At 32.4% G+C, this 121,896-nt stretch overlaps 1 protein-coding gene across 1 annotated transcript; it reads left to right on the top strand.

Moving 5' to 3' along the window:
- Positions 1-6,046: 6,046 nt before the first annotated feature.
- On the top strand, positions 6,047-77,454 carry SI (sucrase-isomaltase; the record flags this gene model as incomplete). The annotated part of the gene is made up of 47 exons (XM_081138505.1): positions 6,047-6,164; positions 7,338-7,495; positions 11,448-11,565; positions 11,857-11,966; positions 12,887-13,038; positions 14,144-14,315; positions 15,721-15,820; positions 16,717-16,829; positions 19,425-19,550; positions 20,124-20,255; positions 20,840-20,959; positions 22,277-22,390; positions 24,174-24,258; positions 25,167-25,284; positions 26,713-26,884; positions 29,901-30,017; positions 32,204-32,358; positions 33,176-33,260; positions 34,029-34,085; positions 34,982-35,106; positions 36,649-36,737; positions 38,554-38,603; positions 39,316-39,486; positions 41,448-41,603; positions 43,392-43,592; positions 45,911-46,065; positions 47,990-48,158; positions 49,582-49,678; positions 49,780-49,892; positions 49,985-50,110; positions 51,627-51,755; positions 52,496-52,606; positions 54,313-54,375; positions 55,407-55,523; positions 56,952-57,039; positions 57,974-58,112; positions 61,180-61,313; positions 62,295-62,329; positions 62,415-62,531; positions 65,860-66,008; positions 67,806-67,890; positions 67,973-68,029; positions 68,640-68,764; positions 71,151-71,239; positions 74,491-74,540; positions 74,788-74,955; positions 77,052-77,454. The coding sequence occupies 47 exons, from the start codon at positions 6,047-6,049 to the stop codon at positions 77,118-77,120; spliced, it is 5,499 nt and encodes a 1,832-aa protein (XP_080994631.1). The 3' UTR covers positions 77,121-77,454.
- Between the last annotated feature and the right edge of the window lie 44,442 nt (positions 77,455-121,896).

Here is a 121,896-nt window from a genome sequence, read left to right as displayed (position 1 = left end):
ATTATTCTTTATTTCAGTTTATGTAGCCTTCATTCCTGATTGATACTTTATTAGGTCATCAATGGTATCAGTTGTTTTCATAATACTCTTACTTATATCCTTGAGCATCCTTATAATCATAATTCTGAACTCTGTATCTAGTAGCTTGCTTGGTTGTATTTAATTTAGTTCCTTTTCTGGAGATTTCTTCTTTCCTTTGTGACATGTTTCTTTGCCTCCGCATTTTGGCTGCTTCCTGGTGTTTGTTTCTATGTATTAGGTAGAGCTGCTTTGTCTCCTGGAATTTGTAGAGTGGCTTTGTGTAGTAGGTGTCCTGTAGGGTCCAGTGGCTCAGCCTCCCCAATCACCTGAGCTGGGCCTTCTAGGTGCTCCCCTGTGTGGGCTGTGTGCACTGTCCTATTGTTGAGCCTTGGTTGCTATTGGTGTCCCTGGGAGGAATTGACCCCCAGGCCAGTCGGTTGTGAGGACCCGCTGCATTACAGTCAAAGAGCTGCTATGCTGGAAACACCCCTATGGAGCAGGATTTACTTCAGTGGAGCTTTGGTGTTCACCAAGTGTGCCCCTTGAGTGTGTCACTTGTGGATGTGGTACGGTTGTAATCCAACGTGGTCGAGTCTTACCACCAGGTGCACTGTCTTTGGGGCCTCCCAGTAGGTGCCAAGTCAGCCTGTGCCAGTGCCTTGCCCAGGGCCACTCAGCATGAGCTACACAGCAAACCGTAGTTGGCTACTACTTGTGCTGGGCTTGGAGGTGTACAGGAGAGGCCAAGCTATGAGCCAGTGCAGGCTGTTGCTAGTGTCATGCCTGGGGCCACTTATCAAGCCATATGAGGCACACTAGTGCTTGTTTGAGAGATTTTAGGAAAGTCCTAAGCATGAGGCTCAAGAGGCCACTTGCACAGAAAAGCTGCTGGAAATGGCTTGGATGAACCTGCAGGTAGGGAGGGGCCGGGCCTCTATGAGTCACTGGGGCAGGGCCAAAGGTGTGAGTCAGGTGCTGGCAATTCAAATATGGCTCCTGCCTGCCAGCTGTGTGAGGGGGTGGGTTGGGGTGGTGGCTCTCAAAAGGAGCAATGGCCTCCACCAGCTCTTCTGTCTGGGAGAAAGCTGCCCCTCCACCTCTCGCCCGGATTTCAGGCAGGTTAGTTCCTCCCCAAGTGTCCCAGGTTCCTTTCAAGCTGCTGCCGGGCTCTGGGGCTCAGAGGGAGCATGTCTGAGTGAGTCCCTGTGCCGGCCCTTTAAGAGGCGCTGCCAGGGCTCCTGCCACCTCTGCGACCCTAAGAGACAGTCCCCACTGGCTTCACAACCCGAAGTTGTGTGGATGTCTCTTCCCAGCCCTGGAGCCCTGGGCTGGGGGCCTGCTGTGCGGCTGGGACCCCTCATTCCTCCAGGAACCCCCCACCGCCGAGATTCCCTCCTGGGTATAAACCCGGCACCAGGTGTGGGCCCACGGCTGTGTCTCCAGGATTCAGCCTCCATCTGCCTGTGTCTCTGTCCCTCCTACCAGTCTCGGTGCTTCCTCAGTTCCCTGGTTGTAGGGCTTCTGTTCAGCCAGATCTCAGGAGGCTCTGAGTGATGGCGATTCTATATTTTCATTGTAATTTTGATGTGGTTGCAGGAGGCAGCAGGTGCAGCTGTTACCTGCACCACCATCTAGTTTCTCCTCCCTCCTGGGATTTTTATTAGGATTATATTGAATATATAGGCCTAATTGTAAAGAATCAACAGCAGCATAATATTAAATTGTATAATCCATGAATATAGTTTATCTCTCCACTTATTTAGAGCTTTGATTTCTTTTATGAGTATTTTGTTGTTTTCAGATTAGAGGTTTTGCATATATTTTGTTGGATTTATACCCAAATACTCATATTTATGCTATCATAAGTTTTCTATTCATTTATACTTATATATATATGTGCTATATAGGTATGTGTGTATGTTGTGGTTTTAGTTTCCAATTGCTACATAGGAACATGATTGACTTTGTAAATTGACCTTCCATCCTGTAACTTTGCTATATTCACATCTTGGTTCTAGGGGATTTGGATAGATTTAATGACATTTTCCACATATATAATTTTGTGCTCTTTGGATAGAGAGTAAATCACTGATAATTTTTATTACATGGGACTTAGTTCTGCCCACTGAGACCATTCTAGAATGATTCTAATCACATTTTCACATCACTGCTCTTTACACACTGGAAGTTCTCCTTTATATCTCCCCTGAGTCTTACAGTAATCCAAGCATACACTTCTTTTATTGTTTCTCTTTAAACTCAGAATCTAGTTGCTCTACTGTGTGTGACCATGTTTAAAAATATATACATTCCTTTAAAAAGATAGTGGCAAGATTCTCTGCAGAACTCAGAAACTAACCTTTTTAGAGTCAAATTGTACTCATGACTCTACTTCATGATAGTAGAGTTGCAGTAATGATAATATACTATGTTATCTCATATAAGTCTCACAGTGACCTTTTGGGTAAGTATTTTTATTTCCACCTTATAGATAAAGAGACCTAAGCTTAAAGAAATTAACAATTCATCCATGGTTTCTCAGGTATATGTAATACAGCTAGCGTTTTCTCCCAGGTCCCTCATATTAAATACTTTGTTCTTAAATACTATACTAGTTTAAACCAGTAGTGTAATTGATACTGTAATTTTTACAGTATGAAATGGTAAATGTTTACAATATAATTTTGACAAGTTAGTGCCTGAAAACGGATAAATAAATTTTGATTTTAATTTTGTATTATTTATATATATCTCTGCTTTTACATTTTATTTTTATTGATTTGGTCAGTTCTTCTACCTTAAGATTAACAATGAGACAGGGAATAACTTTTAGTTTATCATTGCTTTTTATAATTTATTACCTTTAAATTGTTAGTTCCTACAAAATGTTTTCCAAATCCTAGCTTACAAATATGTTGGTACTTTCCAGTGAGAGTTTAAATGTTATACAATGAGATAAAAGTTAATGAAGAAACATCCAAATAGTAAGCTACATACAATTTTGATAAAAGAAAAAAACACCGATGTAAATAAATACTTTTATGTTTTTAGGCTAATTCATAGCTTACAGAAATCAAAGACTATTTTTGAGTACAATTATTAATTAACTTACATTCCCAGAGAGAAATATTGACCCAACCTATTTTTAGGGTTAAGGCTTTTTATAATTGCATGCTGAACATGTTTGTTAGGTACTGATAGTCTGGTTGAGGTGCAATAAAACTTTACGAGTAGCTCGATATATATACCTGAGCAGCTTTCCCTGATCATTGCTTTGGTAGCCTTACCCAGCTCTGGTACAAAATAACAAACAGAACAGCCTATGAAATAAGGTAAGTTATGGATAATCATTCTTTGTTACTTTCATGTTTCCAAGTAATTATGTGTTCCCTTAGTTCATGTTAACAATCTTTCCATCTGCACTTGTTTAAAATAGCAAAGGTAGCATATTTTCATTTGCCATTTTAAATATATATTCCCTTGTACTAAAACAGGAGAAAATATTTCTAATCTTTTAAAGATATAAGAATATACTTCTTACACCTTTTGTCAGACTTAAGTGGAACCGCAGCAGGTTTAGGTGGTTTTATACAGAAGGAAATAAGGATACAAATATGTTGTAACCTAGAAAATGCTCTGAGTCTGATTAAATACATTTTACCTAAGAAAATATAGATAGGCAGAGTAGAATGGTACATTTATAAAGCATTTAATCTTTTCTAGTAAATCTTTTAAAGATCAGTCACTAAACTGTCATATAATATATTACTGATTTTGAAAATAGTGTACAGACAGTGTGGTGATGGCCTGTGACGGGGCAGAAGTGGGGTGGGGGGGCTAACGGGTGAAAGAAGGGGACATCTATAATACTTTAAACAATAAAGATAATTTAAAAAATATAGAGAAAGGACATCATTTCCCCAAAGTATATAATTTCCCCAAATATATGTTGCTTAAAGTTAGTGATTCAAATATTATCACTGTAATTACCATGTAGAGCATGTGAACAATTTTAGAACTGATTGTGAGTACTCACAAAAGTAATTTAATTTTAGTACATTAATTTTGTTCTCATTTTCTAGATACAAGAGGGTTTGCTTTATGAGAATAGACTTTTTTTGACTTGGCTTAGCAAAAGGAAAGCACAGTCATTTTTATTGGCTTCTTGATACCAAAGTAGGATATGACTTTGAGTGAGATTTAAAGTTAAACATTAAATGCAACTGTGTCATTTCTCATATAACATGAACAACTGAGTTTCATTTTCTAAACAGCTCAGAAACTCCTGTTAGGTTTAGTCTACATTTAGGTTGCCTGAGGGTTACCGATGTATTAAACAGCTTATATATTTGTTAATTACAAAATGTTAAAACATTCATTTATAAGTTGTATCTTAAAAATTGAGTTTGTGCCCGGCCGGGCGTGGTTCAGTGGTTGAGCATTGACTAGGATCTAGGAGATTGCAGTTCGATTCCCAGTCAGGGGACATGCTAGGGGTGCGGGCTTGATCCCCAGTCGGGGGCGTGCAGGAGGCAGCTGATCAATGACTTTCTCATCAGTGATGTTTCTATCTCTGTCTTCCTCTCTGAAATCAATAAAGATATATTTTTTAAAAAAATAAAAAATTGAGTTTGTACTTACTGGATTCAGGCTCAGAACAACTTTCATGATTCTTGCTATAAAAATACAACAATAAAGGAAATTAATATATCCATAAATAATTACAGTCAATTTGTTATGTGTCGTGGTAAAATGGAAAAAGTATACGTTTACTCTGTCTCTAAGAGTAGGAAGAGACCCACAGAGGAAATGGCATTTGAACTAGGCATAAATGGAACTAACCTAGAAAAGCAGAGATGGAAGGATTGAAGACAGTTTAAATAGCATGTACTAAGAAAGCACATTATCCAAAAAAGATGTTGCAGTTGTGGGGATAAGACAACGGCATAATTCTGAAAATATTTTGATGGTAGAATCAATAGTATTTGTAGAATGATGGAATGTGGTAGAAAGATCTGGAAGAGGGAAAAGAAATTTTCAGGTTGGGACAACTTGGTATATGAACTGACATAGGTACAGAAGGAGGGACTAATGTGAGAGGCCCCCTTCAAAAATTTTGATTTTAAGACCATTGAATTAAGATTTATATAAAAATCATAGAACACAGAAAACCCATAAAAACTTGAAGACTAGAAAAGATGAGAGATTTATGGTCAAAACTAAACAAATAAGCTTTAAGATAATTGCTAGAGAAGATCTCTTCCCAGTCTGTATTTAGGTACCCTCTGTATGGTATCTGAAATGAATAATGTTATCTTAAATATGTATTTTTGGTGTGGTATATTTTATTTGCTATATAAGGAAGGAACTTGAAGATGATATAGTTTGAATCTTTTTTTAAAGCAACAACTCCCAAACATACTGTGTGTGTGTGTATATATATATCTGTATTTTTTATTTTCAAATTTTATATTTATATTTATACTTTTGAAATATTTTATATTTATACTTATATTTTCTCACATATTTATAATCATTTCACAATATGGTTATAGGAACACTGTTGGAATTTGAAAGAAAGTAGTTATAGTAGGAAGAACTAGATATTTTTTAGTTTGAAGTTCTTAAGTAGAATGTGAATAACAGTGCTTCCTTCAGAGAATTTATCCTTGTGCGAACTAAGAAACAGTACAAATTTGAGGTTTGTTCGACTTGAAAAATGTTCTAAAATGAGAGAGCAAGGCACACCTGCTTGGAGATTTTTTTTTTTTTTTTTTTAATGTTTTCACCTTAGTGTGCTACTATAATGTGCATCGTGAATTCACTCCTTTTACTTAAAACTGAATGTGTCGTTTACATTTTTTCCAGTGTATATTATTTTAGATTATAAATTTATGGAACTGTTTCCAGCTCTGCTTGTGTTGTGGTTAGTTTAAAAAAATGTATATAATTTTATGATAATGGTGGTGGCTTTTTGTAGCTATATATTTTGCATTTTAAACAAGCATTTCCTTTCTTTTTTTAGATGTCAAGGAAGAAATTTAGTGCGTTAGAAATCACTCTGATTGTCCTCTTTATTATAGTTACTATAATAGCTATTGCCCTAGTTGCTGTTTTAGCAACGAAGACACCTGCTGTTGAAGGTAAGTAGTGTTAAAAATAATTGCACAGTATAGTGAAGTTAAGGCGACGTTTACTCCTTAATATTTGTGGATTTGGAAAAGTAATTTATATGCGATGAAAATTGTAAAGAAAGAGCTTGGCTAAGTTACATAATTACTCCAACTTATTCTATCCATTATATTCCACTTATTTCATTGAAGAGCCATTGTAATTAAGGAATCTGTGTGCTTTCACATGAATCACCTTCCCTACAGTGGATAGCTTGAGAAATAGCAGAGGCAAAGGGATCAAGGTGTTAATGAAAGGTGGAATAATCGTCTACAGTTACCAGTGAGGCTCTTCCAGTTAGTGGGAAGGCCTGGGTTTATACTCTGGCTTCCAGACACTTGCAAAGCTGGGTGGACAATTGGGGGAGTACTCTGTTTTAGGCTTTTTTTTTTTTTTTTTTAAGGAGAGAGAGGTTGTGTGAGGAAAAAAAGAAAGAGGCAAGGGGAAACAAGGCTTGAAATGTTGATCTTTGTGAATTTTTCTGTTGTAATTTAGGGTGGGTGCCTGCTGCTCCGCTCCACCTAATCTGCTCTCTCTTTTCATCATTCCAATCGTCAAAGGAACTGTTGTTAGCATTTTCTACTGCTCTTAGTCTTTGTTTTACCTTCTTCCAGTAAACCAAAAGCTCTACATTGTGAAAGAATCAATTTTATCTTTCCCATATCTGATGGCTAGAAAGTTCCTCTTTATTATATAGAGTTGGGATTTCTTTTTCCTTTCCTATACCTTGATTTCTCTTTTAAGTACTTCAAAGAGCCTTGTTTCTTCTGCTTTTCTTTTTCTTCCTGTAATTCTTTCCCCATTCATGTTTCTCCATTTTCCTTCTTCATCTGTGCAACACAAATTGTAAATGTGGTGAGCATGTGCATTTTATTTCCTTTTAAATCTACTTCAAGGCCTTCTGTGAATCTATTTTGTTTTTCTGAACAAAGCCAACAGGACTCCACATAATCAAATTTTAAATATCATTTGGATCTTTTCCTCTTGAAGACTAAGATCTGAATTTGTGGGTTCTATTTTAATGCCAAGTTTATTTTTATTTATAAATTCATGTATTCTTTCAATGTAAAGCATTAATTACTTTAAAAAATATGAAAAAATAATTTAATACCGCATTTAATTTTATTGACCTTTTTCTTTCCCAGGAAGTACTGATTCTACTTCAAATCCAGTGACCACGCATTCAACCACAGTGACCACTCAGTCAACCACTGTGAATCCTGGTTCAGGAAAATGTCCAAGTGAACTAAATGAGCCTATCAATGAGAGAATAAACTGCATTCCAGATCAATTCCCAACAAAGGTCTGCGAACAAGTCTTTAATATTTTTTATTAATAGATGTATAAAATAATTATATTAAGATAATTACTCAGTATTGGATCCATTCCATGTTTTTAAAGATGTAGCCATCAATTAGGCTGCATTCATCTGTTTATTCTATTTCTGTATAAACAGATGAGAGATAATAGAAGTAATTGAGCTTTTCTGTATTTCTATTCAATTCAAATAAAAAAGTAAACATTTTTCATGCTTAACAGAAGCTGCTATTAGTTTTATGAACCTTCCTAAAATTTTACCCTCTCAAAGCAACTTCTTATCTTAAAAATATCCTTTGACTATGTAACACTTGAGAGAGAAATCTACTCTCAGCTGTAGCATTTGTAATGACAGCATTAAGAAGTGTCAGTGGAAAATAAAGTAACTGATTTTTTTAGTATTAATTTTTTTATTATTTGATAATTTGGAAGAAGCTGAAATGGAGATAATTAAGGGTAACTGAATGGATTCATATAACCTTAAACTGGCTCTTCTTTGGGCTTCATGATCTGCATGGAAATGAAGGGCAATGAGTGTGTGTCTGTGGTCTTTGTGCATTCACTTTTTGCAGCATCCATGTATCATAATGTATCATAACTATATGATGTAAATATATATTAAGCACTGTAACATATTATATACCATTATACAATATTAAAATTATATATTTGCCCATTATATACCTATTATGTAATATGCCTAATATATCACATATCTCTCTAATATGCATACAATATGCATATATATAATCTGTTATACCCACAACATGTATCTATAATATGCATGTCTGAATCTCACTAAATTTATGATTAATTTGCCATGACAACATGAAAATAGATATTTTTTTCTTAGGACAACATTAAGAATAGTGGGTTCTATTGCTTACCTGATAATAGAGCTAAATAACAGTGTTTACTGCAACACACTGAACAAATTGGACAGATATTCTCTTACAGTAATATTCTCCTTAGGAAATGATTGAAGCTTAACATACAACTTTGTTAGGAAAAACATGGGCTGTTAGGATCTTAAAGAGAAACAGCATTTAAAAGCCAGTGGTTTAAGGTTTTGATGCCTTCTATTAGTCTTTAATGTCAGCCTGTTAGGCTGCAAAAGAATGTTTACAATGTGAAAAAAATTAAACTTAAGAATTAAAAAAAATTTCAGATAGTATATTTTATATTTTTCACTTAAGAATAAAAGGTGAACTTAAAATGGTATTTTAAGAAAAAGCCGTAACTCTATCCAGAGTGTATTTATTAGCCAGCTCAGGCACCTGTAATAAAATACCACTGACTATAGGTGGCTTAAACAATAGACATTTATTTTTCCACAGTTCTGGAAGCTGTAAGTTAAGGTGTGATCATGGTTGGTTTCTGCTGAGACTTTCCCTGGTTTTTAGATAGCTGAACTCTTTTATTTTCACATGGATCTTTTTTCTGTGAATGGAGAGAGAGAGAGAGAGGGAGAGAGAGAGAGACTCTTCTTTTTCTCATGAGGTTACCAGTCCTATCAGATGAGCCTCACTTAATGACCTCATTGAACCTTAATTACTTCCTTAAAGTGGTCATCTCCAAATACAGTCATAGTAAATAAAGCTCAGGGTTTCCTACAAATGAAGTATGGGGAGCACACAATTCAGTTCATAATACGGTCAACCCACTATATATGATTACATATAATTCTATATATGTACTTACACATAAAATAAAAAATAAGAACATAAATTTATTTTTTACCTACTAAAGTTTATGCTTATTGGTGAATGTTTAACGTTTTTAATTTTTGCTTTTTCAAATGAAGCAGAAAGAAAAATGAAGTTAGATTAGGAATTAAAATAAGAGAAAAATGCCTGAAAGCCTAAAAAATAGGCAGAATGATAACCATAAATAACAAGTATCAAAATCTATACAAAACATCCCAAATTATTAATAGATTAAGAGCATGAGGGATGAATATACATTTTTAAAGTAATATTTTATTGTATATATGTAGCGTGTTGAATGATGTTCTACAAAACTTTAGGTCTAGTTGGAGCCTCAAATGTTACCTTATTTGGAAATAGGTCTTTGAATATGTACTTAATTAAATGACATCATACTGGATTAGAGTCGCCCTAAATCCAATGACTGGTGTCCTTATAAGAGGAAGGGTGACACACAGAGAACCACAGGGAAGGCCATGTGAAGATGGAAGTAGAGATTGCAACAATGTATCTTCAAACCAAAGAATACCTAGAATTGTCAAGAGCCACTAGAAGCTAGGAACAGACATGGAAGAATTATTCCCTGGAGGCTTAGAAGGAGCCTGATTCTGCTAACACCTTGCATTAAGAATTCTAGACTCCAGAACTGTGAGAGAATAAATATTTTATGTTGACTCAAACCACCCTTTTCATGGGTGTAACAACTGCTATAGGAAACTCATGTAGTGTGTTTCCAGGAACTCCGTGTAACTCCATTTTCCTAAATATTTTTATTTTATTTTAGCAAGGTCTGCTTATTATTTGCTTATCTATTGTCTCTTGTTTTTAAAACTTCACACTTTTCCAAATTAGTATATATGTCTAATTCTACCTCTCATTTTCAATGAACATTTAACAAATATTTTATAAAGACTAATGTAAATGAAAAATTTTATATAATCATCTCTTGGTATTGCTGGGAGCATTTCTATGTTAGATAATTAGAGATAAAATTGCCTGATCAAAAGTCACACATACTTTAGAGTCTGATAGGTTATTGCCCTAAAAAAAGGGTCAGGTTTAATTGTATTCTCATTTGCAATGTACCTTTATGTATGTGTGTTCTCATGGGTATATGCACACATATGTGTATCTGATGCCACTTTAATTTGACGTTAACAGAAATAGGAGAGAAGGTTACATTACGTCATATACTAAAAATGGTGGTTTAACTTTTCTTTAAGACAAATAGCCAAGAAAATAAAAACCATAGGTGTTCAAATTATAAAACTGTATCACACTATTAAATTTAAATATTAAGTAGATTCTAATTATACCAATGTTAACACATAACATCACTATGTGGCCCAACTTTTATATAACCATATATAATTTTTCTTCTATTCAACACAATTTTTTTCACATAGATCATAAAATTACAAAAAGACAGTATTTTGCTTTGTTCATTGACTATAATGGCAGCAACTAGTTGCAACACATGGCACATAAACTAAGTAAATATTGAACTAACGACCTGGCTGGTGTGGCTCAGCAATTAGAGCATCGACCCTTGCACTGAAATGTCGCAGATTCGATTCCTGACCACGGGCACATACCTGGGCTGAAGGTTTAATCCCTGGCCCCAGTCAGGGTGCCTTCGGGAGGCAACCAATTGATGTGTCTCTCTCACATTGATGTTCTTCTCTCTCCTCCCTCTCCCCCTCTCTGAAAAGCAATGGAAAAAATATCCTTGGGTGAGAATTAACAAAACAAACAAACAAACAAATATTGAACTAACAATTAGCTGAAAATAACTACCTTACATAGACTATGCAGGCTTGAATTCAGGGCCATATCTTCACTTTATAGCCTTACTTGCACCTTGACACGTTAGTACACAGATATTTTAGTTCTGCTTTGATGGTATGACAACAGAATAGATTCTAATTACCCAGAGGGCAGAAACTTTTAAAATACATGAGCTTACAATAATGTGCACTGGTATGTAAATTAAACACAGCACAGGGCATCAATCTCTTATATGGTGTAATTAATTCAATTGATAAAATATTTATAGTTCTTTCAAGCAAAAAAAAAAAGAGTAAGTGATATTTTAACATATTTAAATAAATAAGCTTTTTAAAAAATATTCATTTAAAGATTTTTTACATGAATAAATGTTAGAAAAAATAGAAACTGATGCAAATGATAAAAGCACTAATCATATAATTCCTTTTTAAAATGTTTTATCAGGCCACTTGTCAACTGCGAGGTTGCTGCTGGAGGCCGTGGAATAATTCTGTTATACCTTGGTGTTTCTTTGCAAATAACCATGGCTATAATGCTGAGGAAATTAAAACAACAAATACTGGTGAGAATTGTTCTGCCATGTGATCCAACATAGTATATTTGAAGTGGAAATAAAAAATATGTTTTAAATTTTTCTTTGAAAAATATCTTAAATAGAATCAAATGGAAAGTATGTATTCAAGAATGTTTAAATTGATTATATAAAGGGTTAATTTTTTTCATGATTGTGTCTTCCATATTGAAAGAGAGATCAATATTTGTGATAAAGTCAATAATGTAAAAATAAAAACATTTAATAATTATTAGTCTTTATAAATAAAGGCATGACTCATGCTTTTTTTGTTTCTTTAAGGACGTGAAGCCAAATTAAACAGGATTCCTTCACCTACAGTATTTGGAAGTGACATTAACAGTGTTACCCTGACAACTCAAAATCAGACACCCAATCGCTTCCGGTTCAAGGTTTGGTTTTTGAGATTTCTAAAAACAAGTTAATAATAAAAGGCATGTTGTGGGCATACCCTTCATTCTACCAAGACATTTGCTCTCTCAAGAAATATTTATTCCATAGCAGAGGACTCACTGAGCCAGTTACTGGACTTCTCTGAGCTTGTTTACTCAAATGTAACATAAATAGTTCCTCAGGTAGTTATTTTTGGATAATTTAATAATGTAGTCAGTGTAAAATATTTGAAACAGTATCTTAAGAATAAAACTCAATAAACTGTAGTAATTTTTGTTATTTCAACTACAGACTGTGACTAAGGATTAGTTTAACATTTAATTTGAGAAAGGGGTTAATTGTGCTGTATAAATGCAACTTACACTCACTAGTTTTTTATTAGTATCACTTGTATTTGTTATTTTAAAGAAACTAACTTTTGCAGATTTTTTTTAGCAAGTAATTTAGTAGTATGGTCTTTTGGATTTGGAAGTGAAAACAGCACCATATCCTTTGTATATTACCTTTCTAGCAAAAATTTCACAGGAATTAAGAAATTTTTTAAACCAAATTTAAAATCCTTATGGGATTTCTAAGGAGTGAACAATGGAAGGCAATGAGGAAAATTAAATTCACTAAAATCTGGTATTTAAAAATCAATATTTTATAATACTATAATTTTTTATATGTCAGTAAAAATCTTTATTTTATATATAGTACTTTTATAACTATATAATTTTATTTGTTCCTTAACAAATTATACAGTTGATTTTGTGCACAGCTATTCAACAATATTAAAATTAAGTTTATGACTAGATTAATAGCTCATCTATAAAATTATTAAATTTATTTTTATTTGGAACTTGCATTTAATAAATTCAGAATTGGAAAATTAAATAGTTTTGAATCAAGTAATGCTAATTTGTTTAAATCTTTGTAGATTACTGATCCAAATAATAGAAGATATGAAGTTCCTCATCAGTTTGTAAAAGAATTTACTGGAACTGCAGCTTCTAATACATTGTATGATGTACAAGTTACAGAAAATCCATTTAGCATAAAAGTTATTAGAAAAAGCAATAAAAAAACTTTGTAAGTAATTATTTTATATTTATACAAGCTTAAATAACTGTTCAATTTTATTCTATTTTAGAACTTAGAAAAATCTTAATTTTAAGTCACTTTCAGAAAGAATAGCTTTCCTTCCAAAAGCGGGTGGTGTATATCTTTGTAAAGATATAGTGATACAGGGGTTTTATTTTCTATGGATGAAAAGTACAAGGACTGGCCAAACAAAGTTGAAGGCGGAGAGCATCAATGATACAATGTTAGCCTTGCCTATATTTTCACATACCTAGAACCCCTATTGTGTCTTTTCCCTATTATTTATCATATTCTGTTGCCAATTTATAGAATCAAATAGCTACTACTCAGAGAAAGGCTAATTTTCATAGTAATGTTAAAGGTCTTTTCTCATATATATATATATATAATACCTTCATTATGAATTTTGTGTGAGGAATATGTGACAAGGAATTTAGTAATTTTTAAGATAAATTTTCTTGCATCTCCAAGAAAGGTTCATTAAACAGTCAAGATCAAACCTCCACAGTTGCCTTTCTTAAATATATTTTAATAACTTGCAATTCCCTTTATGTTAAATCACAAAATATTAAATGTTATTTCACGTGTCTCATTGTATATATTTAATATGCATAAAACATACACTGTTTTCTCTTTTTCTAAAGATAATTTTGAACTTAATTTTAATATATATGTTAGAGGTGGGAAGTCAGTATAGTACTGTATTTAAAAACCCTGTCTCTGGAGCAAGGTAGAACTAGGTTTCAAATCTGGCTCTGCTGCCTACCAGCTTGCCACCTTAGAAAACAGGAATTCATTTTCCCAATTTCTGTCATTTGTGAAATGGGATTGATAAAGATAGTCGTGCTTTAGGATTGTGATGAAAATTAAAGGAGAGAATGCATGTGAAGGAGTATATTGGTGATGAAGCAAATTGTGTTGATGGAATTAACAAGTTCCGGTGATGGTATAATTCACGTGTTCTTAAGAATTGATCACAGCTAATGAGCGATATATTTAAAATGAAATATTCTGAAAAATAACATAGACCCGTATCTAGTAGAATACTTTTTTTATATTCCTAGATTAATTATTTCCTTCTTTCATGGTACAGGTTTGACACCAGTATTGGTCCCTTGGTATACTCTGACCAGTATTTACAGATCTCAACCAGACTTCCCAGTGAATATATGTATGGTTTGGGGGAACATATTCATAAGAGATTTCGTCATGATTTGTATTGGAAAACGTGGCCAATTTTTACCAGGGATCAACTTCCTGGTGATGTAAGGAACTATCTTTCTTGTTATAAATAAAATAATTATATTGGAGCAGATGGTATATTTAACCTATTTGAAATCCTCCAATGTTACCTAATCCAGAAGTTTATTTACTGTAAGGGTAAGGATTGATAGCAAAGTCCTAAATTATATCAATAAGGGACCAGCTGATTTTAAGCATGCTTAAATAGGTATTTCCAGTTTATGAATGTTTTCTTTTGATTTTTATATTTTACCATTTCCTTTTCAGTCACTCTTGTACTTAAACCTATTTATGACTAGTGATTGCAGTAGAATAATTCCAAACTCTTAGCATGTTATATGTGGGTTTGAGTGATATAGTGTCTGCCTATCTATTGGACATCACATTGGGCACTTATGCCTACTTCTTTCTTTTCCATAACGTGATAATCTTCTATAAGTTCACATATTTGCACAGGGGGTTGGTTCTCTTTGTAAGAAGTGAAACTTGACATTCCCTATCATGTATATAATGTCATTGAGGCTCATTTAAAGTTTTCTAGGAATTTCTCCCAAACTCGTTTATGCAAAATTAATATTTACTTGCTAACCCTTTATTCATATTTTAGTATGAGTCATCACAGTGTATTTTTTAGTATATATGTGTCTATACTTCCAGAACATAAGATTTGTCAGGTCCAAAGACAACATCATTAAAATTTTATTTTATTAATTCATGATTTCTTTGAGTCAAATTTTAGCAACATTTTAAATGCCAATGCTAACTGTTTTATCCCCCAAACTGGATAAGTAAATTTGTTTTAAAAAACCTCATTTGGTACAGAGCGACTAATGAATTCTACCACTCTTTGTTTATGGCACCACTATCTGTAATAAACACCAGGCTGAGGACCTCATAGCTACTTGAAATATATTCTTTCCTTTCAACCTCCATATCCATTCAGTCAAGAAGTTTATATCTTTCAGCTCATAAGGGTATTTCTGATTCTTCTCCTCCATTTCATCTACTCATCAGCTCTCAACAAATGTACTGCAAAAGTTTTGTGAGGGTGGAGATAATTTGGAAATTCTCTGCATTGCCTTGGTTATACATGAACATAATGGATAAACATGTCAATACCCTATCATGGGTAGCTAATTAAAATTCATTTAGTCATAATAAAACATAAAGGAAAGGTAAATAACCCATTACTAGTATAATGTGTATGTCACACCTTTTATAACTTAATATAGTAATAATTAAAATTATTTTGATGTTTTTGTGCTGGAAAGTTTCATATGGCACATACACTGTTCTAGGAAAAATTAGCATAGAGTTATGAGGGGTAAAATATAGAAACAAATTGGGATTTGTAAGGGCAATTTTACATATATAATCTTTTTGTGTTAAATATACTTAAATTTTAATTTTCAAATTTTTGTCTTCTAGAATAATAATAATTTATATGGCCATCAAACATTCTTCATGTGCATTGAAGATACTTCTGGAAAGTCATTTGGTGTTTTCTTAATGAACAGCAATGCAATGGGTAAGAGTAATTTATCTGATAATATATTTAAATGAGATTTAACTTGAAATATATTAACTACTCTATTCCAATAGTAGGTATTATATATCAGAGTAAGCTCTATTGTTTGTGATATAGTATGTGGAATTACAAGTAGGTTTTGTAGTTAGTGAGACAATGAATTTTGCATGTCAGTAGTCTATTTTGGAGAAAGTATGCTACATTGTGATAATTCAGGAACTTTCCTTTCCCTTCAGAACAACATTGAAACACATCCATGAAAATGAATATCCCCCATTCCACAGCCTCATTTGTTAAGATAAATTAGCATTCCACTACAAATAAATAAGAGAAAGGTCTGTATGCAGAGAGGAAGGAAAACATGTTTTATTAGTGTATCACAATTCAAGTTATGTAAACTCTTTGGTTTTTAATGTTATGAGTGTAATACCTATATTTAAGAGGTAAACTGGTGATAATAAAAAGCCATAAAATTAATATTTCAGCAAAAACAGTGATATTGTATGGTTATCCAGGCAATTATTTTGTTTTACATATAGAAAAATCAAATTTTATATGTTTTTCTTAGAAATGACTAAATAAAATGCAATTTAAGAAAGAAATCTTTTTGTTGTGAAAGGACTGCTCCTCTATCCCTTGCTATGCAATTTCCAGGGGAGCTTTTGCCAGCGTCTTTACAAGGAAACATCTGGGATATCCTATTATAAACCTCATACATGGGGGCATTCCATTTTTTCCCTGTATTCTTTCTATCTTTAACATCTTTCCTCATAATTATATAAAAACAGCTTAAAATTAAGTGGTTAATGCAAAGTACTTTAAACAGATACTATAATTATTTTATCACTAATTATATTTTAATCTTTACATATGCCTTCTCAATTTTTATTTTGTAGAGGTTTTCATCCAGCCTACTCCTATCGTAACTTACAGAGTTACTGGTGGCATTCTGGACTTTTACATCTTTCTAGGGGATACACCAGAACAAGTAGTTCAACAGTATCAAGAGGTGTGTTTCAGGGCTATATTATAAAATTATTTTTACCATATATATTTTTTTTCTCTAACATGGCTACATATTTAAATGACTTTATTTAAGATATCTGGGGCCTGATAGCTAAATATATTTTTAAATCTTACCATTTTTCATATATGAGTAGGTGATTTTTATTTTTGGTATTGTTTTCTGTAGAGTGAAGCCTATGTATATTTAAATGTCTATATTTCTGATATAAAATTATTTATTATTTCTAGGCATTTGAGTTCAGGAGTTGAATTTCCTTATAAGGAAGTTATCTTGTCTTCAAGCCTCAGAATAGGCAATGGATGTTTAGGTTGTACTACCCTATGATAAAATCCCAGGGGCAACTGTGTTATGAGGAAGGCTAGTGAAACTTGCTTTTAATGCACAGTAGTTAAACTCTAGGAAAATTGTCTCTGACATTCAGGTTTATTTAGAAAGGAAGATTTTGAAACACCTTCTGAAGTCTTACATCTCAAAGGTTACTGTCTGAGCAACCCTCATTACCTATTAAATAGCATCCTGAGTTCAAGAGGGACCTTTGGGAGGTGAGAAATCAGGGCATACCTTGAGCCTGATTTTGAGTTTCTTCCATATAATTGTTCTCCTGTGGCATATATACTTCCTGGTGTTATCATGGAAAAACAAATCATTTTTATTGGTATAAGATTTAAGGATCATGCTAATTTTTAAGATCTTGTTTTATTGAGCCCTGGTGGAGTAGTTCTGTTGGTTAGAGTCTCATACTAATATGCCAATGTTGCACATTTGATCTCTGCTCAGGGTACATATAAGAACCAGCCAATGAATGCATCAACAAGTGAAACAAATTGATGTATCTATATCTATCATCTATCTATATCTATCTATCTATCATCTATCTATCTATCTATCTATCTATCTATCTATCTATCTATCTATCTATCTATCTATCTAATCTATCATCTATCTATCTAATCTATCATCATCTATCCATATCTATCATCTATCATCATCTATCTACCTATCTCTCTGTCTCTCTATCTCCGTATCTTTATCTCCCTCTGTCCCTTCCAGTCTCTCTCTGAAATCAAGCAATACATAAAATAAAATAAAATCTTGCTTTACTGATTATATTTTCATATATAATTCCCATTTTCTAAGATAATCTCAAAGAGGAAGTAATTGCTATTCAAAACTGTCTTTAATTAGGATTCAAAAGCCTAAAATGAGAGTACCTAGGATTATACACAATTGAATAATTTACAATGTCTAACAATTACAAAATTTCTGTTTCTAAAAGTGAATTTCAGGAAAGAACACAACATTAAAGTTTCTGTATATGAAATCATAATTACAGTGCTAAGCTGGCCTGTATACAGACTTTGTGTATGGCTAGCACCCCATCAAAACAGGGGACAGCACATTTTTTAAAGGAATTTGATGTTTTATTTTTGGAAGTTGATTGCAATAGTTGTTTATTCGTGTTGAGTAAAGCAGTAGTTGAGACTGAGTCATGCTTGACATGTGAATGAATGTAGCATACACATAGCAGTGTACTTGCTTATATCATTTTATCGGTAGAATTGCAAAGTCTTGAACATAAGCACTACCATAAAGACTGGTGTAAAATACAGCACTTTTAATCACTTCTGCATTTAAAAGAGGCTGAAATTATGTGTAGAGTAGACAAAATAAATTTTGTTTCTTGTTTGAAGGAAAACTAAATGTCCTCTCGACAGGCTAACCAATTAGTGGGCTCAATATGTTAAAATTTAAAACATAATTTACTTGACTATCCAAATAGCTTTATGTTGAAAGAAAATGTGTATACATATAAAATCAATAATATATAATAATGTAATATATAATAAATATTTTATATACTTTTATGAAATGTAAAGTATGTCATGTATATAATGTACACACACACACACACACACACACAAACACAAACACACACACAGAAATTTCAATCACATGGCCAAATCTTTAAAGAAATTTTGTAGAACATTAAAATATTTATGAATAGAGTTTAAATTACTATGTTTTTGAGACTTTTACTTGATAAGCTATTTTAAAAATAATTTTAATTCTTGAATAGGATACGATAACATAGTATTAGTATCTTTTTAAAAAAATACGTAATATTTAGACATATATAATGGAGAAATGGAATGGGTATATGTATTTTTAAACATCTTTTTTTCTTACATGATGACCATTCATTCATTCTTTTTTGTTGCTAAAGGAAATGAGAGTGTGTTGGATAGTTTATTTTTTCTATCTCTGATGGTATTCATTTATTCTCTTCTTTTATTTTACATGCTGAGCAAAATATACCTTTGCAAATGCTACTTTAAGTGTTAATGTTCTACTTTAACAACAAAATAAGCAAAAAAGTTAAAAACCAATTTTTAAGTGTTTCAGAACAGAATTCTTATAGAATATCTAAGACACATTTAAAAATGTAACACTAAATATTTGTTTGAAATATATAGTTAAATTTAAATGATTGCTAGCGATAGAATAGAGGAAGAAGCACATTAATATTAGGTTCTCGTACACTTTACTGAAACTAATTAAATGTTTATTTACTTTAAGCTCATTGGACGACCAGCAATGCCAGCATATTGGAATTTTGGGTTTCAACTGAGTAAATGGAATTATAAATCACTTGATGTAGTGAAAGAAGTGGTAAGAAGAAATCGGGAAGCTGGCATACCATTTGTAAGTGGGATAAAGGGTTTGTGGGAATGTATACCAAGTTAAATATTGTCACATAATAATAAATGCAGGAAATTGTAAGGATTATTATATATGCATAAGAATTATTAAGCTGCATTTTAATTATAAAGTACATTTTATTAACATACATAATGCCCAGACCTATGTGAAATTTTGAGAACTGATAATGAGTTACACTATAACAGAATACATGTTTAACTGTGAACAAAATCATATTTAGTTTTCTAGTAGACTTTATTTTTTAAAGTCTGTATACTTTTTATTTAATATTTAATGTAATGTGTAGGTTTTTTAAATACAATTAATCACATTATATTATAATACATATTCAGTTATCACTGAAACAAATGTGAATAATCATAATGCTTTCATACTTTAGAAAAACTAGTTTTATAAAAAAAAATCATTACATCTTTAGTGAAATAAAAGGGATCTAAGTTCATTTACTTTTTAATAATTATATTTATAATACAAATTTATTGTACTTAAAGGTTGAAGTGATTGGAAAGTTATTTCAGTATAATTTATCGATATATATACTCTGCTAATTTTTAGGATACACAGGTCACTGATATTGATTATATGGAAGACAAGAAAGACTTTACTTATGATAAAGTTACATTTAATGGGCTCCCTGAATTTGTTCAAGATTTGCATGATCATGGCCAGAAATATGTCATCATCTTGGTAATGACTTGTTATATGTTAATATAATTTTACTATTTATCCTTTTGTCAGTTAATAGATTTTCTATCATTTCTTTTTTCTATTATTATGTCTGTTGTGTCACTGAGTCAGCTCTGACTACTGACAACCCTGTGAATGAATGATGTCCATAAAGTCCTTTCCTCAAGAGTCCTGCTCAGTTCCTGTAGACTCATGCCTGTGGCTTCTTTTATGGAGTCAATAGATCTCATATAATTTGTCTTCCTCTTTTCCTGCTGACTTCTACTTTCCCCAGCTTTATTGTCCTTACCAAAGAACCCTGCCTTCTCATGATGTACAGGCTATAGGACAGTTTCAGCTTTTTCATTTTTGCTATTAGAAACCACTCAGGCTTAATTTGCTCTAGGTCCACTTGATTGTATTTCTGGTCATCCAAGGTATCCATAGAGCTCTCCTTCAGTACCATATTTCCAGTGAATCATTTTTTCCCCTGTTGGTCTTCTTCAGTGTACATAGTAATTGGGAAAATGAGTGGGTAGATGATTTTAGCCTTGATGTCTAATGACATTTTTGCCCTTGGTGATCTTTATGAATTCTATTATTAGGATCCTGGAATTGCCATAAGTAGTCGTGCCAATGGAGCACCATATGAAACCTATCAGAGGGGAAATGAACAAAACGTGTGGGTAAAGGAGTCCGATGGGACTACAACGATTATCGGAGAGGTAAATTATAATAATTATGAAAAGTGTTGCTCAGATTTTCTATTGTGCAGTGACAGAGTTTTTGTAAGTGTGTGTGTGCACCTATGCATATATTCACTATCAAATCTAGATTTGATATCTTAATTGTGTAGAGAAATTTTACACAGAATAAATATTCCAATTATCTCTAAAACAGAAGAGATAATTATAAGAAAACAGATCATTTTTAATGCTATACACAATTAAAACTAAAGATAACAAAATATAAATAATTTAGATTACAAAGTTCTGATAACTTTGTATAAAATAATACATATATAAATTGAGTATTTATATGCTGTGTATTGTTTATAGTTTGTACTTAATCCTCACAGTAAAATAATAGTATAGTTATGCTTAACATTTTTAATTTACAGGTAAAAACATGAATTTGAGAGAGGTGAATTTCCTACTTATGAAGCCTATTAATAAATCACAGAATACATTTTGTTAAAACCTCTGTTGGTTATGGACAGATCAGATAGCCGATAATCATAATTTGGATGTAAAACAATATTATCTATCCCAGTTTATTTACAATTGAATTCATCTTGCCCAGTGTCATTATTTTAAGCAATAAGTAAAGTAATTCAAAGAAGCATCAATCTTAAAGAAACAGCATAAAATGTGTAGTGTTTAAAAGCATGGACTCTGATATGAGAGTGCCTGGGTTTGAAGTTCTTCTCTGCCACTTATTAGTGGTGTGACTATGAACAACTTATTTAACTTCTCTATTCACCACTTCTCTTGTCTGTAAAATGGGTTTAATTGTAGTACCTCCTTCATCTGTAAAATGATGATAAAAGTAGTGAAAAATAAATGGTGTAAAAGTAATAAAAATGCTTTAAATATCGTCCAGCCCATATGTGTCATATGTGCATTTACTAAATTAAAAAGTACATATACAAGGAGTTTTTCCCTTGAATTTTTTGGGAAACAGTTGCCTTTGGAAATGAATTAATAAAATACTTTCTTTTATCGAACAAGGACTATATTATATGATGTTTTTTTAACCTAACCTACTAGGGTGCTAAGAATTAAATTAAGTTACAGTCAAAATAATAACCTCATCCATCCCATGTTCTATTTTTCCCTTTATAAATGTTTCATGTTCTTACTCTCTCTTTCTTTACTCTCTTTTAAATGCATTTTAAAGTAGGCCTGAGATTATTGTAAATATAGATTGTGCAGGGAATACAACATTATAACTGTAATAATCCTTCTCCACTCAAGTAGTTTGAATTCTCATCTATTTATTTTTTAAATTTATGTATAAATCTGAATGGTTTCTTCTTCTAGGTATGGCCTGGATTATCAGTATACCCTGATTTCACTAATCCAAGCTGCATAGAGTGGTGGGCAAATGAATGTAATATTTTCCATCAAGAAGTGAAATATGATGGACTTTGGATTGTAAGTAGCTATTTTAAACCAGTGAGTTTGGACAATAAAAATAGAATAGAATTTTTCTTCCTATTAAATTATTACATTGACAAGATATATTTTATATTGTATGAACATAAAATTAAAAGGTCTTATAATATTTTTCTAGAATATATAAATATTATACCTGTTGTGTTCATTGGTTAGAGAAGAATAAAAAATAAAAGCTGAAAATAGAGATTTTGTTTTCTTCAGTGATAATTTTATAGAATAAATTTCATTACTGTTACTGAGGTGTATCTTTATGACTAATAATTGTTGAAAAATAGTCAACAAAATTTGAGGATAATCCTATTGTAGTACAATTCCAAAAACATTTGTTAAGTCTACAGTAGTCAAACAAATGCAGTAATGTGAAACTGGGTAAACCCTTACCCTTTAGAAACATTTTAAAATAAGTCATAGAACAAGTCAAAATTGGCAATAGGTTAAGTGTTTTCTCTCAACATAAGCAACAGCAGCAAACAAAATCCTAGATATTTGGTGCATTTATTAAATGAAAACACTAATGTTTAAAAGTTTCCTTGGATGAAGTTTTATATCTGTAGGGATTGATGGCCTGCTGCTAGGTTTATTGTCTAGAATAATACTGGATTATAGTCAGTGATTTAGTGTTTTTTGTTATGGAAATTATAACTGCATTTGGGAATAAAATTATTTGGTGAACCTGAAATTCTGTATTTCAGAAAAAAAAAAAGGCTAATAAAGCTGAAAACAAAGAAAACTTCAGGGATTTTGTTCAAAGATATTAGAACAGTCCAGAATTTTGGAAGGAGAGATAATAAGCTTCATAGGGATAGCTGTATTTTCTTTGGCTATTTAGGTCCATTATATGTCTATTTTCTTAAAGTGCTCAATACTCATTGTGTCATTAATGAATGAATGAATTAATTTTATTTATTTATTTATTCATTCATTCATCCATGCATTCATTCATTCATTCAAACAATTGGTTAGATAACAAGTCTTTATTTTGTGCCATCAATACATCGGGCATGCTGTGGGTAACATAAAGATAGGAAAATTATGTTTTCCATTGACAACAAGAAATTGAATACCAGGTTAAGCATAATTGGCAGGATTTCTGTGATAGTAATAGAATGAGATGGAGAGGCCTTAGTTGTTTGACAAAAATTCAGTGAGATCATGATGATAATACCTAGCTTCTGGTAGAAATAACAAAAAAATACACTGCTCTTGAGTTTTGTTTTCAATTATAGCTCTAATTTCAATTGTATTATTTAATTTAAATTAAAAGTTTCTTTTTTTCCTTTTTTTGCTTACCTAGGAAACAATTTGAGTCCATTAGAACAGAGTTAGAAGTATAAATGACACTTTAGGAATAGTGAAAGAGAAGCTGGATGTACTGTAGAGAGAAAACTCCATTTCCTGCATCCTCTCACGATTGAAATACCTGATTCAGCCTCAAAATAGAGAGGGAATCGGAAGAGGAAGATCATCAGAGAAAGGCAGAGTTGTTCTGAGGCTAAAACAGAAGCATTTTGACTAATGCTTAAAAGAACAGAACAACAGAATATTATTTTTCTCTTTATAATGACTTGTTCATACCCAAGGTAGAATCAAGTAGTGAGTATAGATAAGCAAGTTTGTCTTTAGCTTGGTAGCTTATATTTGTCTACTGAAAGCATAACAGTATGTTTGCCTTAGATTAAAAATAAATTTGCAAATAACTTAGATTTATATGATTTATCATTACTTCAAATCTGCTCTTCTTCATTTTACATCCATTTAGGACATGAATGAAGTTTCCAGCTTTGTTCAAGGTTCAACAAAAGGATGCAATGACAACAAATGGAATTATCCACCTTTTACTCCTGGTAAATTTCATTTGGTTATCCGCTTACCATTAACTGTTGAAGGGTAAATTCTAGCATATATATTTCTAAATTACAAAGTTTGGTAAAATTTTGAGACCCTGAAATCAATATGTTTGGTTGTTTTACTTTCAGTCAAAATATGCCTAAGGAAAGGAGAATGATTTTAAATTTTGATATAGAATATTGATTTATTTTTATTTGCCGGTGATTAAATAATGAAACGAAACAAAATTTGTTTGAAATCATAGCTTAAGTGATCAAATTTTTTTCATAAGCACTTCACTGTAACTCTGAGCAATTATTAGAAGGTATCTGATGAGAATAATTACATCTCACATATTCTGAAAACCTTATTTTTAATCGTTAAATGTGGGTAAAATAAATAACAAAAGAAAAAGATGTGCTCTTAGGAAAATAAATTGCTACAAGGACATCTAAAGAAAGATGACAATAATTATTGCCACATGATATATGCTTGCAAATTAAAGCACAATGAAAAACTGGAAAAAAAGATTTAAATGGTTTGTAATTGTGTGGCAGTTCTACATGTACAGAATTAGATAATATTTAAGTAAATTATTCTATAAAGCTTTAAAATGGAACTATAGATAATTGATATACTATATATATATAATGGTTATTTTTTCCTTTGGATTTATTTATTATTGAAGTTAGGAAGCAGAGTATTAGTGAAAGTGCAAATTTAATTGTTAATCAACAGGAGTGGAACACAGAGACCTAGTTAGAACTTAACTTAAATTGTCATTTTTATTGTGTTTTTTAACTGAGTATGGTATTACATAACATATCATTTAAGGGTTATAAAGATTAAAATAGCAAAAATCTCTCATTATAGAGTTTAAAATAGCAAATAATTTTTAGAACATATGTCATATATTTTCTCCAAGATATTCTTGACAAACTCATGTATTCCAAAACAATTTGCATGGATGCTGTGCAGACCTGGGGAAAACAGTATGATGTTCACAGCCTCTATGGATACAGCATGGCTATAGCCACAGAGAAGTAAGTAGAATTTCATTCCGAAAATTCTTTCACATTTATTGCTAGCATATGTTTGATAACTTACTAATAGCAAGAGTAAGAAAGCTAATATTTTCATGGTAGAAAAATTAGTATATTAAAAGCATCTGTTATTTTAGTATTATTCATGAATTTGGAACTTAGTTACCAAGAAAACATGGTGTATGTATTTAACTGTGATTCTTTTTTATTTATAGATTTAAATTACCCTTCAAAATTTTGATTGAGTTTGCTATCTCTGAATATAATTGTCTTCAAGCATAAATTTCACTATTGGCCTGGAAGAATGGTGCTTCTAGAACAAATCTTTAACTGTTTTTAAAAAACTGGGGTTTCAATTAAAATGTAGTTTTCAATGTAGTATCTCCTAAAGTAATTTTCTAATGCAGTGTGTTGCTTGTGTATAAAAAGAGCATGATACAAAACAAAGGAAGGGTACAATCTTCTTATTGCCTACTGTTTTTCAAGCATTGTATAAAGAATTATAATGAAATAGTCAATAAAACCCAGATCCTAGTCTCAATAAATTTTTAATTTTTCTATAATTTAACAATTACAATTCAGTTTTAATTCAAACCCATGTTTATCTGTTTCCAAATCATACTATGATATCAAAATTTATACACTCTCTTCTCAGTGTTTGTTTACTTCAGTTTTTAAACTCAGTAAACATTACATATTACATTATATAAATGAGTAAACTGTAGAAAGAAAAAAACACTATAGTTCAATATTATAAAATTAATAATACAGAAAAAGCACCTGAGAATACTATTACATTTTTACAATATAAGGTAGTCTGCATAATTTTATATACTGAATTAAACTTTTGTATCTTTTCCTGATTATTTCCCATTTATGGAAAAAATTGTCAATGATACTCAGGTATGATTAGAGATAAGATGAATAATTCTAGTAGTTTTGAATGGTGAACTTCCAGAAACAAAGTAAAATATTTCTCAAATATCTACATTTTATTCCAACATTGCTTGCTGATAATTGAAAATGTGTACATTAATACATAATTAAACTCATTGTGCCACAAAAAATGTGTATTGGCTTAAAGTTCAGATTTGTGCATTTTATATTCAAAATTTTCAATGATTTTAAATCATATATTTCAAAAACAAATGTTGAGTGAATACAAAAGGAGCATTTATTTAATTTGGTTAAAGAAGTCATTCAAAATCTGAATCATTTCTAAAAGACTTTGTTAGTGCTTCTGATCAGTTTATTTAAGTAAGTATTGATAGCTAAATATGAAATTGGTATAAAATATTGATAAAATAGTTGCAAATATTATGGCTTGGCTCTAGGAACTGTAATAAATGCATTTTAAATTAAGATTTTAGAATTTCTAAATATCAGTATTTTTTTAAAATCTCATTAATGGATTTTATTTAATTTTAGAGCTGTACAAAAAGTTTTCCCTAATAAGAGAAGCTTTATTCTCACCCGGTCAACTTTTGCTGGATCTGGAAGCCATGCTGCACATTGGTTAGGAGATAATACTGCTTCATGGGAACAAATGGAATGGTCTATCACAGGAATGCTGGAGTTTGGTTTGTTTGGAATGCCGATGGTAAGTAGTTTCGCACAATGTTACTCATAAAAGCTATGAATTGCGCTTAATTTTGTGATATTACTCTCTTAATGAGAGTACAATGAATAAAAGTAAGTTACAGAAAATTCAGTCTTTATTCTTATGGAATTTATGAGAAATATAGGAATATGGGTGATGTCTATAACATTAAAAAAAATGAAATAAAAATTCAGTGAAATCAAAATAATTCATGATATAAATATCAATATAAATAAACATAGATAAAGCTTATATAATAAATGTAAAGCACCAGATAAAATAGTAGAGAAGAATTTTAAAAAGTTAAATGTCAAAGGCTAATATATTAAAATACTCGATTATTTGTTTAGGATAAAAGTAAAGCTTTTTTCTCTATCTAGGTAAAGACAGAGATCTTTAAAAAATTTTTAAAGTAGAGAAAATGTATACTAGGGAATTCTAGACATAAGACATTTTATAAGTCTCTTTATATAAAATAAAAAGTATGTAATGTTCATATTAAACACTAAAGAGGTCCACTACAGAAAAAAATAAATGTAAAATACATTAGAATCTTATAGGATTCTTTAATTTTTTTCTTTTATATGCACTAAACAAAATGAAAACCAAAAACCTCCCAAACAATAAAAAGATAACACAAATACACACAGAATCTTGAATTTAGAAATTAAAAAACATGAATCAAGTGATTCATGAGTCAAAAAATAAACTGAAGAAAAATGGGAGAAACACTTAAAAGTTGAATGCTAAAAATTGTACTTCATATCATAATGATGAGATATGAGCTAAGTTGATATTTAGAGTAAAAACATATAGCATTAATGCTTAGATTCAAAACAAAAAGGCTAAATATTAATGAGTGAAGTGCATAAATTAAGAAAATGAAAAACCCCACAACAGAATAAGTCTAAAGAATGATGTAGGTAGTACGAGTAAGAAAAGTTATTAGTGCAATGGAAGTAAAGTCTCTAGAGAAAAAAAATTACCAAGTCAGAGAACAAAGATAATTCTGAAAATCTGAATAAAATAGACCAATTTATGGCAAGTTTTGCCCAAAAGAAAAGAAAAAAATAGCCAATGTTAGAATGTATTTTAAGATTAGTTATTTATTTTAGCAACCAATTAATAAACATTAACCAGAAGTAAATGTTAAAACTGAATGTAAGACATTTTTGAGAAAATTTTAAGTAACTATATTAAAGATATACCGTGTTCATGGAAAAGAAGGTTCACTATCTGTGAAATATGCATTTTTCTTAAATTATTATTCAAATTCAGTGATATTCCATTTTAAACTAGAAAGGCAATTTGGAGAACGTGAATGATTATTCTAAACTTCATGTGGAAGACAATTTAAAGGAGAAAAGCACACGAGGATTTGCCCTATGAGATATACAGTAGTATGAAACAATGATACTTGACTGTGGATATTTAAGTAGGTTAATATGGATTAATGGAAATTTGTTAAGTGATAGCACTATCACTATAGATCAGATGTGAAGTACCAATTATTCATATGGACAGTGATTATCCATTGAAAAAATAAGGTAAAATGAGTTTACATTTTATACCATACACAGAGCTTAATCCCAGGGTGATTAAAGACCTGCATGTGAAAAGTAAACTTCAAACATTATAGAAGAAAATGTAAGTGGGTAATAATGACATGAGGTTAGGGGAATAATTTCTTAAACAGAACATATAAGGTGCAAATGATAGAAAAACATATATACATTTGACTACAACAAAGTAAAAACTTCTGACTCGAGTGTTTCTCTTCCAAGTAAAAACTTCTGTTCAAAAGACTATTTTAAAAATTTAAAATAAAAAGTTACTCACCTATTGGGGAATTCTATTTTCAACTTATATATCTAATAAATGATTTATATTTAATTGAAAGTACTTATCATGAATCTGCAGGAGATAAAAATAATGGAAAAATTAGCAAAGGACATAAATTAGCAATTCTATAGAAAGAGAAACCCCTATGGACTTAATAAAAGTATGAAAAAAGCTCTCAACTTCCCCAGTAAACAGAAAAGTGCAGGTATAAATTGGTGAAATATATTTCATATATATATGATAGAAAAAATTAAAAGTCTAAAAATATCAGATATTGGCAAGAAAATAGAACGATAAGAAATGTCATGTTTTGTTACTTTTCATAAAAATGGTTACAACTGTTTTTTTATTGAACAATCTAGATTTCCAATACCAGGAAATAATTATATATATACATACCTAATGGTAAAGGAGGAAGTTTTTTACATATTCACAAATATATATATAAATTTTATAGAATCCTTTTTTTTAGTCATTATACAATAGAGAACCAGTGAAACCACTTAACATAATTGAATTTCACAAAAATAAAGCTTTGGGGAAAAATGAAAAACACTGTGATGTATACAACATACCATTTATAATAAAGTTATAGAAACATATACAATTTAGAAAAAAGAAAGAAAGATTTGCAAACAGTAAATACTAAATTAAGGATAATAGTTTTTCTCGAGGGTTTTTTTAAAAAAAGTTATGCAATTTTATGATACATAATCAGGTAACTTTTTTTTTTTAAATTATTTTACTCCTATAGTGATATATTACAAATAGAAAAGAACAAATACTGGGAGGCATTTTGGAGTAAGAAGCTACACATTTGAATAATGTCATTTCACTTTAATACAGTGAATTAACAGTAATTAAATAAAAGGAGAAAATACATATAAAAGGATAAGAAAATATATAGACAATGAAGTAAATAAAAATTAAAAAATAGAAATTAAAAAATAGAAATTAGAAAGAAGACAAGGAAAGAGAGTAAAATAATGCAATTAGAGGCAAGTATACAACAAAAATGAAAAATAAAGAGGCTAGGTTAAAGGAGAGTATATGAAGACAGTAAAACAAAAAGATTCTAAGTAATGCAAATTAATCTATTGAGGCTAAAAATGTATTGTTATGGGCAAATTTGAGAATTTTTACATTATGAATAATAGATATGTTTATTGTTTAGGTTGGAGCAGATATCTGTGGATTTGTGGTTAATACAACAGAAGAGCTCTGCAGAAGATGGATGCAACTTGGGGCATTCTATCCATTTTCCAGAAACCATAATGCTGATGAATATGAGGTAAATGCCTCTTGTTTTCCTTGTTTTGAAAACATAATCCTATTGTTGTCAAAGTAGTTAAATTTATAAAGTATATTGTCTGAAAGCTTCTAGCATGATTCATGAACAAGAGTTAGAAGTCCTCTTCTCAAGGCCTATACATATTTGTATATTTAAAGTATGGTCAATTAAGGAAATTATGAAACATAATGTAATCACTACATAAATATTTTATTTAAACCTAAAGCATATATAAGTGTGTTAAATCATAATAGCTTAAATAAAAGTGAAAGATTTTTGAGTCTGGATTCTTGGATTCTAACAAGTTCCAGGTAACTTTTCTTTCATAAAATGAATAATGTTCTATTAAGGGTTTCCAGTTTTTGTTTCATTTAAGTAACAAAAAAATTAAAGCCACTAGCAAAGCAGCTTGAGTCCAAAATCTTTCTATAATAAACAAGACTGGAATGACATTTTGGGAAAAAATAAAACTAACACTTTTAACATCATGCATTTGAACTGGTGGGAGCATAAGTACAGTATATACTGAGCTATTCTACCAGCTCTGAGAATTCATGCTGTGGGCTCCCATTGATATATTTTTTCAGAGGGAACGGGGAAAGTAGAGTAAACCATCAAGTCAATTAACTGTATGGTAGTTAAGAAATTATTCACTGATCATATACTGGTGACATAGAGGGCCTTGATTCTGTTTGAGAAGAGGGACAACAATTCAGAATTTAACCTGGAAGGAGGCATGGTAGAACAGAAGTAAAAGGTATAAGTTGGAGAGAAGTCACTTTCTAGTCTGTTTAAATTATGCTTTCAAGAAATTTGTGTTCATGGGAGATCCTGATATAAATTACATTACACTCTGTGTTTATTTATGTCCTCCAAAAAGCAGATACCAAAGCAGAATTAGACATCTTAGAGATTTATTGGTGAAATACTTGTGTAGGATAAAGGGAAGGGAGCAGGAGAAGGTGGAGAGAGCCTTCAGATCACGATTAGGTCAGAACCTGGTGAAATGAACGCAAGAAAAGAGGTTTGATTGGAAGAGTCACATGTTGAGTCATAGGGTTCCTTATTTGAATGAGTTTCAGTCAGCCCCGTGTGGCATCCTCAAGGCAAAGTTGAGTATTGGAAGAATCACCTGTCTCCAAGAAATGGGCCTGAATAGTATTCTCACCATTCTAATTGTTTAGCTGGGAGCCACCAAAAAGAAATATGGCCTCAGGGTAAAAAAACATGATGGTGAATCCAGGGAGGCAGTAGCTGGTACCCTTTAGTTAATTCTGTTACCCATAGCAAGAGATATAAGCAGGTTTGATCACATTGTACCTTGGCTAAGAGTCAGTTGATCTAGTTTAGAATTGGCAGACAGGCTTTCCTTCAAGTTGCAAGTCTGCAAACTGGCCAGGCAGCTCTTTTTCTTGAATCCCTGGGACAGCAGACTACCTGGGCTTATTCTCCTAAGACAGTGGTCAGGCACAAGGCAGCAAGTATTCAGGAAAGCACATTTTAAGCCATAACTTGAATGTGTCACATGGGTCAGAGTATGTCACATATCTGAGAATGAAGTCAAGCAGTGGGGAAGTGTATATTCCACCTTTAGTGGTATCGGCTACAATGTTACAAAGTAAAGGACTGGGTACAAGGAAGCATGAAAATTTGAGCCAATAATCCAGTCTACCACAAATAATATCAGTGAAATATTCCTTCTTAAAATGTATTTTTATCTTCTCTGTGTTTATTTAAATGAGAAAATTGACTTTTAAATAAAGTTTAATTAAAAAATATCCAAATACCAGAAGCATGGAGGTCTGGAACAGACTGACATATCACAGAGGGGGTGGGAGATGGGAAAATATAAACCAAAAAACTTATATACTTATATGCATAGCCCATAGAGACAGGCAGTAGTGTGGTGAAGGCCTGGCAGGGGTGGAAGGGACTGGGCAGAGGGAGGCAAAAAGGGAAGGTGAGGGGGGCATCTGTAATGCTGTCAACAATAAAAATTATATTTAAAAGAATCCAGATAAACACATAAAAGTTAGAAATGTTCATATACTTTGATGATATAGTAATTTCATCTTTTTATAAACAAGCTAAACTATATACAGTTTGCTTTTCAAAAATAGATTAAATGTTTCTATGTTAATTTTTATTCAGATTTTAGCTTTCTTATTTCTCTTTTTATGCCATAGCATCAAGATCCAGCATTTTTTGGACAAAACTCTCTTTTGGTTAATTCATCAAGGCACTATTTGAATATTCGTTATACTTTATTACCTTTCCTCTACACCCTGTTTTATAAGGCCCATAAGTTTGGAGAAACAGTAGCAAGGCCATTTCTTCATGAGTGAGTACAATGTTCAAGAACTTTAATATCTTTCCGATTATACTTGCACATATATTAAGAGATTAATGGAGATAAATCACAATGTCAAGTAGATTTCTGCTTCTTGTTTTTACATTCATGTAAATGATTTGATGAACTGTAGAATGACAGTAGTAAATATCATTAATTTGGTGTTTTGGATAGGATTAATAGAGAAATGTGTGTCTTGAATAGAGAATGCATTAGGACAATGATATCAGTAAACTAGATTAAATATAGAATTATTTAAAACATGTATAGTGAAAATCATCTAAATATAGATCAAATGTAATTTAGTGAAAAAAAAAACCCACAAAAAAACAATGAATTGTGCTTATCTTTGTATATCTTGACCAAAGCAAGGACCTTTCCTCAAGAAATAACTAAAGACCCTTTCAAATCCAAGTCAAAATGGGAATTAATAATGAAACAATTTTAAAGGAAGAAAGTAGAATATGAAAGACTTCTGGTACTTTATGAACTCATCTCACAGGAGAAAATGAATTAAACAGACTAGTTGTTTATTACAGATAAAATGTAAGCTTATCATATATGATAGATTTTTTTGAATCCCAGATAAACTATTTCCTCCCACCGCCTTTCCTCCCTCTCTCCCTTCCTTTCCAGCATCCTATGAATCATAAAGATGTAAGAAATATAGATTCAAAATGACATGTAAAACAGGTGAAGTTAAAGTTAAGAATCATTCCCAAGGAAAAACAGAAAAGGCAAACCAAACAAAGAATTTGGATAAACTTATTTTTTATCATTGTATTGTAAACATTGTCATTGTTCTTAGGTTTTATGAAGATACAAATAGCTGGGTTGAAGACACTCAGTTCTTGTGGGGCCCCGCATTGCTTATTACCCCAGTCTTGAAACAGGTAGGTTTTAAAATTAATAGACGTATTGCTTAAAGGCAAGTTTTATAACCAAACTACACTAAATTATAAAACATCTTCATAATAGATGTTACTCAATAGACTGTTCCAACCTGATAAATGTCAAATTGAATTCTAAAATGTGGAATAAATTTTGAAAAATTATAAAAATATTAATAAAACTGGGGAAAAGAAAATTGCATAATAGTATTCTTCTGAAAAAGAAAGCTTTATTTATATAATCAAAATAAAATCTTATAGTAATAATTATGAACTCTCATTTAAATAGACATAGATATTGAAATTTTATTAAGTTGTAAATAAAGGGGAACACAAAATCCAGCTGATTTTATGAAAATGTTGAAACACTAGGGAGTACGTTTTTTGGTTTTTACCTATTATTTAAATGTTTTCTTCTCCATGGAAATATACAGAAATGAATGTGTTCATATTCACAATTACCATGTATATTGTAACTATACAAGTGCATGCATGCATTATTTTTGTTGCCACTTAAATTAATTTTGTCTTTGCTTTTGTCATATTTTATATTATGATACTGTCTAAAACTTTAGATTTTTGATTATTATTTATAGAAAATATTGGAGTTTAACAATACAAAGAAAGCTTTTTTACTCTTTATGAATACCTAACTTAATATTTGATGTAATTCTTTTATGCGAAGTATTGAAGTAAAAAGAATAGGTACATATTTATTATTTATAATATATACATATAAATATATATTTTTTTCATCTGGTTTTATTATAGGGAGCAGATACAGTGAGTGCATACATCCCTGATGCTACTTGGTATGATTATGAAACTGTAAGTAACCTTAATATAATAATAGACTCAAAATACTATATTGTAAAACATCTTTACATGGAAACTTAACTCCAAACACATACCATATATACTTGCAGTATTCCTGTTATTATTATAGAAAAGGAATAATTTCAAATTTGAATATTATGTAACATTTGTGTATTTCGTTGTACATGAGCAAGTATATGTTTTGTTGCATATGATTAATATGAAATCTTTTTTACATAAAAAGTTATACTGGTCATTTTCAAATTGTGCAAATAAAAGGTCTGGAGTAATTTTAGAAAGGAATGGTGACATTTTAATACTTTTTCTATTTTATATACTTATCTTATTGCCAGAAGAATGAGTACTGAGCTAATCATAAACATTTGTTTTTATACACTACATTTTAACATTTGGGAAAGATTTTTATTTCTCTCTCAAAAAGGTAACATAGCAGCATTCAGACACACATTCTATTTATTTAATTGAACAAGACATTTTGATGTTTCTTTAAAAAAGCATTATTTTGTATGTCACTTTTATTTGCTAAGCGGACCCTTCATTTTTATAGAAACACTGATTTTTTTAAAAAATCCTTTTTAGAAACATGCTAACTTTAAAACAAAGTATTAAAAGTAAGGCTAATTAAGATTATTGTTAATTATTGTAGAAGAGAAATATATTTTTCTATGTTGATTTTTTTGTTGTTGAGAAAATTAAGTAATTTTTTTCCTACTTTGTTCAGTAAACCAAACACACACAAAACAGGGTTTTCTTTAAAAGTTAGCAAACAATACTTACTTAGATGATACTCATATTAAAAATTATTTCTCTGTGTAAATTTTGATGCTTGTAAAATGGTTAAAAGTTTTTACTACTAATAAAAAGTCCTCTTAACTTCCAAATATTAGGGTGCAAAAAGACCATGGAGGAAACAACGTGTTAATATGTATCTTCCAGGAGACAAAATAGGGTTACATCTTAGAGGAGGTTATATTATCCCCATTCAGCAACCTGCTATAACTACAACTGCAAGGTAAAATGAATAATTAAAAACTAAAATCTGAAATATAATTTCTTTCAATATTTCATATTTTTAAGAATCAAATATTAATATTCAGTTATTCATCAGAAGTTTGACGTATGGAGGAAATTCTTAAATATAACCATCATGGTTATAAAAAAATAAAATTATGTATATTAATACAAATTTTTAATTTAAAAAATAAACATAATTATATTAGAATTTTATTTCCTGTGCTAAAACTGTAATGACATTCTTTATAGAATATGCATAATTAGTTAATTGCTGATTCATAAAAAATATGAAATATTAAAATAAACTGGTAAAAAGTATCAGTTCTAAAATATTTGGATTTTCAATACATAAATGTTACAATGCTTTTCTTTTTGCTACAGTGTTTTAAGTTGATAAATGAGGTGAATAGTTCTGTTTAGGTAAAGAACAAGATAGAAACTAAATTGTTCATAAGAATAAATTCCAGAAATACTTAGAGAAAAAACTTGAAAATTCTGGTGCTTCATCTTGCCCCATTCATTCTGGGTACAAGGGCACAGAAGGCGTCATATTGAATTCACATATTTCCTTATATCCTACAACCCCCAACACATAGTTACTCACTATTCCTTACCCTGATGTATTTTCTTCATAACATTAAGAATATCTGAAATTATATTAGTTATGTTTTCTTGTATGTGGTGTGTTTACTCTTATAGACTATAAATTCCATAAAGGCAGGGACTTGACTTTTGACTGCTTTAGTACCCAGACAAATAATAGTGTCCGGCCCATAATGAACTGGTTTCCCATGAGTGGATGAATGTGCTAGTAATTTCATTATTTTGGCATTTTTAGAATTATTTATTTTAATACTGTAACTGTTCATGACTGTGTTCTCAGAAAAATGGTTTATACTCTAGAGCTGTCTTAACCGAGAGAAACATACACTTTGGTGGGTGCATGCTGGAAGGAATATATTCTGTATAGAGCAGTTGCCTAGACTATAAGGCCTCAGGTGAACTGTTTTAGGTTAAAAACAGAAAGTGATATATAACTAAGAAAAAATTTTAGTGAGCACATGCCCCATTTCTTGTACTAGAATTAGCTTCCTTTCTAAGATTATTAGAGATCTCATTAAGCACTTAAAAAATGCTATCCTTGACTCTTCATTACTTTGTATATAAGATGTAGCCTTGATACATTGCATTTAGGGTTAATTGATATGTGACAAATACATGATTTATTAAGCATTCATAAGATATATTTAATTTTTCTAATTTTACTTGAAATATATTATACTGTTTCCAAATTGCTGGTGTCTTAGCCTCCAAGAAATTCTGTATTTATTATATTTATTAATTTCATTTATTTTCTGAGGTTATAAATTATTTTATCATTGAAAAATTATTAATAAGCATAGACATGAATTTTATTAATATGGCCTTATATGAAGGAGGAATTCCTACAAATCATTAGTTTGAAATAGACTTATTTATAGAAACTTTTACTATTATAAATTTATTTTTAATCATATATGATTATAAACTTACTTAACAGCCGAAAGAACCCTCTAGGACTTATAGTTGCATTAGATGAACAGAACAGAGCAAAAGGAGACTTTTTCTGGGATGATGGAGAAACTAAAGGTAAGTCTCAAGTAGGATATGCTTTTAAATGTTTATTCTAATGATGGAAAATTTTGACTTTATTAATATAAAGTTGCAACCACTTCAAAACTGTCACAAGTTTTAATTTTTAATTCCTGTTTTTAATCTATTTGAGGGTCTAGGTTACTTTATGAAATTTAACATTGCTATTTAAATTATATTTTTAATTACAATATTTAGTTTTGTCTATTGGGTCACTATAAAAGTATTTGACAAGTGTAGAGAATTTATTAGATTATTATTCTTTGCTTTTTGTTGTTTGTTTATTTTTGTTTAAAATATTACAGATGTCCCTTTTTCTCCACAATGACCCATTATACCCCGTCCCCTCCCACTCCCCAGTCCCTCTCCCCACCATTGTCCATGTCCTTGGGTTGTGCATATATGCATATAAATTCTTTGGTTACTCTCTCCCCCTCAGCCTACCCACCCTCTTCCATCTCCCTGACATTCGTCAGTCTCATCTATGCTTCCATGTCATTGAATCTATTCTGTTCATCAGTTTATTAAGTTCTTTAGATTCCAAGTATAAACAAGATCATTTGATGTTTGTCTTTGCCTGGCTTATTTCACTTAGCATAATATTCTCCAGGTCCACCCATACTGTTCCAAAGGGTACGAGATCCTTCTTTTTTATAGCTGCGTAGTATTCCATGGTGTAAATGTCCCACAGCTTTTTTTATCCGCTCATCTACTGATGGGCACTTGGGCTGTTTCCAGATCTTAGCTATTATTGTAAATTGCAATGCTACGAACATAGGGGTACATATATTCTTTCTGATTAGTGTTTCAGGATTCTTAAGATATATTCCTAGAAGTGGGATCACTGAGATTATTATTCTTAATTAAATAGTTAAATTCATACATGTATAAAGCACATCAAATTTTCAACTGTCTTACATGATTGCAACGGTTAAATATAAAATTTTATTACTGTAAAAATAAAGAAAAAATACATTTAAAACTTTAGTTAATGTCAAATTATTTGGTAAGAATGTTACCAGTAAATGGTTCACAATTTATTTCAATTATTAAGTGTCTTTAATTTTATTTCCTGATCCCAAACTTGAGAATTCAGTAAACCAAGAGAATAAATAGCCAGTTCTTGCAAATATCTAATTATAACAATAGTAAATTTATCAGTTTGGCTATAATTACTCTATTCCAATTACCCTCATAAGTCTGTCAAGTATTTGTGTTCCATTTCTTTTTTCTTTTTTAAATATATCTATTGATTTCAGAGAGAGGAAAGGAGGGAGAGAGAGATAGAAACATCAATGATTAGAGAGTCATTGATTGGCTGCAGCCCGCAACCCGGGCATGTGCCCTGACCAGGAATCGAACCTCGATTGCCTGGATCCTAGGTCGATGCTCAACCACTGAGCCACGCCTGGCCAGGCTGTGTTCCATTTCTTTTAGTAGAGGGCTTGTAGGTATGTTTTTAACATATGTGTATACAAAATATTTAGTTTAGTTTCTATTTTTTAATTATTTTATTTTGTTAATCTTCACCAGAGGATATTTTGATTCTAGAAGGAGTGGAAGGGAGAGAGGGATTGGGAGAGAGAGTGGAAAGAGAGAAACATGAATGTGAGGGAGCCACATCAATTGGTTGCCTCCCACATACACCTCAGCCAGGGAATGGAGCCCTCAGCTGTTGTTTGTGGGCCAGCGCTCTAACCGTGAACCACATAGGCCAGGGCCAAAATTCTTAAGTGTTGTATAATTGTAAAAGTAGAGCAGAAAATTTAACATTACAATTTTATCTGATAACTTTATTTTTTTTCCATTTCAGATACCATAGAAAAGGGCAACTACATTTTGTACTCGTTTTCCGTTTCTAATGTAAGCATTCTCTTTGGACACATAGTTAAATATATACCTTTTTTGACGTCTGGGTTATGCCTTTATTATGGATTTTTTGGAAATATATTTACATTTACTTCCAGATTTCAATACAAAGAAATGAAATAAATTATTAAATAAATCATTAAATTATAAACTTAGCTTACATTTTTTTATATTGAAATGTAATAGATGAGTTTATATGATGAACTGATGAACAGAAATTTTTAGACTTCTGAAAGTATTATGTCTGTTTTAAGAAACATGCCCTAGGAAAGTAATCTCAACTAATATGAATATGTTTTAATATATCAGCCCCAGGAATAGTTGTCGTGGAGTTGAAGTGAGGGTGAAAAATCTATGGACAAGGTTACAGTTGAATAATTAATAGCAATGTTTCCTGTAGATGTTGGGTTTCTTTATATACCCCCCCCCCAAAGCTAAGTTATTTTTCAACATTAGGTTGGGAATGAAAAAAAGATATATATGAGTTGCATCATGAGTAATTTAGGTAATCTTTGATAATAAATGTTATGGCATGTGTACAAAAAATTGAAAAGAATTACTGATGGGTATATTTACATATTCTGCTTAGATGTGGAGAGCTGGTGGGAATCGAAGGATAGATGATTTGTTCTCTTCCTGTTTCACAACTGCATTGTATATCCAGAGACCTTCAATTTAATATATAATACTATATACCTTTTTGCAGGACAAGTTAGATATCCACTGCACACATTCATCATACCAAGATGGAACCCTTCTAGCGTTTGAGACTATTAAAGTCCTTGGGCTCACAGACAGCGTTACGGAAGTTACAGTGATGGAAAACAATCAACCAGTGCAAACCCACAGCAATTTCACTTATAATGCTTCCAACAAGGTAAATACAGTCTTTCAAAATATTTTAGTTGTCATATACTCTCATATTTAACATTACATAACCATTTAGGCTCTTAGTTTTGTGATTATTTTTTTTCATGACACATATATTTTTTCTTCTTATTTTGCTGCCAGTATTCCATTTTAGGTCATTCCAGTTTATATTTAGATATCAATATTAAGGAGGCTCCTTACTACTTCTTCCTATTTAATTTTATCTTCGATAGCACTTATTACACCTTCCTAGTATTTTCTTATACCATTCTCTTACTTTGAATTCTAAATTACATCTGTTGCATACAACATTCTAAATATTTTAGCTTGTCATTTAAGACTGTAAGGTACTGATTTAAGCCATATCTTTAATTATTCTTCCTGCCCCTTCTTTCATGAATTTTCATTGTCCTCAATATACTTTGTAAATTTTCTTCAAATTTTTTGTTTATATCCCCCCCTTCTAGTACAAGACTTGTCTTGTAATTTTTGTTTCTTTGAACAGGTGTACCAAAGAGGAAAAAGAAGTCACAAATTGGGCTTGAATTCTAGCCCTGTAGTCTGTGCATTTAAACATAATAAATTAATCTCTCATGATCTCAGACTCCTCATTTATAAAATATAATATTTAAATCATAATGTTGCTTTGGGTAATAAATTCTTGTACTTAAATGTTAAACATAATAATTTAAAACATGGAAGTGATTTCTATTGGTATTTACTTTTCCACCATTTATATAATACTAAATTATTAGTAATATCAGTTTATATAAATTCTAAATTATTTTAGATATAGAATCTTTTTAAAGTTTTTTTTTGGGGGGTCTAACTCTTAATTCTTTTGGCCCAAAGTTTTTCACTTAGGAATTTTTATAAAAATAAGTATTAGTAATTATTTTTTATTTAGTAAATATACTATAATTTATGTATTCCTAAGACTATAGGAATTAATATAAATTAAATAATACAGGTTTATTGAGAACTTTATGACTCTAACCAAGATTATAAAGAGCACACAATACAACTTATTTTGATTTTTGCAATCTTAATTTATATGTGTCTATTTTTATGTTTATGTAAAGATTTGAAAAGACACTAGTAGATACACTTTCCTAGTTCTGTTATACTTAGACTAATTTTTACATGAATTTTCATTCCTGAATCGACAATTATTAAAATAAACTCATATTAAAAACTAAGCTATGCAGATGAAACTCGGGAATAAATTTTGCCAGTGTTATTCCCAAGGTATATAAACAATAACCAAACATAACTTTGCAATTTTTCAATAATATAAATAATTGTGTGTTAGTATATGTATATTTATATCTCTATATTTGTGTGTGTGTATATATACATATATAAAACTATCCCCTCATTATTTTTTCTTTTTTGCATAATACCATGTTATCATCCCTTTAACTTGTTCCTCAAATATTTTAAACAATGGATAAAATTTGGAACAAAATTAAAGAAATAAGTATTTTTCTCCTCTAACTCTAGGAGCTTCCATATCAACAAAAGTGATCAACTTTTTCTTCCTTGAGGGGCCTAACATTTATTTCATACCTAGTGTGCCACAGGCATTATGCTAGGTGCTTTAAATTTCACATATTCATTCTATATAGCAACCCCTTTTGGTAGGAGTCACTATCCCCTTTTAAAGTGGGAGGACATTGAAGACAGACAATATTCGCCAAGACTTATGAGTACTAAATGACATAACTGAGAATTGAACTTATGTCTGGATTTAAAGATAACACTTTACATTAGTATCTCTAATTCTCATAGCTTTCCTGTTTTGAGCTACTAGCCATTTCAGTGGCATGACCTAATATAACAGTATTATATTAAAACTATTTAAGACTTGATTTGAAGAATTGCTGTGGTTGCTGCATTTTATGTTAAGTACTTTTAAATTGTCCAATGGTCAGAAATATTCGTTAATGTTTTCTTTTGTCTTCAAAGAGTCTCCTAATTTACAATCTCAAGTTTAACCTTGGAAAAAACTTTACCGTTCAATGGACTCAACATTTCTCAGAAAATGAAAGATTTAATTGTTACCCAGATGTAGAACCTGCAACCGAGGAGAGCTGCAGACAACGAGGCTGTCTATGGCAAACGGTAAGGAGAATTTTATTTATGATTCATGGTATGGCTTTCACATAAGCATTTCAATGTAATCTTTACATATTATAATTTCCATTCTGTAGCATATAAACTAAATTCACCTAGGTAAGCATTTGAAATTAGGAATTCTGATAGAAAATTTCTCTTTATCTTAATTTTCCTGTCCTGGCTTAGTAAACGCCAGAGTAAATGGAAGTGTAAGTTGCTTTTCAGGCACTTTATATACTGTAACTTTATTTAATAAAGTTGTAGTGTATTTGCTGACTATACCTCAGAATCATACTGTCTTCACCTAATTTCACATTCATACTTAATGCTGGCTTCAGATAGCATGAATTCTGAAGAGCCCTATTGCTTTGATGTCACTGGAACCTCAGATTTAAAAATCTCAGGAATGATGTTCATGTGTGGAGAGGGGTAGGGCTGTGTATTAAAAAATAAAACCTATTCAAAGATACATTTTAACTTTAATTAATTTGGTATAACTTGGATAAACCAAGTTTTTAAACAATTATCTGTTGAATACTAAGCCTGTAGGTTTTTATACTGTTTCTATAAACTATGCAGCAAGATTATTTTCATCCTAATGACAAACAGCAATGTTGATGAACTAACAATAAGAAAGATAAATAAGAACGCTTATAGAATAATAAAGGAGAAGTGGTACTGGGCAAAAAGATAGCTATTTATGAGAGAGACATGTGCAGACTACAGTTTTCTAAAGTCAGTCATATTTATGATTCTATTGAATTTCAATTTTATGCAGTTAAAATAAGTTCTGTAGTATTCCTATCAGTTAAGGATTGCTTGAAGCTGAGAGTATCAGAGAGCTGAATCTGATTTTGTTAAAAAAACAGGATTTTTTTTAAACTTATTTTTTTTACAAATAAGAATCCCAAGCCAAATATGCTGAACTCTCAGTGTCATCAGTGTCCCATATTTCTCATTTGTTTTTCATCCTCAAGGTTATATTATAGCTTCCACCATTACATATGCATTCCAAGTCCAGAAGGTGTAAGGACAAAGAGCATACTAATTAATTCGCTTATACCATTTTCTTTTAAGGAGGTTTTAGGGGTCATGTACAACCTCTTCAAAAGAGAATTGAAAATGTAGGGCATATTGCTTCTCTCAACAGTGTAATAAATTTAATGAGAGTTTGGAGAATGGATTGTGGTAAAGCAACTAGTCCTTAAAGCCACAGTTTTAATTGTTTTTCTTAGATCCTATCATCAGCCCCTATGTAAACCAATTAGCTCTGATCTTTGGCCACACTTTCTATTTCAAATACTGGTCAAGATGTAATTGACCAATATAAGGAACACTCATGAAATAAAGAATAATATAGTTTCTTTATAAGAAGAAGAAAAGAATTTTAAGCTCATGCCCTTTTGAGGGTTGTTGTAGAGACATTTTACACACAAAAGGCAGTAGTCAATATGAAGAGTTAGAACATGCGTGGATCAAAATTTATGAGTAATATACTTAATTTTTGCAAAGACTACACAGTCATTTTGTTTTCTGAGTTGAAAATAAAAATTTGATCCTACTGCTCTACTGGTCTATCTTTAGAGTCAAAATACAAATGTTTCATATAACATTTTAGTACATAGTATCTTGGGTTGCATAATAGATATTTTATGTTTTGACTGTAATTTCATTTTATATTAAACAATAAAATCTGTAAGTCAAATGTGATTAAACATGTCTACCTTATTTTTCTAAGAGTAAAATATTACAACGCTTACAATTTCTGTCAATAAACATATATTGCATTTTTAGACTACATCCAGCGCACCTCAGTGTTTCTTCCCTAAAAGTGACTCGCCTTATTTAGTCACTTCAACTGAGTATTCATCAATGGGTGTAACCGCCGACCTCAAGCTGAATACTGCAAACGTTCGAATAAAGCTGCCTTCTGAACCCATCTCAACTCTTCGTGTGGAAGTGAAATATCACAAAAATGACATGCTGCAATTCAAGGTATGTTGGGTGTAAATAACAGCAGTGCATGACTCATCTGTCAAGACGTAAGATTTTGAATACATTCATGCTTGAGTTTTTAATGTAATATTAAGGATTATTAATTGAATTGATGACATTTTTTCTACAAAGCTTATAGCTAGGTGCACAATAAATAAAGCTTCTCATTTCTGCTAATTTTGTGGATAATTAAATATACAGTAGTAATTTTAAAAAGATATTATAGATAAATCACTTAGAATACATTATGTTGCTAATTAAAATAAACAAAACAAACAGGATGCTTACTATTTCCATTATTTTTACATAGTTAAATTTACATAAGTAAATTTACATAAGTAAATTTTCTGACCAATGCATTAAGACATATAAATAAAAAACATAACAATTTCTTTCAAAAGTTACACTTAGCATTTTTTTTTTACTGAAGACCTCCAAAAGAAGAAAACAAACAACTATTACAAATGATAAGATCAGCAAAATGACTAGATATATATATCTCCAAAAAATGTTTTACTGTACACTGTCATTCACCATTTAGACATTGAAATGGTGGCAGATCCTATCAGCAAAATCAAATGAAAAGAACAATCATATAAATAATAAAAATATTTAAAAATAATAGGAGTGAATTGACTGTCTATAAGAAAAATAACTATTAAAAAGTGTTGATAGAGATAAGTACTAAGAAATCCTGAATAAGACTAAATTTTTTAAAAGTTAACTAAATTTTTATCAATTGATGCTTTTAAATAATTTCCACAGGCATCTCAATGGAATATTTTGGGGGACTTAATAAAATAACCTTTACATTTATCTGGAAAAGTAAATGTATGACAATGATAATAGTTAAAATTTATTTAAAAAATAGATAAAACTTACAAAATTAAAACAACAGAATTGCAGTGAGAATTACCTTAACAGTTTATAAAAAAGGGATGGCATGAAAAATATATGTATAAATAGCATATAAAGATATATAAGGTTATACACACACACACACACACACACACACACACATATGTATATAGTAAATCAAACATAAGCCCAGGAAAAAAAAAACACCTGCATAGTTATCTTGTATCTGGCTAGTAAAGGTCTTTCAAACCATAGATATAAAGGCATGCATCTCATAGATAAAATTCTATGTATTTACTATGTAATAATTACATTTCAACATTAATAAACACTATAAACAATTAGAATAAAAACAAAAAATGGAAAAATATTTGACACCTAGATCATAAAAGGTAAGCAATTTCAACTTATACAAACAATAAAAATATTATAAAGATCTTATAAGCAAACATATAACAAGAAGAACTAATAATTGGAAATAAAAATATTAAAATACACTTATTAACAATCAGAAGAATAAAAGACAAATTCAAAGAATGGGAAACCTAAGTGTTAAATAATCATGTAGAAAAAGGTTGATCTTCATCATCAAGGAAATAAAGGACAATTTAGAAAACAAACACTCTTAGTGTTACATGAAACAGTATTAGAGCATGCATTTCGGTGAGAATATTAATTAGTACACTAATTCTGGAAAACAGTTTACAAATAGATATCAAGGACCTCACAAATATTAGTATACTCTGGCCTAATACTTAACTTCATAGAAATGTGCTGAGGAAATAAACTTGAATAAACATAAATTTACATTAATATATAGGATCACACATATGACAGAAATATTGAAACAACTTCTGTGTCTAAACAGAAGTGGTAAATAATTTTGTATATACATATAAGAGAATATTTAGCTCTAAAAGTTGATTTTGATGATTTCTCATATAGAAAAATGAATTACAAAATATTTGAAAAAGGTAAAATAGGTAATTTGATCTCATTATTTATTCATGTATGTATATGGGATTTAATATATATATGGTGTCTCAAAAATATGTGTACACTCTTTAACAGCTGACAGCTGCAGATTCTATTACACTTTGAAAATGAAATGTATTTTAATAAACACTTCCTTTATAGTATGTATACATTTATTTTTGGAGACACCCTGTATATATGTGTGTGTGTGTGTGTGTGTGTGTATATATATATATATATGTGTGTGTATATATATATACACACACACACACACATAGGAAAATAAAGGACAATTTAGAAAACAAAATATATACATATATATATACACACACACACACATATATGACATGGATACAGAATTAAGAATTATACAAACAAGAATTCTATATATTCTTATTTGAACCTTATTTAAATTATTTAATATTTGCATGATATGTCAGCAAACTAGAGCAAAACATTTCTATTTTTATTATTATCTGCAATAGATTTATGATCCAAAAAATAAGAGATATGAAGTTCCAGTACCATTAAACATTCCAACCACGCCAACAAGTACTTATGAAAATAGACTTTATGATGTTGAAATCAAGGAAAATCCTTTTGGCATCCAGATTCGACGGAGAAGCACAGGAAGAATTATGTAAGTGATTGAATTATTTGATTTTAGCTTAGGAGGGAAAAAGTAAGATGATTATTTTCACTACCTTTACCGTGCTAGATTATCATCACACTAAAAATGGTTTTGGTTGTATTAAATAACCTGACTTATTTTAACATTTTTAACTTAAACTATTAGAACATCATAGGACTATAATTAAGGATTTTCTAAAATTTCATTTACACTTTGAATGTGATTGATTTTATTATTAAATATTAAACTTATTTTTCAAATCAAGTTAAAAACCAAACCAAGACTCCTCTTGAAAAGCATGGTGAGTTTTGGCAAAATAAGTAATTGGAAATGTATTAAGTAAATATTTTATTGTAACTGTTGAAATCAGTTTATTGGCCCTGGAATTTGATGGAGTTAATAAGATTTTTGCCAAGCATTAATGAAAGGAAATTAAGATAAATGCATCTAGATATTTTTAATACATAATGAATAAATTTAAGGAAAAAATTTATTTTTTGTGAAATTCTTTACAAACTATAGTATATTAAAAGATATGCTATGTAATTTAAATTTGCCACGCTGTCCTTCAGATGTTGTTCAGATGTTTTCATGTATTGTCAGAATAGATACAAATAATGAAGAAAAGTATGTATTTTTTTAAAAATTTTGTTATGAGAATATTTTTGTTCCAGAGGATAACAAGCTAAGTCATTTTGTAAAAAATTCCTGGTGTAAAGGTATACTTATTGTTATTTGAGAATATTCTTTAGTAAACACTGCATATTCTTTAGTAAATACTTTTTCATAATAATATAAAAGTTTAAATATGACTCACATTCTTTGTAATACTTACATTTTCTTACACTGCCAACTTTAATTTTCCTCTTCCTTTATGTTCTTTCAAATGATGAGAAAAACAACACATTCTCTGTAATGCTTTTCTTATGGACTTTTTTAAACACTAATTTTTATAAATATAAAAATTAAGAAAATTATTGGGATTATTAAATAGGGAGAATTTTATTTTATTATTATTTATTTTTATTTTTATTTTTTAAAAAAATATATCTTTATTGATTTCAGAAAGAGGAAAGGAAAGGGAGACAGAGAGATAGAAACATCAATGATGAGAGAATCATTGATGGAGCCCGCAACCCAGGCATGTGCCCTGACCGGGAATCAAACCCTGATCGCCTGGATCCCAGGTCAACGCTCAACCGCTGAGCCACGCCCGGCAGGGCATAAATACGGAGAATTTTAAATTAAAATATCCATTATGACTTATAGTTGTTGTTTTTTAATGTTGATTTCTTTTTATTCCATATGTAGAAAAATATTTACTCTGATTTTCTCAAGGGAATAGGAAAGTAGATGACTTTCAATTTCTCAGACATGTTACTTCCAGATCATATATTATTTATAACTTCATATACATTTTATTTTTATTTATTTTTTATTTATTATTATTATTTTTAAATATATCTTTATTGATTTCAGAGACAGGAAGGGAGAGGGAGAGACAGAGATAGAAACATCAATGATGCGAGAGTCATTGATCGAGCCCACAACCCGGGCATGTGCCCTGACCGGGAATCGAACCCCGATCTCCTGGATCCTAGGTCGACGCTCAACCGCTGAGCCGCGCCCGGCTGGGCTACATTTTATTTTTAAAAGCAATATATGTCTAAACACAAACATATATAATTATATTAATCATATTATGGCTCACTATTACTAATGGTGAATATGCAAAGTATATTATAGGTATTCTTTAACTTAGCCAAAAATATATATTTTTGAATTATTATCTATATCCATTTGGTATCTGGTTACAATAAGGTATATAGAGAAAATATTGATTTTCGGCTCACCCAAGGCAGAATCACCGCTGTTATTTGTGATACTACTTTATAAATGCTTACAGAAATATAATTGTTTTCTTTTGTTTCAGCTGGGATTCTCACCTACCTGGGTTTACTTTTAATGACCAGTTCATTCAAATATCTACTCGCCTGCCATCAGAATATATATATGGTTTTGGGGAAGTGGAACACAGGTCATTTAAGCGAGATCTAAACTGGCACACTTGGGGAATGTTCACAAGAGACCAACCCCCTGGTGTAAGTATCAATTTTTAACTATCTCATGAGGCAACTAAGACCATGATTAGGATCCCAGCCACTTCTAAGTAGGCTTGTACTTTGGTACTGAAGTAATGACAAAGGGCCTGGGGATCCCCAGAGCTGCTACAGTGATTTTCTGAAAAACAAACAAAAAATTCACCGTTAATTACTGGCAAAAATAGAAGATTGGATAACATTGAGTACAGGGAGAAGTGAGGTAGTGACCCAATTCACGATCCTCTCAACTTCATAGAAAGAACATTCAGATTTAGTATTCCCTGCCAAATCCATGTATACTCTCAGTTTGTAACTGAGAAAGTAACTGACTAGGGTTCTCTTTAATTTTGTTTTTTTTCACTTCTTAGATAATGATTTGATGCCAACTTTTTCCTTTATGGCACACAGCTGCAGTTGTGCATTTTTATGAGTCTGTCCTGCTAGTTACATCTTTAAAAAATGTTTTTGTAAGCTAATGTCACTTTTCCCAATATTTCAACTTATTAATTAAATATACTTTATAAATATTTAATGCACTGCACAATTAATATCAACTATAATTATTCTAGACATATCATGAAAAAATATATTTGAATAAGAATACTAGCTTATTTCCATTTGCCACATGTGATGCTTACTTAAAGGTGTTCAAACAACTTTTTTTGTATCACACTATTTCAAACTCAGGTTATGAAGGAGGTTTTTAATTTATACCTACTTGAAAATATATATTTTAACAAAGTTTACTTCTTTAAAACCTTTCAACATTAGCATTATTAGGTTAATATACTCTTTATTCTCAATATATAAATTTTCTTTCACATGCTCATCAATTACTGGGATTCCCTGTGGGCCAAAGATGTCAATTTATTTGGGGATCATCATCTTATAAGTTTTGTGACTCTTGTCAAGTCATTTCATGACCTTCAGTATAGGTTTTTTTATTCTAAAAATAAAAAGATCTAGCCAAAAATGAGATTAAATGTTTTATAATTATAAACTATTATGTTTTCATTTTAAATATAAAATATATAAACTTAGGCAATTATATTAATTACTTAAGAGGTTGAGTGCTCTAATCATTGTATGAAATTATATTATTGAAAAAGAAGTGCAAATTTCTAGAATAAACTAACATATGTAATCTGTAGGAAGAAAACCAATTACTCTAATACCAATGGGTTTTTACATAAGTTTTGAAGCAGTTTTGTGGGTGTTACACATTTGTATACTATTTGCATGGTCTAAAGCAATAACAGTTCTAATAATGAAAAAAATTAATTTCTAAGGGAAATGCTGTTAATTCAGTTTGTGTGTGCAAGGAAGTAACATTTAAATTTCTAGTTTCAATCTTATAATGAATTTAAATATTACACTGACAAACTTTATATGGTATTTTCACCTGATTTTTTTTTTTTTAAAGTATAAACTAAATTCCTATGGATTTCATCCCTATTACATGGCTTTGGAAGATGAGGACCATGCTCATGGAGTTCTCTTACTTAACAGCAATGCAATGGGTAAAACAATCATTTTTAAAATTTATCATGCTTTATGTGACTCTTTAATAAATAATATTTAATGCATAGATAAAAAATATAATCATATTTTGAATTTCCAGATGTTACATTTCAGCCAACTCCTGCTCTAACTTACCGCATAATCGGAGGAATCTTGGATTTTTATATGTTTTTGGGCCCAACTCCAGAAGTTGCAACAAAGCAATACCATGAAGTATGACTAAATTTAGTTTTAGAAAAAAACATAAATTTCTCTTTATCATATAAGTCATTTTCTTAGTTCACAACTAATTTTTGTTTTTAAAGGTAATTGGCCTACCAGTCATGCCACCTTATTGGGCTTTGGGATTCCAATTATGTCGTTATGGGTATAAAAATACTTCAGATGTTCAGCAAGTATATGAAGATATGAGGAGTGCTCAGATACCCTATGTATGTATACAAACTTTTAAAACTGTGTTAAATATGTATTCTATAAAATCAGAATAAAATAAACACATACTTTAGAATTATTTTAAGCATTTGGCAATAATCAAGGCATAGTTTTTAATAGCACCTAATGAATTGGATATAAAATTTTTATAAAATGTCTTTATTAGGCTGATAAAGGAAAATGAATAATACCATTTCTTTTTCTACTTTCTCTCCAATTCCATTTCCCAAAGTTGTACTAAACAAGTCACTGTGCATTTGCATTTCTCATATAAACATTGGGTCAAATAGATTGCCAGACACATATTCTCTTTAGATGAGAAGAAAGATGCACAGAATTTTTTCATAAACCGATGTGACAACTTAAAGGGAAGGAACTGAAGGTGAAACAGAGTGCTTTTTGCCCTGGAATAGATGATACTCACAATGTTAGAATACAGAATTAGAGGGCTGGCAGAGCGTCCTTTCCCTCAGTGTTTGAAAAGATAATAATCAGATATAATCAGTCCCTTTGATTTTATTTTTTAGCGATATTAGGGAATCCTAGAGCTCTTCTTGGTAACACTTAAGCATGGAAATCTAGAGTGGTTGGTGTGTATAAGAACTCATTCTAAGAATAATGAAAGAATGTCATTATAACACATGAATACATATAGTCGAATTCAACATGTGGTTCCTGAATATATTATTATGAGGATATTAACTGTATAGTGGATGATATAGAAATATGCAGGTGGAATTTTTTTCTAGAGTGAATTTTTTATGCAAGTTTTCCATTTTTTATAAAATGGGCTGTCCACTATATTAGCCATATTTTATAGCATCTAGAAGAAAATTAAACTACTGTCCATTAATAGAAAACAATTAACAATTTTTTACTTAGGCCTGATTTAAAATTTTCATGATAACATTAAAATATTTATTAGTTTAGACATATCTGTAAATACCTGTTTGTAAGCAATGTTTTGCTTATATTAGCTTGGGCTATTATTCTGAAAATGACTTTGGTGATAAAAAATGAAAAATCTTACAATAATTAATGGATTTACTAATTCTTTTTTCTTCCTCTTTGGCAATATTAGAAGTATTTGAAATTACCCTATATTTGCTTTATGTTTCCAGAAATAGAGCAACACCTATTTCTGTATGTACTACACAAAATTCCAAATTGCCATTTAACATAATTTTATAGCCTTTACTCTTGTGTCGCCCTGTGTCCTCTAGGAATTATATGATAAAAGATGCTGATTTGAAAGAATTTTGACTCTTAAATCAAAATTAGTAAATGAACTGTTAACAAACTAGAACATTTATATGAACTTGTTCTTGGAATATTTTGCTTCTTTACATGTTACATTCATTACTTGAGTATTGCATGACCTGATTAATTCTCTTTAGGATCAAGTAATGTGGCAATGAAACTTTTATATTGCTAATACTTTCATAATTATAATAAAATGTGATGCACTCATTCTTGTGATTCTTGCTCCACTACCACAATTCTCATATTTTTCAGGATGTTCAATACACGGACATTGATTACATGGAAAGGCAACTAGACTTCACAATTGGTAAAGAATTCCAAGATCTTCCTCAGTTTGTTGACAAAATAAGAAATGAAGGAATGAAATACATTATTATCCTGGTCTGTATTTATATTTTATACTTTATTTGAGTCTTATTATCTTGGTTTTATTAAGATTTCTCTCCTAGATTGAGGGATACAGGGAGGTGTTTCAAAATAGGAATTATATAACTTTGGATTCTACTCCCATACCTAAAACTTTCTTCCTTTTACAGTTTGTTTGATTTACATGGGCTCCTACCAGAATACCTTTATACTTGGTATATCTTTAGAGATCTAAGACTAAAGCTGGGAGGCAAAGGCAAGCTGGTTTTTAGTAATCACCCATGTTGTAAACTGGCCTCAATTTAAAGAAGCCATCACAAAGTGATGATGGATTTTCTATTCTTATACAATTCCCAAATCATTCTCTAGGACTGCTTTTTATGTTTCTCATGTTTGAAAATTTGCCTTCAATTTAGTGATTCAGTGGGGAGAATATTTTATCAATATCTCACAAGAAACAAGCTACACAGCCAGAAATCCCACTGGAAAAATAAAAACAAACAAAAAACTCTAGCAGTCTTGCTTGAAATCATAAGCTAATATATTTTCAAAGTTATTTAAAAAATTTTAAAGAAATTTAGAAGACAGTGTAGCTAGAACAAAGTTTTTACCATCAGTGCATTTCTCTGACCATGTCTCTGAGAGCACAATATAATGATAATGTCGTAATGGAAAATTCCAGTGTTTCATAACAACCACCAAGAGGCTATAGTTATATTCCATAGTAATCTGGTTTGTATTTCATTTCAATTTAGGATCCAGCAATTTCAGGAAATGAAACGAAGCCTTACCCTGCATTTGATAGAGGACAGGAGAAAGATGTCTTTATCAAATGGCCTAATACCAGTGATATCTGTTGGGCAAAGGTACTGAATTAACCTTGAAATAAAATACATAAAAAAAGCTTTTTGATTGAAAGTTTCTATTGAATTAAAACACTGTTAAAAACATATTCAGGGAAAGATCTATATTATGTGGAATGTAATGATTTAATAGCTAATAAAGAAAATAATGTATACTCTCTTGCATTTCATCCAAATTATTAGAAACAGAGAAAGAAGCCATACAAGTTGTGTGTCCAATACTATTTGTTTCATCTTTAAAATGTCTTTCTGGTATTTCTTGGTACATCCTGATTCATTATAAAATTACTATTAGTAACATGGTAATTCATTATTCATACTGCAAGAGTCATTGAAATGTGTACACTTCTCTCAAAAAGCTATCACTAACAAAATAAACAATGTTTTTTAAGAGCTATACTCATATTCCTGACTTGAACAAGGAATATAATTTACTATATTGCATTTAAACAATAATATTCAGACCTGGGTATCTTAATATATTTTAGAAAATATCCTGATTTGGCTTACATATAAAAGAGAGAAGAAAAACATATTTACTAGTAATTACTAGAATGAAAAAAAAAATTCCATGGTGAGAGAGAGAATTAAATGCATTGTGGGATCCTTTTTGGATCTTTGACCACAAATAAGATCAGTGATAAAAGTGGTGAAATTCAAAGGGGCCTGTAGATTAGCTAATAGTAATTTATTAATATTAACTTCTTTGTTTTGATAATTGTGCAGTAGTTATAAATATGTTAACATTAGGGGAAGTAGGGTGAAGGGTATATGAAGATTCTAGGTATAATCTTTGCAGCTTTTCTATAAGTTTGAAAGTAATTTCAAAGTTAAAATAAAATAGAAAAAATACCTATGATAAACTTAGTGAAAAATCTATTTTAAGAAACATGCAAGTATAGAATATGACATATTGGACATAAAAAGGGATTTTGTTCTTTCTACTTTGTTGTTATTACATATTTCTATACGTTTTCTTAGACTTCTACTCTCTAACCCTTTTCTCCACTATCAGTAACAAATCCTTTGTAGGTAATTACTCTGTTGGGGGTTATTTACATTTTTATATGGGACTTTCTAATTTCTACAACATAGAATCAAATTCCCAGATATTTAGCATGATTGAATTTGGGCTTGATTTTGTGTTTGTGGTTGGGGTGGAGGAGAACACTGGTAGGAAGGAGGCAGGGGCAGGGGTGGCTGTGGAGCTGGAGGGAAGGCAGACGGGGATTTAGTACTAACTGAAAACCCAGGAAACATTTGCCTCACCATGTCACCAGTCAACTCAGATCTTCATTTCCTTTCAAATAAAAATATATTTATTGTTTTTATATTTTAATACCACAGTAATTATAGAAACAGTTTTAATATACTACATTAAATTAAATTTAGTATATAGTGTTCATATTCTTTCTTGACCAGACCTTTGGTTACGTGAATTGTTTTCAAAATCACTACCTACTACAAAGGTTAGCTTTTTATTTTTTATTTGCCATATTAAAGAAGAGGTTAATATGGAAAATGGGGATAGTTTGAAATAGCACATATACCAAAACAAAAACTGAAAAAAAGATAACTGAAATAATTACTGTTCTAGGCTCTTTAGTCTATTATATGCCTCTAAAACTCTGTTATAATTCATCTACAAAACAGTCATATTATACTGAAGTTATTTTAAACTGTTTTCCAATTTCTTCTTTTTTTGTTAGGTTTGGCCAGATTTACCTAATATAACAATAAACGGAAGTCTGACTGAAGATGAAGCTGTTAATGTAAGTTTTACATTCATTAACTAGATAACTAAAAGTAATTCAGCACACGAATTTAAAGTTATTCAGCACACGAATTTAATGATCACTTTGACCATTCAGTTTGAATACTTTCCTTAAAAAAGTAGATGGCTTATTTTCTAATTCTTTATATCAAACCATATTTAAATAAAATTTATTTTCTTTTCTTAATACCAATGTGTGTTAATCACTCTATTAAGAAATTTTATATATCTCGTTTAATGCAAGCAATAATTCTTTAATTTTTTATTATTACTTTATTGTGGTAAGAATACTTAACACGACATCTACCCTTTTAAATTTTTAAGTTCACAGTACAGCATTCTTTACCCTAGGGAAAATGTTGTCCAGCAGATCACTAGACCTAATCTTGTATAACTGAGACTGTATGCCTTTTGAAGAGCACACTCACTGCCAACACACTCACTCTGACTTTGGAATGTACATGGGTAGGCTGGCAAGTAGAGGATTTTCTTAGTAGAGAGAGGAGTAAATCACCTCTTCTCTGCTGGGGTGGGGAGGATTGGATGTGAGAAAGAAAAATAAATGGTTGGGGTAGTGCAACGATACATTGGTTCTGGAAAAGCAGTAAACCAGGCAAACACATTTTTTAAAAAAGTCAGAAAAACAGGCCTAACCAAAGCACTTTCCTTCCTGACCATGCTCTGCAATGGTAAAGCTGCAGTATAGGGCTCTAAAGATAGGGTGTAAAACTTCCCTATCACTCTAAGAAGCACTGAAAGTGTATTTCTGTATATTTTGAACTGTTTCTTTTCAACCTATAAAGGAGCCCAAAGGCTGTTCTTTTCTCTTTCCCTGTATGTCTCCGTATTTTAACTCCCCGTTGCTGCTGGGTGCATGGAGGGAAATCATATACATTTATGTAATTAAAGTTGATATCAGGCTGCCTTCATTATTGTCTACAATTTCTGGATCTGACAGATACATGTCTGACTTAGGCACACATGATCTTTTTGATTTTATATTTCTGGGCATACATTTTATTTTTACAGGTTACAAGAGCTCATGTAGCTTTTCCAGATTTCTTCAGGAATTCCACAGCAGAGTGGTGGGAACAGGAAATTATAGATTTCTACAATAACCAGATGAAGTTTGATGGCTTGTGGATTGTAAGTAAACTTTGAGTGATTTATATTCTAAGTCAGAGATTTTCAACAAGCATGTCCCAGCAGGTACACTGGAGTGCCGCAAGAAATTTTAAAACGTGATACCTCACTATTTCATCAAGGGCACTGACCTCTTCTCCCTTAGATTGCCACATAAAAAAAATGACAACAGCCAACACAATAGCCAACTGGTGTGAATGAATCAAGATTATAATTCTAATAATGTTAACAAAATATTCTTTGTGGAAATTAGTTCATTCAGTTTTTTTCATAAAACTGTTATTCAAGGGACTGCTAAGATAGTTTACCAATTCAATTTATGTACATGAATGCTATTTTCTGAATATTCAAGTTGAATATTTTCACCTTGACCAAGGAACCAAAATAGCTTTATTTTCTAATTGTTCATAAGTGCTCATAAATATTTATTTTATTTTCATTCAGTGTAGGTATAAGTCTCACACTTTACTGTCTATGGTGTAACAAATCATAATCTGTTACAAATTAGGTGAATTTATTTCTCAAACAATCTCTTACTTTTAGGTGTAACTTTAAAATGTTTTAAAATAAGATTTGTAATAATATAATTTTAAGATAGCATAAGAAGTTTACCACAAGTAAATATTTAATACAGATTTTGTATAATACTTCTCTAGATTTTTGGAGGTGGCATTTCTTTGCTGATTTTGTAACAGGTTTACATTAATTTACTTAATTTTTTATTGAAGAAACCTTTTAAAAGGTGCTGTTATGTGCAAGACTTAAGGATATAAAATTGTATAAAGCATATTTTCTTAATTAATGGGAAATGCAGGTTTATTTCATGTATAAAGTTATGTACTATAAGTGATTCTATTAAAACTATCTCCAAGAATGACATATTGATCCAGGAAAGATAAACTTGTTTTCAGGTGGAGTAATCACCTTTAAATGTAGCTAATTTATATATTTAGATGATGATCCCTTTATATGCGGGCAGTAGGATCCTGAAATGTGTGCTCACATACTCTTTGAAATTTTTTGTATTTGTTATCTATATCTTATGGATTTAAAAACCACAAACCAATTTTAAAAAATCAATTAATACAAGCCTGGCTCCAAGGCATGAGTGTTCAAGAGAGGACATTAGGAGAATATACACTATTATAATTTTACATTTAGAAAACAGAAAAAGCATTACTTTTATGTGTATTTTATATCTACAGAGAAAAATGGAACGTTTTATGTTTGTTGAAAGTAGGCAATGAATTATAAAAGATTTAAGAAACACTGAGCTAAACTAAAGTCTGTAGTGTCACTAACATGTCTTATATATTTGCTTTTTAGAATAGTGAATGTTATTATTCAGATATGCTACTTTAACTTATTGGCCCTCTGAATTAGAATACATGTTCCAAATTTGTTTGTTTACTTTTCTTCTTTTTTAAAAAGGATATGAATGAACCATCAAGTTTTGTAAATGGAGCAACTACTTACCAATGCAGAAGTAAAGAGCTAAATTTCCCACCTTATATCCCAGGTACAGTATTGTCGCTTTCCCTTTGATGCTATTGTTATTATTATTTATTTATTAGGTTTATATACCTTATGATGTAGGGAGCAGTGTTTACATTCCCAGTTCTCACTACCCGTCTACGCACTGGGCCGCACTTCAATCCATTGCCAATATTGTCTAATACTGTTTGGAGAAGAAGAGTAAAAAACAATGTTTTATCTACATGAACAAACTTATAATTTGTTTGAAATGGTTACTTTAATTTTATTAAGAATTTTCCCAGATTTGGAAATTCTCAATATTTTTTACCATAAAAAATAGAAAGGTTTTATAGAGATTTTTAAAAATGTTTCTTTACTAGGAAAAAATAATAAAATACTAACACTTCTTTGGTTTTCCAAGAAGTGGGAAGGGAAGGTGCAGTCCTCTTGTGCTTGTCCTCATGCTTTTATATGGGCAGCAGCTTCATAAACTGTTAATATGAAGTGATGGCAAAGCTCTGGGGAAAAACAAAATGCATTTTAAACTGAGAAAAAGTGGATCAAAAGATAGTGTTGGTTCTCATTCCCAGGGCTTACTATTACTAAATTGATTTTTCAAAATCTATTTAATCAGTATTTCTCATCTAAGTGAATAAAATATAATGGTCATTTAGGAGTACATTTATTTTTCTGGCTTTCTTAATTTATGTTAATTAGTAGCAACATTTTTGTTACTGAGGATAGTAAAATTCTTCACATACTTTTCAGTCACAATGTTAACCGTATCAATTACAATTATAGATTGTTTTTTACATTTGTCATAACATTGGCAGATGTACAAATGGTTAAAATAAAAAATGTTTAAAGCAAAAATGAATGGTTTTGGATAAAAGAATATATAGTAGCATTTTACACATTTTAATATAGGGTGCTTTATAATATATTAGTATTTTTTCATTGATTTTTTCTCTCTCTAGCACTCACAAAAAGAACTGAGGGATTACATTCCAGAACTATGTGTATGGAAACCGAGCAGCGACTTAGTGATGGATCGCCAGTTTCACATTACAACGTTCACAATCTATATGGATGGTCGCAAATGAAACCTACTTATGAGTAAGCAGTGTTCATAATTATCCTTTCTGACTCTTTAATATCTTTTAGATACTAGATTTAATTTTACCTACTTTGAAAGTCCTTCTTTGCTGTCCTTATTTTGTAGCACTTTTCTTCCCAATGTTCTCTGTAACTTACTTGGTCCTTCATGATGCTTAGAATAATCGTTTTTCCTCTCCTGTTCTCTCTTTCTCTCCCTCTGTCTGTCTCTCATTTATATCATTGTTTTAAATTTTTACCCCATTTCCAAAACAATCTTGAATTATTTTATTTTGTTCCCCACCATGTACTCAGCTTGTAGTAGCAAAATACCTAACAAATAGTAGGTGTTCAATAAATAGTTTTGAATGAATAAACGAATAAATAATACATAATTTGATGCCACTAATTAAGACATTAAAGCTTAGCTAAATCTGTTATTTAAATTCATTATTAGCAAATTAGAGTATGTGTGAATGACCTTGAGCTTCTCAAACTTTAATATCCATATGAAACAAACTTTATGTGAGGCCAAAGATAATGGAACACAGATCATTCTTTTAGTATCAATTCTTTATGAGCACTGTCTAATAAAACTTTCTGCAGTGATAGAAATGTTCTATAATTTTGGGTTGTCTAATATGGTAGCTACTAACTATATTTCTTTTGAGCACTGTGCCTAGTGTGACTCAGGAATGGAATTTTAAATTTTATTTAATTTTAATAAATCTAGATTTATTAAAAAGCCCATGTGACTAGTGGCTACGGTATTGCAAAAGGCAGCTGTAGAACACTGGCTCTTAATTACACATTATAATCACCGAGAGATTTTTAGTTCTGGTTTAATTGGTCTGTAGTACAGCTTAAGAATCTGAATTTTTAAAAATTCCTCTAATGAGCATTGAGGGTTGAAAACCACTGCTCTAGTATATGACTGAAGTAGATAAAAGAATGAGAATCAGTTTGGATTAAAGAGTATGGGTGATATTTCCTCAGTGAGACATGCTTATCCTATCTCTAGCACCAAACTCTTTTCAACCTAGAATAGGTGAATTATTTAAGATATGATTACATGAATGAATGACCACAGATCTGTTAATCAAATCCAAATGTAGAGACACTAACATAGTATACAAAGACTAGGAAATGACAGTCTTAAGAGTAAACAAACTGGTCTTCAGCAATGCCTTTTATTGGGGAAAAACATTCCCCCCCCCCCAGTTAACCATACTGGAATATAATAATGGAGCACAATTATCCTCCGCTAACCTCACTTAACCATAAAATTATATGTATTAAAAAGAACAAGAATATTGAGAATTGACTCGCCTTGCTGGCAAAACATGCATTTTAAGATGAAAGTATGTAATTTAAGGGAAATTGAAAGAAAATATTTTTCTTCAGGGGGCAGGTGATTGAACTTCTGGAGCACATTACGGAATCTGCCATGATTTCTCACATTGTGAAATGCTTAGTAATGTAAATGAGTTGACTATTGTCCCACTACAACTATCAAGGTTGTACGAACAGAGTCAAGGAAAATGTAGGTCAGTTTCTAAATAGTTGGCATACAAAGGTATTCGGGAATGTTTAAGGCCATTTTAACTCTTAAAACACATTACAAGGAAGATATCGGTACTATCTTATGAAGAATAACCTTTACTATAAAGTCATTTATATTTCTTTAATAGACTTCATTTTGCCCTAGTCCATAACACTCTTCAGAAAGATTTCAATCATGTTTGTTATTTAAATTAAACAGATTGAAGTTCTAAATGTTGAGTTAAGAAATTTCTCGAGTTACTATTATAAGCCAACTACTGTATTAGATGTAAGAGGCACAAAAAGATTAACACAAAGTCCTTAACCTCAAGAATCTCAAGGGCTTGTGGAAGAAGCTCTATATATAAACAAATAGTACACACACTGTAGTCCATGCTATAACAAAGAAATAATTAGATACTGTTGATAATATGTTAGTGAGCTGTAAAGTCTGCCTAATTAGGTGTTTGAAGTATTTCCCTGAGACAGTTCTGTAGTCCTTATTCATATACAGTTTATTTTGAATAATATAAAAATAAACATTTTATTTCCAATTAATAAAATCATGAAAAATTTTTTGTTTTAGATACTCCTATAATGTAATATTAAGGAGAGAGAGAGATGCAGATAATATAAAGAAATGGATTATTCTTGACACTAGAATGCACAAAAAGTCATTAAAGCCACTCTCCAGAGTGAAGAAGAGAGAAAAATAAAATAAAAATAATGACCTTATTTGTAAAATTCACTCTCTTGATCTGGCTTTCAGTAGATTCCATTCTTGAAATAGAACAGTTACTTTTATTTTTAAGACCCAGGAAACTCTTGTGCTCTTTAAACTAGACTCTAAAACAAAGAATATTGTAGCAAGTATTTTCTGCACAGTAATACAAAGAATACATATTAACAAGTCACAGTTAAGAAGGGTTGGAACAATCAATAGTTAGAGGCTAGAACTTTATTCACAAGAACACATTTAAGTAGATTAAAATAAGTTCATTCAAAAAATTAAAAAAAAAAAGTTTAGTTGATTTGATAATACCGATAGTTGACTTAACTTGTATTCATTGAACAGATAAATGCAGGACACTTACATATGTTAGTGTAGTAAATGTTGGAAGGAAGGAAAGATATACCCTTCACACCTGTGAGGATTTTATAGGGTAATGAAAGAAGACTCAGATATAAAGAGCTAGTTGTAATAAGAGACAACATAGATACCATAACTCAAATCTTTTTTTTTTTAAATGTGTTTATTGATTTCAGAGAGAGGGAGGGAGAGGGGCAGAGAGAGAGAAACATCAATGATGAGTCATTGATCAGCTGCTTCCTGCTCGCCCCCTACTGGGGATCGAGCCCATAACCCGGGTATGTGCCCTGACCGGGAATGGAACAGTGGCCTCCTGGTTCATAGGTCGACATTCAACCACTGAGCCACACCTGCTGGGCTCAAATCCTTTTTTTTAAAATGAAATGATCGTAAGTAGAAATATCTGAAGAAAATACCTAATGTAAAGACTTACACACCCTTCTTCACTTACATTAGTGCATTGCAGAGGGCCACTGGCAAAAGAGGAATTGTTATATCTCGTTCCACATATCCAACTTCTGGGCGATGGGGGGGACACTGGCTTGGAGACAACTATGCACAATGGGACAACTTGGACAAGTCGATCATTGGTATGTAAGAGTCACCATCTTTATTGTTATTCTTTTGAGTTTTCTATTAGGTATTCGCATTTTCTAGTGTTTGTTCATATTACTTTAAAAGTGCATCTCAAAAATAGGCTTTGGTGTCACCTTTTAGGACAAATAACACTATGATAATGCAGTGGGTCAGAAAACAGGGTTTGGGGTGCTGTATAGGAACTAATGATTTCTGACTAGTTTATTTATAGAAAATAATTTTACCACTTTTTGTTTCAGTTCCCTGGTTTGAAAGGGCAGCAGCCGGCGAAGATAACAAGCTAAGAATAGAAATGGGTGGACATTCTAGATTCTAGGGAACAGGAATCACTTATAGATGCTGAAGAATGAGCCATTTTAAACCAAATTTAGAAAGAGTTTTCTGGCAATGGTTGGATAAATAGTAAATCAGACATTATCATTTAAAGGGCAAAAGGATACTTTTCTGTGTGAGACCTAGTCTTAAAAATGCTTTATTATTCATTTAAGATTCAAGGAAAACACTTAATGCTTAGAAACATTCCTTTAAAGAAGAGCTGGGAAATCACACACATTCTGCTTTATTAAAGTGATCGTTCCTTAGATTTTAATAAAAATAACTCAAATTTGTTTCAAATGATAAAACCTATCATTAAATAATTACAGAGATAGCCTTTTATTATAAAAATGAAACCACCACCACTTTCTTCTCATACTATAATGTATTCATAACAATTTTGTGCCCTAAATATGTTGTTTTAAAACTGTTAAGGAAGCATATTGTGCTTTATTTTTATAAATGTCATTAACACTTATAAAGTTAAAAAGTATGAAAATTATAAAAAGAAATGATAGAAAGGTATGTTAATAATCTGAAAAAAATTTTTTATTGAATTAGAGGTTGGAATTAGAAATGGAACATCTTTATTAATTAAAAAAATATCAAAATAAATGTGCAACTGCAGCTTCCTAAGATTATTTTTCTAATTTTTTTAGGTATGATGGAATTTAGTCTCTTTGGAATATCATATGTAAGTAACTATTCCTTTTATCTTTATAACTTCTAAATATTAAAGAACAAACTTAAAAGTAATTAAATATAACAATGTATTTTAGACTGGAGCAGATATCTGTGGTTTTTTCAATGATTCGAACTATCACCTCTGTGCCCGCTGGATGCAACTTGGAGCATTTTATCCATACTCACGAAATCACAATGTTGCGGGCACTAGGGTATGTAATTACTGCATTTACTTTCCTTCCTTTCCACCCAGTAAACATACATGTTTTTAAATATAATTTCACTCTACCTCGCTGATTTCCCAGTGAATGCTTTGAACTTCTGTACATTGACTGAGGACCTCTAAGCCTATCATTTTGAAAAATTTCTGACTTGGGTTACTCTTTTATACTTTTGGGTTCAAGACATGATTAGCTGGCATACTTACTGCTGTTCTATATAATTTTGGAGTAGTCAGGAAAAAAAATTGCCTCTGAAACTTCTTCCAAACCAGAATGGAACAATAAGAAAATCAGCTTCTATCATATCTTCTAATTCCCACATTAAGAATCCCGAACACCAATCAGAAAGAATATCTGCACCCCTATGTTCATAGCAGCATTATTTACAATAGCTAAGACCTGGAAAGAGCCCAAGTGCCCATCAGTAGATGAGTGGATAAAAAAGCAGTGGTACATTTACACCATGGAATACTACGCAGCTATAAAAAGAATGGTCTCTTGCCCTTTGGGACAGTATGGATGGACCTGGAGAGGGTTATGTTAAGTGAAATAAGCCAGGCAGAGAAAGACAAATACCACATGATCTCACTCAGATGTGGAATCTAAGGAACAGAATAAATTGACGAACAAGATAGGACCACAGACATGGAAGTATGGAACAGACCGACAGATCTTAGAGGGAAGGCGGGGGCTGGGAGAGATTAACCAAAGAAGTTGTAAGTATTTATGAACAGCCCATGGACTCAGACAATGGACAGACAGGGGCCTGGGGGTGGGTGGGAGATGTGTGGAGGGGGTTAAAGGGGTGGGGGAGAGGGACATTTGTAATACTCTCAACAGTGAAAAGAAGAAAAAAAAGAAAATCCGCTTCATACTAAATAATTAGTGAAAGCCATTTGAAATACTAGTATCATGAAATGGGAAGATTTAAAAGGCATATGTTAAAACTGTGAGTTGAGAAATGGAGGGAGAAAAAGGAAAAGGGAATCATGAGAACTTATTTCTGTGTGGTGACAAATATATACTAAATTGTAGGGAGGAACTTTTGAATAAGAGGGGAGGCAATACTAAAAATGTTGGAAAAATATGAACGATTGTAGCCAGTGTTTAAGCACTAAACTCTGTGATATTGACTTTCAGGGAAAATGTACAGAGGAAAGAAATTATCAAAAGCACCTTATGGACGGTTGTAGACAGAGCTGGTCTTTAAAGGCCGAGTTCTAGCCATGGTGATTGAATCGCAGAGTTCACCATGTGCTTGAAATCTTTGTGTCACTCTTGGGAAATTTATTCAGATTAGAGGGGAGGATTTGCTTTAGAAAATGAAAATGAAAATCTAGGTAGAAAAACAGTATGGGACCATATTTTGGAAGAATTTGAAAGTTGGACAATAAAGATATAACTTGGAATAGGAATATTTAATAGGAAAACTTGTTATCAAAAATGCAATTTAGAAAGCTGTAATATTAGCAAAGTGAGGTATGAATCAATAGAAACCTGAACATAGATTCATTTAATAAGTATTCATTGAGAGTCTACTAGTTAATATTTACAAAATTTTGCCCTACAGATTCGTATGATATAGGAAGAATAGGGATAATAGATAATTATTTGTATTTTTATACTTATTTTTATATATTTTATATATTTATATTTATATATTTATATAAAATTTCAGGTAAAAATAAATACATATGAAGGAAAATGGAGTAGGCTAAAGTGATAGAGATTTATGGGGGTTCTGTTTTAGAAGGGGTGATCAGGGGAGCCCTCTTGAATTGTCACATTAGCATTAGGGCAGAGGCTTGATTTCGGGTAGAGCAACCAATATAAAGATATTGAGGAAGAGAAGGCCAGCTGGGAGGGAATAAGTGAAAGAACACAAGATGGAAATGTGGCTGGATTTTTTGAGAAGATGAAATGGAAGAGGGAAAAAAAAGACTAAGGAAGTATTTCTAAATAAAAATTGAAAAACAGAAGGCTCAGTTTAAGTTTAATTATGAGGGAATATAATTGAATTTAGGAATGTGTGGTTTAGAATTACAGGTTTATATATGTATCAACATGTTGACAGTTAAATGACATTGATGAAGTCAATAAGCAACAGAAGGGAACTTTATCTCTTTCTTCTTACTTGACTTTGAAACTAGTAATAGGGTCAGATATAGCTTAGTAGTTCTTGGAACTTCTAGTTTTTAAGTACATGCCTATTTCAACATTACAAATACCAGTAATAATACTCAGCATCATTCAAGCATTCTTACTCCTGAAGTCTAGAAAAAGTGGGAATCTTCATAGATATGACACAGCTCTTAAGGGCCCTATTTCTGTTGATATCAACAAAAAACATTGAAAGTGCTGCCTCTGGAGTTATGTGGCAGCCTTGTTTGTTCCCGGGTAAAAATAAAATATAAAATACTAATCACCTTAACTGTGATTAGTTATTGCACAGTTAGTGCAATAACATTTTTTAACAGACTTTCAATCTTTCAAGTATTAATTTTAGTCTTTTTACCTAGAGTGTGTATTCTTTTTTTTTTTTTTTTTTTAAATATATCTTTATTGATTTCAGAGAGAGGAAAGGAGAGGGAGAGAGAGAGATAGAAACATCAATGATGAGAGAGTCATTGATCAAGCCCACAACCCGGGCATGTGCCCTGACCGGGAATCGAACCCTGATCGCCTGGATCCTAGGTCAATGCTCAACCGCTGAGCCACGCCCGGCCGGGCTGGATTGTGTATTCTAAAATAGACTTGGGCATATTCTTTCTTTCTTGTCCAACATTAATTAGGTCTTTTGTTCCTCATATGTAATTAGTTCTTTAGTACCAAAATTTATTTATGTCTCATGAGAACACACAATGTGCAGGGTTACCATGATGGGCTTGGTATGTCTTTATTTATTTCGAACCATGATCTCCTGGATCCTAGGTGGATGCTCAACTGCTGAGCCATGCCCGACTGGGCTGTTTCAATCCATTTTTGGGTAGCATTTCATTTCTCTCTGAGACTTTTCACCTGTATACTGTGTATCATCATAGTTAACAAAGTATTTGTCACCTATTCAAATGTGAACTGCTCTTTACATATGATAACATAAACTAACTCAAGCCAGGGACTTAACCTTCCTTTTTCATATTAAAATGTTAACATTGTATGAAATAGAAACATTATTGCAAAAGATGTTTGTGACTATAGTGTATTGCACATGACAATGAATTAATATTATTCCTTATTTTTATTCTCCAAATACACATTTCAAAATTACGTTTTAAACAAAAGCAAAAGTTTACAACTATTTCAATTTGGTTTATTTCAGAGACAAGATCCTGCTTCCTGGAATCAAACTTTTTCTGAAATGTCAAGGAACATTTTAAATATAAGATACACTTTATTGCCCTACTTCTATACACAGATGCATGAGATTCATGCTCATGGTGGCACTGTTATACGACCTCTTTTGCATGAGTAAGTGCAAATTTTTTTCCTACCATGGACAGATAGCTTTCATTTAATTTACTGAATAATATATTTTAGTACAATATACAATATTTTGAATTAGAAACTTTTTCTTTGTTATTTTAGTCTACATTTTAGGTTAACAAACATTTCCATAAATAAATCTTCTGATAGATTAATATACACTATCAAAAAGGAAACAAAGTACTTAGTTATTAAAAAGTAAATGTTCTTCTTAGGAATAGCTGTTGTATACCAGGTATTATTCTAGATGATTTACATACCTTATTACATTTAGTATTTTCAAAAAGTTTTCTACATAAGTAATATTGTTTCTGTATTATGATTAAATTAATTGCAGTTTACAGCAGTTAAGCAGATCTACCATATATTCATTCCTAACTGAAACGATTTATCCCCTTTCTGTAAGTGTGCTAATAGGATATCTTAGAACAGGACTAATATTCTCCTTAGAAAATTTATTTGGATTCACTTTTAAAGCTCAAACTGATATATGGCCAATTCTTGAAATTTTATTCTATGGATCATAGTTGCAAAAATTTTAGCCTGTTCTATTTTTAAGACAAAAATAAGAAGGTTCTTATTGTAGATGTTACAAAAAACAAAACACACATTCAAACAAAAATACAAATAAACCCTTGAAACAATCATAGTATAATTAGCTTCCTGGGTACCCTATATTAACAGAGTAATTGAAAAAGGTGATCTGTTATATTTCATTATTAATAAACCAATAAAAATACATAGCATATATATTTACTCAAATTGAACAGTAGTGACCAAGATAAAATTTCAAATATAACAGCATGATCAATATACCTTCAATTCTAATATGATGAAAGATCCAGTTTAGAAAAAAAAATCTCCTAGATTCAAATTATCCTCTCTAGTTACTTTATTAAACCATTTTAATGGTAACATTTTATTAATCTTTTGTTTCTTTCATTTCACACTCCCACCACCCCCACCTTTGTCATCTTTCTATTAACTTTTCAGAACAAAGTATCATCTCTGGACTGAGTCTCCAGCCAGAAACATTATTATTAACTATGCAAACTCTTGTCCTGTTGAAAACACCTGGGCCTTTGCTTCCATGGGACATACATGGAAAAGTAAACCCAGAAGTCCATTTTGGCATTAATCTCAGTTGTAGTAAAACAAAACAAAACAAAAACAAAGGAACAAACCCACACACAAAATTACACTTCCATTTTAATTAGAGAAAAATGTGGATATTTAATAGTGTCTATTCTCAAACCATACTTTCCAGCTATTAATATTTCAAATTCAGAAATCTAGTAACATATTGGAAGAACCTTTAAGGACATGTAAGTCCACTATTCACTGAGCTCTAATCAAAGTAGGAAAAGCCAATTTTTTAAAGTTACCAAATCAAGATGCTTATAGCATGCTTGTCTCACACTTCTTTTTTAGGGGATTTATAATTTTTGCTTTCTAGTTTGTTAATGTTCTATTCCTAGTTAATATTTTTTACCTCTATGAATTCTCTTCAAAGTAAATTTCTCATTCAGTGGTCTTACAAGTTCAATCACAATTCTCTACATTTTGTCAGGAAGTTTAGTCATAGTCTAGATTTACTTGTAAAGTATTGTAGTATGGCACATTGAATTCCAAGTCATAGAATTATTTTTGATGTTTTTATAATTTGATTTTCTTTTCAATCCACAAAAGTCCATGCTGAAAAATGTGATTTTAATTCTTATTTAATCGTATTCAGAAAAACGAAACTTATTTGATTAAACAATTTGTAAATATTTTGTCAAGGTTCTATAATGATAAGAAAACCTGGGACGTATTCAAGCAGTTCTTGTGGGGCCCGGCATTTATGGTTACCCCTGTACTGGAACCTGTAAGTCCGACCACGTATTTTTGTTCATAAAATACTTTTTCCTAATTTATATGTTGTTAATAACTATATTTTTTAATTCCAGAATAAGACTGTTGTAGAAGGCTACGTCCCTAATGCTCGGTGGTTTGATTACCATACGGTAAGTAATTAAAGAGTTCTGGGGAACTGACCAAACAGAAATGAGTTTAAGTTTGATCACAATCTTTTCATTAATGATAGATCTGGTTTACTTTCTACTTAAAATGAGTGAAGTGCTTTTTGCTAATTATATCTGAATCAAAGGAACACACAGTGAAAGAGAATTAATTTATTCTTCCATCGTTGCTTATGTCGTCATTGATTTATTTTACCAAATAAACATGGGCAGTACACATTGTTCACCAAAAGGTCATTGCCCTTCATTGGCTATGCAACAAGATCATTAAAGGTAATGATTAATTCAGTCCTCCCCAGAATAATGTATGTGGCAGTCAGGAAGAGCTTTTGTGACCTTTCAAAAGTCCGTACATTTTCTGCACCATATGAGCACCACAAAAATAAGTAGTTGTAAATTACTTTCAAAGCTACCATTGAACCAAGGCCTGAGTATATGCTTTAAGCAGCATGGTCTTCTGAATAAATGTTTGTCTTTATTTTAAAGTGGAAAGTGTGTCATTTGATTTTATAAATGTGCCCCCTCAAGTTGCAATATCTCTAATAATTCCACTTCTTGCTGCTTTCTTTCTTCCTCCCAACCCTGTCATTTCCAGGGGCAAGATATTGGTGTCAGAGGAACGTTTAAGGAGTTTGATGCTCCCTTCGATAAAATTAACCTTCATGTTCGTGGTGGTTACATCCTGCCATGTCAAGAGCCTGATCTAAACACGTTTCACAGGTAAACAGTGTTTACAGAATTCAGATTAAAGTTTAAGAGACATCAGCTAGAATTGCCAAGGATTGGGAAGGGTTTGAGATTCTTTCCTATGTCCAAGCTTACAAGTTAGCCTGCTGGTTTCACGGAGCTGGGTCAGAAGCAAAGCCTTTTTTACTCATGGTATACCAAGAAATGTGACCTTCATTTTTGCTTCAGTTTTCTCTGTCCCCCAAGTCCCATGGGGGTGACATGGAGTGGCCCAAAAGATGCTGCACAAGTTGGAAGTTTGTGTCACAGCTTAGGAGCTCTAAGCTCAAGGAAACTCATTTTGTTGTTGTTGTTGTTGTTGTTACGGACTGTAAGTAAACGTGTTTCAAACATGATATTCCCTCTTATAGTAAGAAAGCTTATCAGATTAATAAACCAACTAAAACTTAATGTCTTCTGTATAAATATGCAAAGGTATTGACAATGAACGTCATTCAGTGTAAATGGCTTCCTTACCTAAGCCCTCTTTTTCTTTTTCCTGACTCTGACATGTGGAAGAAATCATGTTACTTCATGAACATGATTTTAAATAAACCTTTTTAAAACTTTAAGCAAATTTTGCTTAGAGGATTTCTCTTTTCTTCAGTTTTTTTTGTTCCCCTTTCTCTGCCTCCCTCTTCAGTCCTGTGAAATATTCTTTGACTCACTTTAGTCAATATGAAAATGGGGATACCCATTGATGATTTCACTACTCATTCAAACTGCTAAGTCCACTGCTGCCCAGAGAAGAACCAGATGCATCTCTTAGTACCCTGGTCCCATAAAAAGATAAAGATAATTCAGATTTTTCTATCCATTGTCATTCATAAAAGATCATCTGGATAAGACTCTCGTCTCTTCTTTGCCCCAGAAACCCCTACCTGGTATTTTATCCCTCACTCAGCAATATGTCCAAACTGTGCCTCTGGGACTGCCACAGTGCCTCTGTTTCAACTGCCTGAATTCCTGCTTAGATATTCAGACTTTAGAGGACCCCGTCCTTCTCTCCCTTCTCTTCACACTGTATCCACTCTCTTGGTCATCTGCATGCTCACAGCCCCAATTGGTATGAACAGTCTCTTTCTATTTTCTGGAACTATTTAGATAAATTTCTATCAATATTCTACCCTGATATCAATTAAAGATAAGAAAAACAATTTTATGTGAAAAATTAAGGCTTCATGGAGGGAACCATTCAAGGTGTTCCTTGAATCCTTTTTGTTATGAGAGAAAAGAGAAGCTATTTTGTGTGTGCGTGCGTGCGTGCGTGCATGCGTGCGTGCGTGTGTGTTGGAGGTAAAGTATTGGATCTTGGGTTTAAGGATATACAGGGTGAGGCAAAAGTAGGTTTATAGTGGTGAGTACACAAAACACAGAGTTTATTCTTGTATCATTATTTATTTATTTTCCTATTATTTTCCATACCAAAGCTGTAAACCTACTTTTGCTCCACCCTTTATGTAGAGTATAAGTTGTGAAATTCTTTTTAATCTGTTTTTAAATATGTTGGAAAACTGTGGGTTAAACCAGAGTTTTAATGTTGCTAATAACACTTATCTTTTACCCCAGTAAAGTGAACTGAAATACATACATATATTCATGCTAAGACATGCTAACATTTTTTACATGGAAAATATCAAATTGCTATGAAGGTTTAAATTTTAGATATTCTGATATTTTAGGAGACATCCATGGCAGTACAACCTTCAATGTTTGTGATTGGAAAAGGCAGATAAGCATAATTTGTCTGAGAAATCTTTCCTTAGCAATATGAGGCTGTCAAACCACTCTCTTGTACAATGGAAGCAGATATTTAGTTCCCAGACAGGCCTATGTAGCCACAAGCATGAGAGGTATCGTCTACTCCAGTGACAGGACTTACAACTTGCTGGCTACTCTCCACATTCTTATTAACAACTGCCAATGATAATTCAGTGATATATATATATATATATCACTGAATTATCATATATATATATATATATGGAAATTAGAGGAAGACATAAGAGATAAAAAATGATGTTAAAAGTTTCATGTTTAATGATCAATGACAGGATTACCAGTAAGAATACATACACCAATAAACTTAATATGGTCTTAATTATTATTCATGAGGCCATTTCTGATTTATTACAGTAGGTAAACCCTTGAGATCAAAAGGCATGCATGATATTTTTATTAAATATCAAGAATTTTATGGTTTATGTCATTCCCATAAACTCGTAAGAAAAAGTGCTTTATTTTCTTTGTCTAAACAGTTTGCATTTCCCGTAATTGATATTCTTAGTTGTGTTCCCTTGGCTGTATATATGGATGTCATATCAGAACAACACATGTGCGACTGTATAAACATTGATAAAATAATGTTTCTTCCTTATAGTCGACAGAATTACATGAAACTCATTGTTGCTGCAGATGATAACCAGATGGCACAAGGATCTCTGTTTTGGGATGATGGAGAGACTATAGGTGAGAGCTCCATTCATTAGATAAATGTAATTGATGACATCCATGTTATCACATTACTTATATATTTCTTATTATTGTACTCTGGGGGCTTAATAAAAATCAAATAATATTATTCAAAGCTAAAATAGTTTAATAAATAGTTGAATTAATTTTTAAAATAGTGTTAAAATATTTAAATAATTTCTTCTTATTCTAAATACAGTTAACCTCTATGCTAAATGTCTGGATAGCTAGGAGATCTCCATAGGCAGGGATTGTATATGGATCATTTTTGTTCTCCTAGAGGCTAGTCCACTGCTTTTTACATGATAGCCATTCACTATGTATGAGGTCAACTGGGCTGAAAAGCTCTGTTCCATATGTATGTACTATTGATGCATAAGGGTGCCTCTAAAACATGAGATATTCCAGAAACAAAACTCAAGCTTGGTCTCTGTACTTTACAGCTATGTTGTATTATTTTTTATTTTTAATATCCAGTATTTTTGACATGAAAAGTTTAAGGATTTAAACTTAAATTTATGTTTACTCTATGACTATTCCTCAAGACCAAACTGAACTGCTAAACTTTTAGCAGTGTGTGCTCTGCTGACCATTGTTACCAGAATCACCTGGGGTGGTTTCTAAAGAATGCAGATTCTGAAGAAGGTAAAGGGAGAGGGGGGTAAATAGTGATGGAAGGAGACTTGACTTGGGGTGGTAAACACACAATACAATACACAGATGACATATTGTAGAACCGTATACTTGAAACTTGTATAATTTTATTAACCAATGTCACCTCAATAAAATCAGTTGAGAAAAAGAATATAGATTCTGGGGCCTATTCAAATTTCATTACTTGGGGAGAGGCCCAAGAATCTGTCTTGCAGTAAAATGCTCCAAGGTGATTATCATACTGGTAGAGGATTAGGTTTACAACACTAGCTCTACTAGATGGGCATTCTAAAGATTCTCTTGATAAAACCTTACTCATAAAACTAACATCTGTCTGGAGCTGAAGTTCTCATGGGCTGTTCACTGCAGTTTAAATAAATCATGCACAGATGAGAGATTTTTCATTAATAGCAAAGACATATATCTTTCATCATTTCAGGTAAATCCATAGTTAATATTCTTCAACCATAATAAATAGGAACCTATGAGTAAATAAAATATATTAGAAAGTTGGTATAAGAATAATATTGTAGCCCGGCTGGGCATGGCTCAGCGGTTGAGCATTGGCCTAAGATCCAGGAGATTGCAGTTCGATTCCCAGTCAGAGCACATGCCTGGGTGCAGGAGGCAGCCAATCAATGACGACTCTCTCATCATTCAAGTTTCTGTTTCTCTGTCTCTCCCTTTCTATGTGAAATCAATAAAGATACATTTTTTTAAAAAAAAGAATAATATTGTAGTAAGCAAGATTCTTAAAATAAAATAATAATTCTATGCTTGTAGAGCCCTGACCTTCATTAACACATTAACTGAGGTTCTACTCACCTGTATCCTATTAAAGTTTTGTTGCAGATTTTCTTTTAAATCACTGGAAAGTAACTGAGCATAATTTAGATATTTCTCTATGATCTCTTCATAGAGGCAAACCAAATGGTTCTGGCCAATTAAATCCACTTTTTAGGTTATATTTTGTAAACTCAGTACATTTATAAAGATTTTTTTTTATATTTAAAAGTCTGTAATGTTTTGAGTAAATAGCAGCAATGCACAATAAATGCTTAGAGTCTGCACTTATTAGATCAGAATCTTCAAAGCAGTTTTCTGTCCCAGCAAGCTTGCAATCTAGTTGCTAGATACCCATCTAAATGATTTCCTCCTTTAAGTACGTTCAGATTTTAGGGAATATTATTATTTGCTGACATATTCTTTCTTTCAAAGAAAATTCAAGATAAATAAAAACAGACTTATTTTGAAATTTGTGTACATTAAGCAATTTTCAGAAGTTACTAACTACAGTGCTGGCATGTATACGTGGAAAAGGATATTAAAACGTGTTGCTTTTTTGCCCAGCCGGGCGTGGCTCAGAGATTGAGCGTTGACCTAGGATCCAGGCAATTGGGGTTCGGTTCCCGGTCAGGGCACATGCCCGGGTTCCAGGCTCGATCAGTGACTCTCTCATCATTGATGTTCCTATCTCTCTCTCTCCCTCTCCTTTCCTCTCTCTGAAATCAATAAAGATATATTAAAAAAAAAAATGTTTAAAACGTGTTGCTTTTTCAATGTTATCCTAACACTTGTTTCAATCATCCATTTGACTCTACTTTTGACTTTCTGTCTTATGCTTTTTGGGTTTTATGTAGGAACAGTCTTAGCAGTCAGTGAAACAGGACTTAATTCCAGATCTTGGTAATGAAGATGGTTACTGACTGAAAGATGTGTCAATTTAAGATTTTTCAGCTTTAGAATGGTATGAAAGGGGTGCACATTCAGCAGAAACCACTCTTTGAATTTTGATATCTTCCCAGGCTAGTGATAGCCTGTATGATACTCTCTTGTGATGCTGGGCAGTGGCAGAGAGCCACGGCTCCTGCTATCCTTAGGATAAACAACCACTACTTTGCAGTGTACCGTTGCCAGTGTTTTTTGATATTGTGTTTTGTGTTTTCTATATTCAATAAATTTCAGAATTCAACACTTTATTTTAAACTAGGCTCTGAGTTGGATGATTTTTGCCCAACTGTAGGCTAATATAAGTGTTCTGAGCATGTTTAAGGCACGCTAGGCGAAGTGAAGCTGTTCTTAGATTAGGTCTATTAAATGCAGTTTTGACTTACTATATTTTCAACTTCTGATGGGTTTATTGGGATGTAACCACATAGTAAATAAAGGAGCATCTGTAATTGGTTGCTTCACTTTTGGACATTTATTTAACTTCTCTGGGACTCACTTTCATCTTCTATATAGTGGGAATAATAATAATACATACTTCAGAGTAGTGTGATAAAATACTTAGAAGTTGACAAGTAGTAAGCACTTCATACATTATGGCTGTGATGTTATTTTTCAAGTTAATTTTAAATATGACAGAATTATATTTTATATACAGAGATGGAAATAAACCCTATGTTTTAGAACCCTTTCTGGTGACTCATCCTTCATATTTAGTGCTCCTTGGACTGTGTTTGAACAAGTTAAATATAATGCAATGATGGTTTTGCTACCCTTTCTACTGGGAAAGTGAAGCAAAATATACTAGTATTTACTGCTGTTCTTCTTTGTAAATATAAATATATCATTTTTATTTTTCTTTACAGACACCTATGAAAAAGACCTATATTTCTTGGTACAATTTAATTTAAACAAGGTGTGTATTCATTTTAGATTATTTATATGAAATTTTGTTAAGTAATATTTGAAGCTTTATACCATATTTTATATTTATTTTGTATTTACATGTTTTATATTTAGTATTTTAATGTACCTTACTTCAAATATATGAATAAACAACTTGCTGTACTATAGAATATATCTTGGTTTAACAAATATATATGTTTTAAAGTTTAAATTTCCCCCCCAAATTAACCATTTAAATTATTTCTTTGTCTTTGTAGACCACCTTGACAAGCACTATATTGAAAAGTGGTTACATAAACACAAATGAAATGAGGCTAGGATTCATCAACATATGGGGGATAGGAACGATTTCTGTTAATGAGGTTAATCTCATATATAAAGGAAATAAAGAGTCACTTAAATTTACTTATGAACCAAATATGAAGGTAAGTGATGTAAGAAAATATTTTTTAAATGAAGCAATTTAAAATATCTACGTAGATGTCTTTTGTTTCTCAGCCCTAAAGGAACATAATTATGGGTCAACTATAACCTTTCTTATTTATTCTCATTGAACATCCATATCTATTTTCATATCGTCCTTGGTAACCTGTCATACAAATTAATTTAATAGCATTTATTTTAAAATTGTCTTAACATAATTAAAGCAAGATTAAATTTACCTTAAACCTCTAAATCATTATCAACTGTGTATAGTAAAGTGCCTCAAAATTTTTTTTCATAAAAAATAAAGTATCTTCACTTCAACTTTTAATATGTCTTAGATAAAACATATTTGAAAACTCTTGCAAAATTAATAAAACTGTCTTATCATTAGTGCATAATTTGACGTACAGGTTTATGAGCTGTGCTTCATGGATGGAATAAGGAGTCAGGATTTTTGTGTTAAAGTTCCCTTGCTGCCAGCAATTAGCTTTTTATTCTGATCAAATAATTTTAGGCCTTGTTTTCTTTTCAATAAAATGAGAATGTCCAAATAAATAATCTCTTAGGTCCCTTCCAATTCTAATTTCTATGAATTATCCTGTAAAGCTTGATTTAAAAAAACACATATGTTCTAGAAACCAACTAACTGTTACAATTGTTTGATCTAAGTTTAAGGCTACATCTGCGCTACTAAAACTGTACATGTGTCCACATACTGGTTTTGAGGAAAGTTGAATGGAAACAACTAGCTATTAATCAATTGGTCACTCACATGAATTTAACTTAATAGCCAGTTCTTTGGCTGACTTCAACTTAAAAATGAACAATCGTGTCTTGGACACAGTCTTAGGTCCTCATAGATTTTTTAGGATGTGAGGGTTAAACATCATCTGAGGGGACATTTTATCCAATTGAAACTGTCTTATTGTTACTGTTGTTTTGTAGTCAAGTGGGGTTTCCCTTTCACATGAAACAGTCTTAATTAAAGTACTTAATTAAAATGCTTTTATTTTTTTAATTATATAAAGTTTGGGAAATTAGAGGTTTGTATATTTAATGTCCTTCCTTGGTAAACTAAAAATTGGTATCCAAGAGCCTCAATCTCAGTTTTCTTCTTTATAAAATTTTACTGGTTTTTAAAATTCTAATGTAAGGGAATCACTGATCGTCAGTGGACTTATATGGCAGACCAAGAAACAGTCAGGAAAATAAAAATTAATTCCCCAGGAATAGTCAGTGGTTATCAGTCACAGTGAGAAATCAGTTTTGTTGAACTGCCTAATAATGTTCAACAGATCAAAAAAGAATGGCTTGCTCTATTTATTTTCTGTCTCTTTGTATACTACTACAATAACAAAAAAATAAAGCTCACAATTTTCATTATAAAAATAAGCGAAACACAGTCAGCTGAACAGTGTTGGATAATTGATGACTGAATCCAAATTTTCTGAGCTAAGACATAGAGAGTAGTGGACAAAAAGCAGCAGTGATAAGGTTTACTGATATCATCATATAAAACTATTACAGATGATTGTTTGTCCTCAGCTGCTTAATTGGTCACTTCCAAAATTAGTCCCTATGTGGTCTGAGATTCTTTCTCATGAAAAAAATAACACACACAAAATTGAAGACATTGGCAATAAATTCAGCATCCTAAAGCCTTTTGAGTTTGATGTAAAAGAAACATATTTCTAATCTAAATGTTGTGTGTAAATGACTAGATAATATTTGAGGGTGGGAAGCATGGAGATTTATGTAAGTGCAAGTATGAATAACTCCATGTGTAGGAGCCATGGAGAAAAGTTAAGTAATACAAGTCAATATAATTGGTTAACAGTCCTAGTAGTTCACTGTCTTTTGAGAAATATCCCACCTCTCTGGGATTTATATTCATCATCCAAATAATCGATGATTTGGGTGAGATTATTTCTGAAATGGTTGTGAAATCTCTGGAATAAAAATTCATCAAAATGAAAAATAAAGATAAAATATACCTTGTTTACTTAGAGAACATTTATTTATTTATGGATATATAGTCTTTGTTAAAGTAATGATTCTGATTAAATAATTAATTGCCATTTTTCTTTTTTTTTAGATATTAAATATCAATCTGACAGTGAATAATGTTGTTCTAGATGAACCAATAGAAATCAATTGGTCATGAAGATCATCATGAATTCCAGTTGCCAAAAGGATATTAACATCTGGATTTACATTTTACTCCACTTATAAACTTTCCTCTCCATTGGTTTCTTACATTCTATAAAATATGATTTTCGTAAAGTCAATCTAAAGTTATTGTACAAAATGAATTACGAATAATATTACAAGTGAATAAATAATTTTGTTATATTAATTTGGCCTAGAATCATTTTTAAACATATTAATTAGGATTTAAATAGTTCTATTACCCTTGATAAGTTTCAGATAAAACTGTAAACTAGTTATTAAATATATGTGTGTAACTAAGATATAATAAAAACGTGATTTTTTAAATTAAGTGAATTTTTTGTTTAATTGTATATAATATTTTCTTCAGTGTTTTGTAGATTTGTTATGTTCCAACAATTGTCACCAGATTTAATTATTTCTTACTAAGTGCATTTAATTGGAAAACAAAAACTAAGACGTACATAAACATAAAAAATATATAATTTCTCTTTGTTTTCTAAAAGGAAATTGTCTTATATTGGCTTGCTTTAACAAATTACCATAGACTGGGTTGCTTAACCAATAGACACTGATTTCTCTCAGCCCTGGAGACTGGAAAGTCTGAGATCAAGGTGCTGGCAGATTTACTGTCCCTCGCCCTCTTGGTGGTTTGCTGGTACCCCCTTCTCATAAGGCATTAATTCCATTCATGAAGGCTCCACCCTGATGACCTAATTACCTCCCAAATGTGTCATTTCCAATCCAAATACTATCACACGGAGGATTAGAATACTGATATATGATTTGGGGAGGCACACAAACAGTCCATAGCAGAAATCACTATTTTTCTAGCTTTGCTTTATATATAGGAGGGGGGGAAAATATTACATTCTTGGGGAACTCCATTTCCCTGTTTCTATCTATTTTAAATGATGTATTTCATAGGGAAACAGTAATAAGTATTATTTACCTTGGCACTGATGGATTTTCTGCATTTAATTAGGCATGTATGTGGTAAAATATAGCTGACCCAAGAGCAGTCTCACCCTGAAACAGCAAAATAGAGGAAACACTTGTATTAGACATACTGAAAATATGGATGCTTCCTTTTCCAGTTCAGCACATCCTAATAGGTGTAAATTGGTTTAAAATGGGATTCAGAAATGTGTTTTATCTCTCCAGAAATTGTTAAGTTTTAGAACAGACTTTTCCTTAAAAGGAAGAAAATTTTCCTTGCTAGGAGCAATGTTATAAAATGAAAACTTTGGAAACTGCATGTTGCCTTCTATATTTATAATAATGAAATCCCCACAAATACCCAAACATTACCACAACTACCTTAACAAAAACTACATAGCAAATGTATTCTTTTTTTGGAAAAACCTGGTAAATTTCACAAACACTAGACCACAGCAATCAGAAAATCATCCAATTACATTTTGCTGATCTGAAACCTTAACCTTTGGTCTATAGTAATATCCAGTTGTGGTGGTTATTTTCATCTAGAAAAAAGGGTAATAATAATAATACCTACTTTGTAGATTTGTATGGATTAAAGGAAGTGATCCTTGAAAATAACTTAAAGAAAGTCTGATTCACAAAAAGAGCTCAATATAGCTTAGCTATTCTTGTCTTAATTTCAGAAGAAAATATTAAAATAATACAAATAAGAGTCCTGTGGGCATGGGTTTAAATTCTATTGTATCTCTCATTTGTTGTATATATTCATTAACTTATTTAATCCTGTATCTCTTATTTCAATAAAAAAAATGTAGGCATATTCACCCATGAGATAACATGACTGGCACATTAAGTGATCAATAAATTATTAGCAATTATGATTATCATCACAAATAATACATTTAAATTGAATAAATATTTCTGGTTAGATACATTGTTTTGTGTATTAACAAATGAGAGCTGGATATAAAATATATGAAATGTGAAGCAGGGTTTGTGATTGCATTGTAAGTCCAGCTTTTTCTTGAGTTGGGATGTTAAAAGAATTTATGGAGAATATTTTCGTCCTACACCCATCCCAGTCAAAAAACATTGTAAAACAATCAGTGGATTTGAAATCTAGGCCTTCTACTATATTTAGATCATGGTAAAAACACACAATAAAACAAATCATCTTTAAAATGCCTATATCATATTTTTAAAGTATTAGAAATGTTTTTGTTATTTTTGATTGTCTATTACCTAAGTAAATATTAATTGCCATTTTTAAATTAAGCAAAGCAGAAAATTACAAAGAGAAAAAATTTAAAAGAACTCTAAATTATACCACCCAGAAATGACTTATTTATATTTGATGACCACCATTCAAGAGATCTCAAAATTTATGTATACAGACACCAAAAACTGTTTTTGATAGAATATTTAAATTTTAGTGCTAGTGTTGAAGCATAAAATTTCCAATGGGTTTTATACACTTTTTTCTGTTCTTCTTATATGTTTTATAACTAATATTTTCTTAGAAAAATGTATTGACTCATAATTATAGGGGTTACTACATTTGAAATTGTCATTTACAAAAGGATCTGCTTAGATTGTCTTTAGGGAAATGTTATAAAAATAATTAAGATTTTTTTTTTTTTTACTTCTATGACAAGAAAATAAAAATCACTTTAACCTTGGTTTTGCCCTCTAATGACTATGTAGCTACAATTTTCCTCATACCACATAGTAGTGTTTTGATTCGGTTTGTTTATTTTAGAAGACAGGCTTATTTAATTTTTATCTTTAATAGGATTCAAAACTTTTAAGCCAATTCTTAAGATTCAAATTTCCAAATTTTATACATACACACTATCAGTGAAAAATTTAGGCAACATCCTTCAGCCCAATACTAAGATTATTGTGGGAGCAAACTAAAGTGGAGAAGAGGGATACTGCATTGAAGTTTTGATGCTTAGTCAGGCTCAATTCCCAAATAAATGTCTTTCCTCCACACATAAGCCTTCTAGAATTTGTATGCTTGAAATTTGTTCCACTGCGGGTCGCACATTACCATGCCATAGACTTCCCAAGCCATTCATGAATTGCCCAAACCAAGAATGCAAATGAAAGGTTTAAGGCATTTCATTTCAGATATTTATATTTGCACATCTGGTTTGAATTTCAAAAGAATGCTTTGAATTATTTACAGATAGCTATAACTCTGACTTTTCATATTGTTTGGAAAATAAATCACTCTTGGTGACTTGATAAAAATCATAAGTTTGCAGGACTGCTGGGGAACTTCTAGTACTTGGCTGGTTCAACAAAGCAGTACTAATTTTGGCTATACCAACTGATTTTTCTGAATTGCCATGGATACTGTGGCCAACTTTCTTCTTACCAGAGATCACAAAATGTGCATTTAAATTTTAGCCTGTAAAAATTCCGATAAATTTATTATTGTGCTTGAGAATAGAGCTGGCTAGCTCAGAGATTAATAATATCTGGATATTTTGAACTTTATAAATCATTTTGACATAGTTGCACTCTATTTAACTTTGCAGGAATGAGAATTTCAGGGCTGCAAGCCCAAAGATGAGCAACTGCCAGGAGCCAAGCACCAAAAGAAAGAGCAGCAGTGGAGAAGAGCTGGCTCAGCACCTGCCTATGTGATTTTCTTGTGTGGCTTCATAACTGGAAAAAGTGGTACTATCAGCTGAGATTGGAATAATGGGTAGAGAAATACAGGGGAGGGTTCCAGAATACAGAGGGGGAGTTGCTGGATAGATGAGTCAACAGGCATTTGCAAAAATTAGCAAACGTTTTTCATATGCAGGGAAAGAAAGGGTCAGGGACAAAATGATCAAACATCTTGTTCTACATCTAGAAGCAATGAAGTTAAATGTTCAAACCCAGCTCTTTCTGCCTCAAAAGTTAGTCTCTTACTCAGCATACTGTGTGTAAATGAAGTATCTCAGGAGAGGCATATGACAAAAGGAAAACAGTGGGCTAAGGAGAGAAATCTGGAGAAAATCAACTTTTAGTACTTGGGAGAGTAAAAGAAACTTGAAGATCATTTAGGATTGGCGAGGATGATATTAAAAAGCAGAGAGTGATCTCCTCAAGGCAAAGGGACTAAACAACCCCAAGTTGAAATGAGAATAAAACATCAGAGAAGTAAAGGAAATAAAATGAAGTATTTTATCCAATTTAAATAATGAGATGGTGTAGTGTGGAAAAAATAAAAGGCGAACTGAGAATCTAGATACTTACATTTCATTTCATTAAGGAACAGGAAAATGCATGAGTAACTACCTGGACTTCACATTAGAGCTGTTTTATAGCTGATCCCTCATTATTAACACCTTCTTTCATATTGTGTAGTTAATTTTTTTCAATATGAACCTTTGCAATGTAATGTTCATTTATACCAATAAAAAAGGTGGGACATTTAAAGAAATTTTAAGAAAATAAAAATCACTTTAACCTTGATTTTACCGTCTAATGACTATGTAACTACAATTTCTCTCATACCACATAGTAGTGTTTTGATTCGGTTTGTTTATTTTAGAAGACAGGCTTATTTAATTTTTATCTTTAATAGGATTCAAAACTTTTAGGCCAATTCTTAAGGTTCAAATTTCCAAATTTTATACATACACACTATCAGTGAAAAATTTAGGCAGACCTCTACTTGTCTGTGCAAGTGTACAAATTTGGTTTTATTTCTGTATTGTATAAAGAGTGAAACTTGGAGCAGAACACTAGTGAGGAGTTTAGAAACTGGTTACAAATATGTAGAATTTGGCTTTATTCTTCTTTATATCCCTAATTACTCAAATCCTAAATTATATTATGCTATCACGCAAAGCCCTCTGAGAAAAAAATGTGATGATTAGAGACGGTACAGTCTAATTTATGATGATAAAGAACTATATCAATAAGTACATTTACAAAGAAAACAAATTTTATATTTATCTTGGAAATGGTTCATTAACCATCTCATCTATAAGTATTTACAAGCTCAATTCTTCCTTACATATTACAAATCTAAACCAGCTATTTCCAGGAAGAAAACTTGTTAGTGATGGTCCCCCAAAATGTTAATATTTATGTTTATGAATAGAGTGAAAGAACAAGGAGCATGATTCTCTCAGGAATATTGATTATGGATTATACATACCTAATATGGAAGAAAACCCAAAGGAAGAGTATCATAGAGTCAGATAATTATTTGTTAAGTAAGGGAGAGATAAAACTGAATATTCTGGAAGAAAGTGAAGAGAATTCGAAAGAAATCTTGAGGTTCAGATAAATATGTATAAAGCAAGTAAAAACAAGTAGTGAACATAGATTAAAATGAGGTCAGAATGAATGAAATAAATGGCACATGAAGATTCAATAAAGATCAAATAAATGAGTAAATTAATATGATAATTCAAGAAGTAAATTAACATGATAATTCAAAAAGTAAATAAACTGGTAATTTTAGCAAATAAATAAATAAAGTGGGGAAAAAGCCCTGGCCGGGTTGCCCAATAGTTGGAGAGTCATCATGTGCTCCAAAAGGCTGTAGGTTTGATTCCTGGTCAGGGGACATATCTAGGTTCAGGGTTTGATCCCCTGTCAGGCAGGGTGCATATGGGAGGCAACTAATTAATATTTTTCTCTCACTTTAGTGTTTCTCTCTCTCCTGTCCTCTCTCTCTAGGAATTAAAATAAATAAATTAATAAATCAATTAATTAATAAAAAGTCGGGAGCAAATCCCAAATATTATATATACAATTAAACTTCAGGCATTTGAATAAATTCTGGAATAAAAAAGGAAACACAAGTTATGTAAGCATATCTATACAGGAAAATTTATTAGGTAGATTCACAGAGAATATAAACTATTTGAGTTTAAATATGCATAGGGAGCATAAACTTTTTTTAGAAATATGTCTATTGATTTCAGAGAGAGGAAGGGAGAGGGAGAGACAGGGATAGAAACATCAATGATGAGAGTCATTGATCGGCTGCCTCCTGCATGCCGCCGCTGGGGATCCAGCCCTCAACCAGAGCATATGTCCTGACTGGGAATCGAACCATGATCGTCTGGATTATAGGTCAATGCTCAACCGCTGAGCCACACAGGCCAAGCAGCATAAACATTTTTACATTAAACATAACACATACTTATTATGATAAATCAAGTAAAAAGGTAATAAAAGTAATAACATCTATAATTTCTTTATCAAGAGACAATTACTGCTAACTTTTAATGTATTTTTCCTTTAATCATATTGTAGATAGATGATGGATAAGCTTTTCTTTTTATATCTTACATGCAGGCACTAGAAACATCCTGTTGTGTTCTGTTTTTTACTTACAGAATGATTATTATTTTTTGTCATTAAAATCTTTATATTTTGTGACTGCATAATATTTTTAAATCATTGCTTCTTACTCAAAATTTAAGTTGCATCCGTTGTTTGCTTCTTTTATATTGTGAACCATCCTATTTTAGCTTGAAATGGAAAGTTGGTGGTCCCAGGAATCTTGCTCCTGGTATGTTTTGTTCTCTAACCTTTGGGTAAAAAGAACAGATGAGCAATGAAGAGATAAAGAACATAGAAGATGCCATGGTATCTATTTCCTATTCCAGCTTCAAAACCTAGATCTGATTTATAGGAGAACTATCAGGAGAATGTGACATTTGAACGTGACTGAGAAATGAACAACAGCTTAAGGAGGTGAAAAATGAAGTTCTCGAAAGGAGAGGATGTCAAGGAGACAAAAAGCACCAGATGATTAATACAGTGTAGAAACTGACTTTGATACAGAGGGTACATTTTGTGATAGCTGAGCAATGAATGTTTACATAGATGGAAAATTAAGGCTGGCCTTGAAAGCCAAGCAGATTTAGATTTAGAAAGAAAGAAATACTAGCATTAAAAAATTAAGAAGAAAAAAACTTTTTAGACTGGTGTTCTGCAAAAATTTCTTATAAATTATATTCATTCTGTACCAAAAGCAATAGTATTGCAACACCAGTTACAAGGGTGCAGGATAAACTCAAATTTTACTAATTTCCGTGATACTCTCTTTCATAATGATTGTGGAATATTTGCTTATGTCTATACATTTTGGTATTAGGGTTTAGCAGTTCATACACTGAAAAATTAGGGAGCAGTCATACATTTTACTCAATATAAGTGTTAAATAAAAACACTGAGATATGTAATATGCATAGCTTAATATTAGCTGTTTGTTTTCTTTTTAAATGAAAATTCTTAAGAGGAAAAGATTTCTTTATATACACTTTTGTTTTAATAATTTATAGCCTGAAAGTTTTTGATGATGGAAAGAAATGACAAAGACAGGAACGTATTTGGTGAGAAAGGGTATAGAAGCACTTGACATCTATACACATTTGTGGTAAAAAGTACTTCACAGCAGTAAAATGAAATATAACGACACATGGAGTTCTCTCAAAAACCAGTAAAACAGGGCTTTTGCAGATAATAGTAATTATGTGGTAATGATAGAGGAGTGATAATGTTGGGGGAAGGTAAATGGTGGAATGCTCTGACAAAGCATGGAACATTAAAAAAAGCTTTACCTCATTGTGTTGTTTAGAAGGTTAGATAAACTGAATCAGGAATGAGCCACAGATTTAGGCCTGGTTGGTACACTGACTTATTGTGTGACGTGTGGCAAGTCATTGCTGACCATTCAGGCTACATTTTTTATAATAGGAATGCAAGCTCTGTTAAGGATTAGCAATTTATGATGTAGCCATTAAAATTATTTATGAAAAGCGGACCAAAAGTTCAAGGGTAATTTTTCCTAGAACCGTTTGGAATAATATTAACTTATTTTCTCAAATCTTGTGTTCATTGCTTTCAACATATAGCATACACCCTACAAATTCACTGGGAAAAATATGTAAAAATAAAATTGGAAGTCAATTAAAGATGAAATCACAATAAAAAGAATTATATGTATTATTGAAAACTCAGCATGTTAAAAAAAAATGCACTGAAGCTCATAGATGTAACATACTGTCAATGCTCTGACTTGAGCTTATTTATGGAGTTTTCTTTAATGTCTCAGCGTTACTAGGAGCCAATATGAGACCTTTAATCTGAAACTAAATTATCCTCAGCAGTTAGCAGACTGGGGAGAGGAAGTATTATATGCAAAGATAAAGATTTCATTGATCAAATGACTAGAAAAATTATACTATTCTTTTGATGATAAAGGCCTGTTGCTGGCTGTTATAAGTGATAAGAGAGAACCTAGCTTTTTGATTAAGCCACAATATAAGGATTGGCTGGACTTTGATAGAGAGGATATATCTTGTGTTTCAAGAAAATAAGATTTTCCCTGCATTGGTGAATTGGGAGTTTAAATCCAAGGCATGGAAAGTAAGTTTCATTATTAAAATGACCTAGAAACAAGTTATTAAATTAACTACTAAGAACTTCTCTTTAACCCAGTCTGTTGTAATTATAAGTTTGACATTTTAAGAAATTAAATATCAAGCAGTTTATATCTTCTCAAGACATATTTAACATCTTCTCAACTGTGTAGAAATCCCTGTGGTACCAAATATAAGATACAGTGACTTCCTGCAAGGACATTTACTCTAGTGGGATATCAGGGGTGGCAATGACTATAATATGGAGAACTGTAGATTCGCAGATATGTGAGGAACAAGATGCATGGAAACCAGATGAGTAGGGGTAGGGCATTACTACACTCTCAGAATAGCTCTTCTGAAATATGCCTTCATGAGTATGATTAACCTATGCAGAATTCAATTATAAGGGGACAAAAGCCCCAATGAAACTATCTTCTCTGTTTCTATGCATGTATTTATTCCGCATAGTTAATTTTTTTATCTCAATGAAAAGTAGTGTTGTCACAAACCTATCCTTTTTCAAATTGTCTGGTAAAAGGAAAGGTGGTACAACATGGACACCTAATTATTGACTTATCTTTAACTTTGCTCTGTCTCCACCTTTGTTTTTCTTTTTTATTAAAATTTCTATTTATGCTATTCTGTGTATGTTATACATCCACATTGTATTTTATATATCTATATTGGAATCATATATGAAATAAAGCTACAAAGTGATAAAGGTATTGATTAACGAACCAACAAATATGTATCCATAAATGGAGTGGAGAATGCAAGTTGGTGAACAGCTAAAGGCATAGATAAAGTTTGATCATTAAGGGTCTTGCACATGGGGCTGTGAACTTTGTTCTTTATTCTAAAAATCATAGCTTCTAAATATGTTTAACTCAACGAGTTAGTCAAATTTGTGTTTTAGAAAGTAGGCACTGTATAATATGAGATTTTGCATTGGTTTTTGAAAGACACGGTGAATTTTCTAATATTGAATATGAAATATATCTTAAGACCAGAAATCTTCTGTAACTATTCCTTGCTGGGCACAAGGTGAGGACACAGCTAAAGTCATTTGAGTAAACTGATTAAGTATTTAATGCAGGAGACCATTCCGAATGTAATCATGATTTTGTGTCAAATTTGTAGACACCGGCTGACATGGTAGGTTTTTACATATGTAGAAATTTAGGGATTGGGACCATCTGCTGAATGTAAGTAGCTCAAAGAACTCAGGCACCACCAGTTGTTGAGCTGTGATTATGAAAGTATCTGTGTTCTTTGTAAAGATCTTGAAATAGATATTTTGAAAGGGAAATAGTCAATCTGCCTTTATTCAACAAACACTAATTCACATTCTGTGAGAACTTGTCAGACCTATCTAACTTGCTTGAGATGCTGTGGTGAAAAATATGTATCTAGTTATTTGAATACTTCAGTGGATGAGATTCCAAATAAATAAGGATTACTCCATTTTCTCCCAGTTCACTCTAAAGTGAATTGAAATTGACTAAATTTTGCCATAAAATGTGTTCTTAGTAAAATATTTCCTTTCTTTTTCTTAAAGACATTTTCCTTATATTGAATTAATTTATCCATTTACAGTCCAAAATGAAATCTAAAGTAATACATTTTTTGAATCTAAAGGGAACTAGAAAGTATTATGCTAAGGGAAATAAGCCAGTCAGAGAAAGACAAATGGCACATGATCTCACTTATATGCGGAATATAATAAACAAAATAAACTGATGAACAAAATGGATCCAGAGACATAGAAGCATGGAACAGCCTGAGGGATCTCAGAGGGAAGGCAGGGAGGGGGGAGAGGGTGGGGAGAGATTAGTGAAAGAACTTACATGTTTATAAGCATAACCCATGGACACAGACATTGGGATGGGGCAAGTCTGGTTGTGGGATGGATACAGGTTGGAGGGGATCAATGGGGATAAAAAGGGGACATCTGTCATATTTTCAACAATAAAGATAAAGAAACTCAAACAAATAAAATAAAACATAAGTGCAAAAAATGAGTAAGGTAAAATCAACAAAGAAATTAATAGTTAAACTTTCTAGACTAACCTCCATGGCATCTTTATTTGATACCATGATACATTTTAATATTTTGATAAAAAATGTTTTGATTTTCTACTGAGAGATTTGCTAACAGAACGATATAACCATTCAAACTTTTAATAGATCAGTGTATAATTGTCCACTTGACTATCATTTTGGCAGCCTTAGTAGAGTAACAAAATATTGGGAAAACAACTCTATGAGTTAAGCCTGTTGCTTTTATTTTTTTTTTCTTTTGAAATTCTAATAGCATTATGTCTGCATTTCTTAATTCATTTTAATGGAATGATAAAAGCCTGGGCCTATTCAACAGGCATGGGTCAATTCTTATTTATAAATTAACACTGGTATGCTAACTTAATAGAGTAGTAGGAATAATCTTCCCTTTTCAAGATGTAAAAATGATTTTAAAAATAATTTTCAAACAAAATATTCAGAAAATCTATTTTCTGAAATAATTAAGACATATATTGCTGATTAGATTTTTATTAAATCACTGTGCATTGATTGAGTCCACACATTCATTGTGTCAATATTATGAATATAAGTGTACAACATAAATTTTAGAGGGAAATTAAATTAAATTGTTTAAATTATAATTAAATTATATATTTTATTGCAAAAGCAGATTGGTATAACAGTGTAGTTTTCAAAGGGTGGCAATTTTTTCCCAGGGGACAATTTAGTGCTGAGTTTGAAAAACTCTGGCATAGAATAAATTTTTCTAGAAATCTTCATAGGGCTAACTGATAAACAAGATATTGCCATTTCATTACAGCCAGAAAGATTATGTTCAGTTCAACTCTTTCAAGTATGCAGATAAAATTTTAAGAAGATATTGCTCTACATTAAAATAAATTATAACTAAAAATTTCAAGTTTTGGTGAACTATGGGTAGTTTCATAGTAACTGCTTCAACTTTCTGTTATTTATTGACCCTTTTTTAATTGGCAAGGAATAATTTTGTAGGCCTTTAACATTTTTTTCCTGGTTATTATTGTCCCAATACCCCAAGGCATAAAACTCTGGGATTTCATTCCTATATTTTTCATAAGATGAAGAGGATCCAAAATTGTTTTGAAGGACACCTTCGCTTGTTCTGCACCATGACAAACCTGACTTCCTTCTGAGTACATGTGATAGACTTTGATTCAGGTAAAGCTTCTCAGAGCCTCCTCAATTTTCATGAGAATTGTTAATCCGAGGTCTAGGTCATCTGAACCTTGGAAACATAACATACTCTGCAGGCACAACAACATACTTGTCCTCATAGGGGGAACATAAATGTATGAAGCAATAGTCGAAACATACACTGTCCCTCTAATCCTGTATACTCGAAAGCTGAATTAGACCATTCCATGAAAATCTCCGCCTCCAGAAAATATTTTGGCTACTCACATAATTATTTTCTGAACTACATTGTGGTATTATATCATCAACCTAAAGAAAGATAAAATAAGAAACAGCCCTATGAACTTAATTGCTTTGTTAATTCCTAGCTTTGAAAATCTTCTCTCTTCTTTTGAAACCACAGGGGGAGAAAAATCTTTGGTCTTTGTTCCCGGAATAACTATAATACTTCTGTGCAGCAGAAGATTTTTCTATTGTGGATACTGTTAATTATGCAAATCTTTGCTATGGTTGAAAACACAGGATTGGACTTGGGGAACAATCTCTAGCATAGAGGAGGTTCAATCTTTAAATCTCTTCAATCTTTCCTTCTCATTTTTTCTACATTTATTTTTTTCTTTGCTCCGGTGCCCTACTTTAAATATTAAGATTGATGATCAGCTTTAATGATGTTTAGCTTAAACAATATTCATGATTATTGGTTTTGCACTTTTCAGACTAAAACTGATTGTTTCGATACTTATTTTGTATAAAGTTAAATGATAAGTAGCCCCAGCATTCTTCACTTATTGAACACAGCTGGCAAGTTGACCCTGGGCAGCTGGGGCCTCCTCACCCTGCCCCCGCCCTTGAAATATATGCTCCCCTTGCCTTTTCTCTTGTTAGAAGATGTCTAAGGACGCAGACTTGAGACAGCATGTGGCCATGAGACTATCCGGACTCTGCGCATGACTAAGTCCAGCTAAGGCTGCCTGCGCGCATGATTTAACCCTATTAAGGCCTCCAGAAACAGTCCCAGCTAAGTACACCTTATGAAAAGGGCTATCCTGTTTTTTGTTCCACTATTGAACTTTTTGTTCGGGTAAACATTTAAAACAACATAAAAAAACATTATCTCTTTTAAAATAATAAGGTTACACATTATAGGCCTCTCTGTCCGATATGGTAGCCACAATGATTGGTTACTAAAGGTGATTTCCAGATAGGAGTGTCTTATCTAAATTGATTGGTAAAAAATGATTGTCTCATATTATTTTTAGGAAGGCGATTTAAATGTAGTATATGATTATCAGAGGAATTTACAAGAAGTAACCCATTACATTTTTCTTACGTTCATGAAATAAGCTAGACTTAGTTTTGCTTATATGGCCTAAATAGTTTTGTCTGTTCAGGGAATTCTAAGTCTAGTGTCCATTTTGTATTAAATTTTAACAACATGATTAAGATATATATTGTCATGAAAACTTGGAAGCTAAAGATTTAATTCATTTGATTTATAGAAAATGTCCACAACATAATTTAATTGGCAGAGCAGTCTTTGTGGTTAAAAACAGTGAGAAATAAATATGGAACATACATTGCCAAACAAATTACTAGAAGAAGAAGTTAATGTAAGAAGCTATCAAGATTTAAATAATATTAAATAATAGCTTTTATTGTTATAAAACAAAATAAGACATCAAAATGTTGTCTCTTATTACTTATTTTGAAATAATTATTACTTATTTTGAAATATTGCAATATTAAGTGTTCAGAATTTTTTTTAACTCTCTTGAAGACAAAATGTGATAAAAAACCAGAACACCAGAGTTCGATACACTTATGTACACATTTCACCCCCTAACACACACACACCTAGACAGTAGATGAATTTTATTTGAAACACAGAAGATAAGAAGAATGTAAAAGAAACTCTTGTGAGGTGTTTAAAGTGATAACCTCCCATGTCTGATATATGTTTTTCTTCTTCTTCTTTTTAATCCTTTTGATTTATCCTCATTTCAATTTATATTTAGTATCAGTGCATATTTAGATAAATCCCTCTCCTATAACATTATTTTACTGTATTTGATAAAGGCCACTACTTTGATAAGGGTCTTATTGCTAATTACATTATGGTTGTAAATATGTGAATGTATCACAGGTGTGTATACATAGGAATTTGGCTCAGAATCTATTCCCCCTTAAAAGCAAAAATTAATCACTAGCATTTTATTTGATTATTTACTTATAAATCTAAGGATAATAAATATAAACACCTTAGTTTGGGGTTTTATAATAAAATTTTTGCAGAAGGGTTCCAACTTCCAACTTAATATATGGCGTATTATGATACCCAATCATGTCAATACTTACATCTATCATCACAATATTTACCCTAACCATTTAAGGTAAGTAAAATGATAACCTTTTCTCAAGTGTGTTGATGGAGGCTCAGATATTTTAACTAAATTACTTATTTGCTAGTGTGGAAGATTTGCACTTCCAGCTCCTGGCTCTCTGACAAAATGGTATTTTTTTAATCCACTAAACCCTACTAAATTTCATGATAAAGTATGTTATGTGGAAAAGAGCAACGAGGATTTTCACTGGCATGGACCAAAGAAAGTGGTATGTGAAAATTTGAGATGGATATGATGGAAAATGGAAAATAATGCAATTATTCGTGATGCTTTAACAGGCAGTGTGTGAAGAGCAGGGCTGCTGTTGGCATCCACTGAATGAGTCTTTCCATCCCTGGTGCTTTTTTGCAGACAATCATGGCTATAAAGTTAACAAAAAGTTAGCAAATGCCGGTGAGGCAACTTTTCTCTACAAACAACGTGCTCTTTAATTATATAGTTCTATAGCAGTGCTCACAGGCCTGTGATCCTCTCTCTCTTCTCTTTCTCTCTCTTTAGTCTCAATTTTTTTTAAGTGCTAGAAATGCAGTTTAGCAGGATAAATTCAACTACTCTGGTTGGAAGTGACATTACGAGTGTGCTTCTCACAACAGAAAGACACCCAGTAGTTTACAGTTCAAGGTTTGATTTTCAAAGTATTCAAATTATGTTTTTCCTACATGTGCAAATTATTTATAACAGGCTAATTTACACGTTTGTAATAATGGTTATTTCAAGATAGAGGGAGCTTATGGACTTTATTTTGAATTGAAACATAGAAATTTGAAAATTAAAAGAACCATTTGGGTAATGAAAATTAGGTTGTTATACTTTTTTTGGGAATCCCTAACAATTTGAGAATAAAATAACAGATATAAAGTCCTCTCCAAAAAAATCACATATATCTTGGATTTTGTAGATAGTTTAAGGGATATTACTAAAATGCATCTATGAAATACCCATGGCTTAAGCACCATTGATCTAGTCATTCAAACTAACTTTAAGCTAAGAAATCACAGTTCCAAAAGATGATGTATTTATTATATAGAATTAGCATTAAGCTTTAAAATGAATATTTGTGTTTTACTCCTAGAGTGTTTTGCTAATTATACTACTACTACCAATTATGCTGGATCACACAGTAGTTTTATTTTTTAGATTTTAAGGAATCTACATACTGTTTTCCAAAGCAGCTGCAATCTTTTGACTTTCCACTACATTCTATAAGGATTTCTCCACATCCTCACCAACACTTGTTATTTTATAAATAGCTTGAGTCTGTTGACAGTCATAGCTCCTTTTGTCCTGTACTCTAAGCCCTCCCTTATCCTAATAATAGTGCAACTAAAGGATATATATGGAGATCTCTAGAGTGCTACTTCAGTGCTGTTTTAGCATTTATGCTCATTAGTTATTAAGTTATATATATGTGTACGGTGTGTGTGTAGGAGAGCACTATTAATCTTCATCTAAGTCCTTTTAATCTGATGTTAGACAGATAGCTAGCTAACAGGTTGTTCTGGCGCTGTTCCATCCTTACCCTTCTTTCTGCTCCCATGGCTGTTTAAAACTAGTGGAGCCTAACTCCTCATGCATTTAAAGATGCTTTTCTTTATTATTTTTAGTTAAATTTAATTAAAAATAGATTAAAAATAAAAAAATGAGAAATTTATAACTGCATAGCAGCCAACGGCTACTTATTATCAATATTACTTTATTGAATCTAATAGTACTTATATTTCAATTATCCCTGAGGATATTACTGTTTTATAACATTGTCTGAGAATTAGCACTGTATCATTAAGGAATTATAAAACTATGTTTTACATCCTTGGAGAAAGAAGAGAAATATTTAATACATTTTTCACATTTTAATCACAAATATTTAAAATGATAAAAAGTTTTAGCCTTAAATACATCAGAAATAAATAACACAATTGATGCTTCGAGGCTGGCGGTTAAATGGCTTTTGCTCTCCATTGGTAACTAGGTATAGTACAGAGGAACGGGGCGTTTGCTTTTGTTTTCAAAAAGGCAGTTTTCTTCAGAGCAAACAAGATGTGTGAGTTCAAATAAAGTATCTTAGAGAGGATTGTGCTTTGGGGATATTAGGTACCCTGTAGCCACTGTCAAGAGAGAGAATAATAATAATAATGAACTGCATAAACATCTGGTAAACCAAGCAATATAAACTCTTAAAATGTCAGTGAGTTATTATTTCATCATGCATATTTATCTGTGGTTATGCGTTACTATGATATCAACTATGGGCTAAATGTGATTTCAGTGTTCCCCCAAAGGCATGTTAGGGAATAATAGAAGAAAAAAATCCACACAAACTAAACATACAAACAGATCAACTCGTCTTACATGCCCACGTACACACACATCCTGACATGTTATCATAAAACAGTGTTCTATCTTCCAACAGATAAAGGAAATACTTATACAAAAACTTATAGAAATAACATTCCAGGGAATTTCTTAGCTGACTTATTTAGCTTAGCATGATGTTCTCAACATCTGTCCATGTTGTCACAGATGATGATTTCATCTTTTCTTATGGCTGAGTAGTACTCCATAGTATGTATATATGTAGTGAATTTTTAAGGGATGAAATGATACTAAAATGTTTTAATTCAATGCATTATTATAGATTTCATATCACATTTGTTTTATTACATATCACATTTGTTTTTAAAAAGAAAATGGTGAAACTAGAATTCTACTTGATTCATTTATATTTTTAAATAAAACTACAGAATTCTCAACACTAAATTTAAGTTAGAAAATATATTCTTAAGTATTTTAAATTAGATGCAAGACATATCTTTCTGAAATCATTTATATATTTATATATATTTAACCTCAAGATCAAGCATATTTTAGAAGAAACTTTCTTTTGATTAACATATGACACCATTTGAAAATTTGCTATACAGTGTTGTGCTATCACTATTGTGTAAGTAAGACATAGTATAAAGACCACTTCTACATGGGTAAGTCAAGTATTCACAAATTTGTTTCATTTTCAAAATATATTCAGTGAACTTTTTAAATATCACTTGGTATATATTGTAGAAAATTTAAAATAAAAGAATTAAAGTAAATAGGAGCAATTTCTTTAAAGGTTGTCAGTATCATTTAATAAATTGGAAGTAACTATCCACACTGGCCAAGACATGGAAACAACTGAGTGTCCTTTGATAGCTGATTAAATAAAGAAAAGTATTACATATATACTACTCAACCATAAGAAAAGATGAAATACTGAATACTGCCATTTGTGACAACATGGATAGACCTTGAGAATATCATGCTAAGAGAAATAAATCAGTCGGAAAAAGCCAAAAAACATATGATTTTACTCATATGTGGGATATAAAACTGAAACTCACAGACACAGCCAACAGTCTGGAGATTACCAGAGGGAAGGGATGGGGGTAATAAAGGGTAAAAGGGATCAGACACGTGGTGATGGATGATTATTTGACTTTGGGTGGCTGGCACACAATGCAGTAAACAGATCTTATGTCCTTAGAGCTCTACTTCTCCAAAGTAAAGAAACTAAGCTGGACTGAGGATAAAGTAAAATAAACTATTTTTCTTTGGTTTTGCCTAAACTTCTATACTTAGCTAAGTGGTTTCTTAACCAATGATTTTACCCCCAAAGGACATTTGGATTTTTTTGGAGATGCTTTTGATTGCCTCAACTTTGGGTTAAAATGATTCTAGTTAGTGCTTTTACTCTCAAAACATTTTATTAAGAGCTACTAACCTCAATAATTGAGTAAGATTGGCTCAAATTAAATAGGACTTAATTATTTAGTGTTTTCAAAAAATAAATAAAAATCTTAAAAATAGTTACATTAGATGTGAAAGCAACCTACAGATTATAAGATTCTAACGTAAAGACTGAGTTTAGTATTAAATGAGGAAATAAAAGGGTTTACAATGTTCACTGTTTTAATAGATCTCATTAAGAAAGAGTTCAGTATGAAATTCTAAATAGGTTCAAGAAGAACTTATCTAAATCATAAATAATGCACCAGAGGAATTATGAATATTTGGGTTACATAACTACATTCTAGGATTCTTTTTTTTTTTTTTTTTTTTTTTAGTATTGCTTGAAAGAAAATTCTCTTCCCTAAGCAATCTTCATTGCTCTTTTAGAGACAAAATATTATCCCAGATGGATTATTTTAAATGAGCAAGATGATTATTATGTACATAGAAATTATTAGTTATATTAGACACTGCTGTGTAATAGAAAGAATGGTGAATTTGAAATAGAGTCAAGGTACATATCTGGGTTTTGATTCTGTATAGCTGCATAGGTATAGAAAAGACAATTTATTTCTATGACCCCTTTTCATGTTTTAATTCAGATGAAAACACATTTTTAGGTGCATATCAACATTAAAATAATATCAAATATAAGTAATAATCATTATTATTTTATTATAGTTTTGCCAAAATTAACCAGAGAAATCAAACCACTAGATCACTGCCATGATCATTTTTAAACAAATCACATCCATCTCAGAATGCTAGGTGACAGAGACTGAGCTGAATGACATCAGATAATTTCTATTTTTGATACATTTAAGTGAGAAAATCTCTTTGAAAATTGAAAACTGCTAAATACTTCAATATTTTTATCTATTTATTTTTCATCCTCACCTGAGGATATTTTTTTCTGTGCTTTTCAGAGAGAGTGGGAGAGAGAGAAACATCGATGTGAGAGAGGCACAGAGACTGATTGCCTCCCGCACTCAAGCCTGCAACCAAGGTAGTGCCCTTGGCAGGAATCAAACCCAGGACTCTTCAGTCCACAGGTCAGTGCTCTAACCAGTGAGCCAAACCAGCTAGGGCTAAATACTTCAATTTTTAATTTAAGTTTCTTCAAAAACTGAAAATATATAATTTAAGTTCAGGCATTTTAGTATAACATCAAGTAGTTGAAGAATAAACACGTAAGAGAAAAGTGAGGTGTTCCACACTGATGGATAAACCATGTCCTAAGAATAGGGACCATTTTTGGAAATAAGAATATCAGTTCACCGAGCTTAATATTAACAGTTATAAATTCTAAATCTTTTTCTGAATATCCTCTAGTGATTTTTATAAGATTAATTTTACCTCCATTTACATTATTATATTACAAGAAAGAGAAGTAATCAAGAACTTGCCTAATGCTCATTTCCAAAGAAGACTGAGAGAAGAAAACTTTGAATATGAAAAGTCAGAAAGAAGTTATAAGACTAATTCACTGAAAACTGTGAAGGGAGAAGGTTATACGCATAGACTTTCCTAATTAGCCCTAAGAATGAAAACTTATACAGATTACAAAAGCTTTGTAAATTATTTTTCTAAACAGCTCTATTTTCATTACACTTTATAAATCTACATATATATGCAAGTTGTATTTAGAATAAACATTTTTATTGCTGAATACATAAAGTAAATATTTCTTTATTTTGCTATTTCAAAATTCCATAATAACCTCTCCCTTGATGATGTAGACATGCTGTTCAGTCACCTTGTTCTATTGTATTGATTCCTTTCTCAGTGTAGATTCCACATCCCTGCTGAACAGTGAGGCACCTGGCCCCGTCCCCAAGGTCAGTTGACTCAGAGGGGCAGATTCTGATTCATACTTGACCAATCTGTTTTTCTGTCTATGGAACTGGAATTTGTATTAAGGATATATCAATTCTACTTATCCCATGAGGACTTGGCCAAAGAAGCAAAGGGAGAGAGAGAGAGAGAGAGAGAGAGAGAGAGAGAGAGAGAGAGAGAAAATAACAAACAAACCAACCAGATCAAACTTGGAGCACAGCAGAGAGAAGAAACCAAGTAGCTCTGGAAAAGCTATTATGCAAGCAGATTCCTGGTTCCGTGTCTCAGCTATACTTTCTGCTCTTGTTTTTTGTTTTGTTTTGTTTTTGTTGCCATCTGAGGATACGTTTTTATTGATTATTTTAGAGAGAAAGGAAGGAGGGGGAGAGAAAGAGAGGGAGAGACGTCCATGTGAGAGACACCGGTCAGTCGGTTGCCTCCTGTATGTGCCCCAACCTGGGGATCAAACCTGCAATTTAGGTATATGCCCTCATGGGAAATCTAACTTGCAAATTTTTTATTTTTTTATTATTATTATTTTTTTTAGTGTACAGGATGATGATCCGAACAATTGAGAAACACAAACAGAGCACTGCTCTTGGTTTAAGTTTCACCCTTTTCTGCTTAATCCAGTCAGAGTAAATTCTAGTTACTTTCAACAAAATAACTTGCCTCTGGAATAAAAACACTAACTTGCACAGTGTATACATTTGCAATTGAAGAAATTGATGTACAGCACCGAAGAGATCGCAGATCTTCAGAAGAAGATTCACAGGTCACACTGTCAGTGACAAAGGTTATTTAGAAACTCGGTCATTCCACTGCTGCTTCTTTGGTCAGTGTCCTTTTCATATGGCCCATCCCATCTGCCTTAATATTATCTTTGTTTAGACTCCCTTATTATTTTGTCTCCCCAAACCCTCTAGATTTCATGTAGCCTAGATTTAACTGTACTTTTTAGCAAAGATAAATTCCTACAATTTGGTGATGAAAAAATAAGCCCAAAGCTAAACACTACAAACATTTTAGTTCTTCAATTAGAGAAATGCAGTTTCAAAACATAGTTTTACAGTGTAGAGTTTTTAGTTGACCATAGCAATAGAACCTTCTTGGAAAATGTAGTATTGCAGTCTTATTAGTTCTAGGCAGGGGAGGGGATCTCTTTGAAATGTAAAAAAAACAAAACATGTATGATGCATAGTTTATTAAGATCTAACAGGAAAAAAGAGAGCAGAGATAAAGATTCACTCATTCATTCATGAACAGTTCTTACAAATTTTCTTACAAAGGAAGACTTTACATTTAGGATATAAAGAACAAAATCCAACCAAACAGCATTTTTAGCACCTTACAATTAAGATCAAAGCCTTCTAAAAATCCAGCTGTGAATTTCTTTTAATTAGCTCGCTACTCAGTAGAACACGTATTGCAAGTGTTGCTTCTTGAATAGCTTCCTTGAATAATGCAGCTGGGAGTATAGTCAGTTGAGCGTCGATGCATCTGGGTAGCTGAAAAGATGAAAATCGAATGTGAATTCTGATGAGGTAATTTCATTTGGAGCCTTTCATATTTCTTCCTCCATAAATTAAAAAGAAATGAAACCTCAGGTTCAGCTGGTTCACTGTCTACTCCATGCCAATTCACATTTTCATATAACAAAAGTATTTTGCTCAAAATGAACACAAAACACAAAATTCTATTTTCTCACCTAGTGGTGAGAAATTTTTTTTATGTATGGAGGCTTTAGTAATTTGCTCTGATAGCATAACAGCTAACCTGCTTTATGAAGAAAGATGAATATGTTATTATTACTAATATAGTATGATGTTGCTGTAATTACTCATTCTGAGATGTTTTCTTTAAAAATATTCACTTAGAGTATGTTCAGTTTCAATAAGAATTCTGTTGTGGAATAACTATAATGATGATACTGGGATAATCTTTTCATTGTGAAATAATGTCAATACATTTTCAGAAACCATTTTTTCACCATATGTTTATATTGCAATGAATGTGTTCAAGAATTTAATCAGCTGATAACATCATAATTTCAAGTGACATATCCATAAAATTCAATTAACATAATGGAAATATCTTCTGTTTTAGTTATATGTATGGAAGACTATTTTAATAACAGTATAAATTTCAGTTTTAGCTCTTGTTTATTTTATATTAGTATAATATTTAAATATATTTGACTTTAAAATTTTAGAGTATAAAAAGCTATTTTTTCATTCATTAACTTTCATTATTTCTCCAACAAACATTTATTGAGGACTCATTATGTGCAAGGTGGTATGTTAGGCACTGGAAATACAGAAATAAATAATACAGTATTGGTTTCAGATTCACAGTTTTTTAGAGAAAGAGAGAACATCTTACATACCTATTAGATTAGGTAAAAGAAGTGACAATACAAAATTTTAACAAGAGTGGGAAGAAAAGTGAAAACTCTTACATTGCTGGTAAGAAAGCAAACTGGTATAGTCACTGTAGAAATTTGTTTGGCAGTTTCTTATAAAACTAAACATGAAACTGCAATATGACCTAGCACATATGCTTTTGGGAATTTATCCCAGAGAAATGAAACCTTGTGTTCACTCAAAAATCTGTACACAAATGTTCATGCAGTTTTATTTGTAACAGCCCCAAACTGAAAACTGTCTATATGTCCTTCAAAAGGCGAATGGTTAGACAAACGGTGGTACATACATACAATGGAACACTATTCACCAATAAAAAAGGAACTAACTATTGATTCATGCAATGAATTAGATGAAACTCCAGGAAATTATGCTGAATGGAAAAACCCAATTCCCAAAGATTACAATCTGCACTATTGCATTTATATAATATTTTTGAAATGATAAAATTATTAAAATGGTGCAGATTTTGGTTACTAGTGGGAGGAAAAGGCCGAAGAGTTTATAAAAAAGCAATATGAAGAATACTTGTGGTGACAGACTGTTTGGTATCTTGATTGGAGTGGTAGAGATATGAGCATAGAGTTGTAATAAAATTGTATAAAACCAAATGCATACACACACTCAAGTGAGTATAGATAAAAGTGGTGAAATCTAAAAAAGATCAGTGGATTCTACCAATTTTAATATTTTGATATCATATTATAGTATTAAAAATTGTTCCTATTAGGGAAAACTGGGTAAAGTATCCATGGGATCTCTCTGAATTATTTCGTACAACTGTACTGGATATACAACTATCTCAATCAAATTATAATAATAATAGTACAATGAAATTTGGGAGCTGCTTTCAGAGAAGTCTGCTTAAGATAATAACAGGACAAGGAGAATACAGTGCACGAGCACAGTGAAACTCTGAGCATTTTTTCCATTGCTGATTAGTTGATTGTTTCCTCCTCAGTAGGTTTTTATTGAGCACCTAGTGTGTTCCAGGCCTAGGTCCTATAACAGTGAATGGAACACACAAACATTCTTGGCCTCATGTTGATTCTATTCCAGAGCGGAGATATAAAACTTTAAAAAGTGAGTAAAATATATAGTACATTAGATTGTTGAAAAGTTATATAAAGAAAAATAAATCTAGGAATGGAGAAGAAAAGTAAACCAGGGGGGACGAGGTGGGGCAGGTGGCTAGATTATGCAGGGCCTTGTCAGGCATGATAAATGCTTTGACATTTACTCTAAATGAAAAGGGCAATCTGGGAGAGGAATACCATTTTATTTTATTTTTGTTTTCTTTTGAAGACTAATCTAATTACACAAAGTGCACATATCATAGGTTTAAAGCTAGATACATTTTTACTAAGTCCGTGTCTGTTCTGGACACCTTTCTGTGTGCTGCACTCACCTTTCAACTGCCTGCTCAATCTTTTCTGTGAAATGGAACTGATTAAATCATATGTAAACCCCAAACTAGTGAATGCTATGTCACAAGACATTATTTTCTATTTCTAATGACTTTACTAAGTAGGGATCCTGTTTCTGAATAAACTAGGGAAGTGTCGTAGGCAATGAGACATGTAGCCGTCTCCAGTACTGTGGATAAAGAATGCAAACCCGCCCACGGGTTGGTCTGTTTGCCCTCTGTGTTTTGCTTTTCTCTTCCTACAAGGTTCTACTCTCTTTAAGATCTCGTTGGTCTGAACATTTGCTGTTGAATATATTAACTTATCTGCTCGAAATGTTTTTTATCTACTCATGATACTAATAGTATACAATATATATACTAAGAAATGTCAGCATACAATTCAACTTTGATGTTTATCATGAATTCTTCAAATAGATGTACCTGGTGACAAACCTCAGAGACAGGAAATAGATCGGATGGACCATCAGTTTGTTCTAGTAAAACGATACTCCTAACTGAAGTTGTCTGAAATTAGTTTAATGTTTCCACAAGGCCCTATGCATTTTCTTTATTATCTCTTGTAATTTAGTTACCGGTATTTTAACAAACAAGTACATTTAATAGTCTTAAACAACAATCTATAGCAAATATAATAAACTATTTCCTTTTGAAGAAAGCATTGATTTCCTGATCCTCAGAATAATAATGAGGCAGTTCTTACTAAAAACTCATTCCCCATGGAAGTATACACTATATAAGCTGCTACAGGTCTCTTCAAATGTAAAAAAATGTGTTTTATCTAAAACTAGTTTTATGTCATACCTTGTCTTTCTTATAAAATTGTCCTTTATAATAATTTTAGAATCAAGTGCCCAGGAGTTTTTCCATTTTAAAAATATACTGGAATGACTTAATTAAAATATTATTTGTACCAAACATTTTCTTGTTTTACAAGATCATAGGCAAACTGGTTGCTTAGTGTATTTTCAGACTCTTCCTATATAGAGAAGCTGTACTTTTGATCACACAGCATCTAAATTACGTATTGCAGCTATAGCCAGGTTAGACATAGCAACAGATTATTGCAACTCAGTGGCCGTTGCCTTCATGGATGGATTCTTATTAGAACATCACAGATGGCTGGGCCATATCTTCATTGATTGTGAGATAGCAGTACATCAACTTTTTAAAAAAAATTTATCTTTATTGTTGAAAGTATTACAGATATCCCCTTTTTTTCTTCCCCATTGATCCCCTCCACCCCTCATCTGCACCCCCCAGGCCTTCATGACACTATTGTCTGTGTCCATGGGTTATGCATATGTGCATATAAATTCTTTGACTAATCTCTCCCCACTCACTCCCCCACCCCCGCCTTCCCACTGAGATTCATCAGTCTGTTCCATACTTCTGTGTCTCTGGATCTATTTTGTTCCTCAGTCTATTTTGTTTATTAGATTCCACATCGGAGTGAGATCATGTAAAACAGAATCAGGACGAATCAGAAAACCTGATAGGCTAATAACAACTGATGAAATTGAAGCAATAATAAAAATACTCCCAGCAAACAAAAGCCCTGGGCCGGCCAGCTTCTAATTCTTTAAGTTGTAGGGTTAGATAGTTTATTAAGAATTGTTCTTGGTTTTTGAGGTAGGCCTGTAGTGTTATGAACTTTCCTCTCTTTTGCTGTATTTCATAGATTTTGGGTTGTTGTATAAATCAACTTATTGTGACATGAATGGTTTTCTTAAGAGAAAGGATAGGTAAAGGACCAGACATAGCAGTCATTCAATTTCTAAACATTCATATGAGAATTGTTTTTGAGAATCTATACCATTAAAAATAGACATTTATTTAATTTTGCATGCTTCAAATTTAAGAAAAACTTATAAATCCTCTACTTAACCTGGAACAAGAATAAATTTTAAGGAATGTAGTTTGATGAGTTATCACTATATATCAATTAATTAAACTTCATTATGCAAAAGAGTATGTATATATATTTTAAATATATCTTTATTGATTTCAGAGAGAGGGAAGGAGAGGAAGAGAGAGAGATAGAAGCATCGATGATGAGAGAGTCATTGATCAAGACCACAACCTGGGCATGTGCCCTGACCGGGAATCGAACCTGATCACCTGGATCCTAGGTCGATGCTCAACAGCTGAGCTATGCCAGGCCGGGCCAAAAGAGTATATATTTTTAATGAGAGTGAATAATGTAACTAGAAAAAATAGTGAACCCTTGTGATAAATATGGAAATAACATATAATGGAATAGTCAGGTGGAAAATTCCATTTAGCTTGTGTTTTTTCCAAATTATGAGTTGAACTGTGGGACACCTGGGGCTGTGAATATATGTAACCAGTACACAAATTCATATTTAAGTTTGCCCTTTTGATAGTAATGCAAAGTTTGTAAATAAACGACGTCAATTGAACCATTTGATATACAGTTTGCATGGATAGCTGACTAATTAGAAATATTTGTCTGTAACTTTGGATCTCTCCTCACCCTTCTCTGCCTTGCACAATTTAATCAAGTGAGAAACTTTTTTGCTTGTGTATAATTGCAATAATATGGTAGTTTTCTGATACATTTTGACTGTGCATGGAAGTTGTATGTGATGAAAATGCACAAATTGATGGAATTATGTACAAGTTGCTTTGTGCAAGGTTCAAAATAAGATGGAATCATAAATCTTAAATCTGCAAGTATTTATAGGTGATGATTAAATTTATGCATATGAGATATACATTTATTTTCCTAGGATAGTTGAGGTAGAAAAAATTTAGTGGGATTTTTGTTGTTCAACAAATTTGAATTAAAAAATAATTCTCAATAGGAAAATTTATTCCAATATATTATACTTCAGTTTAAAAAGGTGTTAAACTGTTCCATCTGAATATTTACAAAATGATGTTCTTTAAATGTGGTGGCACCAACCTTCTCTTCTTTTAAGTACAACCCACAGTTCAGATTATTCCATTTCCTAACCAAAGCAGAAAATCAATAAATAAATGCCCAGCAAATTCAGGGAAATATCTTTTTTCAAAGATCACATCAACACTTACCAGACATGTTCAAGCATGTTTGAATCCCAACTGTATGCAAACTGGGACACCTCTTATACTAACAAATAAAATGAAATCTTTGAGTACAGATATAATCCAATGTCTATATTTTGAGAGATTGGATAAATAAATTTTCAGTTACATCTGCCAGCTTCTCAGTCTCAAATAATCTGCCATATGAGAGTTATCTTCTGCTTTCTCTAAGCATTTATTAATTTTTTATGTTTTTCGATTTCACTGAGGTTATTTATGTTAAGATTACTAGTAACGTTGGAGGCTCCAAATCTCATGCTAACTTCTTTTTTTACAACTAAATAGTATGTGGACAGAGTTAACTACTCTGTGATACCTGGAATTTTTTCAGCACATGACTTCTCTGGTTCTTCTCTTTCTTGGTTTCCCTACACACTGACTGCTCCTCAGAATCCCTTACTTTTCCCCTTCTCATTGACTATAAATATTGGAGTGCCCCAGAGAACTTTATTGCGGGGGTTTTTGTCTATCCATAGATTTTCAATTACTTGCTGTTGGTGTGTAAATCTTTATTTCGATTCCCAGCATCAGTAGACATGACTAATAGGCATTTTAAACCTCTAAATGTAATCTTCCTCCCCCAGGCCAGATCCTTCTGTGATATTCCTCCTCTCAGTAAAAAGCATCAATTTCCATTCAGTTTCTTAAACACAATTCTACTAGCCATCCTTGATTCTACTCTATTTTCACTCCCTCCAAAACATATTCCACATCAGCTCACCAGTTTTTTTAGACCAATAGTGTTTAGACTCGACATCAGGTCCAGCTTTCCTTTCTAACACCTTCTACACACTTTCACAGTTTATTATAAGTTTAGAAACATATATGCATATTTGCATAAACTAATCTTTTTCAACTTTTTTTCTTCCTCTCCTTTTTTCTTTATGCAAATATTTTCAAGAAAAAGACTTTCTATTCTTCCTCCTCTTTTAAAATTTTATTTACAAGTTTCTAAATAACCATAGTTACAAATGAGCAGCAATCACAATGATTTACAAAAAAGTGCTATCACAATGCTTGTGAAAATAACATATATAATATACACCAGATTTTTTATATTCATTTATTCATTGTTGGAACTTAAGTTGTTACCTTTATAATACAATTTGAAGTCAGAAAATGTAAGGCTTTTAGCTTGGTTCTTTTGTTCAGGATTGCTTTAATTCTTTTGGGTATTTTTTGTTTTCATATACATTTTAAAATTGCTTTTTACTGTTTCTGTGAAAACTGTAATTGGAATTTTGATAGGGATTGCATTGAATTTGTAGGTCACTTTGGGTAGAATGGATATTTTAAGAATAATAATTTTTCCAGTCCACAGACACCGGATATCTTTCCACTTTATTGTGTCTTCTACTAATTTATGTTTTTTATTTTTTTAATAAAAATGCTTTACCAATGTAACAAAAAATGCATTTTCTGAAAAATATTTATTTGCATCTTTATGTGAACTGTTGATATTTTTAAGGCTTAACAAATTACTTGAAAAAATTGGATTAATGTATACAAGATAATATAGTAATTCTACAAAATATTCTCAAAAGTTGACATTTTGACAGATGAGATATTAGGATATCTCTGGTCATAGAATTTAAGATTCTGCAATGAATGACAATGTTTTGTCAGCTAATTGACTACCAGTGACATAAATCAATAAAAGGAAATATTCAATGGAACACAGCCTGTTAGAAAATGTATGTTTATTTCTTGAAAATAAGACTGCATTTTTGAATTACAGTCTTGAACAGTTCTGGTTCTGTCTTGTAAAGAAAAACGCTATCTACAAAAATAATGATTATTTAATTGTGAAGCTAATAGGCAGTAACGATGAGATCAAGACAGTCCTTCCTTCAATACTTAAAGTGTTTCTGTTAAAACAATTAGTAGAATTCTAGACATTATATTCAAACAGATATTAAAACTATAGTAAAACACCATTATATAGTTTTCTGGTTAATATTTTCATTCAAGTATAATAATGACCTCATTTCAAAGTTCCATAGAAATCCTAAGGGTGTGATCATTTCCACACTATTATTTTTCTTTGTAATGCATATAACAGAGATTCAAAAATAAATTATATTTTCTGAAATAAAAATTAACCGAGGAATCTGTGTGAATATTAATAAAGGGCTCACCCTTGAGTCTCATTATGTGATATAGGAAATGTAATAAGAATAGAAATAAACGCTTATATCTGTACTTGTCTAAAAAGGAAATAGTAAGCTTTTACAAAGTTATATAATTTTTCTAAAATTTTCTAGCTCATTTCCCCATCAGAAAGAATAACTATTAGGCTCTGAACACCTGCTCTATGGCTTGTATTGTGCTTATAGGGCTCAGTTCATGACAAAATGTTCAAAAGTCAAAAGTAAAATGAGAAAATATTATGTAATTTAGTGCTTTTTAAAAAAATATTTCTTTATCTTTATTGTTGAGACCATAAAAGATGTCCCCCTTTTAACCCCACTGATCCCTTCCACTCCACATCCATCCCACCCCCAGGCACACCGAACACCAATGTCCACGTCCATGGGCCATACCCATAAACATACAAGTTCCCTGATTAATCCCTCCCCACCCACACCCCACACCCGCCTTCCCTCTGAGATCCTTCAGTTTGTTCCAAGCTTCTATGTCTCTGGATCTACTTTGTTCATCACTTTATTTTGTTGATTATATTCCACATATAAGTGAGATCATTTGGTACTTGTCCTTCTCTGACTGGCTCATTTCACTTAGCATAATACTCTCTAGTTCCCTCCATGCTGTGCCAAAGGCCAAAAGGTCCTTCCTCTTCACAGCCACATAGTACTCCATGGTGTAATGTGCTACAGTTTTTTTATCAGCTCATCTACTTATGGGCACTAGGGCTGTTTCCAGACCTTAGCTATTGTAAATTGCGTTGCTATGAACATAGGGGTGCATAAGTTCTTTGTGATTGGTATTTCGGGTTCCTTAGGATATATTCCTAGGAGTGGGATCACGGGGTCAAATGGCAGGTCAATTTTTAATCTTTTGAGGAAACTCCATACTGCTTTCCACATTGGCTGCACCAGTCTGCATTCCCACCAGCAGTCTACTAGGGTGCCCTTCTCTCCACACCCTGGTCAGCACTTGTAGTTGGTTAATTTGTTGATGGAGCCATTCTGACAGGTGTGAAGTGATATCTCATTGTGGTTTTAATTTGCATCTCTCTGATGATTGCGTATGATGTTGGCTGTAGGTTTGTCATATATGGCCTTTATTATGTAGAGGTGAAATCTTTCTATTCCCACTTTGCTGTGTTTTTATCAAAAATGGGTGTTGGATTTTATCAAATATTTTTTTCTGCATCTATTGATACTATCATGTGATTTTTGTCTTTCAATTTGTTTATGTGATGTATCATGTTTATTGGTTTGCAAATATTATACCAGCCTTGCATCCCTGGAATAAATCCCACTTGGTCATGGGGTATGGTCTTTTTAATATATTGCTGGATCCAATTTGCTAATATTTTGTTGAGGATTTTAGCATCTATGTTCATCAGGGATATTGGCCTGTAATTCTCTTTCTTTGTAGTGTCTCTATCTGGTTTTGGAATTTGGCTAATGCTGGCCTAGTAAAAAGAGTTTGGAAGTGTTTCTTCCTCTTGGATTTTTTTGAAATAGTTTGAGGAGGATACGTGTTAATTTTCCTTTGAGTGTTTGGTAAAACTCCCCTGTGAAGCCATCCTGACCAGGGCTTTTGTGTGCTGGGAGCCCTCCAATTACTGCTTTTACTTCATCAGCAGTTATTGGCCTATTTAGACTTTCTGGTTCTTCCTGATTGAGTTTTGGAAGGTTGTATTTTTCTAGGAATTCATCCATTTCATCCAGGTTGTCCAGCTTGGTGGCATATAGTTGTTCACAGTATTTTCTTACTATCCTTTGTATTTCTTTTGGGTCAGTTGTTATTTCACCTCTTTCATTTCTGATTTTGTTTATGTGGGTCCTCTCTTTGTTTCTTGATGAGTCTGGCTAAAGGTTCATCAATCTTGTTTAACTTTTCAAAGAACCAGCTCTTGGTTTCATTGATCTTTTGTATTGTTCTTTAGTCTTTATGTCACTTATTTCTGCTCTGATCTTTATTATTTCTTTCCTTCTACTTACTCTGGGCTTTTCTTGTTGTACTCTTTCTAACTTTTTAAGTTGTAGGGTTAGAGAGTCTATTAGAAGTTTTTCTTGTTTTTTGAGGTAGGCTTTTAGTGCTATGAACTTCCCTCTCAGGACAGCTTTCATTGTGTCCCATAGATTTGGAGTTGTGTGTTCATTTTCATTTGTTTCCAGGAAGTTTTTGATTCTTTTCTTGATCTCTTTGGTAACCCATTCATTGTTTAAAAACATGCTTTTCAGCCTCCATGTGTTTAAATGCTTCTTAGTGTTTTTATTGTAGTTGATTTTTAATTTCATGTCACTGTGGTATTCTCATATGCTTGATATGATTTCAATCTTCTTGAACTTATAGAGACTTGTTTTGTGTCCTAACATATGGTCTATCTTTGAGAATGTCCTGTGTGCACTTGAGAAGAATGTATATTCTGCAGCTTTGGGGTAGAATGTTCTGTAAATGTCGATTAAATCCATCTGATCTAGTGTGTCATTTAGGGTCACTGTTTCCTTCTTGATTATTGTCTGGAAGACCTATCCAGTGAAGTCAGTGGCGTGTTAAAAAGTCCCCGAGTATGACTTTATTGTTGTTGATAAAGTCCTCTAGCAGTTTTTTAAATAAATTTAGGTGCTCCTATATTGGGTGCATATATGTTTACCAGGGTTATATCCTCTTGCTGGATTGACCCTTTTAGTATTATGTAGTGACCTTTCTTATGTCTCGTTATGATCTTCAGTTTGAAGTCTATTTTGTCTGATATGAGTATTGCTAACCCAGCTTTTTTTTCATTTCCACTTGCATGGAAAATTTTTTTCCATCCCTTCACTCTCATCCTGTATGAGTCTTTTGTTCAGAGGTGGGTCTCTTATAGGCAGCATATAGTCGGATCATGTTTTCTTATCCATTCAGCCACCCTATATCTTTTTATTGGGGCATTTAATCTGTTTACATTTAAGGTTATTATTGAAAGATACTTATCCACTGACATTTTGTTTTTTACAGCTGCTTCTCATTCTTTTTATTTCTACTTCTAATTATAGCAGTCTCTTTAACATTTCCTATAGTGCTGGTTTTGTAGTGATAAAGTCTTTTAACCTTTTTTTTTTTGGTCTGGGAAGCTCTTTATTTCACCATCTATCTTGATTGATAATCATGCTGGATAGATTAGTCCTGGTTTCAGATCCTTGTTTTGCATTAACTTGAACACTTCCTGCCATTCCCTTCTTGCCTGTAGAGTTTCCGATGAGAAGTCAGATGACAGCCTTATGGGAGCTCCTTTGTAGGTAACAGATTGCTTTTCTCTAGCTTCCTTTAAGATTCTCTCTTTGTCTTGGATTTTTGACATTTTAATTATGATGTGTCTGGGTGTGGGCCTCTTTGGGTTCTTCTTGCTTGGGACTCTCTGTGTCTCCAGAACCTGTGTGCCTTTTCCTTGACCAGGTTAGGGAAGTTTTCTGCCATTATTTCATCAAACAGGTTCTCTAACCTCTGCTTACTTTTGACCTTCTCTGGCACTCCTAGAATAGGAATACTGTTACATTTTATGCTGTCCCACAGCTCCCTTAGACTGTCCTCCTGTTTTTTAATTGTTTTTTGTTTTTGGGTTTCTGATTGAGTGATTTTTTTTCTACCCTGTCTTCTAATTCACTGATCTGATCTTCAGCTTCTAATCTGTTGTTTATTCCTTCTAATGTATTCTTTATTTCTGCTATGTCATTCTTCATTTCTGACTGGTCATTTTTCATAGTTTCCAAATCTTTTTTCATGCTGTTGAGCATCCTTACAATCAGTATTCTGAACTCTATATCTGAGAGATTTCTTATTTCTGTTTCTTTTGGCTTTTTTCTGGAGACTTTTCTTGTTCTTTCATTTGGGGCTTGTTTTCTGGTCTCCCCATTTTGGCTAAATGTTAGGTAGATCTTCTAGGATTCTCAATCTTTTTGGAGGGACTCTGGTACAGGCCAATGTAAGACACAGTTTGTGACTGGTCCTGAGTACCCTGTTTGGAGCTCTCAACAACTCTAGGCTTGAGGTCTCCACTGCTATGGCTGGGTGCATTTGGACAGGACCAAGTTGCACACCAAAGTCTCCTTTTCTAAGGCCTGGGTCCTGAAGCAGATCAAGCAAAGGCTCAGAGCACCCTGAGCTCTGCCTCTGCCTGCAGACTGATTAATCTGATTCTCTTAATGAGCCTCAGGCTGTAGAAGCTCCACAGGGTGGAGTAGCTGGTTGTTATCAGTCTCTTAACAAGCCTCAGGATGTAGAAACTCCAGCAGGGTGGTGCATTGCTTCTCCCCTCAGGCAAAAGCTGAAAATTCACCTCCTAAGAAAGATGTCCTCCACAGTCTGGGAGAGTGACTCTCTCCAGACTGTCCCCACACAGCTCCAGTCCACTCCTCTCCTTCTCCGCCAGAGCCCAAGGTGAGTGGCTGCATATGAAACTTTGTGCGTTGGCTTTTTAAGAGGGGCCTGCAGTTCTAGCTCCCTCTCCCTGGCAGACAGAAACCCTGTTGTTTGTCACAGACAGATGTTATGTGGGCACCTTTCTCAGCTCTGGTGCTCTTGTGTGGGAAGCCCAGCCTGTAGTTTAGGCCCCAGAGTCCTCAGTGGGAACCCCCACAGCTGAGATATCCCTCCCAACCTTCAGCTGCTGCCTGTGGGAGCCCAGCAGCCCTCTCGAGTCCACACTTCCTACCAGTCTCTGTGCATCTCCACTTTTCCTCCTTGGTTATGAGGGTGCTCTCCAACTCATCTTCAGTTGTTTTTCAGGATGGTTTTTCTATGTTTTAGTTGTAAATCCAGATTGGTCTCGGGAGAGTTGTCAGTGTAGCTTCCACTCAGTCTGCTGCCGTCTTGGATCTAATTTAGTGCTTTTTAAAAAGTTAAACAAGTACGCTTTAGGTTTATAAGATTCTATTTCTATTCTGAATTCATAACATTTCTTGGTGTTAAAATGGTTTCATTTTATTATATGATAGTACATAATAATTGTGGAGGTTGCTTTTGTCTTTGTTTGGAAAAATGTAGAAAACCTACTTGAGTTTCTGGAGGTTTGGGGAAGTGCTATGGTCTCATAGAATGTAAAATTGTGAAAACTATGATTGGCCCTCACAAGATGCTTTCATGGTATTTACTATTATCCCAAAGGAAACGATAATAAGTTGAGGCTCAAAGAAATAATGAATTTTTACAAGGTCATCCAAAAAATAATAAAGTAATTACAAATTCAAAAGGAAAACAAATTGGAATCATTTGGGGTTTGATGAATTAATATATCAAATACAATTGGTTGAACAATTTGTGTCCATCGTTCCCTCTCCTGGAAAAATAAAATCATCTTTAAAGGTGATACATAGAAAAATTATTTTTATTATATTACTTGGAATCAGTTTATGATGTTTAAATGTGGCATCGTGACTTCTCTGAAATTTTCTCTTCTTATCTTTTCCAAAGTTATACTTTGGAACTTAGGTGGCCAACATAGGTGGCCAGATTATGATGTAGATATAAACAATGAAAGGTGCAAACAGGGGTTTGGAAGAGCCCGCTGTTTGAAAGGTATAGATTAATTGTCTTCCTTGAGAGGAAGACCAGAGATAAATTTTAACTATTAAAAACAGATTACAATAGCCACATTTGGAAGCAGCCCACCTGCCCATCAGTAGATGAATGGATAAAAAACTGTGCTACATTTACACACTGGGATACTACTCAGCCATAAAAAAGAAGGAAATCTTAACCCTTTGCAACAGCATGGAGGGACCTGGAGAGTATTATGCTAATTGAAATGAGCCAGTCAGAGAAAGACAAGTACCATATGATGTCACTTATTGTGGGATATAAAGAACAAAATAAACAAGCAAACAAAACAGACTCATGGATACAGGGAACAGACTGACAGCTATCAGAAGGGAGGAGGGTTCTGGGGATGGCTGAAGTAGGTGAAGGAATTAAGCAAAAAACAAAACCAACCAACCAAACCAAACCCCTGAAACTCATTGATACAGTCAACAGTATAACGATTACCATAGGGAAAGGGGCATGGGGGCAAGTAGAAGAGAGTAAAAGGGGGATAAATGGTGACAGAAGGAGACTAGATTTTGAGTGCTGAACACACAATACAATAAACAGATGATGTAGTATACAATTGTGCACTTGAAACCCATATGATTTTATTAACCAATGTAACCCCCAAATTTCAATAAAAATACATTTCAAAAAACAGATCATGGTTCGAAGTGAAAAAGGCTGCGCTCAAGGTAATAAATTAAAATTCAAGCAAATCTAAAATCCATGGTGATCATCACAGCAGGGGGAAAAATAGGTCACCAGTGAAAGTCCAAGCAGCAGGTAAATGTGGTGAAGAAGGCAGGCAGTCCTTGATGGGTAAGACAGTATTGTTTGTTTGGGAAGCTGTGGTTGATGGCAAAAGAATCCAGTCCTGAGAGGCTGAACTGAGTCATGAGAAGCAAAAATAGAAATTATTCACCTACTTAGGAACAGTCACTGTCTGATTCCGATCTAGGATAAGATCTCTTCTGAGTTTGGGTCAAAACTGAGCACATGACTGACATTGAAGAGGAGAACTTGCACAAGCCCCTTACTTAGCTCCTAATTTGGGGTAGTGTTTTTTTCTTTCACTTTAGTGCTAGCTGGGTTCTCTCCCCACTGCCCCCCTGTCTCATTTTCCTCAAAATGTGCATCCCTAGAGAACTTTACACTTGCACCTAATCAAAATCTCTGAATGTAGAATTCAGTTATTAGCAATTAGAACCACTTCCCTTTGGTGATTCAGATGTACGTCCGTTGCTAAAAATGCTGGGAGTGTTACAGGCCCAGGGAACTTAACACCATTGCATTTCACAGTGCAATGGATACAGACTCTAACACACACACAAAAGGGTACATTGATCACTTTATGATTATATTATTGGATTAAAACTTCTGGTAAGCAAGGCACAACATACAGTATTTGCAAAATTACCTAAGAAGAGAATGAAATTGGGAATAATAATAATGAAATGGAGAAGGAATTTAGCTAAGTAGTACTATATGAAATATACTTTCATCATGGATTTTCACAAATTTAAAGTAAAATAATGATAATTGTAACTGGCTTTGCTCATTAAAAAGTTCATCAACTTGTCTTATTCATGAAAACTGAGAGTACAGTGAAGGGTAGGAGGTAACGTTTATGAATGAAGGCGTAAGGAAACGGTTGATAATCTATTGGTTGAGGGAGAAATCCTTGGGAATGACTATATAATAGCTGGAGAATGGTTAGGACAGTTTTTCAATCTTTAAAGGGCACAAAAAACCTCTAGGGATCTTGTTAAAATGCAGACTCTGTTCAATAAGTTTGAAGTGAGACCCAAGATTCTGCATTTCCAACAAACTTTCTAAAGATGCCATTGCTAATAGTGTTTTGAGTAGCAATTTTCTGTTCCAGGCCATCAAAGAGATTAATCTGGGCTAGAGTCATAGTTTAATAGAGAAAACAAAAAGGATATGTTTTATTCTTTAAAATATTAGTGACCCACTTCTTCCTTAGATTGTTTTTAGGTATTGGGGGCAGATTGTGTGAAGCCAGCCCCAGATGACAATAGGATTCCATATTAATGTTCTCCATAAATCTCACTAAATTGGAGAAACAGTTTGGAGGAATTACAGGAAGCTGGCTTTTTTGCAAGTGGGAGACAGAGAGCCACAGAAGCAGTGCTTTTGTAGCTGGCATTAATATCACCAGAATGGCAGGACCTAGAAAAAATACATAACACCTTTTTTAAAAGTCTGCAGAGAAAAATGTACTGTGTGTATGTTTTATTGTATTTTTCTGATGAAGGAACATCCCTAGAGACCTAAAATTCCTAATTGAGAAGGGAGTGGAGGATTTTATAAAGAATCTGTCAAAGTGATGAATTCCAAAATCAAGAGCATGAAAATAGCCACTTTTGGTTTGGAAATTGCTTGTTGAAAATGAAAAGTGATTGAACTTAAGGAAGTAGATTTGTACAGCTAGAAGAAAAGTAAAATCTGAGTGACATGATAAGAATGCACAGGTTTTGTGCCTGGGAAACATTACCAAATAGAAATTGAGTGAGGAAAGAAGTGGAGAATCTTTTTCAGCAGCCAAAGCAGGTGCCTAAGGAATTAATAATGTTAATATTAAAAACAACATAAGAAGTCCTCAGTAGTTAGATTTTCCTATGACTCTAATATTATGCCATTTGAGACATTAATAACAATTAACTATTTACAGAATGCTTAATACTTTCCAGTTTCCTCACCAACTTTAAAAAACAATTATTAATTAACTTGCTCCCAAAGCTTTTAAATTAGAATAATCTAGGAACAGGGAAAATGGATATGGCCTTGCCATTTCTTTCATGTGTTGGATGTGTCAGGAGCTCAGCTGACCCAAGGGGGGTGGGGGGAGAGAAAAAGAGAGTGAGAGTGACAGAGAGAATCCTTTCTATTCCAAAAACCTTTTGAAACTGGATAGATATCTAAGCCCTTCAATGATATAAAGGTGAATTTGATATGATCATTTATCTGGTTTTATAAATTATTCTATCCTTTATGATTGGAGATTTACCATTATCAACCAATGAACATTATTTCATGTTTTGTATTTTTTTTTTCTTGGGGGGGTATAATCATGGTTTTTATTATTGAAAGTATTACAGATGTCCCCTTTTCCCCCCCATTGATCCCCTCCACCCCACGTCCATCCCACCCCCAGGCCTTACCCACATTAATGTCTTTGTCCATGGTCTGTGTTTATAAACATATAAGTTCTTTGATTAATCTCTCCCCACCCCCCATCCTCACCCCCCATCCCTACCTTCCCTTTGAGATCCCTCAATCTTTTCCATGCTTCTGTGTCTCTGGGTCTATTTTGTTCATCAGTTTATTTTGTTCATTAGATTCCATATATGAATGAGATCATGTGGTACTTGTCATTCTCTGACTGGCTTATTTCACTTAGCATAATACTTTCTAGTTCCCTCCATGTTGTCCCAAAGGATAAGAGACCCTTCTTTTTTATGGCTGCATAGTATTCCATGGTGTAAATGTGCCATAGCTTTTTGATCCACTCGTCTACTGGTGGACCCTTGGGCTGTTTCCAGATCTTAGCTATTGTAAGTTGCCCTGCTATGAACACAGAGGTGCATACATTCTTTCTGATTAGTGTTTTGCGTTTCTTAGGATATATTCCTAGAAGTGGGATCACTGGGTGAGGTATCACCTCACACCTGTGAGAATGGCTACCAACAACAAATCAAGGAACGACAAGTGCTGGTGAGGGTGTGGAGAAAGGGCCCCTTAGTACACTACTGGTGGGAATGCAGACTGGTGCAGCCACTATGGAAAGTAGTGTGGAGTGTCCTCAAAAAATTAAAAATTGAACTGCTATGTTTTGTATTTTCTATTAAAATAAGAGTTATTGGTTAGTTGGAGATGTTTTTATTTTCAAATCAATATAAAAATATTCTGAGAGCAATTAAGTTATTTTAGTAAGTATTTGTGTTTTTTAAATATACACACAAGGTGGAGCAAAAGTTGGTTTATAATTGTTTGTATGGTAAATAATACAATAATTAATAAATAACAATACAAGAGTAAACTATGTTGTGTATACTCACAGCTGTAGCCTACTTTTGCCACACCCCATATATGAAATACTGAGCCATTGTTCAACTCACTCAGACAAAAATATAACTCTGGGGTTGCATACAAAATAATATAAACATATGTGCCTGATATTTCCTGCTCAATAACATTGACATACTAAATAAGGCACCATATCTTTGGCATTGTTTTGAAAATTGTCCTTTTGGAATTATTTTCACCAAATATTCTTAACGATTTCTGGTATTTGCTTACTCAGTCCAAAGTGATGTGTAGGTTTCTATTGCTGAAAGTAAAAAGTGAAAAAGAAAAAAAAAGTTGTGCCCGGCTGGGCGTGGCTCAGCGGTTGAGTGTCGACCGAGGATCCAGGCGATCGGGGTTCGATTCCCGGTCAGGGCACATGCCCAGGTTGTGGGCTTGATCAATGACTTTCTCATCATTGATGTTTCTGTCTCTCTCTCTCCCTCTACTTTCCTCTCTCTGAAATCAATAAAGATATATTTAAAAAAAAAATAGAAAAGAAAGCGTTGTTCTTGAATCAGTTTTTGCTGCTATTACCCTCACCAGTATGAGTCATTCAGGGAACTAGTCATGGACTCTACCCCAGCTTTTGAAAATAGCAATCTCCCTATGCAAATCCAGACCAATTAAATACAAATATTTGGGAGTGGGTTAAGCCTATGATTTTTAAAAACTCATCACATGATTCAAATGTTCATCTATAGTTTAGACCTAGTGTTGAGAGCAATATAGTGCTTACTATTACCATGGCAGCTCCCCTGAGAACTGGCTCAAGTCCTCTCACAATGCTCTCTCTTATATTAGCTCCAATATTTTGATTTCCTGGGATAACATCTAATAATATATATCATGGTTCAGATAAAGCAATCCCTTTCAGCTACTGCAAATTTTCCAGTAAGTATGGCCTCAGTCATTCAATTTCTTAAAGCTGCATGTGCAGGAGCAGGAAATGGGGGAAGGGCATTATACACTCTACCTCCTCATTACTGCCCACACACACACACACACACACACACACACACACACACACACACACAGTCTCACTGATTACTCTCTTTATAGTAAGAAAACTGTCTTCCCTTTTTTTGAAATTGTAATCAAGATGATACATGCATAGTACATCACTAAAACACACATCTAGCTGGCTGCACTTGCACCCAGATTTAAACTACTCTCAGATTTAAAATGACCTCACAGGTTCAGTGTGTGGGTAATCAATATACATTTGTTTTTCTGAGGTATGTATATTGAGAACTTTTCCGTGAAAAGTTTTATGCTATTATCACAAGAAAAGCCTTATTTCAACGCCTAAATTGATCAGTGGCTATGAGCAAGCTCTGCTCTAAGTACTTGACATATACTGACTCATTTATTCTTCAAAGCAACACTATGAGGTAGGCTTTCCAAGGATCTTTAGGTACCAAAACAGAGGCATAGAGACACTAATAAGCTCCCAAGGTTATAGAGGTAATGAAGGGGCCGAGTCAGCTGTCCAACCTGGTAGTCTGGCTGCAAAGCCCAGGCCTCCCAGCCGTATGCTAGTCTCTGGTGAGTTTCATTGCTCAAACTGCTGGAAACTTCCCAAAGAAGTGATTGTCCTAACACTGAGCATCTTACTATGCGGAACTGAAATCCCAGGGAATTAAATACAAACAACTAACATGAAGATGAGATTTTTTAAAAATTTCAACTAACCAGCCTTTCATATGCAATTTAAAAATAGAACCCTAGACTTCATGGTTCTGTCTCACTGCTAAACAACTCAGAGATAATTTGTGCCTGGTTGTTGCAAAATTCTACTATCCAAATGTCCTATTTTCCTTTTTCTCCTTCTTTACAAATTGTCTTTATGTTTTATTAATGGGATCTAATCTTGTTGTAGTACATTTTTATGATACATCCACTCATTTGCTTTCTGGAAACAGATGGAATATGAATAAGCAAATACCTTGATTTATAAAATATTTTCTTGATTTATACATTACCTAGGTTTATAAAAAATTAAGTCAATTATGTAGAAGCATTTTCTACATTATGAAAAACAACCAAAAGTAGCGGAAAAACTTCCTGATGATGGAATTTTTTATTAGTTTTTTAAGTGGCTTGGTGTCAATTTACCATTGACTGATTTGGTTCTGTGACTGCATCAGGCTTTTTATATTTGCAAAGGATATAGAGTTATATTTATGGTGACATTAATGTGGCAGGTTATGTTGAAAAATGTATTATTAACCTCATTTTGCTAAGGATGGGACGAGAATTTGAGGGTTTATTTGGTGTCAGTTCCTCCAGCTCCTAAGTAAAAAATCAGTGGTTGGGATAAAATATTTTTATATTAGACCGAGTGCAGTGTATGTACTTTCCACATGAGGAGTGTGGATAAATGAGTCAGCTATTTTTTCTGTGACTTATACTTTCCAAAGGCTTGTATAGCACAGGGAATTTCAAAGAGTGTCCAGGAGATTAAATATTAGGTCAGAATCTACACAACGGCAAGTACAAATGAAGCAACGGTGGGATTGTAGATTGGCGAGTTGTAGTAATGGAAGGTTAGGCAAAAATATAGAAGGCTTGTCGGGATTTAGACACCACTGCTGACTGCAGTAGCAAATGTGAATAGTGACAATTCATTTCAGGGAAACAAAGTCAACAAACACCACCCCTCCTTACCTCTAAATATTCTGTGTTTGAGAATTCTGGTTTGAGAATTACTAACATGTATTTAGCAAGGTGATAGCTATGTTCAGAGTCACAGCCAAAGTTAGGGACTTTGCTGGATTTCAGATTTGATGGCTTATGCTGCTAGCAAAGTCATTTTTCCTTCTTGACATGATATATCAGATATATCGTAAACATCACAGTAAAAACTTTAAACACATACTGTGGTTAAGGTGTATGTCTTCCCCAGGCTAGTCCAGGTTATCTTCTTATGATTTTATGTACATCTGCCATGTTGTTGATATCTCACACTGTCCAAGGGTTCACATGGAACTTTCTGAATCATATATAACTCTTTAAAAGCAAGTGTTGGACAACAAGAGTAAAGTCAGGTGACCTTATCACTCAGCTTTAAATTGTTTCGTATATTACTGAGAGTTCAAGGACTTTCTGCCTCACCCAAATGTTTGAAAAAGTGATAGCCAATATTGATACTTAATCCTAAATGGATAAAAGGCACATTCTCTTAGTGAAGTACTCATTGATTACTTTGGATTCATTTTGTTAGATATATGCTCAGATTGGTAATTTTGTAATCAGAACAAACACATTAAAAATGAAATTACCCTTTACAACAGCATAGATGGACCTGGAGAACATTCCGCCAAGTGAAATAAGGCAGTCAGAGAAAGACAAGTACCATATGATTTCACTCATATGTGGAATTTAATGAACTGAACCAACAAGCAAAATAGAGACAGACTCCTAGATAGAGAGCAGGCTGGCAGCTCTGGTGGGGAGGGTGTTGGGGTGTTGGGAGGGGTGAAAGGACTGAGCAAAAAAGAAAAAAAGAGAAAGAACTCATGGGTAAGGACAGCAGAGTAGTGACTGCGGAGGGGTGGGGGTTGGGTGGCAGTGGAAGAGGGCACAGGGGGGATAAATGATGATGAAAAAATAAAATAAAGAAAATAAATAAATAAAAGTTAGTGCCAAACTGATGGTTCACTCATAAATAAATAAATAAATAAATAAATAATAACAAACATAACCTTTTTTGTTGAGTTCAATTTCATAATATTTTACAGTTTCCTCAGAGAAAAAATAATGTTTATAGCCCAATTAAACTCTATGACCCTTGAAACGCCCTTTCAGTTTTCATGTTTATATTCTCACTGGCCAGCATGGCATGACATATGTGGTAGCAACCAAAACATAAGCACTGAATAAATACCTGCATTATTTACATGGTTCTCAGAATACCATTCATCAATTATTTTTTGTCTTTCATTGCTATGTTAGTGTGTGTGTCTGTGTGTGTATATGGTACACTTTCTCAGAGGTATTATTAACCTTTATAATATATCAAATGAACAAAGTGTAGAGTAAAAACAAGAAGGGTGATCTACTGACAACGAAAGGCAATAACCTTTGCAACTAAAAATGGATCACCTTGCTTCTGATATTTCCAGATACTTAAATTGTAGCTGGTCAAATTTGCAGCAGTAAAGGAAGACAATTATTTATAAATAAAGATGTGATGCTGGAACTTCCTAAAATTGCTACATACAATAATTAGGTATTAAAAGTAGAAACAAGAGTTGGAATGTGTCATTTTTTCATATTTTAGCAAGAAATTTTGAATTTTGGTGCAGTATCTTCTAATAATGTAGTTAATTAATAATTGTATTTCTTTCTGAATCTCAATTCTCTCGAATGTGTATTCACCCAGAATGGTGAACATATTATGTTGCAGCACAGGTCTAACAATATTTAATACTACAAGACAGTTTATGCATCATAATTTATAAAATTAGATGTTTGTTAGTGATGTGTATTTACATAATTAAATTACACTTGTGTCTTCTATTAAAAATAAACACTGAGAAACGTGTTGTGATACATAGTATCAGATACTGCACACATATTTGATGAAATTAGCATTATTTAATATATGATGAGACATCCAGTAATGCCAGATGGACTAGGATAGACCAACAATTCCTGAGGGTATATAATAATCATGTAGAGGGAGAAATATAATTACAAATTATAATGATATTTAACTTGAGTTTCTCAAGGAAATGATTAAAACATAATTGCTGTTAAGTATATACTTGTAGTTAATAAAAGCTGTTTCACGAGAGGGAAAAATAAGAAAGGATATTTTACAATAAGCAACAAAGGCAAGAAATTGAATTAAAATAAGGAAGGGAATTTTTGGCAACAAATAAAGTGTTAGATGAAAATGACTCATAGAAATTCCTGTGATGATGCAAACAATGGTTTACTTCTGAACTCTGAATAAGGTCCCGGGTATGTAAGTAGTTCTATAAATTAAACACAATGCTTAAGTGGAATTGTTGCTAAAAAAAACACAGGCAGATTTCACAAATGTTTGGCTACATCTCCCATCATACAAATTGATTATAGTATCATGGATTTTCATTTTCTTATAAATGTGCATAGGCTGTGACGAAACCCTTAAATTGTGATGGTTATATGTACTCTGATTTTTCTCAAATCAAAATATGAACATTTTTAAATAAAAGATAAGAAATCTGTTATAAGATTGTGGACAGGGAGAATCCCAAGAAAACTTTCCTCCTGGTGCTGAACTGGAAACAGTGCAGCCAGCTCTGGACCCATCTTCTTTATTTCTGCTACTGAAAAACAAGCCATAAGGACTTTTGCACTATGAAGGGCAACTGTAAGTTATGTTCACTTTGTATTTTTAAAGCTATTCTTTTGGATTCTAAAACAACTGCTATGGAAGCTTTGGTAAACTTGGAAAAGCATTTATTTAATGTACTTATTGATCATCTGTATGAAAATACTGTTAATATAAGATTTGAAGTGAAAAAACAGAAACAAAAAAGAAAAACAAGCCATGCTATTAAGGGAGAGGACTACAGTTTCTGCCCTTATACAAAGCCTGTTGCCCTCAGGGCACTGATGAAAACCCCTCGCAGCTGCAGAAAGACTAAAGCCTAAATCTCCCTACCCGCGAGGATGGGCAGAAATCTGTGCCAAGCCCAACATCACAGCTGAAGAAGAGCAAGATCACTGGGAAGGTCCCGCATCCTATGCTCAGGGCCACGGTGTCTTTTTAAAAACCAAGCTTCATCCAAATGTCAGCCTCCCCAGCAGGCTAACACGCTTTGTGTAAAAATAACCATCAAATACAGCTGGGAGCGCTGCAAGAGACAGACACTCTCTCTGAGACCAGGGCACAGGGAAGACTAAATGCCAAGGGAGCAGCAGACGCGAGGAAAGAGCTTCTAGCTGAGTGACCTGTCCCGAGCCCACTGTGCTCCTTAAGGAAGGCATGGCCCGAGCACTGAGGGTAACCATAGCAACCGTAAATCTAATCCCTTGGCCCCGGCCAGATGAACCCGAGCTCCACGCCCAAGTCCAAAATCATTTGCCTCATTCTCTATGGCCCTATGCAAGGTGTGGGCATTAGAAAAAAACATAAAGCCAATTAGCTAATGCCAATGTTCATGCCCATTACCAAGTGAATTCAGGGTGTAAGTGTGATAAATGGTGCTGTCAAGTCCTGTTACTTTGTTTATCTCGACAACATGCATGGAATGGGTTGTATCTGCTTGGCTGTAGAAAAGGGTGAGCTTTCTTTCAGTCTTGGCAATCTCTTTGCAATTGAATGTGATGAGCATTACATTCTGGTTTAATGCTTATTCAATAATAAAATTGCTTTTTCTTCTTCTACCTACCTGGAGAGATTTTTTTGCCAGTTTCTGAATTGAATGAACTGGCGGATAGTGCCCACACAACAGTCAGGTAAAACACTAAATGATAAAAAAGTCTCCCTTTTATTTCTCCAATCTTTTGGAATACTAGC

Source organism: Miniopterus schreibersii (assembly GCF_964146895.1).
Source record: "Miniopterus schreibersii genome assembly, chromosome: 5".
Lineage (NCBI taxonomy): Eukaryota > Metazoa > Chordata > Mammalia > Chiroptera > Miniopteridae > Miniopterus > Miniopterus schreibersii.
The sequence above is the reverse complement of the archived record's forward strand: the minus strand, read 5'-3'. Positions and strand labels throughout refer to the sequence as shown.